This window comes from Amia ocellicauda, chromosome 13, assembly GCF_036373705.1.
Source record: "Amia ocellicauda isolate fAmiCal2 chromosome 13, fAmiCal2.hap1, whole genome shotgun sequence".
Lineage (NCBI taxonomy): Eukaryota > Metazoa > Chordata > Actinopteri > Amiiformes > Amiidae > Amia > Amia ocellicauda.
Window position 1 is genome coordinate 22,706,340 of NC_089862.1, and position 144,179 is coordinate 22,850,518.

General features: G+C 38.0%; 1 protein-coding gene across 1 annotated transcript; it reads left to right on the plus strand.

Moving 5' to 3' along the window:
- Nucleotides 1-5,717: 5,717 nt before the first annotated feature.
- fgfrl1a (fibroblast growth factor receptor like 1a) lies at nt 5,718-106,536 on the plus strand. The gene is made up of 7 exons (XM_066720195.1): nt 5,718-6,311; nt 8,100-8,194; nt 58,644-58,916; nt 100,548-100,637; nt 101,370-101,654; nt 103,239-103,592; nt 104,079-106,536. Exons 2-7 carry the CDS (start codon nt 8,131-8,133, stop codon nt 104,498-104,500), a joined length of 1,488 nt encoding a protein of 495 aa, XP_066576292.1. The 5' UTR covers nt 5,718-6,311; nt 8,100-8,130; the 3' UTR covers nt 104,501-106,536.
- Nucleotides 106,537-144,179: the final 37,643 nt, after the last annotated feature.

Here is a 144,179-nt window from a genome sequence, read left to right on the forward strand (position 1 = left end):
GTTGATTTGTGGGTCTTGCATAATTATTGGGGTTCTAGGGATCAGAGGTCAGATGCAAAGGTGTCAGCAGCCATTATGGCCCTACTGTGGAGTCTCTGTGCTCCCAGTTGTCAATGAAACTCAGACAGGAATGCATTTTCACTATTTTCACAGAATAAAATAAAGAAAAGGAGATCTAGAACACCTTTGATTCTGTCTCGTTCACTTTGCCATTTCTGATGGCTTTGTGGTATATTTTTTCAGGCAACATTGGTCACCTAGCAGAGTCCATCCAGGGGTAGTTGCTGGATGCTGGATTTCTGATTCATAGGTTATTCGTGTCTAGACAATTGTAAATTATTAATACGCAATCACATCTGAATATCCACGTGTAACTGTCTCACATCTATGTTCAGACTTACCTTTATTAAATATTGACTCTCTGTTTGTATACACATTGGTAACCGTATTACACGCTTGCTGCAGAAAGAGAAAACATGTTTACAGTGGCAAATAATAACCTGATTATAATATCAGCAAATAGACTTACAATGAGTACAAAGCAAGTTTATGCAAAATAAACGAATCAACAAGTTCAATCTTCAAAAGTGCTCACAACACATGCATTATCTACAAGGCACATTATACGTATATTTAAAATATATAAATAACAGCATGCCATATGTCACACGATCTATTTAATGTGACTTTTTATTAAGTGCTTGGATCAATGCAATTTTGTGTCAGAATGGGTCTGAACATATACTTATAATGTTCTTTATCCTCATGTTTGAAACCATAAATAAAATGTCACGAAATACCATTATCTACCAAAAGATGGCAGTAGGAATCCAGGTCGGTGGGCTACTTTAAAGCTTTATTTCTCAGCCTTAAAGATTTATTTTCATTCTGTTATATGATCAACATCTATCCTCCTTCTGAAGAAATAGTGAATTCAGTAATAGCATAACATAATAATAATAATAATAATAATAATAATAATAATAATAATAATAATAATAATAATAATGTTAGGCATGAACGCATTTTAGATTATATTTTTCTGTCTAAAATAAATAATAAATAATTTACCTCCGAGCCTTAATTTGTTCATATGAATCATCAGTTAACTGTTTCTTATTTTCTACTTTGGGAAAATAATGATGCAGCCTTATGTTTAAACAATATGTTTGTTTTTTACAACCTCACAAACTAGATTTTCCACTTTTACCGTTTTAATTTTTAATTTTAAATAAATAAATATATTTAGGCGACTCTTAGTTAAGAATTTGATTTGCCAAATTAAGTCGTGTCATTGTATTTTGAAATAAAAACTTCAAAGGCTACAAATTAAATGTAAAGGTTTAACTGAATATTGTGAAGATCTATTGTACCCTAAAAAAAAAAAAAAAGCGATTAATTGTCCTTTAATTAAAACTGTCTTTTAACGATGAAGATATGTGTAATTTGTTCAGGCTTTTTACAATTTTCCATTATCTTTTTCAGCCCTAGTCATTCTATCATATATAGGAGCTATAGTTTCCCATTTTCTTCATCCTATTGTTGTAGGTAACAGTTTGTATAAAGCAATACTGGAATGTGGAATATTTATATATGTCACATATTTACATTACATGTTTAATGTGTATGTAACATTTATATTAAGATAATTGTGTCACACATATATAATTATATTACCTATGTTTAATACTTACACTAGCAATTGTCTAAATATAAATATTGTAGCTATAACATTTCTAAACAAGTACATTAACAACAAGACCAAAACAAAAACAAAAAGAAAAACACATATCTTTAATAAAATGTTTAATTTTATTCTTGGAGCTGCAGGGACAAAACTTCACAATGACAGGTAGCACACTGTTTTACAAAGTTATCAAAGTTTTCCCCCCAGGGTTGTTCTTCAAAGTAAATTTCAATGGATTATGTAGTTCAGCTCAGACATCATGAATATTTGGGCTGCTTCAGCATTTACACATTACAGACCTTAAACACTGAGCGCCAAAATGGGGGGGAATCAGGTATAAGATCTTCATATATACAAGATAGTTAATAAATGTTTTCTTTCTAAATCTCTGATTGGGGGCTCAGAATGCTTAAGTAATTTGTAATTTCTAATTAGCCAGCCTGTATATGATGTGTTGATAACTTACATACTCTATTATATCACTGCATTTGAACTGGCTAGTCAGACATCTTATAATTTGATTTTAGGTGACACAATTATCACCCAAGTCTTTTGGTATTAACTGTAGAATTACCACATTATTTATATTACTGAAAAATACTCTTTCTCTAATTGAATTGAAAACAGACATGCAATAGCTTATATTTAAATAAATAACTGACATCTGCACCCTCAGCTCCTCAGTTCAGAAGTCGCTGCTGGTATCAGAAGAGTCCAACAATATGATGCACCTGTGCACCTGCACAACCTCACCAGTAAAATCATGCACACACAATTGTTTTGTATGAGGTGATATTTGTTTTTTGAAAGGTTTTACTTAATGTTTAAGTCCAAAAATTGTCTTTTAAAGGTATTGGTGATCCAAGCTGTCTATGATTTTGTTATTGTACTGGTATGCCTGTACAGGTATTCATATGGCCATGTAAGGTGTGCATTTAGAGTTTGTAGCTTGCCACAATAACCCTCTCAAGAAGAGCCTTTATCATTGTGTATTTTTGGTCCCTTTGCTGCTTTTGTGTTCCCACCCTCTTACCATGCTGTTCCACCAGATTATTAAAAAGGCTCACAGGCTCCTCAGTGGATGCTCAAAGACAGTACTTCATCCTGGATAGTTATGCGCAAGCAGCTTCTAAGCTCCACATTCTTAGGAGGAGGAGTAGGCTGTGATCCGGTATTTTTGCTGAAGATTTATTAGCCCAAGACGAATATCCAAATCTCTGAGCTCACATCATCTCCAGTCCTTTGGGGCAGTAAAACACAAGTTGAATTAATGATACGGAAGAATGTTTCCATTTGAGCCCTTAGTCCACAGCTGATGAGGATCTTTGGTAGAGCCACGCACAGTGGTTGTGTAATTGAAGGCTATGCACGCATTCATACCCTAGTTGGTCTGCCTTTAATGAGCCTCTGGACCTACTGAGATGTATCAAAGCATAGAAGGATCACTGGTTCTATAGCGTTCCATAATACTTCTAGAGAGGGTTCCTTTGTTATGTGCACTATGGTATGACATCATTTTAGTTATTTAATAAAGTGAGGTTTTATCTGACTGCTATAAACCATGTCAATTATGCTCTAGATGCAGAATACAATTTAGATATGGTGCACCATATTGATTGTATCAGACCAAATCATTTCACACCTCTGCTGTAGGTTGTGATTCATTTTTGGTCATCAACAAGTTAAAGAGATATTATTGTAAAACAGCAGATTATTACTGTTGATTTTATAGTTTATAGTTTTTTTTAAGTATACTTTAGTTAAACCCTTGCCATAAATAAAAAAAATATTTTTATTGAAAAATAATTTTGTAAACAAACAAACACACACAAAATTGGTTACGGTAGGTTTGTTATTTGAATAACAAAACTGTCAGCCAGACTCTTTACAAACTGAATTTCCGTCTCAGTCAGAATACAAAGGAACGCAGTTTAAATAGAAAGAAAGAATGAAAGAAATGGCTTCAGCTTTAGCTCTTTTATAACCTTATTTCAATGAAGGCCAGACTGAGTAATAATGGGTAACATGACTTTGCTGCAAAAGTTTAACCTGTTATCATACTGTATTATAGTGAGTGTGCCTGATGGCACTTGCTGCAGTGTGTAGGGCTCTTGTACAGGGTGGGCAGCTCTAGTAGTCTAGACTTCGTCTTGCCATCTAAATATGTGCAAAGGACACTAGGACTGTTGAATAAGTAGATTATTTATGTGTTGCTGTAAATAGCTGAATAGTGGTTTTGCTTGGCCTTTGTTGTGTGTCTTTTCAGCACTCTTATTGCAAAGTGTCGAGAGTATATTAGCCTGGGCAGTGTTAGTGTATATGTAACACTGTTGTGCTCTGCTTCTGTTTCTTTCAGAAATCTCTCCATCTTAAAAACTGTTTGAATCTTAGAGGTACTGTGAAGAGATCCTCTGAGTTTCAGCAATGCCATCCTCTGAGCTTCAACAAGGCCACCCTGAGCTACAGTAAGGAGAGAACCACATGCTGACACAGTCACTACATTTCATTTGGTTATCATGCCACTTGTGACATCTGATATTTGTTCTGGTCACTTTTCCAGCAGGCTGGAGTTAGGACAGGAATGTCATACAAAGCTGATGGCAGAGGAGAATCAGGGAAGATTGCTCTGAGGGACTGAGCCGAATACATTTATGAGTGACTGAGATCAAATGAGGACAAAATATAGGCCTAAAAGAGAAGGCATAGGGATTTATCAAAAGTCTTTATCTTCACTTAACTAACTCTCCGAACTCCCGATTCCTGTTTTTCTTCGGTTTGCTGGTGCAGAAAAGGAGATAGAGTCAATGCTCTTTCAATGTCTGGTTATTTTTTCAGCACAGTGATGACCCTAAACACATTGTCAGATTAAACCTACCTGTTGCATCACACAAGTGTATCAGACTCTCATTTGCTGCCCATTTACATTTAATAATCTCCCAGAGCACATTTATGTGCGCCAGGCAATTTTCTTTACTCTTCTGTAAAGCACCTCCAACAATATTTCACCATCTTTATGTCAGGGGGCTGGAGAAACATATAGACAAAATTAGAAACCTATTATTAATGGGAGGAAATATAGATTTTACATATTACTTGAAATTAATATGGAAAATTAACTTAATACAATCACCGAATAGAGTTTGAATGGTGATGTGTTATAACGACCTGTGCAGAATGCCCTGAAGTTCATAACAGTACTTGTACCCTTTAGTTAAACGAGCTAGTACATTAGCAATATATTATATTATGACAACATATCTATTGGGCATATCAGCCTAGAAAAATATTACAAGAAAATATGTTTTACAAGTAGTCCAAATACAGAAAATACTTTCTAATGAACATGAAAAAAATAAAAAAATCGAGCAAAGCCTTACTAACAATTCCACTTTGATTTCCCGACTCATAATGACAACCACACATATTCGGTCAATTACAGATAAACAATAATAATAATAATAATAATAATAATAATAATAATAATAATAATAATATCAACATCATCATAATATTTGAGTTATAACCTGCGTCTTAATATGTAAATCTTCTACCTGGGTGTCCATATTTCTGTTTCATGAATTAAAACTAAATTTCCGACTTTGATGTATGACTGCTATTGTGGTAATGCTGATTCAGTGCGTCACAAATCGGATTATCCGAAATCTGAGCAAAACAGCCAATGTGGGATTTGGGAAAAAGAACTTGCAATAATACAGTATTCCTAGTGAAACAGCTAGTCAATTCGATTTACAATTGCGCAGTAACAAGCCGAATTATCCAAATGTATATTATTATTATTATTATTATTATTATTATTATTAAGTGTGAAGGAAAGGTGTGTTGTAGACAAATGTGTGCAAAACTACAACTGCACATCACATGCAAGCACAAAGCCATGTTAACTGCGTAACAATCCTAAAGAGTTAAGTCCCGAACGCCGATCACGATCCCTTCCCCCTGATTGGTCAAAAGTTGATTCCTTCTTTCTGATTGGTGGAAAGTTGGGAGCGGGGCCGGACCGCGGCGCCTCGGCAGCGCTGCTCTGTGTGCGGGGCTGCAGCAGAGCTGGCACCACTGCGACACCAGCATTTGCGGGATTTTGTCTCCAATACCCACTTGGAAAGAGAGATACCGACACCCGGAGATTTCACCCTACACATTCATGAGTGCTGAGCCTGCAGATCCTGCCCAATAACAGGCAGCAGGGAGAGAAGCTCAGCTGAAGCCGGGAGCGCACATTGGACTCACAGGCGCAGTTATTGGACATGTCTTGGCTGCTCTTCGGAGGCTATTTCTAACTTATCTTTTCCGTGCATGCGAGCGAGTGGGAAATCCTATATTTTAAGGACATATGCGTAAGGAGAGGAGGACACACTGTTCAACAAGTCGTGGGGTTTGGCGATCAGCACGGGCAGTTGCTGTTTTGTAGGAGTCCAGTCTGGGGTAGCAGGCTGCTCTCCTTTCTGGCGGAAGAGTTGTGACTGGAGATCAACGGGAAGCACATGGATCGGGAGAAATAAAGGGATTTATTTGATCAGGCTGTGCAGGGAGTGTATTAAATATGGGACTCCTGTATTGCGTGGCAGAAGAACTCGAGCTGAAGTACAACTGTGTGTAACTGCAGGTAAGTCCTGTTCAGTTGCATCGGTGTTCATTGAATAAGGGATGCTCTGTGTCATAAATATATGGAAGAGGGAGTTTTAATGCATCCAAGAAGTCAGCATCACTAGGGACAGATAGCCTACAAACCTACAGTTTTAGATTTTTAAAAGGGACTGGTTACAGTGAGGCTGTGTGTTTTTAATTGATTTACCATTATGTTTAAATATGAATGTATCAACTTTTGGGGGGAACAATTAAAACAATTGGGGTCTTAATAATAATACTAATAATAACAGATAAGTTTCATGATAGTTAACATTTTGTAAGCAGTGGCAATAAAGGCATTTATACAGTAGCAGATGGAATATATCATCTTGTAATATATGTTGTAAGTTTTTGCATTTTTCTATAGATTAACTGCATACAAACTGTTGCCTACAATTAATACATTTATATTTTAACTTTGCACTGTATTCAGCATGTAACGGTTATAGCTAATTATGCTATAACTGGAGGAGTGAAACACATGCAATGCATCACACCTATTTTTGAGCAATGAAACGATACCTTTAGGGTTCATGCGGGGTTAATTTGAAAAGATTGCATGTTTAAAGCAATCTGCTTGAATTACTGTTGACTTATACAAACCCAAATTAAAAAGCAGAACTTTAATAGACTTGCACGTTTGTACAAATCTGCGCTCCCAGATGTACACAACAATGGGGAGCAGATCTCCAAAGCGGGTTCACGCTGGTTGCGCCTAAAGCAGCAACATCTCAAAGCAGGATTATGCTTTTTCATGCCTTTTAAAGAGCTTTCACTGCAAATTAGTACCTAATGACAATGTGCAATTACTTGCCTTTTGAATGGAATCGCTAGATTGTTTTGAGTCCCTTGGGCAAGAAGAAAATACTTCAAAATGTGTTAGTTTATGGAACAAGCATCAGAAATTTGGATTACATTAAGAAAGTGTATTTTTAATCATTAGTATTTGCGTGAAAATCAGTGAGGTACTTACTCTTTGATTGTTTGAAGTGGAGCCAAACACATTTTATTGAGTTTATCATGGATGTTGTCAATAAATTAATTTAATCTCTTTAAAATACTGTTAGGAGATTAACATTTTAATTAGCATGAATATACATATTAGCTGAATTAGTTGGCAACTCTGGCATATGTTGCTGTTATTAATCATTACATGTTAATAAGGTTAGCTACAGGCATGATTGCACAGATCCTATAATAATAATAATAATAATAATAATTATTATTATTATTATTATTATTATTATTATTATTATATGATGATGATGATGAAGGGTGACATGAAGTTATCAATCTTGATCTGTCTTTTTTGTTTTAAAGAAAGGAAAAATAACATGGTTAACAAGAAACAGAGTAACATGTGGACAAAATAAAAAGCTAATTTGAATTAATTTTATTAATAAAACCCATTTGCTTTCTCCCACTGAAGTCTACTTGCCAGTAAGATTCTCAGCTATTAGAGTCAGGGTAGGCTGCATGGCAATTTTAGCATGTTAGACTCATTTTATTGTTACATATTATGTACAGTACTTCAGTGTTGTATTTTTACTACTGCTAGCTGAATTCCAGATATTCAATCACAAATATTGGGAAATGATTGTGTTTGGGTGTTAATGCAGTGTTTAATAAGCTGTTTTCTTGTTTGTATTGATTGTTCACTTTGGAGCCAAGATGTTAAGATTAAAAAGTGTTTCATTGCCATATTGTTATTATGATTTTTATGTTTTCAAAGTTGCTTAGGAGAATTCTGCTTGTCACTTTTTAGATTAGAAAAACAGAAGTTGTCCAGTGTCAGAATGGGACTTTTACAGATTGCGCTGCTTATTTTGGAGATTATTGTATTCTCAGACTGCGCAAGGGGTAAGTGAAAACCTTTTTCTGTGAATGTGCATGTTGTGGTGTAAAGAATCTGTCTGGTCACTGCTGTGTTGCTTGTCCCTCTCATGAAAATAAATACTACAACTTTTCTTTCTTCTTGTTATGCTGCATTTTCTCTTGCTTTCACTAGTTCACTCCATTTGTCTTTCTCCGACTTGACGTATAGAAAAGAAACCAACAGAAGATAAAATTGATAGAATGCCAAGATAGGGATGCCATGCAAATTGTGTCTAGTCATATGGACTTGTTGTTTATGTGTAGAAATTCTCAGATAGCTTCCAATTCTCAGCAGAAGGAAGAGAGGGAAAACTAGACGCCTTAAATGAAACAAACCCCAGAATCAACAATGGCATTCCTCCGAAGATCCTGAGAGCTTCTCCTCGCCCTTAATCCCTTTCAGCTCTTGCTCTGTGTGCTTTTCCAATAGCAAAATCAAACAAACAAACCAATCACACTCCCAAGGGATGGACACAAATACACAAGCCACAGGTCTTGACACCCAGCTATTTTTTCTTAAACAGTTATCAATGCCAGATGAGAAGTTCGGTGTGTATTGGGTGGGACTGTTGGGGGATGGTGCGTGGAGAGGTTAACGTGTGAAGTAAAAGTTACAATGTTCCTTTACTTTGTGTCGTTGTGCCGAAATCTTAATATTCTGTATAAAATTAGTTGAAAAAGTCGCAGGTAAACACAGTGAGCAAACACCATCTTCAGCTCTCTGACTGCGAACGTATCCCCTGTTCCCCCATTTCAGTTGACCTCAAGGCTTCTGGGACACCTGTTCAGCATGCTTCAGAAAATATTGTGTGATAGTTGCTTCTCCCCATTTTGTGGTTCAGTGTTTTGACAACTGGACTGCCCTCTGTGTTATTTGTAGCAATCACAGCTTCTGACAGACTTTTATAAGGCTGCAGATCACAGATCCCATCATGTAACTGACCTTTTTTTAAGCCTAGTTCAAGGTGGTGTCAAATGTATAGACAAGCCCTCATATAGGGGCTTGAAATTGCTTTAGTGTGCGTGCAGTGAAGTATGATGAGGGATAACAACAGACAGGGAAATCTAAGCTGCTGTGTGTTACACTTGTGCAAAACAAAATGCACTTGCGTCCTGTTCGAATGCAAAATATATCTTTGTGAACTGAAGCATCCCCTAATCCTAAAGAAAAGAGAATTAATCTGTTCATCTGGTAAGGGTGTAAGAAAGGAGTCCTGGGCCACGGTGACAGGATCATTGTAGACTTCTACGCTTCCTCGGCCGTGCCGTTCAGACACAACACCCTGCTCCCCACTCTGTGAGATGGTGCCTACGCAGATTGCATCGCAAAGTTTTGCACAATGATGCGTTCAGAGGAATGACTGGGCTTTGTTTTATTGCTAAACTAAAAGTAAACAAAATTTGGAAACAAATCAGATTAGGTTGGCAATTACTTTTGTTTGACATGCAATGCTGCAGATTTACTACCAAGCAGGAAAATGACAAGGGAAAAGATGAGTTTGTGTGAACATACAAGTAGCAGTCCAGATGATATCTTATGGCTTATGCACGGTCCATTGCCAGACTGGATTTTATTTTATTCTGAAGAATCCTGCTTTTGATCAGATAGGTAAATGTGATCGGGGTGTATCTGGCTGCTGTTCCGTGTGTTACACTAAGTCGTTTGAAAAGGAAGTGAAGGCAGAGGTTTGCCTTCCAAAAATTAAAAAAGCAGTTTATCTCTGAAGGCTTTGTGATTTTGTTGTTTTGTTTTTCATTTCTGATGCATTTCAGTGCCAGTGTCGTCATTTTTGCATGCTTTACTATGCAAACTCCCACCCAAATTAAGATGACCACTCAGATATGACTCTGGAATGAAATAAACCTGAAATGGTGGCAGATTAGGTGAAAGCTATAAAAACAGAACTGCATGGCACAGCAATCTGTAAAGATTGTCCCCATGTGAGGACACGAGAGGCCTTTACTTCTTTTAGATGCTGTCACCAGAAAATGACAATATTCCTAAGTATTAAAAGGCTGCACTCTACTCTTGCTGAGTTTTATCTGTCAATGTGTTTATTTCTCTTTTTGTGGAGAGCGCCATTCCTTGACACATTCCCAATCTAGCCCATCCACCATATTCGCTCACCAGTGACTTTTCTTTCCACTCACATTTACCAGTGAGAGTATCTAGCAAACGATTATTGTATGTGGACAAGACGCAGACAGTCTTGTTTTAGTCAGCTTCCTCTTCTCTGCAGTCACCTCAGTGCTGTGCTTTTGGATCTAAGAAACCTGAAAGATTTTCCCCAGGAGGCAGATTTCTCCCCGTTTCCTGCCCTGTATTATAAAGTTCACGGCAAGTTGTGTTTCATCACCCATGCTGTACTGCAGCTGCTTAGGCCAGTTTTCCAAGACATAAATTCCACTTTTTGAAAGCAGCCTTTGATTGCACAGAGGATTTATAAGCTTTATTTGCATACAGTTTTGAAAGAAAACACTTTCCCTCCTCTTTGATTTCTTTAGTTAATTGTTTTATGCAGTGGTGCTCCTGCTGCAAATTGGCTGTAACAAAAGGCCCTACCCAGCTTCTTTTGACATAACATCTGTTGTCAGCTGCATAGCAGTACAGAGCTTTTTGAAGGCCTGATTTGTGGACTGCTACATGAAGCTGTCAAACGCTAATCCTGTAGGATGATTTGCTAGCTTGTCAAAGGGCTCTGTGAGAGACTGCAACTCGTAATGTCAGAAGCCATCAATTTAAGGAGGAGCAATCTGAAGAATTGTGATGACGCCCCCTTTCGGTTTTCCTCATACCTTTGAACTGGTGCTAATTGGATAAAATCATAACGAAAACATACTTTCATTTATCATAATATCAGTGCTGGAGTTTTGCAGGAGTCCAACATGGTACTGTGGGTCTGCTTCATATATAGATGTCATTTTGTAAAGTTATTAACTCTATATATAGGCTTTCACCCAATAACTTTAAACCTACAATATCAGAACATACACATTTATGATGAAACACAAGTCATACAGCCCATTAAATTAAATTATTCCTGTACACTTGATTTTATCATAGTCACCAGCTGAGTTATGCATGATCCTGGCCTTTAAATATAAAAAAAAAAACAATGTTATCTTAGACTCACCAATTTTGTTTCCACCCTTTTTCATCCTAATTTGAATCTCAAATGACTGAACTCAGCACACTCCATGCTTCTTCTTAAGTGCTTAGAGAAAGCTAACATCTACTACAATGCCTAAGAGTTTTTTTCTATTTTTCTATGTATTTATTATGAATACCAGGTATTATATGCCAGGTCTTTTTGTAGCTACATGCAAAACATTTTCTATATTTAACTTAATTTGACATATACCTTCCAACCAACAGTGTTGGATTTTGCCCAAATTTCATTAGATCAGCAAATGTAACTAGATGGCTATTTCTACTCTGGTCTGTGCTGTTTACACCTATTCAGGATAACAACATTCCCAGCACCAATCCTTGTGGGACATCACCTTTCACATCACCTGCACCAGTTATTACATTGCTAAACTTGATCTCTGTTTCCTGTGCTAAGGCAGTTGTGTATCAATCTAGCAACTATATTTCCTATAGCTTTGAGATTAAACCTTAATTGCTTCTCAGATACCTTGTGAAAGGCTTTCATAAAATTCAAGTACTCAATATCATAAGCCCTGTATGTATCAAATATTTTTTGGATTAATAATAGCAGTTAATGGCTCATATATCACTTAATGTATCTGTGACACTTCAATTACATTTCCAGGAAACTATTTTTAACAACAATTCCAGTGGGAGTCGTTAAAAAAATGAATAACCTTAGAAAGAATACAACATGTTCAGAAATTCCATGATGGTGCATTCTATAAACGTTCTGTCACATCACTAAATAAGAAATGCAAAAAGAGAATGCATTCAATTGAATAGGACTATTGCACAAATATAGAAGTAATAACGAACAAAAGGAGAAAATGGTTCTTGGTCCAACAACTTTTATCACCTACGTGGAAATGGGTTTAACTTGTGGATTTAATATAAACTGTTAATCAGTATTGTGTTTTACCAGAGGGTGAGAAATTCACAGTATTAACGGCACAGTACAGCCAGAGCAAAGTGCCTGAGACCTGTCTGAGCTGTAGCTGGATGTACAAAATGCATTTTGGATATTAATAATAATGTTTATTTATTTATTTATTTATTAGCAGACGCCCTTGTCCCGGGTGACGTACTAAATATAAGAGCAAAAAGGATATATATTCTGTCTTTGTGTTTAAAATAATGATCTTGCTGTAATATTGCTTATATATGTGGAGTTATTTCTTTACTTCTAGTGTCAGATGTACACAGTTCTGCCTGGACCTTTTATTGCATGTTTTGAAACTAGCTGAGAAAGTGTGTGGATTTGTGTACATGCTGCTGTCTTACAAACTCAAATAAACAGCCTTATTTGAACTCTGCAGTCATTTTGATTATACAGCCCTGCCGTTGTACCACCAATTCCACTATGACAGACTCTCGTGTAAAGAGGACAACATAACCTAATTATTTCATTAAACTATTTCCAATTTGTAGGAAAGACTTTAGCTAATAACTCCAGGCAACATCCTCCATGTGGTATTGGAGCTAGATTCTGAGTATATGCAAACTGGGGAATTAAGTATAGAGATGAGGTGGAATTGCACACACAAAAAAAAGAAAAGCTTTCAAATGATTTGTTTGACTTGTTTTATTTGCAGGTTTTAATGTTGATCCCAGAGGATCAAGGAATTAATAATATCAGAATAGATTTTTTGTGGAGGTGACAAAAAAGGGAAACTGCTATAGGTAGCGAACATTAAAACAAGCATTCAACAAAAACAAAAAAATATATGAAAACATTTAAAAAACAGAAGAACAGGCACATAGCAAAAGAGTATTCAAAGATTATGAAGAATTTGACATCTTTGTTAGGTCAAAGACAAAACATAACAAAAACTTAAAGCAGTATCATACATTGCAACTTTCATTTTAAATTACATTTAAATCTGCTGAGTATGTAAAACGCCCTGGAGAATATGCCTGTGCTGCCTCCTATTAAAAAAAAAGATTTGTGATTTCTTGTCTGTAGTTCTTAACCCATGTGGAACGTTGAGTTGATGTAAGATGACAAGTATTTTCCACCATGCACCATTGTTTTTAAACAAGAGACCCTACGGTTTGTGCAGTGTCTGAAACGTCGCGAGCTCAAGTGAGTTTAAGACTAATGAGGTTTATAAAATGCCTTTAGTGGCTGACGTCAGTAATTTAAAAGCGAACGTCTGCTCATCCTTGGATAAGATCAGTTGTTTAGGTGTAAAGTTAACAAAATGTCCCCCTTCTAACCTAATACCTTTTTGAACAGAAATGCAAAGCTTGCAATAATCCGTATGATGATCTTTGTGGAATTTGTGTTCTTCCAATAATTTAATCATTACAAGAGAGACTTATGGGATTTCATATCCCAACCACAGAATGGTTTTGATTAAAGTTTTTTTTTTTTTGTGTGCTGAAAACTTAAGTGGCTGCTAAAGCGGTTGAAGCTTTAAAAGTGTCCTATTAAAACTTAACAGCTTATGTAGAACATCACTGATGATAGCAAATAAAAAATATAGGCCCTGGCAGTCGGTGGTACACGATGAATAAATAAAACAAACGTATTGAAAACATTCATTGGCTTTGTTTACAAGTTTGCCCTCATTTGAGCAGGCTTTGTTGTCATAATTTATTCCTTGAATGTTTCAACTAAACTTTCAACTAAAGCACAATATAAAAGTAAAGGACATTAAAAGAACCAGCCAACCATACCCTGTAAAGTCTCACACTTTTACCAGAAAGCTGAGATTTAGGGCTGGTGTTTTCTTCTATTTCTTTAAGCTGGATTCCACTTTTAAAGGACAGATGTGCCTCAGCCCCTTATATAAAACCTTTGGTGTCACCACTCACAGCCCTCTACAAGTCCTTAGTAAAGCTGGTTTTGACAACTTGTGAATGAAATGATGTTTTGGCTCCTTGAAGCTCCACAGAGCAGCACACAGAGCCAGTTTCTGAAGGAGATTCTTCGCTGTGTCTCAGTTGGAGGCTACTCCTCATGACAAACGGCACAGGACACTTTTATGACTTTGTTTCCTGTTGCTTGCTGCTCCTGGAATGCAACCTTGCACTGCAATGTTGTCTTTAAACACCACTGCAATTGTCTGGAGCCATTTATTTATTTATTTGTTTGTTTGTTTTTGTCCGAGTCGTTTCAGACAAATAAACCAACCAGCCAACAGGCAAAAACACACCAACTTCCTACAACAATATTAGTCTGGAGTAGAGGTTAGGGCTCTGGACTCTGGAGGGTCGTGGGTTCAATCCCAGGTGGGGGGCACTGCTGTTGTACCCTTGAGCAAGGTCCTTTACCTAGATTGTTCCAGTAAATGCCCAGCTGTATAAATTGGTAAATGTGATAAGTCACCCTGGATAAGGGTGTCTGCTAAGAAATCAAGTAATAATGATCCCCGTTTATAATAACTTAGTCAATGGGATGTCTTGCGTGTCACACTGTGTCTTTGAAAATGTAATGGCTCCCAATTAACCTTTTGAATTGTGGAAAAGAGCTTTCTGTCAAAAACAACCTTCACGTAATTGACCACAACAAAGTCACACTGGTATATTGTGTTTTTGACAATATATGTAGAAAAAGGATGAGTAAAATACAGCTCTGGAAAAAATTAAGAGACCACTCCAAGTTCAGAAATCAATGTTAAGTGGTTTCCAGAGCTGTATATGACCAGCAATTATTGGGCTAATGCTGGTGTTTAGTCACTTTGGTTAGGTGTAAGTTATAGAAATGACACAAAGTTGGTTAATAGATAAAAGCCAAGCCTCATGCCTGACAAGGTTACATATTGGTTTATTGTGACCTAACAATGTTGTGAATGAGTTTGTTCATTGTTCCTGACTAAATGGACATAAAGCCATATTTGCTTGACCAAGCTGGACGAATCTTATCAGCTCAAAGCCCTGTGAAAGACAACCTGAAGCAGTTTAATAGATTAAGAAACTGATTAGGTTGAACCAGACTGGGCTGGGTTATCTGGGGTTGTTCTAAGACTCATGCACTCTGAGGAAGGATAGGGAAGGTTTCTGTGGCATTTAACTGCTACACCTGATTGTAGCCCATGAGTTCAGGCAAAGGTCATAGTGGAGAGAACCCTTTCATGGGTGATATTGGAAGACCAAGGCAAACCGCATAATTTTCTGGTAAAATATTTACTGTACTCTTTTGTTTCTGATACATTTTCCAGTGGAAAATATAAATACATATGAACTTTACATGTAGTGGATTGAAGGCTATTTGGATCGTAGTCGCATATTTCAGTTTGATTTCCCCTTCTTCCCTTGTTAAGTATGGGTTTTCGATCAGCGCTTTTCCAGGCCCAACCTGAAGTGATGCTTTAAAAGGGTTATGGCTTGTACAGATATTCCTTATAAGTGACTATTCCACTGATGTCCCGTGTGTTTAAGACTGTTGTGTCTCTGTTGACTGTTGAATATTTGAGTTGATGTCTGAGTCAAACATAAGGCCTGGTATATCCTCTATATATAATGAAAACATAGTCCTTCTTAAGGTGGAACTACACATAGTTTTCAGTTTGGCTTAATACAACCTGGCTTTTATAGTGGAAACTTGTATTTCTTTCTTCCATTCATTTGTCTATAGGTTTAAGAAAACTGTCAGTGAAGACGGTATTATATAGAACCAATTTGCTTTAGATTCATATCCAGGTGCAATCCAAAGAGACAATGCATATGGAGAAAGGTATTAGGGTGACACACAATGCAGGGAATCTTTTCTTCACTTGTCAGACTGCCATGGGTGCAGGCATGGGGGAGGGATGGAGGGTACTATTTGTTTTTCCCTGACAAATTTTGATGGATCAAGCTCACAACCACACAGGGACTGAGGGTGGGGGGGCTGTGGTGAGTCTGTTCTGTGAATCTGTTTCAGCTCTGTCTCTGTGGGAGAAAATGTGTTTACCAGGTCAGGGTCGGGCCTTTATGTCTAGCTTATGTGCTAGGGTACAAATTGAAATCTACCAAATTGTCCTATAATTATTTACCAAGGTGTTTCTTGCAACCCCCCCACATGTATTTTTAGATTTGGAAAATAGGACTTTGCAATAGTAAGTTCTGTCTTACAAAAGTGATCAGTGTGCTACTACTTTTTAAGGAATTAGCTTTCACAGGTTCCATCAATTGAAGAACAAATTGCACTTGTTGCTTCACAGTTTATTCACAGAACAGTGAACTTGTTTTGTGCCACTGGAATTTTTCTGCAACACAGCTAAACAAATAGAGACGGAAACCACTGTCTTCAGAGTATTTTTCCATGGACCCATCATGAATGCTTTGTTTGCCCCGTCAATGAATAAAGTTTAAAGGTTTGCAGGTTTACTGCCTGCAACAAAAAAGCAAATTTTTCCGATCATATCCCCTTTCAGTGTGTACAGGCATTCAGTTTAAAGAAAGGGAAAAGCCATGCTGTGGAGTTTAAAGCTACTTTTAATGTTTTACTTGAATTTAGGGGTTGTGGAGTTTGGACTATCCTAATCTGTTCGTGTTTTTGTATTCCCTCTGTTCCCTGAACAAGCCAGACCTCTCCACGGGCCACAGCAATTGTACACAGATTATGAGGAATGCTGCCCCCCTCCCCCTTCTCTCTCCTGATCTCTCACAGTTCATACGTGGTTATTAAAGTGGATTACTAAGTGTAAAAAGACAATTTGGCTTAGAAGTTAGTTCCACTTAATTGTGTGACACCACATGCGGTGGCAGCATTTACCCTTCGTTTTGGGGATAATGGGAAGGAATAGACTGGCCGGTCTCCTGAGCTGCAGTGCCTGTATGCTTTGAGATGTGACTGCAGGGTTTCTGAGCTTCAGATAATCTAGGCCATCGGAAAACAACTAAATCCTCAACTGTGATATTCCGAGAAAGGCTTTATCGCAATCGGACTGAATTGGTGTTTGAACTGAAATACTTCTTGTAGTTGTAATCATTTGTTTTTCTGTTTGAGCACTAGCTGTGGTCTTAACCTCTTCCTGTCAGAGCCCTAATGACTCTTGTAAAGAGTTAAAATATCAGTGTGCTTAAGAACAAGATTCTATCGGCAGCTGATATATTTTTTTTCTTACAGCAGCCTAAAGGCACTCAGTGATTGATGATTCTCTGAAAGGCCTATATTAAAATGTGGTTTCTTCTATATGCTTTTTCTTTGAAGCGTTAGAGAAGATTATCAACAGAAGGATTACTAATGAATTAATCTCAATGCCAGCAGTCCATATGACTTCAAACACCCTTGTGTGCTTAACATTTTACTGTGCTGTACAACTACGTTTATTAAGGTTGAGCTGATCAGTTACAGCACTGCACACACGCATAAATCACCAGGTGTAAGTAATTCACTTGTCAATTTGATAGCAGTTTTTCAGGGATTGAATGACATTTTGGGAAGACTTTAAAAGAATGTTAACATGCTATAGCTCTTTTAACTGCTATTGAAAAACAAGATTAATATTTAAACTTTAATTTTTTTACATAAAATGTTAAAATTGGGAACTAATTAGTATTTTCTTTTACTGCTGGGATGTACAGCTGTTTCCTGTGCTAAAGATTGATTAATGCAATGCACCTTACTTGTCTTTCGTTGAGACCAGATTGTGAATCACTAGGTGTACAAGCTGAAAACAGCTATGGATCGGAAAATGTACACTTTTAAGAGGAATTACATCATTTTTTTATTGCAAAACATAATTTCAAGTATATTGCATGCCAGGGACTGTTAAAGTCACAAGCTGCTTGGCTCAAAAGCCGCTTTCAGTCTTTTAACTTTACAGCAACTGAGTCCCTTGTACTGTAATACCCAAACACTCCTCATAGTTAACTTATGTAAAATAAGTATTTCTTTGTTTAATGTGAGCTCTTTTTTCAGCTTAGACTTATTACTGTTGAAAAAAACCTCCATAATCTGAGTTGATTTACTTTATGGCAGGTATAAAACCTTTAAATAACAGTTAAATAACTTTAATTAGCAGTGTTTTGAGGGAGGGATGACCCAGTGTGACTGCAGGAACAGAAGGCAGCTTTAACTAAACATTTTAGTGTCATACTACATGTCAGGCGCAGAATTAATATATTGAAACAAACCCTGTCACTACTGACACTAAGGGGGGGGGAGGGGACAGGTTGCTGCTGTGAAGGGGAAGCAGTTCTAGCCCCACTGCCAGGCAGCTGCTACGAGGTGAGTTGGTACCAATTGAGCTATTGTCGTAGGTAAGCTGCCCTGCCGCAAACCTGTTAAATTTTAATGTAATTTAAGGATTTTGCTGGGGCTCCTAATGCTGCCACCCACAGAGCCCCCCTTTGAAGCAGGTATTTCATCCCAGCAGGTTATTCCTGCATAAAAGATCTTTAAACAAATACATTCTGGCAAGAAGTGGCACCTCTTTAACCGTGTAGGGGGGTGGTATCCCTAAGCACCTTCAGGAAAAGCTGGTGGAGGAAATGAGAGAGGGAGAAAGAGAAACATTTGCTCATGTTTTCAGAGACCCCTTAGAGTGGGTAATCGACTCCCTGGTTCCCGGCTTGCTCTCCTTTCCTTTTTCCTTCCCTCAAGTTTATTACCGGTGTTAAGCCAGAGGAAATGTATTAACCTAATTTACTGTCGTTAAAACAAGACGTGGAACAGCCACCCTTTCAGCCCCCCCCCCAAAGTACTACATGCCATGTTTACAGAGTCTGGGTCCATTTACAGAGAACAATGGAGTGATTATTAAGCCCAGCCCTCTTGTGCTGGTTCGATTCACCAGAAGTCATTAGTTTTAAACACTCGCTGTCCCGTTAAAGAACTACTGCACAGTTATTTATTTTCTCCCGTGGTGCACACTCCTAACCTTCCTCCGTGCTGGAACATAACTGTCATAGCCAGCACTTCAATCAGTTAAATACAAAATCAAATTATTTCAATCAGGTTTTTTTTTAGTACTGATACTTATATCCAGTTTTATAAAGAAGTTGATTTATTTTTCTAAATCTGTTGTGGATTTGATCTTTTAGCAATTAAGTCTCTAGCTTGAAATGAATGTTGTTTAACCAAAGATTACACTTTTGAAAAAACTGTAAAAAAAAGTCAAACACCAAACCTTCAAATCTGTAGAAAAATGAAAGGAACGATCATCATGTCAAGTGAAAACAAAAAACTTCTGTCTTCTTTGCTGACAAAGACTGGAGTCCAAACATTTGTTACCAACAAGTGTCTTTGTGTTTTGTACAAACTTCTTACCGATTGTAACTCAACACTGCACAGTCAAGCTGCCGAGGCAGGCGGGCGCCCATCTGTGCCGAGTGAAAAGTCCTGGCGCTGTCTTGTGTGTTTTCCTAACTCCTGCAATGGTGAACCACATTGAGGTGACAGACTTTGTCGTGTGTAACACTAGAGCGCTCCAGCATGCTGCAGAAATCGATTTTATTCTTCCCTACAGGGGTAGAATAGCACAGAATCCAGTAAGGGAACAAATGAGCCAAGTAAAGAACATATAAGCAAGGGTTTCTGCTAGGAAGTTAAGGTTTGCTGCTGCATGCCTGTCTAGATATTAAATCTAGGTTACTGATAATGTACTTCCATCCCAGCTTTTAACACCTTGCACGTGAGCAGCAAACGGCAAGTGTGCGAGCCAGACACTGCCCATTGTTCACTGAAGAAGTGGCTCTGGACGTTTTCATAATTGCGTTATTGTTTTTGTTGTTTCTTTTCTATTTTTAATTTATTTTCTTTGCTTCATTTCAGTGCCAACTACAAAGTTTTGCCTGTGTGTAAATCATTGTTATAGTTGCCTAATCTAATTTCCTAGTGTAAATACCTCAGCAAAGACCACGTGGGGCTACTGACTTGTTGCCTAGTGATGTCAAGGGCTTCCCAGCATAGGCACACTGCAGGCAAAGGAATATAGGCAAGCACACTGCCGATAATCTGCATTACAATGGACACAGAGGGGCAGCAGAGCAAGGCTACTAAAACCCTGGTTGGGAATGTGTTGATATTCCCCCCATGAAGAAACAGCCCTCTAGAAAGAAAAAAAACAACAACAGAAGTGTGATTTGCAGAGAGAACTGGGAGAGCCATAAAATGGTTATTACCGTTTCAATTGGTGTTTACTTTGGAACAATTTGTATGCCACCTAGCTTAATTAGCAAGTTTCTGATAAACTGAGGTGGCAAATTCCACAGTAAGTAAGTTCAAATAGACTTGGTGGTAAGGCTGTGATTTTAGTTAATGTTGTAATCACCGTTAACATAATTGTCTGGGATCTGCAGTTTTCCTCTTTTGAATGGTTTAACATTAGGTACTATTAAAAACGACCTCTGATTTTTAAGGAAAGGTGTCTCAAACCTAATAAAGTATAACAGAACTTGTATTTTTCAAAATTATCAGAGTCCCCCGAACCAAGACACGCTACACAAAATAAATACATAAAAATAAACTTGACTTTCTAATAGAAAAAAGTGTTGAGCATTCTCTATTGAGGGACTGTGGGAAGTGACCCACCTTGTTTAGGTAGAACAGTCCTGTTCTATTACAAAAAAATAGGGGTTTATCTGGCAATATAAGAAAACTTAATTGGCAGTACAGTGCAACTCCATTCGGCAAGGATTGGTACTGGTATAGCTTAAGAAACAGAAAGCAGATTAGCAAACTAGGTTTTCTTGACCAAGTTTACCACTTTATATCAAAGAGGATCTAGCCATGGCCCATGTGCAATTCACACTTGCGATACAATGACTAATTATTCTATGCCTGAGTGCTGATGTGGGCTTTAATCTGTGTTGGAGCAGGCAGCAGCAGTCCCATCGCTGCATCCCATTAGAAAGGGCTTAGGGACAGAGGTCAGGTCAGAGGTAGCGGCCTGCCCAGCCTCTCACCAGAGGCCAGTAGAATAACATGTCAGGTCTCCGTTGGGGGCTGTTTTTCTTCCACAGCTTTCCCTATCTTTTTTCCCTCTTCCTTTCCTTTGAGGAACAAGCAAAGTTTCCCCCACCCCCAGCTGTTCCCTTAGCCGTGTTACAAATGAGATGTTGAAAAGTGACCCTCTGACTTTAGCCAGCTCCTCTTGTTTTCCTTTTGATTTTGCATGTCAATTACTGTCAAGGCCCAGTGTTTTATAGCAGCTGTATATATGTCAGATGTCACATACGTTTTTTTCTTTTTTTTCTTTCTTCTGTCCCCCTTGCTTCATCGGCCTTGAGAAACCCTCCATAAATATATTTCTAAATAAGATATTTGTGCTTTTCCATCCCAGAGTCCATGGTACATGACATGTCCTTGATAAGCAATCTCTCTTTCTGTTTACTGCTTAGTCTGTCTCCATCAAGCTTTCTGTGTCTAATGCAACCTACCGTGTAACAAAGAGTGGCCCGTGTTCCCTTTTCCATCCTGTCAGATTTAGTCTACTTCTACAGAACCAAAAAAGCAGAAGGTTTTCTGGTCCTTCTTCAGAAAGATAGAGTATTTACTTAACATTCAAAAACCATTCAATGAATTGATTCCTGAAACCAATTCAGCTTCCACTGAAGTCTTCTTTATGTTCAGTGTTTTAAAAGTTCAGCATACCGCCTTTGGGTGTAGCTCTTTTATCAGAAAAATAAATAAGTACAGAAATACTGGAATTTGTAAGTAATTTCCAGACTTGAGAATCACTGAATTAGGGATTTTACTAGACTTTTGAGGAGCAAACCGTGGTCATTGTATGTATTCTTCCATACAAGAAAACGTATTTTTCTTGTGACCAAGTTAGAGTTCTTTATGAAACCGATTCTTTTAGCACTATGGTCATATGTGTATGAAACACAAATTAATTAATTATTTTAAAAGTGGAAACAATAGATATGTGTGACTTGCCAAATACAAGTAATATAATAGATTTGTTCTTCTTGGACTTACAAAAACAAACAAAAAAATGGCAAGGAGACTCGATGCATCTGTTAGATGGTTTTGTGTATAATATTGGAGTGAGTGCTTATTCATGTCCATTGTGATGTTGCTCAGTTTAGACCACAGTTAATTGTTTTGCCAGGAAGGAGAGACCACAGATTTCTGTTTTCTATTTGTTTTCATAAGCCTTCCAATGTAGCTTTTAATTTGGTAAAATACATTTTCAGATTTTGTTAAGAAAATAAAAGTGAACCTTCACCAGTTCGGTTTTGGCAACAAACAAACAAACAAAAAAAACTTTGTATTTAAAAACCATAACAAAAGCTGGTATTCTCAAACCCACACTTATTGCTAGGAAACACAAGCAGCTGGTCAGCATTGAGATTGGCCACCATACTGCGATTGTCTCTGGTTATTTATTTTGGTTTATTGATGCAGTGTTGCTTAACAGTACTGGCAGTGGAAATCAACAGTTGTATAAATCAGTCCATTTCACAGATACATCTAACAATAAATCACAGATAAATAAAAGTGGTCTAATCAGGAATGGATGATAAATTACACCAAGCTGCTTCAATTTGCGCTTCAGGGATGAAAAATTGAATGTGATGTTTACTAAAATGAGTGGGAAGCAAATCCTGACATTTCTCAGTGTGAGGTAAATTAACTATTAGATGCAAATGCTTTGTTTAATATTTCTTTAAGTAAATGTAAAATGCCGATTTCACAGGCAGGAGTTTTTTTTAATTTTTATCACTTGACAACCAAATAATTGTCAAAAGAATAGTTCAGTCCTTAACACACACAAGGACTGTACTTAGCACTGTGATGGGAATGGGATGTGGTCCTGTGGTCCAAATAATGAGATGGCAAAAGACATCTTCCTTCATCGACATAGACACACGAGACAAAGAATCATCTATTAGAGAAGCATGCCCTAATAGTTCTGTCAGAAGAAATTAAGTGTCTCGAAGGAAAAAACAAAACAATTACTGTTACAGATGACGGGATCGGCTCTGACGAGACAAGCAAACGGCAGAGTTGCAGGTTTTACAGCTAAATGGCTTTATCTGTTTTTATATGGGCTTTCATATTTAAATTGGGTGATACTTTATATGACAATTTGTGAGTTTTTTGCTAACTTAAAGGGAAACAATAATCTCATGCATGGAAAGCATAAATCTGTATTTAATCATATTTTATGTTTTCTTAGATTTTTCTACAGCTAACTTACATTTTCAAGTCTTGAAAGTGCTGCACATTATTTAACCTACTGTATATTCAGATGTTTTCCTGTTGTCTGCCACAAGACACACACTGTATTCTCAATTGTTCTTACCATTTGTCAAAATGAAAGTGTTCAATCAGAAACTTACACTTTAATTTGATTGAGATTTTTTTTAATGTAGAGCAGCCTTAGCCCTCACTGGGAAAGCTATTTTTGAAGGCCTCCAAACAATTACAATACAGTTTAAACACAAACAAGTTAAAGAAATCAAGGTTTGTATAACGACTAATGAGGTCTGCATTGACAAAAAGCTCACCAGAATTTATTTAGACACATGAATGTTACATCAGCTCGTGCAACATTCACCCTTAACACTACACAGGAATGTATTCAACCTTTTCTAGCCATTATGAAGTTGAGGTTTCCCATTTAGTTTGAGGGTTTTCAGGAATCATCTCTGCCCTGTCAGAAACATGCTTGTGGGGGAAAGTCGTCTACATATATGGAAAAGAAAAAAGATGGCAAAAAAAAACAAAAATGGCAGTGGGAGTTTGTTGACAGCTGTATTAGGCTCCATTAAAGCATTCTTTTACACACAAAGCTGAAGGCCTGACATTGTAAGAGTGACAGGTCCACACATGGAAGAAGTTTAACTCTTTCACCCCCTTTGCACAAATTAGTTTGCAGGCTTTGGAGATGTTAAAGTCTTCAAAATGTGACCATATTCCAATGAACGCAGGCAAAACAGTACACATTATATGTTGGATTTATACTTGGTTTTGGTGAAAATTCGTTAACCAAACTCAATCAGGTAAAGTGGGAAAAAAAGCAATGTGTACAATGTGTATACTGTACCTGAATAGATTTTTCCAGGCAAAATGTCTCACACTCCTGCAAAGTCTGGAGGGTGAAAGGCCCTTTTCAGAAGTACGAGTGAGATGTTTCATATCACCTTGGTCCACCTTCTAGTTTGTCACACAGCGTCCAGTGTGCGGAGGCTGTCAGACTAGCTGCAGCTTGTGTGCCGGCCGCTTGCTTTCAAGTCATTAATAACAGGCCGGGGGAACGTCGCGTGTCTTTCCAAATGAAATCCAGGGTAATTGGAAAATACACAAAACTGGAACCCTGGGGCCTGGAACCACCCCACTAAATTATGGGATTAAAGAAAATCCTCTCATCCCACCGATGCCCAGGCCATTGATGGAGAACTGTGAAAGTGCAATGTTTGCGCCGCTCTTTGAAATGCACCTGTTAACTTTGCCTTTGGTTTTGTTTGACTGAAGGGAAAAGTGAAAAAAACAAAATATGGATTTGGCAAGATTGAAAGTTTTCCACAGATCTCCACAGATCAGCGCAATCACTTTAATTGGTTGTTTTATAAACGGAGCTTACCGTGTTGATCTCCAGGCCCACCCTGCAGCCGGGAGCCCCAGCCGAATCCTCTTTCTGGGGACATTTGTTTTTAAAGCAAATAAAAAAGTAATGCCTCTGACATCTGTGAGCTGGGTTTCCATGCACTGCAAAATGATCAGTTCCTCTTCATATCCTGTAGTGGTCTTCCCCGGGGACAGACAGGCTTGTGTTGTTTTTAAGCAAGACGAGGCAAGATCTACAGGCACCGTTCCAGCACAGTTCGAGAAACCCGACGGAGTGAAAGATTTAGGATTAAGGGTTTGGTGTATCTTCCAACGAGAGAAGAAAAATAACAGCGAGAGAGGGAGAAAAGAAAAACAACAAAGAATATTGACAAAAGAAGAGAAAAAACACATGCGTTTTGATCTCCTGTGTGTAAAAGGATAAACACGTCTCTGCCAGAATAACTGGAGTGCTACTGTGACTTGCGGGTCAGTTTACTATAACAAGACAAGCTTTGCTAATGGACTACCTCAGGTACTCACAGTAAAAGATCAGTAGGGCTTCCAATAACACCATATGGAGCTCAGCTAGCATAAGACATAAAATACATTTGGTAAATGTCATAGTATGCATTTAAAGTGATTATCTTGTCTTTTAGATCATCTGATATCTTTTTTCCATGAACAAAACCTAAACCAAACATAAAACAAATAATAAAAAATAAAAAAGTGGACTTTTGTTTTGGTTGCGTTATCGTTCCTGCATTGATTTTATCTTAATCTCAGTCATTATTTGCCACAATTGGTGAAGGAGCTGCCCAGTGATTCCTCAGTAATCTCATACACACACACACACTCCCATTATTGTGGCTAAGAAACTGTGCTAACAAACAAACCAAAAAACAAACAAACAAGAAAAGTAGATCATGAATCTAATCTAATAATCATTTTACAAAGTAATCTGTATATAAAACTAGGAGAAGCACCACATAGCCTATTCTAGCCACTAGAATGAAGGCAAATCAAGTTTTTTTTTTTTTTAAGTCAAAGGCGGAAGTGAAAGATTTCCAAGTCGTTCTGACGGTAAGGGCTCACACTTGTTTAGAATAGAGGGAGAAAGCTCCCGTGCTCGCCATAGGTTTTATATCTGTCAAGGCAGGCTTTACTTTGAAAGGTCAGTGCCAACAGTTAGTTGAATGACTTTTTTTTTTTTCTTCTTTCTGAAGTATTCATTGGAAATCTCCAGCGGTTTTGACTTCTTCCTCGGTTTTGTTCTGCAGTAAAAGGTCGATTGAATGTGATGGTGGCAGGAGTAATGCCTGGCTGGGCTTTAAGAAAACAAGCTCAGAGCTGGCTTAGATAACTTTACTGAATGAACCTTCCGTTCACACCCCCCACCCTAACCCTCCTCCTTCCCTCCGTTTGACTTGGCTTTGGAAGTGTAGCATTGTGTCCTTGGATTTTGATGTTGCCTGCTTTTTATGTGAATTCTTCCAGGGAGTTAGTATAAAGATTTACATTTTTTTTTTTTTTTTTTAACTTTACTGCCCTCCACTCATTAAATTTAGCATTTTCCATTAAGATTTTATTTCCCCGGTGTGTTTCCTACATTCTTTAGGACTTAAGCCTATAATCTAGTTCACTTCATGAGAAAGTAGAGTGCATTTGCAGCAGCTTTTTTTGCATCCTATGGAGGCAGTAGACTAATGGCACTCCCCATGGAACTGTGCTCCCTATAAGGTCAGTAGTTGAGCAAAAAACGAAACAGGCATATTCCTTTGAGAAAAGCAAAATTAGTCTTCGTCGGATGTTGTTATAGAACAGCTGAAGTCATAAATATTATCTTAATCTTTTAATATTAACCTGAACTACCTATGTAGTCTTTTGTGGTTGCCTTTTTTGAGAACAGAAATTGCAATATTTAAAATGTTCATGTCTGCCTTGAATCGCTGGGGCAACCTCATTTATACTTTGAGAGTAGTACAGTGCTCTTCATTTTATGACGGGATAAGTGAAAAATGTACCGTTTACTGTGCGGCTGTGGCCAGTCTTCAGAGCCGACTCCAGAGCACTGACTTATTCAACTGAACTTTCTACAGCTTTGGCAGAGAAATCAATCTGGGACTGGTTTAACTAACCATGTCACGGGGACAGCTGCTGCGTAGGAGGCAGACCATTCCTGTAGGAGTTGACAATGCTGAACTTCCATTGGAAAAACTCCACTGGTCATTGATTGACTTGACCATGATATTGGGGGACCCCACCTAAGCTGGCAGCCTTATTATATGCTGATATTTTCGGTTACACTAGTCAGCAGAAACACTAAATTGAATATATAAAAATGGAAAATTCAGCAAATAAAACTATGCACGTTGACATTACCACCAACGTTTCAAAATAAGTGAATGCCTTTTAAAAGGTGAGAAATTTCACTGCTATAGATATACCACCATTTTTTGTATCCATTCAGAGTTGTTTTATGAGCTGTCAGCCACTGTTCAAGGAATGAATATCATTCATGGAAAGCAACATTTTTGTATTGTGGATTGAGTTTGCAAAGGCATTATCTCACAAAGGGCATTGAATAAATCAGTTATTTTTATGTCTTTGCTTTAAATACACTCTTTGGCCTTGCAATTACTGCTTTTATTTCTTTTTTTAACACAAAACCACTTAATTATGTAAAGCGACTCACCACCAAGCTGTTAATATTTGTTTGGCTCCCTGCCCGCCCAGCTGTTGTTTATTTTCCTGGGCGTTATGTTTTCTCTGAGCGGCCTACAGCTGTGCGGATGTTAGGCTTGCAGCTCGCCTGCCTCCCCATAGTCCTCTGCAAGGGAAGAGATACAACCGCCTCCTCGCTCCTCTGCCCCGTCGTCTCAGCGCTCTCACCTGCAGCCTCCCTGTAAATCGTCTGACTGATTAACTCCTCTTTGATGCTGAAGATGACATGGGGCTCAGAGTGCCCTCTGTCACAGCTGGGCTTGACATTCACACGGCTCACTAAGACATTTGAAGCAGTACAGGCAAAGGCTCTTATGCAAATCCCAGGTCTCATTATAAAGATTTCTGTAGATTTGTATTATGTATAGTGTGGTGTACAACATATTTATTGCTGTGTTTATTTGCTCTTTATTCAGTTGTAGGCTTTCAAACACAGGCCTTTAAGGAGTTAAACTACCACCACCAGAGGTCTTTAATTCAACCCAGATTTCTACAGACGTACTGCTCCATCAGCTGCTCATTTTCTAAACCAGTGCTGACAGATAACTGGGCTCTGATGCCAACATCTAACTGTGTTTCAATACACTTTCTCTGTATCCAAAAGCGATACCTGCAAGCTTTGTTATTTATGTGGTGGCTGAGCCTTTTTCTGAAGGGTACTGCCTGATTTATTTTATGCTGATATAACTTTTTTCCTCTACTTTGTTGCACTTTGCTCTGCTTTACTTTGTTACTATTCTTTCTTATATTTTTCTTCCTTCTCTTCCTGGTTATATTTTGTGCAAATTTTTGAAGAAATCCGGACAAGCAGACCATCTGCCAAATGTGATGTTAAAATGTATGTTTATCCAGATACCTTTTAATGGTCTTCTATTTTTTGCATTGTAAGACACAATAAACACACATTAGAAAAATGCAAAATTAAGTGCAACTAAAGTATACTGTGAACCATGAGGTGGTGTTTAGATTATAAAAATAGATCCCATTATGTGTAACTAGTGGCACTGACTGTCTGGAGTTTTAGGAGGCTGATTAAAGTAGCATATTTTTTCCCTTTTTATAGCAGTGCTCAGATCCTGTCTGCTTCTCAGTCCAGCTTCTGGGTTACAACCAATAAATTCTGTCTGCTTTAAAGACACGACTTCTGTTGCTTGGTCATTTATATATCCTGTATAAAACAAAGATGCAATTAAATTAGCTAATCTGCCGTGCTTAAATAAACAAAACGGCAATTAATTATTACGACAACAGATAGCTTGATCATTGTCTCAATTTGACTTCAAATTACACTCATAGATACCAGTGCCTACAGGGATAAAGACAGGTACCGTACAGTGCATTTTGTATGGCAAACCAAAGGGGACGGTTCTGTTCACAGAAGCCAAAGGTTAAGGTTTTTGAAAGAAGACCGTAAACTGGAAGCATATTTTTTCTATTATACCAGCTGTCAGTGGAACGTACTGTACAGTAGTAATTTGTAATGGTGTGGGAGCTGGGGTTATTTTTCACTTGTAAACCCTTAGTCCTGCAGTCAGAATCTCGATCAGATCTTGGCTGTTTCAGGGAACAAGGCCAACAGCACAGGAGTGAATTAATTCAGCTGGGCCCACTGAAACCTTTGAATGGAAATCAAACATCGGCTGCCCTCAAGCACAAAATCCAGACCTCAATCCGTGATTACAAAACTGGAGATCTCCTTGGACATCAGTCCTCTTGTTTAAGAGTTTTCTGGGAAACTTACAATTATTACAATATATCGCATTGTTTTTACATGCAGTTACATTTACATTCCTTGTTGTTCACTGGAGTGATCTAGATGCAGTATCTTGTTCAAAGGTACTACAGCATTGTCCCTGACTTAACCCAAGACTTTCCATTAAGGTGTTCAGAGCCCTTACCGCTATGCCACACGCTGTCCTAGCATCCTGCTTCAAAAGTACTGACTTCAGATGGGTCTGTTTCTTTATTTACAGTCTCCAGAACCTTAAAACCCGTTGCATTGGGCATGACGACATCCACTACAAAGATTTACATTTTAATATTGAGTTTTGGGTGGCCCTGACCCTTTGAATGTCCATTCTCCCACGATACCTGTCAGATTTGAAAAGCCAGTTGCATGTCAGAAGTCAGCAGTGCTGTACAGTTTGTTCTTGCAGCGCCAACCCTCGTTCCCCTCCTCCCTGCGTGTTTGAGACAAGTGGTCTGTGGAACACTGTGCTTAGCACCACGAAGCAGACGAAAAAAGAGATATGCTCCATTAACACGGCAGTCAAGGTTAAAGGACCGCTTTGTAATGCCATGTTCTCATCTCCTTCGCCTGTGCTTTCCGAACGCCAAGACATTCCAAAAATCCTCCCCTGTTCCAAAAATGCCCTTTTCACTCCATTCCACATCAACTCCATATGTCCGAACGCTCTCCGAGGCGGGAGCAAGAGGGTTAACACGTTGAAGACCCTTTTTGCCTTTTTGAAATTGCTTTAAAATTTGCAGTACAAGGAATTTGAAGAATAACAGTGAAAAAAAAATTAAATGCACTCATTTAACTTTGATGTGTCAAGAGATGATGTGTTACCAGGGGGTTTAGGATTGTACTGATAAGCAGACAGTTTCCAAAAGAATGAAGTCTGTGTTGTTACTCTTATGAAGTACAGTGTGCGTGATTACATTGGACAGGACTCTGATGGATGGTTTGCAGAGGCCAAAGGCTAGGGCAGAGTAACTGATGTGTTTGTTTCTGCACAGCTATCTCTAGGAGCCTTTGAAGATGGAGGCCTAATCTCCAGGGATTATACAGTGAAAGTGTGAAAAGGAAATAGTTTAATGTCTAACAGTAGGCCGGACTCCTCCTCAAACCTGTCCGGACGTAAAACATTTTGACTGGGTGCAGACCAATTCTATAAGTTTCCTCTTTTAGTTATCCGATCCTATATTTTGAAACCACCATATAATTCTTAGCTTTTTGTATGCAGTTGTATGCATGCACAATTTAAGAGGAATGTTTTAATAAAAAGTCATGGAAATTAGTGTAAACTGGCAAATTCTTTTCTTAAAATCTTGCCTTTTTTTACTCCACAACAAAGGGTACATTGTAAGCTTTGAAGATTTGGAGACATTTCAAACTGGAATTTAAAAAACCTTTGATTGTTATTTTTGTTATATAGTTTTTTTTACCCAATTTGCTTGATTTTGAAAGCATAATTTCTCAGTAAACGAGCTACAAAGGAATTAAACCTGCATTTTGCATACTGTGTACATGTATACAAAGTCTGTATGTATAATCTAGCAGATGACCATAAAGTGATTATTTCTATTTTGTTATCCTGCAATAGGTATTTGGTAAGGCAAATAACAAAAGCGATATCATCTAGCTAAACACATTAAACTGTCATCAAGCACTCAATTTAACAATTCCCATTTCAATTATACATTAAATGATAATGAGGCATTGTTCCATTATTACCAACCTCTTTACTGTGTTGGTGGCAACTATCTAGTAATGCATTTATCTAGGTGTCTAGGTCCAATTTCAATGCAAACAGAAACTTTTATATTGAATTGATAAGAACAAAAACTCTCAATGTTGTTTTAATTCATTAATTAATTTTAAGGTTTTGTTTTTTTGTGATCATTATTATTTATTTATTTGCAGATGCCCTTATCCAGGCATTATTATACAATAATTAACTATGACAAAAATGAACAGTGCTTGGCATTCTTTACCCTGGCCAGCACTCAGACAGCTTACTTTTGCAGATCTCAAAGCAGATAAGTGTAAAAAATAATCAAAAATCGAGTTTCTGTAACTAAATGTCAGAATGCCAATTCCTGGGGTTTAAAGGTTCCCATATGTGGATATTTTTATTAAAGGACTTGCTGCTACCAACATAAACAAGAGTAAATCTCCCCCTGTAGGGACTGATGCTGCTTTCATGAAGAAGGGCACATCTGAATTGTATAAAATACGTAAACCCGCAGATTGTTATCGGTGCCTTTGAGGCTGTTTGGATTTCTCTAATTAATTGCCTTGATATTATAGAAGGCAATTACATAATGAATGTGACCTGAACAACAATGAATCTTTCCGTATGACTACTGTGGTTAAAATGGATAATTACATTACATGTACTTTTGCAGCTATGGGAGTGTTCTGTTTTGGAGAAGGAATAGTGAATTTGAAAAACTACAACATTCCTTTTCTTTCTATCTGTGTGCAGACAATGAGCTGATTAAAGTACAGTGCATTGCAATCGGGCATAGCAACCGGAAAGCATGGAAGAACAGACCAATAATGTTGAATGGGAATCCTTCATGAATTGCAACCTTTTTAAAATGCTGCCTTTGTATTGTTTTCTGTTAGAGAATTTTAAATGTCTGCGTTATAATGTGTGACAATAATACACTTTATATACATTAGACGTTGTGTGTTGGAGAGTGGATCAGCCTTAAGAAAGTATATTGTATTTTCTCATTGCATAAAACACAAGTTTAAAATGAATGGAAAGCTTCCCAATGCAAGTGCAAGCTGAGAAGGGGAACTAAATGCTCAGAAGCTGAAAGTATGTAAAAGTTTTATAACTTGGCCGATCTAGACATGGCCAGGAATTCGGCACCATACAGTGAAACTGATTTAATTTCCACATGCATTTGGAATTGAAGCTGCTCTTCACAGGAATATGGAGGGATATGCCTGGAATAAAAAACAGAAATGTCTGAATGTCTGAAATGGGTCATGGAACCTAATGATGAGGCTTTAGTCTAGTTTTAAAGGAGTCGTTTCAGCAGCTGGCCTGAAGCAAAATAAATCTTGACCATTTATCAATCACCATTGCCGATTGGTTCGATGTTTCTTGATCACAAGCTACTCAGTATCTGTGAAATGAAATGAAATGAAAATATTTCCTTCAATGACAATCAATCTTTTTGATTTTTTTTTGTTAGCAAAATTTTCTTGCTTGATTTTCATCTCTATTAAGAATGACAAAACCCCCATGTCTGTGTTCTTTTCCAGCACACAGCTTTGCATTTAGGTCAAAAAATTGTATATATTTTTTTTTTGGCAGACCACAAAACATTTTGCCACATGGCTACAGAATCTCCTGAGTGTTTTTTGCATACTTCAAATGGAATTCAAGGTGTGCTTTCTCGAGTACCATACAGGCCAGATTTGTGGAGAGCTGGGGAAGGATGTGTAGATACACTACCGTTCAAAAGTTTGGGGTCACTTTTCCATGAAAACATACATGAAATTAGTTTGAATAGGAAATATAGCAAAATGAATAGGAAATCATTGACAAGGTTGGAAATAATTATTTTTAATTGAAATAATAATCGTGTCCTTCAAACTTTGCTTTCGTCAAATAATCCTCCATTTGCAGCAATTACAGCCTTGCAGACATTTGGCATTCTAGTAGTCAATTTGTTGAGGTAATCTGAAGAGATTTCACCCCATGCTTCCTGAAGCACCTCCCACAAGTTGGATTGGCTTGATGGGCACTCTTACATACCATAACATACCACAACAGCTCAATAGGGTTGAGATCCGGTGACTGTGCTGTCCAGACAGAATACCAGCTGACTGCTTCTTCCCTAAATAGTTCTTGCATAGTTTGGAGCTCTGCTTTGGGTCATTGTCTTGTTGTAGGAGGAAATTGGCTCCAGTCAAGCGCTGTCCACAGGGTATGGCATGGCGTTGCAAAATGGAGTGATATCCTTCCTTCTTCAAGATCCCTTTTACCCTGTACAAATCTCCCACTTTACCACCACCAAAGCACTCCCAGACCATCACATTGCCTCCGCCATGCTTGACAGATGGCATCAAGCACTCCTCCAGCATCTTTTCATTTGGTCTGCATCTCACGAATGTTCTTCTTTGTTATCCGAACACCTCAAACTTAGATTCGTCTGTCCATAACACTTTTTTCCAATCTTCCTCTGTCCAGTGTCTTTGTTCTTTTGCCTATCTTAATCTTTTCTTTTTATTGGCCAGTCTGAGATATGGCTTTTTCTTTGCAACTCTGCCTAGAAGGCCAGCATCCCGGAGTCGCCTCTTCACTGTTGACGTTGCGACTGGTGTTTTGTGGTACTATATAATGAAGCTGCCAGTTGAGGATCTGTGAGGCGTCTGTTTCTCAAACTAGACACTCTAATGTATTTGTCCTCTTGCTCAGTTGTGCACCAGGGCCTCCCACTCCTCTTTCTATTCTGGTTAGAGACAGTTTCCGCTGTTCTGTGAAGGGAGTAGTACACAGCGTTGTACGAGATCTTCAGTTTCTTGGCAATTTCTCACATTGAATAGCCTTCATTTCTCAGAACAAGAATAGACTGATGAGTTTCAGAAGAAAGTTCTTTGATTCTGGCCATTTTGAGCCTGTAATCAAACCCACAATTGCTAGTCTAAACTAGTCTAAAAAAGGCCAGTTTTATTGCTTCTTTAACAACAGTTTTCAGCTGTGCTAACATAATTGCAAAAGGGTTTTCTAATGATCAGTTAGACTTTTAAAATGATAAACTAGGATTAGCAAACACAACGTGCCATTGGAACACAGGACTGATGGTTGCTGATAATGGGCCTCTGTACGCCTATGTAGATATTCCATTACAAATCAGCCGTTTCCATCTACAATAGTCATTTACAACATTAACAATGTCTACACTGTATTTCTGATCAATTTGACGTTATTTTAATTTTCTTTCGAAAACAAGGACATTTCTAAGTGACCCCAAACTTTTGAATGGTAGTGTTAATTTAAAAACAACCAAAACAACAACCTGTTCGAATGCATTTTAATTCCAGGCTATAATAATTTGGTAAATTGCGAAAGTTGAACATTTTAAAAGGGAGTGTAGACTTTGTATAGGCACTGTATAATGTGTAAATATTTGGGTTTCTGACTTTCATTGCATTTTGTGGTTTACGATTATTAGGCTATTCTTCCAATAGTAAAATATTAAATGAATGTGTGACTTTACTAAGCTTGGTTTTCTTATTGCATTAACATATAATCAGAGATCAAGTTATCTGTACTCTATTTTGCTTAATGGTGGGCAGAGATTTTCAGCATCAATTGAAATTCTGTAACAGTAGTGCAAGCACTGTGTTTTAGTGTCTTTTCATAAGTTCAGTTTAGAGGTCATGTGAAATGGATAATTCTATGGCAGTTTTGCACTTCTGAACTTTCATGATAACCACAGATTAAACGCATTCAACTGCATGTAGAAATCTTGAAGTTGCTTTTTGACTGTTACTGCATTCCATATTATTTAGTGAATGTGTTGTATAAATTTGATTTAAATGCTTTAAAATATGAATGGTCCAAATGTGTGCATGTGCAATTTTTATGTGCCAAAAAGGATGTATACAAACACATTTTTTAAAAATGAATACCATTACTTAACATTAACGCAGAAGGGAAGTGGATAAAATAGTTGGTAAATCAATCAAACATCTGCATTTTTAAAACAACATGAGAAATAGAAAAATCAATAAAGAGTGTGAGACAATTAGGGAAAAAAAATCATAGAGCAGAAAAGACCCACTTGTCTTTCTCCAGTAAGTGACCTTTTGGAGTCAGCCTGTAAAGTGAGCCGTAAAGTGAAATGCCGAACAAATTGTCACTCAGTGGGGAGGGTGCCTGCTTGTAATGACAGGTACAACAGCGCAACGATGACAGATTAATTTTAGACAATATTCCCGGATTGTCTGAGAGCCCTCAGGCTGTCATCGGACATTTTACAGACCCTGTCTCTCAGACTGAATCAGTCCATTATATCCTGTCCTGTCAAATATGGACTAAACAACTCCTAAAGGCATGCATCAGAGATGCTTTGGTATTAATGTGTGTGTGTGTGTGTGTGTGTGTGTGTATATAACACAATTTTTAACAGCATGCAATTCCTGGCATAATTATACAGTCAATCAAGGACTTTTTGGCATACCTTTAAATGTGTAGAGCAGACGAGTAAGTTAGACCTGGGATCAAAATCAGATTTAGCACAATATACAAAATTGGGGAATCCTATTGGGAAACTAGATGCTCAGATATTGCCATGTACCACAAGGGAGTCACTCTTGTGAGAAATTCTACATTTTGTCACACTAATAGGAAGTAGTGGATGTTAACTCAATATGATGTGAATGTTCCCTTATAACTTTAGTGGTGTTAGTTTTGATCTAAACAGAACTTCCCATGAATTCCATTTTCTACAGTATGTTACTGTACAAGTTAAGTTACAGTTAAGTATAGTACACTGTTTTCCTAGAACACAATTACTCCCAAACCATCAGTGCTTGTTAAACATAATTTATTGAATGTATTGCTGTTAGATATAAGCTTTTGATGCTGGTGCCGATACATAACTAACTCAAGTAGTCCTGGCTAAATCTCCCAAGAATTTGCAAAGTGGATAGAGGGATAGAAAATGGGCTCTGCTGAATGTCAAAGCCATCTGTGCCATTCATTAATTAAGGATTCTGGATTCTGCAACGAGGATAATCAAAACAATGTGGAAAGCGAAAAGTGCTAGGGTTGGAGGTGGAAGCCCTGGTGGTTGGTCAAGGACTAGGTGCACTAGATTTTAAATACATATTTTAAGATGGGCGATTGGATATTACCTAAGAGCGTTAAAAGTGAGCAACCCTGAGTGGAACAGAAGTGGGCAGTGACAGCTTCAGACGTCTGTAGTAGTGCCTGCTCCATTCTGCAAAGGGGAAAACATTCTGAGAAAACATGTTTGCTCTCTTGTAGCTGGCTGTACATTGGTTTTATTGTGTCTGCAGTCCAAACTGAGACCAACTGATTGAACCCTAAATATTTACAAAAGTTAAAGTTTTGAAGAACACATGTAACTAGCTTTTATCACTGTCAATACAACACCTTGCTCAAGGCAGATAATAAAAGCAATAAAAGCACAAAGTATATGGCCTCGGGTGCACTGTGCTTGTTATCAGTGCAGTAGAAGCAGTTTGGATCAATAATTAACCATCCTGTGGTTTGTTTTGAATCTTTGTGGCACTGAACTGTGAACCTTCATTGTTGACTAAAGCAGTTGCAGTGTTTTGGTCTTGCCTCACAGGGTACTACATAATTTGCATAATGTATATTGTACAGTATACAAACATCCCAATGACACATTTATTTAAGAGTCTCATTATAAAATGTAATTGACCAGTGACTGATTCGATTGCTTGAGTGCACATCGTAAAAGTGACATTTAACACCTGCTTAGCAGATTAAAGTCCATCTACTGTGCTAATGTTTACATATGTTATTTGATGCTATTGACAACACATCAACGAAGGAGTGCTGTTAGCAATTTATCATTTTCATTTTTTTCCATTATAGGCCCTGAGCAAGTGCTTTCTTTATTTCTCTTCAAGTAGTGGCTAGTGGACATAAGAGCCTGTGGTCTACTACACACTTAGAGTGAGGCATTGCAGATGTGTACACAAGTTTGAATTTGAAAAGGTCTTCAGTTTAATTGACGTTGAAATGTCACAATGCATACAGACGGCTCTAAAACGTTTTCGACTCTTTATCTGTTGGTTTACACCATTATTTTCCAAGCCAAAGTGAAATTCTGTGTTCAGAACAGTCCAACTTTGACAAAGCTTTGGCCGCATGTTATAGCATGTCTTTAGATCAAACAAATAAAACACTGACCATACCTCTGCTCTAGACTTCTGTATCCTTAAGGCTCTCGTCTGTCATTCTTATTAGCCTCAAAAAGAGATTGACAGCAAATGACTGCTAGGCCCAGAACAAAGATAATAGTGCTGTGATAGATACGTTTTGTTGTTGTTTTTTCACTGAAGGAAGACCGCTGATTTTTCTTGTGCAGGCTTCAAAATGTGTAACAATGGTCACAACCTAGATTTCACGGCAGGCTGGGTTTCTTTTGCTTCATTTGGGACAAAAGTTGAAGGCTCCTTCCTCCCCCCCCCCCTCTCTCTCTCTCTCTCTTTCTCTCTCACTCTCAGCAGTGTTTTCACAGCTGCCATCTCACTGCTCTGAGACCCTCAGAGACTACAGGGACAATCCCAGTCACTCGCTGTCAAGGCCTCAGCCTCTTTCTCTCTCTCTCTCTCTCGCGCTCTTTCTCTCTTGCTCTGTCTTATGCTCTTTCTATTTTCCTCTCTCTCTCTCTACCTCTCCGATGTCCTCTCGCTGGTTAAACCTGGTTCTGTTTAAGAAATGCAAATGAGTGCCATGTTAGTTTATGTTCAGTATTGCTTCCAATTGAAAAAAATAAAAAATGAAAGTCTCATGTATTGTATTTCACTCTTCTTTTCTTCTATTGTCTAGTATCATTCACATTTTTCTTGTAGAGTGCTTAGTATATTCTAATTCTCAAAGTTGCTTTGTTCCACTGTCTTTCCACAATGGACAATGTATCAATTACAAATGGCACCTATTAGTCAAAGAAAGGACAGCATTTGTAGCTTCAGCAGGAAATGTGTTCATGCTTGTCTGCATACAGGCCAGAAAATAGAATGCTGTGATCACATTTATCTTGGTATTTCTCAAGCATGTGTGAAAAAAAGCGTGTGTGAAACAGGTGGTCACATGACTGTATCAAGTATTCCTCAGAACCAGTGCAATAGAAAATGGCAGCCCATACAGACATCAGTGGAGTAGAGAGGTAGATTTTCACTATGTTTGCATGCCAAGCTGGAGTATCATTACATAAGAAATGACCATCACATAAGAAAGTTTACAAACGAGAGGGGGCCATTTGACCCATCGTGCTCGTTTGGTGTTCATTAATATCTAAGTGATCCAAGGATCGTAGCCAGACTATTTTTAAATGTTCCCAAACTTTCAGCTTCAACCACATCGCTGGGTAGTTTATTCCAGATTGTGACGCATCTCTGTGTGAAGAAGTGTCTCCTGTTTTCCATTTTGAATGCCTTGAAGCCCAATTTCCATTTGTGTCCCGGGTGCGTGTGTCCCTGCTGATCTGGAAAAGCTCCTCTGCTTTGATGTGGTCGATGCCTTTCATGATTTTGAAGACTTGGATCAAGTCCCCACGTAGTCTCCTCTGTTCCAGGGTGAAAAGGTTCAGTTCGTCAGTCTCTCCGAGTAGGACTTTCCCTTCAGACCTGGAATAAGTCTGGTTGCTCTCCTCTGAACTGCCTCTAGAGCAGCGATATCTTTCTTGAAGTGTGGAGCCCAGAACTGTACACAGTATCCAGATGAGCTCTAACTAGTGCATTGTACAGTCTGAACATTACTGCCCTTGTTTTCAATTCTACACTTTTGACAATATACCCTAACATCCTGTTTGCCTTTTTTATTGCTTCCCCACATTGCTTGGATGGAGAAAGTGAGGAGTCCACTTAGACTCCTAGGTCTTTCTCATGTGTTACTTCATCTAGTTCTATTCCTCCCATAGTGTAATTATAGTGGACATTTTTGTTACCTGCATGTATTACCTTGCACTTGTCCACATTGAATTTCATTTGCCAGGTGTCGGCCCACAACTGAATATTATCAGTCCCTCTGAATAGCCTGTGCTGCCAAGATTGTATCTGCTGAGTCACCTATTTTAGTATCATCTGCAAATTTGACAAGTTTGCTAACTATCCCAGAGTCCAGATCATTAATATAGAAGAAGCAAAGGCCCTAGTACTGATCCCTGTGGAACTCCACTAACAACCTCACTCCAGTTAGAAGCGACTCCTCTAATCGACACCCTCTGTTTCCTATACATCAACCAGTTCATAATCCATCTACTTACATTACCCTGAATGCCTACAGCTTCCAATTTGAGGATCAGTCTTTGGTGTGGAACATTATCAAAAGCTTTTTGGAAATCTAAGTATATCATATCATATGCTTTCACCTGATCTACAGCTGCAGCAGCAGTTGCATGTTCAAAAAATTCTAATAAATTAGTAAGACATGATCTGCCTCATCTAAACCCGTGTTGACTATCTCCAAGAATATGGTTTTCATTAAGATGCTCCACTATTTTCTGTCTAATCATTTTTTTCTAACATTTTACAGGTGATGCAGGTGAGACTGATTGGTCTGTAATTTCCTGGCTCAGTTTTGTCCCCTTTCTTGTGGATTGGTATGACATTTGCTGTCTTCCAGTCAGTGGGCACATCCCCTGTTATAAGTGTCTTTTGGAATATTTGAGTTAGCGGCCTATAAATAATTTCCCTCATTTCTTTAAGTACTGTTGGAAATATCCCATCTGGCCCAGGTGATTTGTTTGTTTTTAATTCTACTAGTCCCTCCTCCTCATTTATCCTGATCTCTCTTAGGGTTTGACTGGACTGATTGTCAACCTGTGGCATGTCATCTGTTTTTTCTTTTGTAAAAACCTCTGTGAAATACTCATTTAGAATATTTGCCACATCTCGTTCGTTTTTCAAGATACCTCAATTTTTGCCCTTTATCTGTTTCACCTCCTCCTTTATTGACCGCTTGCTGTTGTAATATTGAAAAAAGCTCTTTGCATTGGTTTTAGCTCCAAGAGCTATGTTTCTTTCTATTTCCCTCTTTGTTTTCCTGATCCCTTTCTTCAGATCTCTTTGCAGCTCAACATATTCTATGTATTTTGTTTCGTCACCATCCCTTTTATATGGGCTATACAACATTTTCTTCCTCTTTATATTTTTTTGCATACCTCTATTAAACCATTTTGGCCAGTGTTTTTTGTTCGTCAATTTGCTAAGTTTTGGTACAAATTGCTCCTGAGCCTCAAGTAGTATATTCTTAAAATATACCCATCCATTTTCAACTGACTCTGTATCCAGTGTCCTCCAGTCTACCTCTTCTAAGTGCCGTCTCATACCTTCAAGGTTTGCTTTTCTAAAATTGTAGACCATTGTTTTAGACTTGGACCTTGTTTTTTGAAAGAATGCCTCAAAGCTAACCATATTGTGATCACAATTTGCCATTGGTTCTCTAACTACTGTCCCCCTGACTCTATCTTGGTCATTTGAAACATGTGACCCTCTCGTGGTCATCATCCATTGTCATGGTTGGTGGATGGCACAGCTGGGAGGAGAAACTTACAGTAGATGTTAACTTTCCCATGCACCTGAGCACAGAGATTCGGCATCACCAACTCAGTGGCGAGATCTCGATTCTGTTGAGCTTGTATTGAAATATTGGAAGGTGCCGTGTGGACATGTAGCCGACCATCTGCTACAGAGCAGAGTGATGTTGGAGGAATGGGGTAAAATGTACTGGTTTGCCCTCCAAAGCCTTGTGGGATCCATAATGCAGTGCTTTTGAGCTGTTGTTAGGGCAGGTGGTGGCCATACACCCCATTAACGGAAGCTTTAGTTTATTTAGCCTGTGTGTAGATCCTCCAGGAGGTCTGTTGCAAAAATTCTACACACGTGGAGAAGAATGACATAGAGATCTGGGGAATGGCTGGTTATCAGGCCTGGCTGAGTGTGTTGTTTGGGGTGTTAGTGATGATCTGCTGTTGTTTGACTTGGAGCTGGGCCGTTGCTGCTGAGCTCTCGGGTAGTAATGGATCCCGAGCCAGCTGCTGCTGCACAGTGGGGTACTGTCCTCTGCAAAATCACAGCACTCTTATCAAAATGGCCAGTGTACTGAAACAATACCAAGGGTCAGTTCCTTTACTGGGGCTTACATGTTATAGCTTTTTAATTATAGTATAAACAGTGGAAAATAAGCTGAAAAATACTATAAAATAATTTAAGGCTTCAAATTTCAGCCTACTGCAACTAGGCCTTTTTCAGCTACCAATTTTTGGACAACATTAGTGGAATAGTTTATATTATTCACTTCCCTGTCATCTCATTACTTATGTTGTCCTCCTTTTTATTAGTTGTATCTCCTGAGGATAGACGTGTCATGCTAACTAAATGATCTGTGTTTGATGCTAAACTGTTTTACTTGTTAATTTTTTGCAATTACATAAATAAATTATAATCTTTGCAGATGGTGGTTCTTTTTACTATAATAGCTACAGGAGGATAATCATTGTGAGCTGGATGGATAACAACAAAAAGGAAACTGGAACAAAGCTGGAAATAATAGAAAAACTTAGCTTCAGTGATCTCCTCCAAGAACCAAAATGTAATGGAAGGTTTCTCCATTAAGTCTGACATCTAATTATCTACAGATATCTGGGGCTGAACACCTTTTTTTATGTAGCGTTGCATGTCATGCGAATACTATGCATTTAGCAATTGCCAATTGAATGATAAGACTTATGATAAGCATGTGCAAATATGCAAGCACTCTCCCAGCACTGCTAGTAAAAAAAAAAAATGCCCTTGCTTTCGTTAATGTATTCTGTATGGATGGTGTCTGGAGTTGGGGGCTTACAGATATCATTCTCAGTGGGAGTGGAGACATATGTTTTATCATGTCATGTGCATTTCACTCAGAGGCAGCACATGCGGCAGAATTGTTGAAATTCCTGGGTACCTCTGCGTGTTCTCGGCCTAATCTCCCACCACTTCTCTCATGTATCTGTGTTCGTGTAGCTTTCAATGATTTCCCAGTCCTCTCACTCTGGCCTCCTGATAAACCGACGAAGGTTGAAATACCACAAATATTGCGCTGCATGCTCCAGCTATTAACTAATGAACTGTGATAAACCGAGGAAACTTGTGGACAATTTAGATAGGCCAGCTACTCTGGGTTAAAGGTGAATAAGATGGGTCTTGAGAAATGCTTCATCAAGCGTTGTGTGTCTTCCAGTATTTTTATTGCACAAATAAAGACAAATACAGATAATAAGATGCAACTGGAATATTTTTCTTCTTATTCACTAGGGCATCTACCTTAATGCATAAACCTGCACATGCACACATATGAAAATGAATATGACATACAATACACATTATATAAATTATTATAGATTATACTCTATTAAAGATAACCACACAAAATAATCTAAAACAAATTAACAAAGCATAACCATAACAAATAATTCCAAATAATTTAAGTGTTATGTACTGACATTATCTGTATGAGACAGTAAAGCAAATTATTACAATTAATATAGATGATATTTGAGTTTAGTTTAGTTTAATTTAATGTAGTGCTAATGAAATAACTGGCACATTTGGCAAAATATGTGCTGCAAATGATTCAAAATTGTTTTGTGGTAAAATATATATTTTTTCCAAAAAGAAAGAACATTTTCAGAATCTTTTTTCATTGTCGAGCCTCATTACACCAGTCTTAAAATCTTCAAGATTTCAATAAACTTGAATTATTTACAGTTAAACTGTAGTTCATTGATCACCTTGTATGTTATGCCAATGCTATAAAAGTATCTGCCAAATTCCCTGAATGAGGCATGAAATCAAGGTCTACTAATTCTTCCATTGTAGAAAGGAAAAATTTAACTTTCAAGGTTACTCCCAAGGACTTTATTTTCATAGCAGGTTAGAAAGGGAGGTTTCACAATCTGAAGAAGCGGAAACAATTCAACTGTGAAATAAAGTGAGTTATGAAATCCAGTCAAGAGGCAAATTAATGCATCTTGATTAGCTGCCTAGAATGAGGCAGAAAGAAATGTTAATATGTATACAATCTTTCCAGTGAGGAGACCTTAAGTTGCAGACTTAAATCAAACTGATGGTCTCTGGGCGAAAGAGAGAGGGAGACAGAGAGAGACATTTAGGGGGAGAGAAAAATAGATCTTTGTACATTTACTAGGAGTTTTTCCATTAAGTTTCATTGTACATTGTAACTCCATAGTTACTGTAGCAGGAAACCATTCATCAAGATGTTTTGACTGAGCCATTTTGGCTTTTAAACACATTTGCCTGATATAATAACAATTACATGAATGCACCATTCGAAGAACACTGTCAAAAAATAATGATCAGAACGTACAGAATTATGTTAGCGAAGCAAAGTTCTGAAATTAGTTTTGAAAATACACAATATTCCGCACCCACTGACAAAATACTGCACAACACCTTTGGAGATCTTGTCCCCTTTATAGAATAACTTTTCATTGTGTTTTAAATATATTTCAATATGTGCTGCATCTTTCCATTTTGTTTTCAGTTTCAGTTTTGTAATGCCTTTAATCTTTTAAAATATCTCGAGTTCTGCCTAGTTCTAAGGTAAAGAGATGCAATACATTTGAATGCTTAGTAAACTTTTATACAGTCAGATATATTTTATGTACATTACTGCTACATTTGAATTATTGTGGAGTAATTGGAAAAAAAAGAGCCAGTGTTAATTTCTGTTTAAAAAATGTTTTTTATTTGTGAATGTGTAACAAGATACATGAGGTGTGATAAAATGTATGCATTTGGAAACAACAGTTTAAAACTTTTACATCCCATTACCGTGTTCAAGTTCATGCTGCGGTAGCACAAAAAAAGTACAGATACTGCTATCCCTAAGTCTTTGGCCCAAGGAAGATGTTCTAGAACAGATATCATGTCCTTGGAGTGGTTTATAGATGGGAAATGTGGTTTGGCCCCATGTGATCCTAACACGCATTTTCCTTCTGTTGCAGCTGTTTTTGTTCTATCTAATATTTATGCCTGAGACAACATATTTCAGTCAGTTCAAAGCCCCAGCAGTAGAACCTATTAAAACACGATGTCGGTGTCTGTAATAGAGTAACTTCCAAAATGTCCTATATGCAGCCCCCGCCCCGATGAGGCTGAAGGATCCCAGCTTTTGGAGCTGTTAAGAAGGACAAAGTATATTGATTCACTGGGTTTTATCATAGTGAGCAAGAAAAACAGCATCTTCAAAGACTTGCCTGGGTTTTATCAGTGTTGTATGTCTTTCGGCATGGCTCAAAGAATAGAGCCTTGCCAATTGTTTTAGTCTTAAAGGATTACATTAATTTGACCATGCAAGTACAAGACATCTGCCTTATAAAAAAAAATGCTATGTTTTCTTGTTATTTTAATTCTGAGAAGTGTGGTTAGACTAGTTATTATATAAAAAAAACTAATACTGTAGTACTCCAAGGGTGATTTGGTTGTATGCCTTTGTGTTTGTAGTTATAGCTATGCTCCATTGAAGCAGGAAGAGTTTCAAAACCCATCAGATATCTTTACCAAATAAAGTAACAGTAAAGAGATCATTACATTGTAAGTTGTGTTAACGGCAAGCATTTGTATTTGGTAATTGGAAAATTATAATTTTATGACTTTTACATTGATGTAAATAATACTTCTAACCGCTGTAGGTAATTATTTGCCTTCATGCATGTTGCTTTTTAAGAAGATGGAAATGGTTGCAACCCATTTGTAACAAACATTTATATTTTTTTCTACTCTCTTTACTAGTTTCAGGGTTCTTCCTGGAATTCCATGCTTGTTTTCCATCTTATACTAATCATCCATTCTTGCACTTCAAATACCAACAGTGTTTTTAAAAAGGTTTCTCACACATCTACTGGGATTTGTGTTAGTAATGCAACTCTTGTGTAAACTACAGTGCAGGGTGCCATCCCCTAATGGATAATTCAATTGATTGTTATCTTTATTATTTTTTCTCTTCAGATAAGTCGTCAGTTACACATTCCCTCTCTCTAACCTCTGCTAGTTTTCCCTTAAAAGGCCATCATACAAACTCACAAGACAGCTATTTCTATTTAGTGTTCTTATCAATCCCCCCTATCTGCCCCCCCACCAAAAAATAAAAATAATAATAATACAAGCTAAGGAGGCCAGGGTTATTTGGAGATTGACACATGGGACTTATAATGGAGGAGGAGAGAAGCAGACAAACTAACCAAAAAACACCCAAAACTGTAAACACTATTTTGAAGTAAGCACAGGGATCTATGAAGTTAAAGGGATACATGTTTTTACATTTTTTATGGGAATACATACATTTTCTGGAAGCTGTTTCACAATATTGTGCAAATATTCTGCATTATTCACTTCAACAGAGTCCGTTTGTTAGAGCATCAGTGTAAGGGTTACATTTCTTTCAACATTAAATGACAACTAATTTCATCTTCCGTTTATTATTTAGCGAATTATGTTTATGTTGAGTAGGACCAGAGTTTACTCCAATGTTCTGTATCACAAGTGCACTTTAAATATTATTTTCATATAATCTTTCACTTCACTTTTGAAAATGTCTCATCTTAAATGTAATGTTTATTTGATGTACTGTCATGTCTGTATTTGCTTTGATACTCCAGTCCAATATCTAATTAATCTCCAATAAAGAGATGAGCACATTGACATTGTTCTTAATACAGCAGTGTACAAATACGCAAACTTATAAAAGGAGGTGACCCCTTCACTGAATGTAGCCACTATCATCTTACCTCTGAAACAGTTAGTTGTTCGTTAAGTAAAAGATGGACAGCAGCAATGCCGACAGAGCGGTACTTTGTGAATCAGATGCTATTTACCTGCATAAATGAATGACAAATCAGTTTTGGTACCGTTTGTGTTGGTCGCTTTTCGTCAAATGAATATTCCTCTTAGAAATCCCCTTTAAAAACAATTCTGTGCACTTTCCTCTTTATCGGACCATCATCTGAGCATATAAAAAAGGAGCTCTCCTATTCTCTACTGGCCTTTGCGCCTCCTTTAAACATGAGGTCCGTATTGCAGCATTTGAAACATTAGTGTTACCTGATAGGCTGTACTTCCTGTTGTAGCTTAACCTTCCTAGTGAATCAGGTTTGATATTGAATTAACCTCAGATGCGGGAAAAGAAAGACTCATTGTCCTCCTCCATCCTTTTTTTTCCCTTTCTGGACTCTTATCTATCGATTGGAAGGCATAGAAAAAGAGAGAAAAGGTATTGATTACAATGCAGTCTCAGGCCGATAGACCCGCGGTCTGTATGAAAAAATGGGAGCATTCTTTAGTCCTGGTGCTTTAGTGGTTTTGCGCTGCTGAGCTTGCAGTTGGTGGGGTGGTTAGCAGGGAAGTGATTTTTATCTCTTTCCTCTGAAATGTATAGCTCCCGCGGCAGGTCCTCTTAATGGAAGCAGTGGCCTTTCACACACTCTGCAGTCAGGATTTGCGCCTCAGCTTTCCTCTCTTCCTTTTAAACCTGGGGCCAAAGACCTAGGATTCTGTTTCATTCTTTACATTTATTTCCCTTTTTTTTGCACTCCTTCCCTTTACTTCTAATTCATGTTGCCTGTGTGAAGAATTTGTACCTCTAGCCTTTTTCCCTTTCACAGTATTCAGTTCAGACATTATGGGACTGTATGGCCTGAGAGGGCAGCATAGATTCATTCCTTAGGAGAACTGCATATGAATACACCTTTATTTGAGATTCTTACATTTCTCATGTAAATAATTAGTTATTTTTTCCTGTAAGGCAGACAAGAGAGTACACCATCACTCACATTATTATTTACCCAGAATTGTAGTTAAGCTGAGCTATGAGAGAACTCCTGAAATTATTTCAGCGCTAGAAGTCAGCCATGACACTCACAAGTTCATTTTGACATCTTTCCAAGTCTTCTCTGTCAGATGTTCTCTGACACTCCGCAGGTGTTCTCTATTCTGTCAACGGTAAAGGAAAACAATGAGAAAAAAACGTTATTGATGTATTGATGTCAAAGCTGTTTGAATAAAAAAAGGCTCTTATTTATTGCTGTAACCTCACACAGGTGTTCAACACAAAAAAAGGTTCAACTGATTTTTAAAAAACATCTTCCAGTCTTTTTACTCTCACTGCATTCCATATCTCTTGAACAACTGGAGGAACTTTAAAACCTTCAGGAATCTGCTGACTGGCCTCAGAGGTGATATGATCCGCAAAAACCCCTACTGCAACACCAACCTCCCCCCCTTCCCTGTTTTCTCCCTTCCTGCACCTCCTTAAACGATTCACAGTATACCTTAGTGTGGGCCCATGGTTACTTACTTCAAGTGTGGAGATAGATCGTGGGGTGGGGAGGGCCGTGAATGTGTTATTTATGTTTTATTTTCTGATTCTAATCAGCTGGCATGAACGCAGGGACACATGTTGAGGTGCTGAAGTGGTGTTCCCTCTTGGCCTTAACTGACTTAGACTTCAAGAGCAGAAGACCTGTGCAGCAGCAGTCCTGACCAAGAGGCACACTTGTGTCAATGTATGAAGTCACAGGCCTGGGGGTGAATGTTAACGGCTGTGGTTTACGAATTGTAAGCAATTGACCTATTGACAGCTCTGGAAATGAAGAGTCTTCACCTGTCTGAGTGCTTCCTTGTTTGTAGTTTGTCATCTCTCCAGGAGTGTCACCCCAGGCAGTGTTTCTCCACTCAGCGCATTCAAGGCGTGTGCTGCTGTGTGCGTATGTGAGTGTGTGTCTTCTGCTGCCTTAGATTGCAAAGTGTAAAATGGCCAGATTATGTCTTTGTCACTCCACTCAAGAGCTTTCCAGGGAAGGCAGAGATGTTATAGAATGAATCCGGACAAACATGACACTCTTTTGAGCCTAGTCATTTTCTTAAAGATAATACTTTTTTAATAGTGTAAATACTGTATCATTCTCTCATGAAAGATTTGATTCATGGTGGAGATTGCTAAAATAAGAGCACACCACGGTGGTCTTTTACGAAGCCTGAGTGCTGATGTTGGCTCCGTTGTGGACGAGGAGCTAACTGGGAACCCCAGCCTCCCACTCCCCTTAGGGATATGATATTATCCAGCGTGCGAATTCGTAGGTGGCTATGTTATTTCCCACTAATGCTGAGATATGCAGGTCTTTTGAGCTGTTTAAATAAACAGTTTGAACATTTTGGGCTTTCTGTGCTGGGCCAAGAAATCTATAAATTACACAAACATTGTTTTAACTGCATCTTCTGTTTCACTTTAGGTTATTCAAACATTGCTTGGTTTCCATAGAATGTAGACATCTTGCCAGTGTTTAGAGAATGTATATATTTTTGGCAAATGGAAACCTTTCAATATGCACAAGAGGGATTTTTGCTCAAGTATTTTAAAGGTAACTAGACAGGTAATTACAAAAGATATTAAAGGCACAGGTCATGTAATTTAAACTTCATCTGTAACGTGCACATGACAGTACTGAAATAAATGAACCTGTTTACTGAACTTGCAACGTCTTGCAATAAAGGATCTCAGTAACTTTATGTTGCTTTATATTGTGTATTTAAGAGTATTTCGTCAATAACAAAATGTATAAAGTGTATTTTAATGGATTGTTGATCAGAAGGAGACAGATTACTTTTGTGCGCATAAAAAAGATGTATCAAGAGTTCATGTCATGGTTTTGTTAAATAGTGTATTCAATAAATATTTGTGTATCTTGTTAGTGCAACATTTGGATGTGAAGAATCACTTGGGAAGTTAAGAAAAAACTAAATTTTTGTGCTGCTTATGTAACGGAAATACAAACACAAACAGCTTACTGTTTTGAGTCATTATCAAATTAAATCTGTGTGGTTAAGCTTGTATTTTCTCAGGGGTGCAACAATTACTTAAATCTTTGCTGTAATGAAGCCCAACTGTTATTCCACTCACAATTACACGTTAACAAATATATAATGGCCAGGGTAAAATAAAATAAAAAAAAGTTTTTTGTTTGACTTGACAATATGCTTGTGTCAATAGTATTCTTTGTCAGCACTGTTCTTATTTTTCCTCTAATTGGTACTTCAGCAAACTGCTAAGTGTGGCTTTCTAGTTGCATTTAGTTTATAAATGGCACTGGAACTATTTCTCCTTTTTCTGTAGACCTCATTTTGCTTCAGGCCAGGATGTTTGGTTTGGCTGTCTTGTTCTGAGTGTTTAAGTTCAGATAACCCTGCTGCTCTTACAACCTTTTTGGACACTGGGATTAGTTTCCAGTAGTTTTTTAACAGGTTTCTGCCTGTCCTGTTTATGTCTGATTCAGAGTAAAACCATATACAAAATGTGAATTCCAGTCCTTATCTGAGATATTTCATTCTGACTTTCCCCAATTTTGTATTCTTACACTGGAAACTACATTTTAAAATCAAACAAATCAGTGATGTATCCAAATATACTCTCTCAACTACATCATTACTTTATAGATGCAAATACCGTTTAATACAATCATAATTAAAAGTGTATACATTCTGGGAGATTTTTTTTTTCCCAATTTCAATGAAATTTTCAAGAGCCGTTTACTTTTCTTTTTTTAATATTTAAAATGAATACACATGTAAAAATCTGAACTAGTTACCTTTGCAATGTTTTTCTTCCTCGTTCTTAATTTTTCTTTCATATGTATGATGTTAAGCAAGAATACTTTCAATGCAGCACATCAGCCAGCTAAATATGTCAACAGAGAATCATATCAGATGCTGTGCACTTATTCTAACATAGGGATTTGCCCAGAGCTGCTCTTGAATACACAGTAATGCTCTGGTGACGCGTGCTTTAAATTGGCTGGTTCTTTGTTTTTGTTTTATCTCCTGGGGTCAGACTTCGGCACCTAAGAATGTTTCTGCAACCGCTGTGTGATAATCTTGTCATCTACATCCTGTTTGGCAAACACAGGGCTTACGATATTATGGAAAAGTCACATTCCTGCCAGTGAAGCATGGCACTGGGTGACGCCACCCATGCTGCTCAGCTCTCCGTGATTGATTTTGTTGAGGGACATCCCTAACTTCAAGGTGGCACCATGTTTCATTTTATTGTTCTGTCCCTGTCTGACTATGGTTGCATGACTTATCAGGTGCATTTCAGGGACAATCAGGCAGTTGTGGATTAAAGTATTTGAAGTCTTTCAGGTGCACAGTGAGATCTGTAGTAGATTAACAGGGTACATTCAAAATCTGACAGTATTGTAGTTCTGTTCTCCATTATGGCAAAACACTGGTTTGCAGGAACTCTATGTAATATGTATGACAGTTCATGTGCATAGTATGTATGCGTTGGTACAGATAATACCAGTGCTGCTATAAAATATACTATTCTGAAATGTCAGGAGGGCAAGGATTTAAATATCACCACCCAAAGTATAACTCAAGGATCTTGCCAACATTTATTATTGTCTGTGATCATTCTTATATAAAGAACCCCTTTAAAAATAAGTTTGAACGCAGTGCTATTTATGATAAATCTGACACTGTTTCTTATATATTATTGGACTGTGTTCTTTCTATTATCATATGTCAGTATCATGTTTTCTTATTTGTCTTGTTCTGACTGCATAAACAAGAATTCCTACCCTACCTAACTAGGGCAAATTTCATATCTACATATTCACAAATGAATACAGAGCATTGACCCAGATAAATGATGGCTTTTGAGTTGCTTCTGTTTCTGAAAACAGAAATTGGACTTAATCTGTAACTTTAATTTATGAAAGTGCTGCACAGACAAAATGCACAGACCATGTCTTACACTAAACAAACTGTTTATTCTTAAGAAGCCAGCCTGGGTAGGAGTTGATGTAGTAGCTCTACACTCCTCTACTGTGGCTTCTTTTTAGGTTTACTCTGCTGGAGGATCGAAATATTACCTCATACAATTCAATAATGAATAAGTAGCTGAAATTAATATGTCACCAGGCCCTTCAAAAAAAACAGCAGCAGAGTTCATCGCTTTATCTTCAGAGCAAGATTTATGGGCCAGTGGAAGCTCTCTGACTTCTGTTCCCAGCAGGGAGCAGTGACTTGAAATTTTGGCTGCGTTTCCAGTGACTTCTAGCTCTGTGTGTTGACAGCCCACTTGGGTGCTGGTGCTTCGAGTCCACAGTAAGCATTTCTTCCAGTTATGGACTGGGATGCATTTAATGTAGGGTCCAGCTTTGATTTGTCAGTGTGTGTCTGTAGTTGAGCAAAGCATCCAAGCAGACTTCTCAGGAATGCTGTCACAGCTGCTGGCATAGCTCTTTGGCTTTTAAGAAATCTTGCTGCGGACAGGCAGCTTTTACAGAGTTTGCAACCGGTACCTTCTTGTCAGAGAGGGCTCGACTGGGTTCTCTCATAGTGATTTATTCATTTCAAACATATATGGCACACCATATATGCACACGATGGTTGAAGGAAAATGGCTGGCTTAAATTATATCAGATTCAGTGGATGAATAAGTGCAGGGTTACTTGGCAAATTGAATCATGGCATAATTTGATATTACACAGCACAGGTAGCAGTTTTCTACACTTCCAGCCAGTGAAGCATAATGTATGTGTAGGTGCAATTCAATATCAATACCCATAATTCCTTGGCTGCCCTTCTGTCAGCTGCCCAGTAAGAAATCATATATTCTGTCTCTTGTGGTGGTTATGTTGTGTGTTCTGATAACCAGCAAAGTCTAGACTGAGACCATCAAATTCAGTTCACTTGGTGGGAGAGCTGTACCAGAAACTGTGCAGGAAAAAAGCGTGTACTTTACCAAATACAGACAATAGACTAGAAATTCACTGTAGCCACCTAACATAATGTATGTGGTTGTTTAAATCCTTAAATATGAAATGTGCATAAAATATGCACCAAAAACTTTTAATAAGTCTCATGTGTTTTGACTAATGTGTTGCTTTTACAACCTCTTTTCTCCAATGACCTTTCCCTGTTTCATTGAATTAATATACTTTTTTTAGAATTTTTGGCAGTGTTGTGTTTTTTAATAATTTCTAATATTGGTTTTAATTCGGTCATTAACGGCTTAGTGCCTTTAGCATGTTATTCTTCCTGATCCACTCAGAACATTCATTAACAGCAGGAAAAGGCCTGAAACCAGTAAGATGTTTTGTTTAAACTCTTAAAATATGATATTGAAGATAATAATTTATTTCAGTTGCCAAAGTAAAGACAGAGGGTTACATATACCAGCTGTTAATAAAGTTCACTCTATTGTTTCTCAGAGAAGATTTGCTTTGGGTGCAAAGTTTGGTAAGCTTGACCTTTTAGTCTTTGCTTTCTGAGCTCTGGTTGTCCGCCATTCTTTCCACTTTACAGTAGAAGGGATATGATGGGAATTATTTTCCATCAGTTGATTTAAAATCCATATGGAAACACTTGCAACATGAACATGCAGTTCACTTTCTATGAACTAAATTCTGACTGACTGACTAATTTATAGCTAGTTGAGTTTCACGTTTTGCATTATACTTTTAAACTGTTCATTAGTAGGAGTAAATTGAAAATTTGCATTTTAACTTCTACTTCCATTTATATCGTTAATAAACATTATTTCAGTTTGTTGTAATGTATCAGTCTTAATTAAATTGCATTTTGTTTTATGTCGGTCTTAAGGGGAACTTCTACACAAATAGGGAGAAAGAGTGAAGTCATAACTGTAACCAGCCTGAATCAACTCCTACTTACAATTCACCAACCAAATATCTTTACCACAGTCTGGAATTAGCTCTGAATCATTAAGAACAAAGGTCTTGATATGTCTGTCTTTTGTACAGGTCTGAATACAGATGAATACCTTTCACCACGATCTAAGTTCTGTTGTGAACTGTTCAGATTTTACAAATTACATTTATAACTGTGCTGTCATCCTTACTGGGCTCCTGCGTAAGGTTTCCAAGCTGGCAAGAAGCTCACACACCAGAGCTAAGCCCTACTTATAGTTTATAATCAAAAGCATTCCAAGACTCTTAACTCCCCTTAGCAGACTGAAATGTGCCAGTATAAATGTTGTGCACTAGGCTACTTTAACACCAAAGGTTGCTATCTGATTTTATTTCATAACAGATACAGCCTCTCAGTAAGTTATTCTGTGTCCAACGCATGCAGGGGGACTGACATAGATGTAACCAGGGCCAAGCCATGAAATGCTCAGGAAATGTAAGCTGTTTGACTTCCCTCCCAATTTCACTGGCCAACTCTGTCAACTAGGGTTGTGGTCAAAGTTAAGAGGACCTGTGATTATCTGTGTTTACCTAACATTAAGATTAATCTTTTTCCTGGATGACTCTAGTCGCATGCACACATGCGAAGTTGGTACGTTTTGTGTCCTCAAGCCAGCAGTAGTTCAAAGGGGAGAAGTGACTCTCCAGGAACTCCCCTTGTCATTGGACAGCATTGGAAAGCAAGAGAAAGACCATGGAGAACTGGTTTTATATTTATATTATTGTGAGATATTGAGACTACTCCATCTATTGGGTTCCCTCAATGTGTACATTATAAGCATGGATGGCCTGAATCTATTTTGTTAAACCTGAAATAGGATGTTACAGCTTTAAGTTCAGTTTCCAGAAGAGAGTAAGTACATTACCTTCTGCCTCAATTGACTAAAGGTTTAATGCACAAAACAGTTAGCAATATAAAACGTCAGTACTGCTATCCCACTAGTCTACCCCTCATCCTCAAGAAAAAACATAACAAAATAATACAAAAAATACATGTCCCATTCCACCACTTAGCTTGAGAGCAGTAAAAGAACAAGAACAAGAACAAGGACAACAAAAAATCCTCACCACCTCTGAAATGCTCTTCAGATTCTAGGAGCTTGTTTGAGTTGAATTTATCCACTCAGTAAAGGTTGTAAAACATATTTGGAAAGCTTGGGCCTCTGTTTTGATCCCTCAGCCTCAGATATTGTGAATACGCCAGGGTATTACATGCCCGGCTGTCAGCTTGTGGATTTATATAAGAGCAGGCAGGACGATGAAGCCCAGGTCTGATCCAGGCGCGTTTTTTTAAACAAGCCCACAGAGGATTCAGTCTAGGAGAACCATAAATTACTAGGAGAAGCTGAGCCATCAGGTATTCTACTTTTACTAGATGACTGAGATTTCAATCTCCTTTTAAAAGGCAAAGTTTGACTGGAATATTATTTATGTATTTCTGTATTTGGCATTTAAGAGAGAAAGTAAATAGGATTGTATAAATTGTGTGTTTTTAATTGGTCCTGAATTTATTTTTCTCTCTTCTTAGTTCTTGCCATGAAAGTGGAAGTCTGTGAAGCTATTATTGTTCAGACAGAAAATGTACGTTTTCTCGGGGTGTGTGTAGTCATTTCTCATGAGTTCTTTATTACGGTTTTAACAAAAGGTTGTTCAGATGTGAAATTTTGGGATTCTTTTTCTTATTGTTCACATCAACATTAAGTCTGTACATTTGTATTTGTTCTTTCATAAGTCTACTCAGTGGTATACAGAATTTTGCATTGGCAGGTTGATTCAATAGCAACATAATCCAGCAACAGATTACATTTTCCGCTTTGTTTAAGATGAGTCATACAGCTGTTGATAATTATGTTGGAAATGTCAGACCCAGTTATGAAACCTCTTCATATTTAAAGTAAATAATACTTTTGATGGCTAATTCCTTATAAGGAAGATATGCTATCCAGTGTTGTCAGGAAGTCACATTTAAAGTCCTTATATGTCTTTCTCAACGTGTGCCGGGGAACCAAAGACACAAATTCTAATGGCGTTATTCTAAGACATTATTAGGTTTTAATCAAACAGTATTTTGTTGCAAATTCTAGAAAGCCATTCTAGTATCTCCAAAATTATAAAGCTGCAAGAATTTTAAACAGCCAAAAACTGTAATTAGTGTTTAAACTAAGAGCTGTTGGCTCAGGTCAGAGCAGAGTGGGGCTAAGAAAATGTAAAGGCCCCTTTTTTTAGTTTTGAATGTACTGTCAACCAAGGAAAACAAAAGAGATGCAATGAAATCTTCCAGTACCAACTGAGCCAAAGAAAAATGGCTCACAGTCAAGTGCAGTGGTTACAGTTTCTCCGCAGACATAAACAATGACACTTACAATTTCCTGCTTGTACTCTCTCATAGAAATGCCTGTCTGAAGGGGAAGGACTGAAGCTAATTACTGATTAAGCTGTCTGCCTTATGCAAAATTTGTTTTAAGTTTACTAGTCTGACCACCCTGGCTTGATCTGTAAAGGGGTTATCCTGTTCAATAGTAAAAAGTGTGTGAGGGGGAGAAGATAGACAGCGATGCTGACTATGGAGTTTTTGGAGAAAAAGAGATGTCAAACGTGTTTTTACTGTAGTCCTTCTATGACATCACAGTTTAATTACTACAGTATCGTAAGGTATCTGCAGCAAACCTAATGGTTAACCTAGTTGATTGCAAGATTATTTCAACACTTCTGACAACAATTATATATTTTCCTCTGGAGAAATTCCATGAATTCCCTGTTATTTTGTATAGTTTTTTGGGGAGATGTGCTCTGTGTGAACATGTACGGATCATTTCTTATTTAATGCATATGCCAAAATTGCCTGCCTGTTTGTCATTAGATGTATTTGTTGATATTATCTGCCATTCCAACTGTTAGATTGTGAAAAGACTTAGATCTGGTGTATTAATAATATGGTCTGAAGCCTATTGCAGAAGACCTTGGGGGCAGTTCTTTATTAGAAAGGAAATGGACTCAGGAGGATATTCAACACATAAGACATAAGAGAGAAAAACACAATTCAACTGATAGTGTATTCATTTGAGTTCCCATATTATTTATTTATACGCAATTGTAATTTGCAACAATTTTTCAGCAGACAGTTGGATCACAACAGTTATCATTTCAGTGTTATTAAGAGAGTGTGATTTGGATAGCCATATGGAAGCATTTTAAAAATGTAATCAGTACTTTGCTACTGTTCTTCTTTTAGACTACATATTTAATATTTTGACATGCTAACATGTTGACCATTAAAATAATGAATAGGTCACCCACTGGCCTCTTAAAAAGTATCTTTTATTTCACCCTTTTTTGTAGTTTTACATCTGCGTAAAGTTTATGATGTATAAGGATACTATAAATTACTTTATTTTCCAAATACTGTCCAGGACATTTGACCTTCCTTGGAATTTCCTTTTTGTAATTATATTTAATGTGTTAATAAAGTTCTCTTTGAACTGGATCTGGGGAATAGGTCTCTGAGGTTATGGTACAGTGAGGAGTGTTTGCCATATGTGCAGTGTGTAAATGGAAGTGTGCATGTGTGTGTCATTCTTAGCTCTATGAGAACTACTCCATGAGCTATAGCTTGGAATTTGACTGCCCGTATATAACAGTAAATGAAGCACTTCTGGTCCCTAGCCACCACTTAGACGTGCAAGCTATTCATTTAAGAGAGGAAGCGGGTGAAGAGAAGCAAAAAGAATTCGAGGAGATCGACTCCCTCTTGCTTCACTTGAAGCCCCAGCATGCTCTCTGCTTTGTGATTACCCCTTTCGCTGAATCATTTACTGTAATTTAACCGTTCTGCTCCACAGTGTATTCCAATCTTCTTGACACACGACCCTGTTTTCGCACACACCGTTTGGAGCGCCTCCAGCAATCTCCACAGTGAATTCATTTAGCAACAGAAAATAGTGATGGTGATAATGGCAATAATCTTCATCATCATCATCATTACCATCATAATTGTGATGATTTAGCTCTGAAATGGCACATGGAGGAATGATGTTACCCCCTCAGATTTGGCTTTGGTTGAGTCTAGCTTTCCCAGACAATCCTGCCTGTGAATTTTTAATTATGTATTATTTTAAAATGTTGTACTTGACAACAGACGTACACCGAACATGTACTGAATATCCAGAGGAAACTAGTTCTGCTGAAAATCATTTAATAATGAAATAAAGGAAATGTATTGGAGCGCTAATGGCAGATTACTTCCCCTTCTTTTAAAATTGTATTCCACGTGGCGTTCAGCGTGTTTTATCTCTTCTCTACTGGGTTCTAAACAGTTGCAAACATTTTCCCTGCAAAAGGGGCCAAGAGGTTTCAGGCCAGAAATTAAGCTGATCTGAACGTTGGCAATTAAAACCAAAAGAAAGTTTTTTTTCTTCCATAGTTGTGAACATTTTTCTTCCTTTGATCTCTTCTACAATGAAAAGTAGGTCTGTGATTTTTGTATTATTATTATTTTTTCCACAAGCCACTGGTCCAATTATTACAATCTGGTTTGAGCATCTCTGCTTAATCATACAATAGCGTGATGAATTAAATGAGGACCCCCTCCCAAGCCTCAGTGCTGCTCATTTCCCTATCACTGGCAGGCTTGGTTTTTATGTTTATATAGTATAGTGATCCCATTATATAAGACACCACACAGTTAACTGATTGTATGTCTTTATTAACGTAGTGCTTTTCCTTTATCGGCCTGTGCCAGATTTTCTCTTTGGTTTGTGGGCTCTGTGATTGAAATCATTGGAAAGGGGAAAAGTTTAACAGCGGCACATCCTTCCACTGAACCTGACTGTTTAATATAGCTGGAGTGTGGTTTTCCCCAGCCAATAAAGAAGCTCACATTTCAGTTGTTTCTTCTTAAGTTAACGTCTCATGGATAGAGGGCTTCTTTTCACAACATAAGAAAAAGAAAACACAGAAACGGCAGCTTGGAAGGCACTTTGCACATCAGTCAGGAGGGACTTATTGAAAATAATTTAGGAAAAAAAAGCAGGCAGAAGAAAACAGCTCTTTCCTTTTCTCTGCCCGTTCGTCTCCCCGTTGGGATTATGAAAGTTTACCACAGTTGTGTGTTTTTGGAGCAGCGGATCGCTGTCATGCTTAGACCTTATTTATGTGGAGGCCCCTTGGTTCAGCATTATAATCAGGGAGGAGCGAAGGCGGCCTAATGATGGTTCATTACCAGAGTCCCAGAGAATCTGCGGCGTGTAAATGCTGGCCCACATGGCTTGCATCACTGAAACTAAAGAAGGATAATTACCCTGCCTGGAGGTCCAGGTTTTTTTATGTTTTACCCTCTCTGTCTAATAGAGATGCTTATCAAATAGACCCAACATGCTCATTCTTATACATTACAACATGGGGGTATGTTGACTAACATTTTATTTGTTTGAAGTCAGGGACTCTACACTGGTTGTTTTCCTGATGTTTGGTTGCAGATTAGTATTATTTATTTATTTCCAGTGGTGAAAGCTGCCGGGGTTTCCCTTTGGAAGTTTTTGAATGTTAAAAGGCACTTTTATTTGTTGATATTACTTCTTAATCATTAAGAGGATTTTTTCAGTAACAACAATAGAGCTTGTATGAGTTTCTTGGTATAATGGACATATATACTTTATAATGAATTGGGTAATTCAGTTACTGTGAACAGTTCAGATATTTTGTGCTGACTTCTGTGGTTAGTGTGTTGAGTCATAACCACTTACCCTGTGCATGGGGAATCCTTCCTCCATATGTGGATTAACGAGGTTGGAAATACATTGATATTTGTGTGTGTTTGTGGATTACGTGTGAAAATATCACTGCTATAAATACGTGAACTAATGGGTTTTTAATTTGCTTACTTGAAGGCCCACCTCGAATTGCAGAGAAGATCATCCATCGGCAGACTGTCAGAATAGGCCGCACCATGAAGCTCCCCTGCCCAGTGGAAGGAGACCCCCCACCCCTCACCATGTGGACCAAAGATGGCCGGAACATCCACAGCGGCTGGATGAGATTCCGCATCCTCCGTCAAGGCCTCAAGATCAAAGAAGTAGAGGCAGAAGATGCCGGGACGTTCGTGTGCAAGGCCACCAATGGCTTCGGCAGCGTCAACATCAACTATACATTGATTGTAATTGGTAAGTCTGTGTCTTTAATAGTTATATTAAATAGTTTAATACTTTAATTTTTAGACAAGGTGGGTGAGATGCATGACATAATGTTCGTAAAATACTTATAGTAGAATCTGAAACATTTTAACAAATTAAAACTGCATACAGGGTTCATTTGGTGTCTTTTCATCTTTCAATCTTTCCGATGTGAGAACAAGAAATATTACAAGATTAAGCTTCTTTGAGACAAAATAAACAGATTTAACCTGCGGTTATGAACAGGATTAAACCAGATGCTGACAAAATGAATACTCTTTCAGATTAGGCCACAATGTCCTTCAATCAAAACTCCCATCAGCGCCAAATGCTGTATGGTTTTGTGGAAACATATGAGAGGTGTTGGGCTAATTCAAACATGTTGTAAAATGTCTTTGGTGTTTCAGTTGTAAGCACATTCAGACTCCTTTCAAGTGTCTTCATCTGTGAAATCATTTTGAATCAGACAACATACAGGTTGTTATCATAAGTCATAAGTAAATGCCTTAAAGAATGGATCCAGGGTTCAGAGGCTCTCACATTCATCTTAAAAGAAATGGAAATGTAAAATATGTGTTTCACCATTATAGTATATAAATATCTGTATTACTTTGAATAATGATAGTTAAAAGGTCAAAGACCTATATATTCAGTGGAATGCTATTTCCTAGGCACATTTGTTACCTAGTTTGCCAGCTTCTTTAAATCTCTATATTTTCATCCACTTTGGTACATTTATGTCCTTCAATGTATTCGATATCCATACTTCTTGCTATGTCCTTTATGGAAGCATATGAATAGTTTTTCACCTTCGATTGGTGAGTAATGGAAAACATGCAACACAGGCGAAGGTTGAGTGTTGTGACTAAAGAAAATTGCAGAATCCTTTGTTTTATTTGTCCATACAATATATGTGTATATTTGTATAAATGTAGTCTTAGTACAGTTAAGCTGTGAGGTGGTAGCTTAGTGAAAGAGTGTATGCTGATAAGGCCTGGGAGAGAAGTCAAACTTGGAAGTTATACCAAAACAGAAGTACTAAAGCTGGGATGGTTTGGAGGGAGGCGGGTTATCTCTCCATCTCAGAATTTTTGTAGCTACTGCATTTGAATCCAAAAAACAAAAGAGACACAGAAAGAAATGGCAAGATTGCAGTGAAGGCTTATGCACCAATAGCAGAGTTCTACTATATTAAGAAAAAATACTCCTTTCAAAGAGCCTTATTATTTTCTGTTCTGTTTCCCCAGCCGTGGCCCTGTGCCAACTTAGATCCAGGCACTATGTTCACTCCCCCTGAAATGATGTCCAAAACCAATACTAAGAGAGAACAGTAACAATTCAGTATCAGCAGTTGTGAAAGTTGACCTGTGCCTTTGGCTTTTTCAGCTAAAAGCTACTTAAACCAATTACTACTACTTCATTTTATTTTTAGTACAAAATCCTAAAAATCGATGTACAAATGACATATTTGACAAAGCCCTGCATTGAAAAGAAAGCTAACTAACATATTTGCTGACAGAATGTGAATAAACAGCAACAGCATCAGTATCATAAGACTCACTGTAAAGTACTAGTTTAACTGCAGGGTGGTGTCATGAACTTTGCTGACATCTTTGTCTAAATATTGACAGACAAGGTTGTTTATTATTGTTGTCTCTTCCTGTTATTCTGCTGGGGGCATGGCCTCTCCCCTTGAGCTGTCCTGAGCAGATTTTGAGCCATTAGGACAGATCTGAGCTGGCTATGAGACTCTTTGGAGGTGTTGGGAGAGTGTGTCTCGATAATACAGTCTAAAAATACATATTTTACATTCTGATCCATTCAATTACCCCCTAACTGGAAGAACAATTGTGTAAAAGTCGAAGGCCAATAAGTTCCTAATTCCAAACAGTTACAGAAACATTGGAAACGTCCGAGAAATGAGAACCTCGTGAATGCACCAGTAAAATAAAGCAATAAAGTGCTTTCATTTATTTTTGTGGATATCTTCAATTTACTACAAGATAAATATTTTTGGGTGTGTATGGGAATTGTTGTTATGCAAGAAAATATCTGTTAGGTTTTTCATGCTTTCTCTGTCAGCAGTCTGAATCCTGAAGGCACTGGCAATTATCCTGAAGGCACTAGCAATTATCTTAATTAATTGCTGCCTAATCGAGCCCATCCCCTGCAGGGTCTGAGCTGTCCCACAGAGGATATTCATCTTGTGATTCCCTCTAGAACTCGTGCAAGACATGAACCCTGATCCTGGAAAATGAAGTGGCCTTTCAACGCAAGTGTTTGATCTAGAGAATGAGATGCTTGCCTGAATCTCTGTGCACACTTTGACTTTGCACTGAAAGGACGATACTTTTGTTGAGTTCTTTGGACGCCTCTGCGCTGTAATATCATCATACTGTCAAGGCATAGGACATGAGCGGAGACCGGTTATGTATTTTTGGTTGACGTGCTGTAGTTAATCTATAATACCATTGAGAGTGTTTTGTTCAAATAAACAGTTATTTGTTGTTTTGTTTTAAGTGGCACGCCCCCATGCTTGAGCACTTTTTCCATATGGTCTGTTTATAAATATGAAAATGGTGGTGGCAGAAACCTGATTTTTCAGAACTGGTTGCCAAGAGAGACCCACATCTTGAAATAACAAAATTCAATTTCAAAATAATCGTCACCACACTACGAACATCCATTAACATGGTTCCTTTATTTCCCTTTGCTCAACTCTTCAAGCAGAAAATGGCTCTGGAGTTTAATTTCATTGGTCAGCAACAATCAGCTGAATGTTATTAATGTGCATTTCTCACGTATAACCCATCTGATTTGAATGGCAAAGGCAAGGAAACAATTGAAGAGAGGGGGAGAAATCTATGCTTGCACAGTGAATGAACACTTTGTTGTGTATTCAGCTCACTTGTGCTAATTGCTGAGTATTATTATTCCTGGCACAATTTCTTTAAGCTCATTCTGCTCATAATTCTCATGTATTGTAGCTTTTAGTATTTTAACATCAAGCCTTCAGAACACAAGAAATAAAGCTAGGAATATGTTTTTGAAAGGTTTTTTCAGAATCTTTAAATAGTTAAAAAAACTGTGATATATAACAAGAGCAAGAAGCTTGGACTGATTGCACAGGTATTGTATTCCAGAGCTCAGAGCTGTGGTGCTGTAAATTATATCAAATATAGACATGACTTACTGAAAAGTAGAGATTATCTTCTCAGTAGACTCACTCTGTGATACATAAGCCTTAGGTTAGGACACTAATTAGCCAACCAAGCACAGTAAATATTTTGATGTATTTCATAATGGACTTAAGGAACTTGTGTGAACTAAGCTCACTATCAGTCTCTCCTTGACAAATGTGATGTATTGGGAAAGGCTGTCAGCTTAGCTTTTATGAAGCATTAAAGAAAAAAAAACAGACAAGAATCACAAAAGGAGAAAAAATTGAGAAGGAAACTAAGTGAAAAAGAAAAACACAGGCACAAACTTATATGTAGGCCTATATAGTTTGCATAAAACCGAACTGAAACCCCAGAGTGCTGCCTTAACCGAGCAATTTGGGACCTTAAATCTTCCACAAACTCCAGCAATTATTCAGAGATTTGGAGCAGAATTGCTGCCAAGATGACTTCATTCTGCCAAAAGCAGCTGGTAAACAGAGAGTTTTCCAATTTATTAATGCCAGCTTACCTTTGATACAAAGAGCAAGCAGAGATTTTGCTTTGTGAAGGTCTTAAACTTCTTCTTTTTTTTCGTATTTCTTTGTTGGCCCAGCTTGCTGTCTGTAACTCAATCTGGCTCAGGTGAAGCAACTACACAGTATATTGTTTATCTCAGCAGGAGCCTCAGCCAGCAGTTTCAAATGCAGGGTGAAATTTGGTATGTTATACAGCATGTTTTACATTTCAGCCTCTTCAGATGAAGTCATCATTAGGAGTCTGAGAAAGCGTTTGCCGTGTGGGAGCTGTGAAAATGAATTGGTGTACCCTGTCAGGTGCTGGTGGGTTAGTCAGAGTCCTGTGACTAACCGATTTACGAGTGATCTGCAGTGTCCCAGCAAGCTTATTAGAACTGGGCAGATATGATCTATTGCAGTTTTCAGGCAAAGTCAGAATTGAATTACAGTGAAGTGGTTTACACCTGGAAGACAGAGCCAGCAGAATTACATCGCCATCAGAAAGCAACTGTTTTGGCAGCAGAAATGAGTGTGGTTTGCGGGTCAGAGGATCTAGAATATGGGCAGCTGCCGCTCCATTTATCAGTCATCTGGAACAGCAGTTTCGAAGATAAAATAAAATACTTCAACCTGGTAACTTCATACACATGTATCATCCAAATGTTCTTCGTATTAATCCTCCTTGGAACATCTTTTTAAAGGGGCACTGGAATACATTAAAGTAAGATTTTGTTACAATTGATAGTTTCCATGACCTTGTGTGGAAATAAAACCAAGCACAAACTATGATCTTTCACCTTTTGGATTACTTGTTTCATCATCGCAAAAAAAGGTGACTTTTCATTGGATGAGACCTGCCGTTTTAGAGGATCTTTTTTATGAGGAGAAATTCAATTTTTTTGTAGTGAATGATACATTTTAAAGGCCCCGTCTAACAAATCTGAACACATATCAAGCCCCTCTGTAAATGTGATACACGAAGTGTCAGTGGCTTCACAGTTCTGAATTTGGCAGTGCTGGTATAAGTGGCAGGCAGCACCTGCAGTTACTGTTTAATGATTACGACCTGTCAAGCTATCTGATACTGAGTTAGGTCTAGTGGGATACCTGAGAAGCTAATTGAAATGAATCACACCTTTTTTTTTGGCAGGCAGCACCTCAAAACTGATCATTTGGAAGAACCCAGGAGTACGAGACGAGCACTATAATATGCTAGTGCGCCATAGTTTGTTGTTGTTTTATATTTAGGATGTGCTTTGCATTAATATCTGCACCTACAGATTGTATTCCTAAATCCTTGCCGTTCATAAATGAGTATTCTCTTCTCTGCTGTTCTTCTGTGTGATGGACCATGAGAAAGTTGGAATCTCAGGTTCACAGAAAGCTGAATGTTATGCTTATGCAGGTGGCAGAATCCATTTAATAAACCTGCAATAAAAGTGGAATTAATTGTATCTTTTACATAAATTCAGCATGGGTCCAATAATGTTTTGGTATGTTCTTGACTGTTTGCATGTGGCTTAGTTGGCTGAGCAGAGCACATACCTAGACAGGACCAAAGTTTTTTTTATGCTGAGATTCAGTTCCACTAAGGAATATTGACACCTTTTTCCTATTATTGCAATTTCTCTCTTCCTCTTATGTCCGCCTCACACACAAAATTTTGTTTGGATAAATATTTTTACAGTTTCAGTTTCCAGTCTATTATTTCTGATCAAACAAAAGATCTACTGTGTTGGGGAAGTCTTGATTTGGTTAAAAAAAATAAAAAAAGTTAAACAGAAGCTGGTTTGGGTAAGGTGACAACACCTGTTCACAATTTAAAGGAAATTAAAAGATGTCTTTTCCTTTTTTCCCCTACATTCATTCTGACTATGGACCTGACCGTGCGGCAGACATCTGTAAGTTGGCCATACAGTCTTTGCAAATGTAAGGCATGCGGAACATATGGATGCGCTTAGCCCACAATCCTTTGCAGATGCTTGGGACGGCAGTTTAGTAGTGCATCCCGTGTGAATATCAAAGTATAGCCCCAAACGGCTAACGGTGATTGATCGAGACTGAAAAGCCACGTTCGGTGTCAAGTGCTCTGGGATATTGATCTCTGTAGTTTGGGCTGCTGGGAGTGCTTTTTCCCCAAAATTAATTTGTCTACAGACCAAACCATGCCTTTTCAGTAGCAAAATATTAATTTAAAAACCCATTTTGTCACATCGTGTTACGAAAAGACGCAGGAGAAATTATTGTTTTTATTTCTCGTGTACTTATGCGGTGAACAATTTACAGCTGCATAGTCAGGCTAAATGTTCGAATAAAGTGTAATGATAATCTGTTTGAAGCATAAATTGAGTGCATTGGCTGTTAACTAAACCATCAGGACAGAAGAAAAGGTTGAAAAAACATGTAAAGAGATGGAGCTGTAATCTTAGGAATTTTTCATGGCCTTGACTTCTCCCCAGTCACCTCGGTGCTAGGCTGTGCTGTTCCTCCTGAAGGAAATGTCTTCAGACTATTATTTTGGCAGGACAGACTGGATGTTAATGAGATAGGGCATATTAATCCCGAGAGCTGTGAAACCTCCCTTCTAGACCAGCCTGCTGGTAAAGACATTAACTTCCATGCTAACATCCATCTATCACTGGTAGCCCCAGCTTTGTGAGAGCTGCTCTGTTCCAGATCGCTCGCCCCGCTGCTTCTTTGTGGAGCCCTTGATTTTTCTTTCTCTCTCTCTCCCCTTTCTTTTCTTTCTTTTTGTTAATGCGCTGGCGACCTCTTAGCCCGGTAATGATGACAGATTTATGTTTTCTAACACCACAGAAGCTGCTCTATTTGTTAACTCAAGCCAGAGTCCAGCTGCGCTCCACCAGTTGTTTGTTTTCATAGGTAATTGTACCGCCAGGGGGTTTCCTTTAGGCTGTCTTTCACCTCCGTTGCTGCGTAGAGTTTCCGGGAGGTTGCAAATGAGCATTTCAGTCCCCAGTTTAAAGCTTGAGGCAAGGCTGTAGAGATTTAGGCTAAAAGCCCAGACTCACTTTCTTCTTTTAACCCACTGATCTTATCCTAATTCTGTTCATGTCTGCTGATGTGTTGTCCAGGAAACAGTATGGCTTTACTATAGAGGTAGCCAGTCAGGTGGTCAGAAAAAGACCGCAGACAAGTAGAATATATATATTTTCATTCTTAAAAAAGACTTAATTTAAAATGGGAAAGTCTTTCCCTCTCTGGCCTACATTATCTGTGTGAAACCATTTACTGTATGATTGGTGGGCCAGTCAGTAACTGCATTCTTCAAACCCTGAAACTTAATTTCCAACCAAACAGATGGGAGTTGTTCATTCAGTGCTAGCTGAACTGTCTAGCCTATCAAAGGCCTGAACTGGAGAAAGGTAAGAGCTCAGTATGATGGACATTGGTTTAAAAATGTCTTCTCCACCTTTGACCTGCAATTTGACCTTCGAGCAAGACACTTAACTTCTTTTGGCCTCTGGGTGTGAATAGCTGTGTACAGCCAGGACCACACTGGATTCTGAATAACATGATGCGTCATTCTAAAAACTCGTATAACTTGTCAAGGTTTGTTAAAAGGAGTTATGTACACAGTAAGACAATCGCAATGACTGATGTTACCACATACATTCATGACCAACAGCAACAGTTGATCAGTAAAGATCAGTAGATTCCTTACAGACCTGAAAGTCCTTTGTTTTACCAGGAAGTGGCAAGGTACTATTTGCCAGCACAGAGCCTGTATCTCCCTCAGTTTTAAAATGTTTTGAACAAATCTTTCAACTAAGCACTATTCAATTAAACTGAGGTTTTAAAGATTGTGTCACAATACAATTGTTTTGTGCATCTGTGTGCCAATTCAAAGTAAAATAAAAACACTAAGTGTTATCTCCTAGGTGGTACTTCCTGCATTCTATATAACTATCTTTGTAATCTCCTGCATAGGATTTCTGTCTTCTATGTAGGGACTTTCTATCTATTATGTTTCACTTTTTTTATCTCCAAATATGCCTTATTCTAGATGGGTCTCACATGAATGTGGTCACTGTGTGGCATAATGCCAAAACAAGCATGTTTTTTTTTAACAACAAAATGAAGTAATTAAAATGTATTCTTTTTAAATGTGAGTTTATTCAGATGTCAGTTTTATGTCAGAATGTTTTCATTTTTTCTGTATATTTTATAGTGACCATATGAAGTTAGAGTCCAGCATAGAAGATAACAAATCACACACCGGAAACAACCAATAACTATATTAAACTAAGGTCTGGATTAAATCAAACTGGAATAAACAGATGGTGCCTTTTATCCTATTTTGGTTTTCTAACATGCGGTTATAAAGGTTTTTGTATTATTAGTAACTGGTTTTGCTTGTACAATTTTGTTGGCTCTCAGGATGAAGAGCTCAGGTGTATCAACATGTTTATTACTGCAATCAGCTGCAGCCCTGCCTGCTCTACCAACCCACCCACGTTTCATAGAAATGCAAAAGTTATTTTTATTATTTTTCCTGTTGCACAAAGCATTTCTCTCCAGACACCAAGTTATAATTTTTACAAGAGGGTAGTGTGGCAGCACATCAAAGCCACATTGGGAGGTGGTGGCAGTTTTATGTTAAATTTAAAGTGAGGTATTTTCTACCAGAAAGTAATGCTAAATGCATTTTTATGATTTTTAATACCTGTAAACATATTTAATAGTACATACGTGCACACACACACACACACACACACACACACACACACACACACAATATGACGGGAAGAAAAACATGTTGTTCTTATCTGTCTTTTAAAACACTATACAGATTGTAACATTTTAAAAACATATTACAGACGATAGACAAACTATAGACTCAATTTCTTTATAATCTGATTCTGTTTTGCATGTAAATTTGAAATAATTGTTAAGCGAGCATCTTTAACTACTACTACCTTTTTTGGGGGTGGGGAGTATAATTGTCTTTATGCGTTGAGGCTGATATGTGAAGTTATCCACTTCACATGCCGTGTGGAATTCCCAGGCCCGTCGGCCGTTCTGTCCGGAGATATCCCAGGAATCTAGCGGAGCTGTGCGATGGCGCCTCCGCAATCCCTCACAGCCCGCTGTTTGTGTTCTGTTTGGAACTGTCTCCTGACAACTGTGGGTCCACATCAGCTCTCGTGCCTTTGCCATTGTGCCGATTCCAACTGGACTGGGAAAACTATTTTGTTTTCGAGTACTGGCATATGTAAACATCAAGAAAATATTTCTCTAGACTACCAAAAAGGGAATCGAGCATAATACAGCCCTAAAGGCATCTTTTACACCATTGTTGTCTAACAGCAGTATCCTTTTCCCATTTAATTTAGCATGCAATTATTAATATAAAAACAAAAAAACATGGGGTCTCGCCATTGAGTGTGAAAATGATGTTTGTCTTGGAGAAGGAAGCTTGTTGTTACTCTTCACTCTTCTCACTGAATAATTGCAATGGCAGGATTACTAACAGCTCTTGGTAACAAAGCACACCGATCACTTTCCAGTGATTGGGATAAAAGAGATTAATGAAATCAAACTTCTTATAAAAAGTGAAATGATGCTTGCAGCTGCTTGATAACACAATTTTGTGCAGCAAAGAAATTTACAGCAAAAACACGTGTATTAAAAAGAATTAGCCAAGAATACGTAGATAGCAGGAGCTTTTGTATGGCTGACACAGTGATCTAGGACAATCACACCTCACTTGAGCCTTGGAAACACAGAAACCAGAGTACAGCAAGTGGCGCCGACATCTGGAGCTCATTGCGCTGCAGATCCTAGGAAAATACTGACTTAAATGTCCATTTCCTTAGCAGTTAATTTAAGGCTGTCTTGCCCTTGCACTGCCGCTGTGTCCCCCTGGCAGGCTGGGCTGATGAAGGTAGCAGATAGGGTGAAAACAGCCCTAAAGGTGGAGGGAGCTGGGCACTGTGTTCAAAGTATATGGCAGGAAGATTGAAACAGTCTGTGTCATGTAAATTAATTTTAGTCACGTCAGACTGAGATAAAACTCTTCTCTAAAGTCATTAATTATCCTGCAATTTATTGAACACAGTGTTTAAATAAAATCAAAGTGTATATTTTTGTATTGTAGTAAGTTGAGACATTACTAGAGTTGAGGAAGTTATGGCTATATGTATTGCATTATATTTAATGCTCTGCACAGGTTAATTTCTTAAACACATAAAGTGCTGTCTGCTTATAATTAAAAGCCCTTTGGCTTAATTCATCCTTTTATATGCTACAATAGCTTGCTTGTTGAACTTTATGAGTGATTCATACAGTACTTGGGTTTCACACTTACTGTATAAGTTATGATATCATTTTATATTCCCTTGATTGTTATATCTTAGCTGCACAGAAATCAATTCCAGCAATTTTGCTGCGGTTTATTTTAGAAAAGACCCGCTTTTCTAGGCTTCTGTTGGCCCTTTTTGTTAAAGACAGGCAAGGGGTTGAACATGAGCCCCCCCAAAGACTGTTTTGAAACTTGTTATGACCAGAGTTGCTGGATTCCTATTCCAATGTTTTTCAAACCGCTGTTGTTACCTTCAGTAGTGTTTAGTTTTATGTGAGAACCCAAGTCAGTTTTTTAATAATGGCTGCCAGCCATCACATGTGCTTCTTGTCAGTCATTGCTCTGCAGTACTTCTGATGAATGGATACCATACCCATTTCATGGGGCATGCTGGGGGAACTCTGTACAGTGCAAGGCAAAAAGGCCCTTTGTGTTTGACTGTCTGACAATTGCATTCACAGAACACCCAATGATAACATTGTGGTTAACATTTTCCAAGAGCCCAGTTCAGTCTTTGGGCCTTCAGGGAGTATACTTTTTATTCTTGTCCTCCAAGGCCAGACTCTAAAAAAAGAAAGTGTGAAAAAAAAGAAAGAACAACAACAACAAAAAACTCAACCAAAAAACAACTGTTACTCATGAATGAATTGCACCTTTGTGTTAAAGCCCCCTGAAACGGAAAGATGAAAAAATGCCAAGAATTCTGAGGCCATGTCCTGTTAGGAGAAGCTAAGGGACCGAGTGGAATGCGAACTCTGGTTAGCTCCAAAACAATATTCCTTCCAATGGTACTTGAAAAAAAAAAAAAAGGAAGAAGAATGGCTATTATGGTTGGCCCATTAATCCCAAAATAGCAATGATGTCATGGCTCAACCCGATGCTAGAAGGATTCACAAAGAATGTTTTGTGGTTTGAGGAGCATTACAAGGGCTATAGGATTATACATTAGAATGTGTTTCACACTTGACAGAGACATAAACTGTCTTCTGGAGTAAGCCACCCTTTTCTGGTCTGAATGACATGTTGTGAAGTCTTTAAATTTAAAACTTATCCAGGAAATTCTTTCAGTGGCATTCATATTTGTTTTAAATGTAGTAATATATAACTTATGACTTGTTTCACACACCCAGGTCAGTGCTAATCTTGGTCTATCTTACCCAAAAGGATTAGCAGCTGGTTTCACAGACTAGCACTACACTACTCTTCCTAAAATAAGTGTTTTGCCTATAGACTATAGTCTAAGTCTGAGGACACCAGCCCTAGGTAGACTATAGTTTACTAGAGACCAGAGACCTGAATATGTGATCCAATCCAAAATCACATGATCAATCAGCAATTATGGGGCATTTTCCTACATCAGAGGCTTTAATGATATGGCAGTTATCTCAAACACTAAAACGTATGAGATTATGCTGTATTGGCAGATTCTAGAAAGATTGTAATGGAAACAGTTACATGTTACCAAGGTAATAGTGGGAGTTGATAACATTTTGTAATGTTTTTGCAAAAGGTCTCAGGCAGAGCTGTTGACAGATTTAGATTGACTCAATGTTACTTTGAAGTATTTATCTTTTCCTAGTGGCACCATTCAGCTGGTACCATTACCTTCAAGAGATTTACTTCTGACTCCTGATGCGAGTGGTTCAGAAGTGGGAAGATGTGAGACTGACTCACTGAGGATCTGCAGTCTGCTTTCAGAGATCTCAGCAGCTGGAGTTATGGATTTCATCTTGTTGTTTATTTTTTATGTATAGTTTCTTAGCTTCACATGGTTTTTCAGACTTCAAAGCCTGTATTTCTTTTGCTATACTTTTACTATGACTTGTTGTAAGTCTCTTTTGACACATTACTATCTTTGTCAGCAGTTTAAATTGATTGCTGAATGAAGAGTAAAGCCATGTTCAAGAGTGATACCAGATGATGTGGGAGTTTTATATGCTCCTCATTTTGTATACAGGACATGACAGTATCATAACGCATGCACTGACAGTGTGCTAAATATTCATGGTATTTTACCAGTGCTTTTATTAACATGAAGAGCATTATTTTGGTATGCTATGCTAAATTCACAGCAAGACCTAGGTTTTCAATGTAAAGGGTTCTTCACACACTCCAAACAAACCCTCTCAGATATAATTTATGTATTAAGTTCAGATCAAAATTTCCTTGTCACAAGCTTTAAATGATATGTAGTTCTCGTCCAGTGGTACGGTATTGGAAAGAGTATGCACACCGATAAAATATCAAAGAGGATACACAAAATCCCTTTCACTTTTACATCCATTCTAGTGCCTTTAAAAAAATGCCACCTTAACACCTCAGATTTCCACCTTGTTCTGGTATGTTCTTTATTCGCCTGCGGCCTTCCTGGTGTGAGGTTGCTGAGCTGTGTTTTCTGCTGTGGATTAATGCCCACAGGAGGCACCAAAATGCAATTTCCCCCTGACCTTAAAACAAGCTAATTACAACTGGAACTGTTCCTGTGGACACATTCCATACATACTTTAAAGAACCTTGGTTTGGGGGCGATAGGAAGATAATTTCTTAAAATGACCTTCCGTCTGAAAAAAATGGGCTATAGCCATGACTGCTGCCATAAAAGATGACGTTTGTCCTTCGTAGATTTCAGCTAAACACCGTTTGATTCATTTGTCTGGCTGATACAGCACAGGACCATTTACTGCAGATGAGGATCGAACTGTCCTTGAAAAACGGTGAGAAGGAATTTTACTGTTACCAGCTGCCAATGTCTGTATACTTAATTTATGAGCATTTATGAAGGGGAAAATTACTAAAATGGGGTTAGTTGAAGTTTCCTTATTGACTCCATTCTACCTTTGAACCACTGTTAAAAATGTAATTTTCAAAATTGTTTGCTTAGTAATTGATTAGGCTGCTTTGAACTACCTCTCATAACCTGCACAAAAAAATTCTACACTTACTGTATTCAGTAGGTAACACAGGGCAATCATGTATAATTAAGAATATTTCAAAATATCTCCTACTTAGTGTGCTTTTAATAATAATGTGGTATAGTTGTCTGTCTGATTGAAAGATTAACTGCCGTTGCCAGAGGTGATCTGCCCTTGGAGAACAGTGTTTGATGTGCGTGAGCTGAGGATTATAGAAATGTAGCAAATCTGGCCCTGTATTAATCAGCTTGATGGCTCAGGGGTAAACTATATTTTAAAAAAAAATCAGATACCTGCTGTTCCTTTGGCTCTGCTTTTGCTTTGTTGATCAAATCTCAGGACTGATTGAATTGGCTTTCTTAACAAGTAAATTTGTGTTATGTCAACCAATTCAGTTACAAAAGGTTTAACAATATCAAAGGCCTTGAATATCCCTTGGAGCACTGTCAAGATGATTATTAAGAAGTGGAAGGTGTATGGCACGACCAAGACTCTGTCTAGATCACACTGTCCCTCCAAACTGGAGAACTAAGCAAGAAGGAGACTGATCAGAGAGGATACCAAGAGGCCAATGGCGATTTTGCAAGAGCTACAGGCTTTTATGGCTAAAACTGGTCAAAGTGTACATAAGTCCTTGAGTAAAACCTGCTGCCTCTGCAAGACATTGACCCAAAGCACACAACCAAAACTACACTGGAATGGCTAAGAAACAAAACGATTAATATACATGAGTGGCCCAGTCAGATTCCTGACCTAAATCCAATTGAATATTTATGGCATGACTTGGAAGATTGCTGTCCATCAACGTTCCCCAAGGACCTTGACTGAGCTTGAACAGTTTTAAAAAGAGCAATGGTCAAATTTTGCCAAATCTAAGCGTGTAATATTGGTAGAGACCTATCCCAACAGACTTGCAGCAGTAACTGCTGCCAAAGGTGCTTCCACCAGGTATTAACTCAGAGGGATGGAGACTTATCCCATTATCATATTTCAGTTTTGTATTTTTTATATGTATTTTTTTTTTCACATAGTAAACATTTTTTTCCCCTTAGCAGTATGTTGTGTAGAAAGTGGAAAGAAAATCCCAATATAAAAGCATTGATCCAACAACATTTGAAAAGTTCAAGAGCTGTAGACTTTCTATAGGCTCTGTGTGTGTGAAAACTGTTCATAATGGTGGAGCCTTTTTAATTTGGCTAGTGTGCAGTATTAATTGATAGTCTTTATATATAACCAGTTCTAAGCATAATATATTGTTTTACTGTGTATCTAAAAAAAAACAATGAAAGAACAACAATAAAAGATAACTTGAATAACGTATGCCTAAACATTGACTTTCAGCAAATATTCAGTATAGCTTTTTTTTTTTTTTTTTTTTTTTTTACTAATCTCCTGCATCTCTTTTCCATATTACGTTAGTGTTAAATTCCACAGCTGTCTTGGTGCTGGACTTAAGAAAACTTATCATATTACTCTCAATATTGTGTGACCTTCACGGGCAGCCTATGGAATAAATGCAAAATAGACTTAACTGACCTTGAAAGCATTAAGACTGGGTTCTCCAATGTAATTGTTGAAATCTAGTGTCTAGTCTGTGTGTTGTTTGAAGCCTTTATAGATTTCCTTGTTTCCTCTCAAGTCTTTGAATCTGGAGTTGCATTTCATTCTCAGGCTTGAGGACTTTAGTCTGCATGTTCGTCCAGTCTGTTTATTGAGATTGATCACGGCTGGAACTTGTTTTGGTAATATAATTTTTAATTAACAAGCTTCAGGATATAGATTAATGTGTTTTTGTGCCATCCTAGTGAATTAAATGTAATGATTGATATCTGCACATAATCTTAAATACAGTCATGTATATGCTTTACTTTAGCTATTACCAAATTGTTGTGTTGTCACTTAGTTATGAATAAATTAGATGTTTCAAACTCATGCTGCTTTGCAATTAATAAAATAGACTGATTAGCATGTTATGTTATTCAGAACTTGGTGGTTTAGGCAGAATCAATCCCTATTAAGTTTTTTGTATGATTATATAAACATCTCAGCAGCAGAAAAGGGGTATTATAGGTAATTTCTGTAATTAATGGTTTTAAACATATTAACTCTGCTTCTGTGGCAGGGATCAACTTTTATGGAGAAGTAACTATAAATCAGACTTGACCAGTAAAACCCACTGATGACTATTGCCTAAACTATATATATTATTTTGATTTTAAAGTAAGTAGATGTCTGAGGTTTCCTGTAGCCAGTCTCTGGCACAAGAGGAGCCCATTAACAGGCTTTGTGTTGGTTCACACCCCCATGCTGAGAGTGAGAGCATGTGTGATGTATCCTGGGTTGCTAAGGACCATAGTGGTTTCTGGAAATGAAGGCTTACATTCACTGTTCCTGGAGGCGCACACAGAAGGAGTGTATTGATTTTGCCGTCTGACGGTCACAGTCTGCTTGCAGGCAGATGTAATGTTTACCATACAGGGGAAACGCTAGGATTAACACAAAGTGCCAGTCAGAACCACACTGTAACTTTGGCATTGAAGTCTGCAGTATGAGATTGCTGTGTTAATTTAGATGTATTGTTTTAGAAATGCAGGCACATGCACAACCAGACATGACATTTGAAATCTATATAATTTTTATATTAATTACATTAATATAAAAAATATTAATTTATATAATAATAATAATAATAATAATAATAATAATAATAAAAGTACTTAAATTACTTATTTTAACCATGTCTATTTAGAGCACAGCTACTGAAAAGCAATCATACAGGACAGGAAATAGAGATTTATGAATTGTGCAATACCTTATACTGGTAAATATCAAGTTATCCCAGTGTGTGTGACTTCACAGCACAAGTATTGTAAATACATGTCATTTTTATGACCTAGAAATAGTAGACATTTAATTATATTTTTTACAGAAAAAACATCAGTACAGTAAAAATAGTTCCAGCCAATTTTTCTATTACAGCTAAAATCTTGTAATAAAATTGATTTATTTCCCTTCGGGTTGCATCCGTGCTGTCATGTCCTGTTTGTTGTCTGAGATCTTAAAAGACGGCCCTTTTTATTGTGACCCAAATGGCTAATCACACTGTGGGTCTCTAAACACTGGTTTATTTCCTTCATGCGTTGGCTTTCCTACTGACAGTGGCCATAAAAGTCTTGTTAACTGTGGGACATTGCTCACCTGCTTAAAACCAATACTACCAATGTTTGAAATGCCCACACTAGCTGCCATCTGCAGCAGCTCCCAGCTGGAGTAAGACAAGTGCTGGGTGAGTTTATGGTTTGGAAGAGACCATGTTCTCCAGCTCAAACACCCGAGATCACCATCATTTCTCAGAATTCAAAATGGCAGGGTGCTAGTGGCGATGGTGAGGGGGAGGAGTGAGGGAGAGGGGGTCGTAAATGGCAGGTTAAGCGAACACTCTCCTGCTCTCCTCTGATCTGGACACCACCTGTTCACAAGACTGGAAGCAAGCCAACGCTGGATTGCTTGGACCCTCTAAAAGCCTTTCATGTGCTAACTAAGGCATTGTGAGGCTCAGCTTGGTAAATTTGTCTTTACTTGTACTTTGCTGACCCTCAATAGGCATGTGTCCACAGGCACCACGGTGTGGGCCGGACTGTCATGCATTGATTGGCATGAAAGAGAGAGAGAGAGAAGGGTGAGGGAAACCATTAGATTAGATTTTGACATAATTCTTGTAATGTTCCTTAAACACACCCATATGACTAGAAAACAAGGCAAGAATTTGTAAATGGATTAGGATTTAGCTAAAAAAACAATTGTATATATTTAAATAATAATAATAATAATTATTATTATTATTATTATTAAAATGCTGGCAGGAAATGTACATGAATATATCACTAGTTTGAGAAATGTCAGAAATGTTCACTAGTGGGATTAGCATTCTATCAGCTGGGTTCAGAGGTATATTCTTTGTTGTGTAACATGGTGTTCCACTATAAACTTGAATGGGCTAAGAGAGAATGGGAGTTGCAGTGAATTAGATGCACTGAATTAATTCTGTAATGAGGTCCTTGGGAACGTGTGTACAGTTGGCATTCAATGGCATTTCACTTAGGTTAAACTGAATTCAATGCTGTAAGAAATGTACTGGATGAAGCAATTGGTCTGTTTAACAACAGGGAGCTGACTGGGGCCCCCAGTACAATACATGACATTAGACAAGATACAAACAAGATAGACTCTAGATGGTTGTGAGATAAGCTATTTGTGCCTCTGATTATATATAAATAAATATATCTATTTATATATAAAACTTTTATTTCTGTTTAAACGAGCCAGGAGCCTCTTCTCTCAGCATGGAGCCCACAGTGCACAGGTTTAGACAAAACCTGCCAAGTTAATACATAGCGTGTACACATAACAGAAGATCATTAGTTAGCCTTAGGGCACACATATTCTTCTCATTTATTCTCTTTCAGTTCTTTGTATTATTTATTTATTTATTTATTAACAATCTACATATTTACATAAGTAAATCAACTTTCACATAACCAATTCGTCTTCACATTCTACCTCAGCCTGTCTGTATAATAATGTGCAACTGAATAAAAATGAAATGCCATTAAAAGGAGATAAGAGGTACCGCTCCCTGTTGTGAAGGACACAGAGGCAGACTGAAACAAGGCCCCTAGCAATTCAGAGATCGCACTTTTAATTGAATGTCTGTCATCACTGCCTGCCAGCTATAAAGGCATGGAAAATTCATAATCGTCAGTCAAAAAATCTTTATCATTATATTTCTAATGGAAAATGTTCATATTTTATACTTGATGAGCAATAAAACATAGTTTATAGACCATTCAAGCATGTTGTAGAAAAACTACATAACTAAATAAATGTGTGTGTATGTATATATATATTAATAATGTGTAAGTGGTTGTGTGTGTATGGCAGGTGCTTAATCACTCAAACACATTCTATTAGATAATCTTTTCAAAACACAACCTCAAAAATGCTGGTTACATACATACTACCTAATAACTTTTTACAAGCAAAAGTAATTATTGCCACACTTGTCTAGCATTTCTTTCTGTAAAATATGGTTTTCTTTCCACTGTTTTTTGTGCGCAGTTATTGTTCAGTCAGAACACCTCATGCAATAACGTAAAGTTCATTGACAATGTGTTACAATCATTTTTCAAAGACTGTTGGCTTTGGCCTCGCCCTTCAAAGGGCCCCTGTCTGCCAGTAATTTGGCAAAATTCACATGCCTCACCAGAGCCAAACTGGAGGGCAAGGGTACAGGTGGAGGTGAATTCAAACACACAGTATGCCACAGTGTTGGGCAAGTTTAAATAAGATAGCCTTGACATTTGTTGAGTATTCTTTTTCTGTGGTAAATCAATTAGTCAGTTTTTTTAATTTTATGTTTGTGTGCATGTGCATGTGCATGTGTGTCTGTTTCTTGCCATGAAGGGTCTGGTATGAATCCTTCCTCAGGTGTATTTTTGCTGGACCGCTGCTCAGCTGTAGTTGGAACGGTTGAGAAATGTTTGGGGAGAGAAGTATTGCACTGCCTTACATGAAATTAAAAGCAATGTGAAACTGGATGGACATATTCTGAGCATCCCAAGCTATTGAAAAGCAGCATAATGGATGTAGCTGGTGTCCAGTCAGCGAGAACTATAGTCTGACATCCCCAAACTGTCCTTCATGGTCCGTCCTCGTCTGCCTTACATAGGTGAGACTGAGCATTTCCAAAGACGTGCTCAAGAATGCTCCCAGCATGACGCGTGGTGAAAAGAAGATAAATGGTGTGAGCAGCCTTAATGTGTTCCAGCTGGCTCTTGGAAGAATGCCGTGTTTGTTGTGTTCATTAGGGTTGGTGCGCAGGCCCCCGGGAGCTGTCCCGGCCTTTAACCAACAGGTGGAACCCAACAGGCCGATCTGAGGAGCTGAACTCCAGCTAAAGAGGCTTCACACTCATTTCTAATTACAGCCTCTAATCAGGCCTTAACGGAGAAATGCTGTACCTTTTAATGAGCAGTTGCCACTTCCCTGGAAATCATGCAGTCAGGACTGAGCCTGGTCACTATTTATCACCTGTTTATGGAATAACATTTTTCCTTTGCCTTTTTTACTGCATTTATATATGTGTGTATATATATATGTGTGTGTGTCTATATACTTTTTTTTTTACTGTCTAGGGTTATTAATTAGGCTCCCCAACTCTAACTCTCTGAAGTCAGGATGTATTCAAATATTTGAACAGAACAGAAATCACTTTATACATGGCTGGTGCTGGAAAGTTGGAAACCATTCACGAAAGAGAGGAAAACAAAATCCTTGTTTTTTTATTGCTTGAAAAGAATGTAGCTGGCAAGGCAACACTTTTTTTTATTTACTGTAATTTTAAAATCTTTACATTTTTCATGCTTGAAATGTCTTAAACTTTACACTCTGTATTTTTGTTCATTGGGTTAAAAGCCAAAATCTAAAATAGGATAATTTATTGCACCACAAAAACAATGTCCAGCAAACAATGAATAACAGGTGCATTGAAGTCCAACACTCAACAAATGCAGCAAAGGCAGAGGTTTTCATTACTGGGCATATTTAAAATGCACAACATGAAACAACATGGTCTCATGTTGGCAACATTAGTTTTATCTACATATAGCAGAATGTTGTTGTTAATGCTGGACAGCAGACAGAAGAGATGTGGGAGTGTTCAAATTAAACCTTGGTGAAAGTGTTATGATAAGTCTATTCTCAATACATTTCCTGAATAAAATGCTTTGCTCTTTTAAAAAAAAGAAATTATGCAGCCAGCCTGCATCATATGAAACAGAGATTTCAAGCAAAACTATATTTTATTCCAGTACTATGTTTTGTGCTGCTGATACTTTACTAGTGCTAGAGATGGCAGTCTTAATTCTTGAGATTAAATATGCAGGCACACAAACTGCTGCTACTTACTGTATTCTTGTTTCAATGCAGGCAAGTCTGCACTGATGTCTGCGAAGAAATGTCAAGGCTGCTCTATGCACTGTACCCTCTGCCCTAATTTATCAAATGTAATTCATTGACAAATAATGCAGTGAGGCCTTAATTAGCAGTATTCCTTCCAGCTCCTTGCGTACGGAGCCTATTTATAACTATGATTTAGTGTAGCCTCCTGACCCAGTGTCCTCATATGTCTTGTAATCTGTGTCTTTGACAGCTACACCACAAGCTGCTATGTAGATATTTAACCCTCTACCTACTGTACTCTTGATTTTGGTTGTTCAGATTCTGTAGATTTCTATTCATGTTTTTCTTTCTTAATCTTCTGTTCCCTAACTAAGTTAATGGATTCTGGTTTCCTATTTATTTCATCATCTCACTCTAATGTAGTGATTGAGTAATTGCATTTGTTATTTGATCCTTGTAAGTGCAGGTTATAGGCTTACAGAACCTTCTTCCTGCATACTGTGTTACTGCTAATTAAAAGTTTTGTTTTTAGGCAATTGTGCAGAACTGTAAGTGCTTTTCAGTATGAAATGTGGTACACAATATTATTGGTAATTTCAGAGCTTGATTTGTATGTTCTAAAAACTGAGAGTTTAAAAATTGAACATTGAAACTCTCAACCTGAGAAGATCTGCTCATAATTAATTACTGGTAATATGTGCACAGTTGGAGAAAATCAAAGTTATAATAATTTTAATGGGTTGGTGGTTGTGGGGAAGATATAGACTAGCTTGTAAGTTAGAGCAAACCTAAGTTGCCTCAGTATTTCAGAACATAAGGACGCCATTAAACAGCAATGGCCTTCCGCTCCTTTAGGCACAGGTGGGAGATTTCAAAGAAGTCTCCTTTTGTTGCTCTTTAGGAGGGTTGCTAACAGGAACTGAAATGGCTGGAAAAAACACAAACAAACCCGACACGCAGCAGGGCCTGACAGTGGTGGCAGTCGTGCAGATGTGGGATTAAATTTCACGCTCGGGTGTTTGTTAAAGCAAAGAGGGGTTCCTTTCTGTTGGGCCACCTGGGTTGGGTCCTCAGTTGCTGTTACGCACCATTTCAGATTGGAGAAAGGAAAAAAAGAAAGACAGGGAAAAAAAAAAGACCAAAAAAACTAAACCCTTCAGCTGAGCAGCACATAGTGCCCGATGTGATAATGCTGAAACGGGATAGCTCGGCCTTGCAGTTTATCAGCCTTACCTTATGCTAATATTCCTCCAGGTTTTGGCCTCATGAGGTCTGGATTACATTTGAGTCACCATGTCTCAACTAACTTGGTAATGTATGCCTTCTCAGGTTTGGCAAAATCAGCCACATCTATTGATTAGTCAAAGTTAGTGTGAAATACTTCCAATTTTTTGAAGTGATCCTTTCAAATTGCTGCAGACAGATTCTTTGGACAGGAATAAATTGCGACACAATTCCCAAGTTTTCTTTTTTTTTTTAAGCTATATTTCTGTCACCTTTGAAAGCCATTATCATGTCGTTTAATTGTAATATCTACATTATTATATTCCATCCAAACATTTGAATTAGGCTGTATTAACACTATATAACTCAAAATGTTCAACTTTCCTGTCATTATTAATGCACCTGGAAACACCCATTATATTTTCCAACATTAGATAGCAAAATCAGAGGCTAAGAAAGCAGCAGTTTATATTTTAAACTCTTGAGTATATCTGACAATTATTTTAACAACAGTATGGTAAAGTTGCAATTTACAAGTTGCCTACTTTTCCCCTTGCTTTGACCAAGTTATGATTTATTGTTAATTAGAACTTGATGATTAGTCTTCTTTTAATAGCCCCAGGGATGTTCCCATTTGCAGTATTACAATATTAGAGACGGATCAAACGACTGTGGTTTTGTTATGAAACAATGGCATTCTTTGCGGTCTTGTAAGATAGGCGTGGGCCTTAAAGGGAGGATTTGCAGGGGAAAGAACTCAGATGTGAGGTGGGAGTTGGATGACGTTGGGCTTTGCTGAAGCGGAGAGCAAGATTTCATTTTCGCAGGTGATTTGCAGGTTCGCCTGCAGCTACCTGACAAAGGCTTGGTAGTAAGACTATAAGAACAGGGGATTAGGAAACCTAGCAGGAGAGCAGGTGAAAGCAGCCCCCCTTTTCTCTGCACAAAAGCAGGAATATTCACTATCTTTGCCTCCTGTTGAGGAGATTTGTATGGCTTTATGCGCAGAAGTAGAAGAAAACAATGAATTCTGAGGCCTTTTAATCTGACGTCTTAGGTTTCAAGGCTGTATGACCCTGATGCGTCATGTCGTTTGGTTTGAGTTTCTTATTTTCAAGCACTGCTGATTAATTCTTGCATGCAGGTATTATGTTAACTGTTTTGGCTTCAGATATGTACTACTGTAAGCTGACCACTATAGAATGATATTGCTAGCAGTTATAGTTGTTACTGATTTTTTAAACTGTCACATTAAATAAAACAGCAATAACTGCAAATTAGACTAAACCACTACCATATGAATGATTATTTGTGTTATTTGATGACTATAATAATGATTTGTATGCTGAAAGTAACGATTTGGAAATAATAGAACATTATTATAGTTAGAATCAATGCTGCCACCACCAGGCTTGACTGTAGGGATGGCGTTGACTGGGATTTGTGCTGTATTGGGTCTGTACCAATAGTAACTCTTGGCATTTAGACCAAAAGGTTCCAATTTGGTCTGGTCATTTTTGCAGGATCACTCAGGTGCTTTGTTGCAAACTCCACGTGGGCTTTGATATTCTTATTAATGGCTTCCTTCTTGCCACCCTGCTCAGTTTGGGGGACGGCCTGATCTAGGCAGTGTCTGTGTGGTACAGTGCACCATCCATTTCTTGAAATTTCCTTGGTCTTCATGGTTGAGTCTTTGCTTGAAATTCTCTAGTAGGTTTTGTATATAATATATTTATCAATTCCTACTTCAAAGTGACGTGACTTTATTGCAACAAAATTTGAAAACTGTGAGAAGGTCTTAATACTTTTGAAAGTGTATGCTGTCTGCTTTCATTGCACAGATGTACATGAGGAATTACTATATATATATGTAATTCAATTTACTCACTTACGTATCTGTTTTTCATTTTATTATTATTGTTTTCCTCTTCTTTTCTTATAATATTTCAAGTTTAGTTTTGCGAGAGCCCCAATTCATCAAGTCTAAAGTCAAAACTTGATTCCAGCCAGACTCCTGTTATTATATAAATATATTCACATTGGTGTCAGATTCAGTGTCAGAAAGCCAATAATAAAAGGGAGATCATATCATTGGCAATGGGTGACTAGCAGGAAATTAGCCTATATTAAATTGGCTTGGAGCATTTTTTTTTTCCAAGACAAAACCAAGAAAATTGTTTTTTAATCATGCATTTTAAACCACTGGATCAGAAATGGTTTAATTCAGATTTAGTTATTTACTTTAGAACATGCATATGTTCCAAATTTGGGTGATAATGTGGAGGAAAGTGTAAGATTAATGATTGTTACACATCTTTGTAGGAGACATAATACATTGTTAGCCAGTGCATTATTTCTTATATTCTAGAATTACAGTCAGATTAAGCCCAATTTCAGGATCTAACCTATTAACAGAGAATGGCATATACATATAGTACTTTGCAAAAGGTTTAGGCAGGTGTGAACAAATGCTGTAAAGTAAGAATGCTTTCAAAAATAGACATGTTAATAGATTATATTTATCAACGAACTAAATGCAAAGTGAGTGAACAGAAGACAAATCTACATCAAATCAGTATTTGGTGTGACCACGCTGCAGAATAAATTTGGGGCCAATCAGATGCCTCCCTGATGGTATTGCATGATGGATACGGATACGGAGACTTCACTGTTGCCTACAGACACTCATTCGTGTACCGCTCTACAGCCCTCCGGGAACAAACTGCCTTCTGCTCCAGCCAAATATTTCAAATTTTGACTCATCAGTCCAGAGCACCTGCTGCCATTTTGCTGCACCCCAGTTCCTGTGTTTTCATGCATAGTTGAGTCTCTTGGCCTTGTTGCCACAACAGAGGTATGGCTTTTTGGCTGCAAATCTTCCATGAAGGCCACTTATGACCAGACTTCTCCAGTCAGTAGATGGGTGCACCAGGGTCCCACTGTTTTCTGCCAATTCTGAGCTGATGGCACTGCTGGACATCCGATTGTGAAGGGAAGTAAGCATGATGTGTCTTTCATCTGCTGCAGTAAGTTTCCTTGACCGACCACTGCGTCTACGGTCCTCAATGTTGCCCGTTTCTTTGTGCTTCTTCAAAAGAGCTTGGACAGCACATCTGGAAACCCCTGTCTGCCTTGAAATATCTGCCTGGGAGAGACCTTGCTGATGCAGTATAACTACCTTGTGTCTTGTTGCTGTGCTCAGTCTTGCCATGGTGTCTGACTTTTGTCAGTAAACTGTCTTCAGCAGCCTCACCTTGTTAGCTGAGTTTGGCTGTTCCTCACCCAGTTTTATTCCTCCTACACAGCTGTGTAGTTAATGATTGTTTTAACCTACATATTGAATTGATGATCATTAACACCTCTTTGGTAAAATTGTTTAATCATACACCTGACTATATGCCTAATTGTACCTAGAAGAATTGATGCTGTTTTGAAGGCAAAGGGTGGTCACACCAAATATGGATTTAATGTAATTTTTTCTTCTGTTCACTCACTTTACATGTTGTTAATTGATAATTAAATTCTATTTTTGAAATGTCTCTTACTTTACAGCATTTTTTCACACCTGCCTAAAACTTTTTCACAGTACTGTAGATTAACTGAATGTATTTTTAATGTAATTCTAGATGTATAATTCTAAAATAAAACTTTATTGATACTTAAGTATAGAGCAATGCAAACATTCAGATTGATTGCCTTCAGACATCAATATGAGTTTCCTGTTTTTGGTGGTTCGCCAAAAAAAGTATTATTAAATTCTGCAAAGGTAGTATTTCAGAACTGGATTTCCAATTGGAAAGCTGTCCAAAACTTCAAGTTTCATTCAGCTTTGAAATACAAATAATATTTTTGTAAGGTGCAGTGGGTACTGGTACAGACTGTATTTTTCTGTGTGAAATATGCTGATGTTTTGTTGCATTATTACCCAGAATGTGTGAGGCATAGGTAGTGAGCTCTTGGACTTTACATACTAACTTTTTTTGTTCTTTGTTGACATTGGATTGGTATCTCAGACACCACTTCAGAAATAATGGTTGAATGCTGAAAAGCAGCCATGGATTCTTACATGAAAGAATTTGAGAACTGATGAGTGAATAGACTTTATTCAGTAGAACCTGGGAAATTATTAACTCAGAAAACCTGGCAATTCTTGTACTTCAGCATGTACTATAATAGACTGGGAAATATTAAAATATAAATGCTAAATTGTGCTTTTTTTAAACAATCATATTTAAGTAAACTTAAGTCATAGGTAGTGAATTTATTTGAAATTAATGGAAAAAGCTAATAAAATAAACAGTCAACGATACAAAGGAATATTTTAAGAAACTGAAGCTCTGCTTTGATGTCCGCACATTTTCCACATTTATGTGAAAAAATATATACAGTATATAGGAAGTCTGCACACCCTTTAACCCTTTTCAAATTGTGTCAGTGCCTCAGACTTTCATGCATTTAAATAAGAATTAACACACTGTTAAGGGGAACAAGTTTTTATTGTGAATAAACATAAAAAGACAAAACTGAGGTATCGTAATTTGAGAAGTCTCAACCCCCCTGAGTTATTACTTTCTTAACAAAACTGTTCAAGCTCTGTCACATTCCTTGTGGAGCATTGATGGACGGCAATCTTCAAGTCATGCCATGAATTTTGAACTGGATTTAGGTTGGGACTCTGACTGGGCCACTCAAGGACATTTAGCTTTTTGTTTCTTAGCTACTCCAGTGTAGATTTGGCCTTGTAATTTGGATCATTGTATTGCTGAATGGTGAATTTTCAACCCAGTTTCAGCTTTCTTGCAGAGGGCAGCAGGTTCCTCAAGAACTTTTCTGTACTTGGCTCCATTAATTTTCCCTTCTATCCTGACAAATGACATGATGCTGCCACCACAATGCTCTTGACCATGCTCCAAAGGATATACAAGGCCTTTGATATATTTTTTTAAACCCATCCCCTGATCTGTGCCTATTTTTAAAATAATTTTCTACAATTTCTAATTTTCTAGGCCAGCAGTGTAGAGTAGTGGTTAGGGTTCTGGACTCTGAAACTCTGCTGTATAAATGGCTAAATTGTATTTAAAAAAATATATTAAAAAATAATGTGATAAATTGTAACAATTGTATCATGCCTTGGATAATGTTGTTGGCTAAGAAATAATAATACAAGATATATATATACACAAACATGATCTCTTTCTTAATTTGTACCTTTTAAAATTGTACAGTTACTTTCAGGAAACAGTCAGATATGCCCTGCGTGTGATAGTTCATTTTAAGGAGATAATGTACAATTGACAATTAATGTATTTTCTGGTCTAAGAGAGAGAGAAATAAAAAAAAAGGTTAATTTATTTTAAATCTTTACAACTTCAAACATTCTCCCTATTGATTGCAGCTTGAAGTCTGCCTGCCCTCGTGGTGAGCTGGCTTATTAATTTGTATCGGTTAATTGTCCCATCATCCCCTGAGTGGTTTTGCCTTTGTCTTACACTATAGGGAGCTGGGAGTCCCACCGAGAGCTTAACTGTAACATGAAGTTTGGGCCCCAGAGCCTTTCATTTTTGCTGGCTGTGGAACATTCCCCTAAGCTGATTAGCAGCCATTTCGGTTTAATGTATTCTTCATACACCCCCTCTCCCACCACTCCAAAGGAAACAAAGCATTCTGGGAGAAAGCTGCATACCTCCTTTGTGGTTTGAATATCTTGGCAAATTTTTACAAGGTAAATCCATTTTAGTTTGTTTTGTTTTTTTGCCATGGAAAGATATGAACTTATTGTTTATGGGAAGAGCTACCTGCACCTAAGTGTACCTTGGAATAATTTTATTTTGTGATACATTTTTTTGACAACAGATCTTGATCAACTGGGGTTAGGAAATAGAAGTACATTATTTGTGTCAAGTAAATGGTAACCAATTTGAGTATTGAATAGTTTAAGATATTGCACAATACTTGCTCAGTTCTGGAGACCTGTCTGAATTTATAGTTAATGTGACTATACATATTTTGAAGGTTACTTCAAGATTACCTCTAATGGACAGTAGTTTGATAATATCATGTGGCATGACATGGGCATAATATCCTTATGGAATGAACAAACTAAATGGACCAAATACTTGATATTTACAACTTACAGTCTGCTTTTTATGTTTCTGCAGATCTATTAGAAGAAGAAGAATATTAATAATAAATATATTTTTAAAACTAGGATAATGGTATGGATGGAGGGGTCCTTCTTGGGGAGGGAAATATCTGACAGGGGGCTACCACCTGAGGGGCAGAGGTTGCAATGTATTCTATTCCACCAATATAAAAAATGCTAACAAAAACCACCTAGTTTTAGATAATGTCTGTGGGCCACTAAGTCTAGTTGATTAAATGTATATGGGGCTTGGAAAATCTTAAACAACAATGTAGTGACAAGGGGGCATTACTGTGGTCTTTGCAGTACATCTGTTCTCTGTTGCTCAAACACACAGGACATTACATCACTGAGAGACAGCTGTCGCACATTAACCCTTGTTGTTAGCCATCGCTCACTCACTGCATCTGGGAAGTATGAGAGCGTGTCAACCAGGACAATGTGGCTGACTTGTGTGGCGTTTTTCTCATCAGAGTTTCAGAAAGGCTGCCATGGCAGAACCATTGTAAGGAGAGTTTTAGAGAAAAAGGTGGCATGGATAAAAAGAAACAAGGTAGGGAATAGGGTAGTCTCAGGGCACATTGACTTTTGTCGCCTACCCAAAAGAGAGACAGAGCGACTTCAAGAGCAATCCTACCCGCACAAAATCCCAAATACCCCTCCTTGCTTTTGCTGGAAAGACCAGTGCAGGAGCACAGGAATGAGATTGAGGCAGAATGGTAAGGCCGCATTTGTCCCTGATTAGAGTGGTACGAGGGGGAGAGGTCTTTTGTTTGGCTGAAAAGAAAGCTTGTAGCTCATTAAGTGCTGCTGGGGATTAACCATGTCAGCTATTGTTAGCTGAAAAGGTACCAGAGTAAGGCCACAGAAGGTGGGGTCTCTTCTCGAGACCCAATCCCCACCCACCCTCCGTGCATTCTGCTCTCTTCTAAAGGTCTTTAACAGCCTCTCTGTGGTTGGTAAATTGTAAAGTGGAGGAATCTTTTCTCATTAGAGGATTTTTTTCCAGTGCATTCTTTTGTGGTCCTGCCAGTCCATTATGAGATTTGAACCAAGCTTCATCTCAGGCCAAACCTAAAAAAGAAAAGAGGAGAGGAGAGGAGAGCATTAGAGGGAGAAAGAGAGTGAGAGACAGAGTGAGGGAGAGAGAAAGAGAGCAGAGTGGGCTGCACAGATTAGACAAACCAATTAAATTAGATGTATTTAATGACCGAGAATACAGCCCACTGCTCAAGAAGTTTCTTTTGAAGAAATACAAAACTTTTTTGGAGGGGGATCTTTCCTCTATTGACAAGAATGTTAGGCAATTTTCTTTTTCTTTTTCAATTATTCTTTCCCCCCCAGTTTACTTAATTTGCTTTATTAAACGGCAGACCTATAGAAATGTCCTCTCCCTGTTCAGACCCTTTGATCAGTAATGAAGACACAACTCCCAATGGTCTTTTCTTTTTTCACATTTTCTTCATGTATTCAGGTAACATTCTCCACTAATTGAGCATGTTTTTATATAGTCTTTTAACAAGACTGGCCTTTGAAGTTTTTCAGGGGAAAGGAACACATTCTTTGAGTTTTGATTGCAAGTGTAAACCGTAAATGGCTGTGGTGAGATAAACAAATCTGTTAACTCTAGTTCTGCCATTACTAATGTCTGAACCTCTATAATAATCATAAACATCATAATGTATTTATGGCTTCTGGTACAAGTTGTCAACATATGTCATTGCACCGTAGTTAGTATTTTACATGCACTCTTGTTTCTCTGAGCTCCACTGGCTCCGCACTGCAGCTGTGTGGCTGCATTTGATTTCTGTAAACACACGCAGAAAAACTTGGGTTCCATGATTGCACACATGATTCGTCTGAACTATATGGACACTCACTAATAACTTGTATGTCCAGTAAGTAAATCAGAGGTAGGGTCAAGGAAAGTAAGGCCTTTTTTTACCTATTGCAATGCAAGCAAGCAAAGTCCACCTGAGGATGCATTTAATTTTGAAGTAAACCAGTGAATTAAGTGACAAAGGGAACAAAAACAATCCCTGGCATGGAATATAAACCCATGTTGGAGTTTTCGGAGGGGGAGGCTCTTCATCCAAGACACATACATGTAAGTCTGTCAGGAAGGGGAACACTTTATCATTTTGATATTTTTAACGGTATCACAGAAAACAAAATGAAAATTAACATAACTATATGCTTTATGTTTGAAACATTTAAATATGAAAGCTTCAAAATTCATACAATTATAGTCTTTTTTTTTTTTTTCCATATAGAACTTTATAAAAAAGCTTCAAACCTTTAAAGCCAGTGTCTTGTTTTATATTAGACAGTGTATATCGTGTTGATATCACTATGTCAATTGTTATATAAACACTGAAATGTTCCACGGCGCCTGTAGTATCTAAAAGAATGAGTTTGTAGGAAGTTGTATTTGTAAATGATAACCAATGTCAATAGGAATAATGGAATGTTTCTTCAGGCCTTCCCGCTTTTGGCAGGACTGTTTTTCACTTTTATATGGCAGGTTTGCTCAAAAACGAGGAAAGGCATTTTTGTTACTATGTGGTGATGCTGGTAATGGTCTGGGGAAATGTTTTGAAGTAGGTGAGCCCTTTAAGGAGATGCATTTGCCATGATAAATTACTAGTTCCGTATTAATGACTAGTTTTCTAGTGTCTCTAGTCACTACAACACCCAGGCCCTGTGACATCCATTTAAAATTAGCTTATTTTTATTTTTAAAGTTCTGAGGTTCATATGCTACGTCTTTCTGTTATTCCAAATTAATATTACCTATTATTTCTAATATTGTTCAATATATTTCCTGAAAGGGTGCACCTCTTTCTGGATGTCAGTCAGCCTTAAAGGCTAACTGCTGCTAATAGACTGTACATTTTTTCTAGCTTATAGGGTTTAAGAATCCCAAAAGGATTCTATCAGAATCTGACTCATTAAATACATGTACACATAATATCTCTTCATTATTTTAAGAGAATGAAGGTAGTCATTGTTTTGGTTTTATCAAACAATCTTTGTTTCTCTTTTTTTTTTAAATATAATCAAAGGGCTGCTTCCTTTAGGAAATGATACGGATAGCTTTTGTGTAAGAAGACCAGTTAACTGTACAGGAATCTTGGCTTAGACTTGCTGATCTAGGAGTGTGACTCAGTACGTCTTCACTGTGGGCAACCTCAGCTAATTGGGAACAAGGGCTGAATCACCTAATTACGCCTTTTAAAAGGGATATGACTGGTACATGAATGTTTCAGTTGGGTAACTTGTTACAGGCCTTGTCTTGAGGGTTGCCAAAAAATGGAAATGCATGACTAAAATAGATCACATATAATTTGATTTTGAATTTAATCATGGTTTTGTCATGATAGTCCTGTATATAGATTTTGCTTTGTTAGATTTCTTGGTTAAATGTGGTATTTTGTCACATTTTAACAGGAAAAAGACATAAGCAAAAAGTCCTTATGGTTTAGATGGCAACATCTTGGAATTGTAATCATGCTGTGGAAAAACTAAAAGAAAAATTAATGAAAAAGAACATGTGAGTGAGGTAGCTATGCTAAGTGTTTTCTGCTTTGGTTTGTGAAGTTCACAGAAATGTTAATTTGTAATCTTTTCAGAAATACTGCATCCTTCTTAAAAAAGGATGGTACTCTCCAACAGTAAGTAAAGAATGGAGCCTCCATGCTGCTCCTTTTTCAGGCTCGATTAATTTAAACACAAAATATGGCAGTGAAATGAGTGCAACAACACTATCCTGGGAGTACAAAACTGATGTATAATTTCCAGCTCTTACAATAATAAGTACAAATCCGAAAAAATCACTCTGTTTGAGAAGAATGGGATTCCTGTGACAAATATCTTGGAAAACAAATGCATTGTCGCAGGAATGGTTTGTTATGCTCTTTCACTGGGTATTTGCTATCTAGGAATATATGGCATGAGACATTAATGCACCTGTCTCAAATTCCTATTGTGCAAGATATTCTTAATATCAGCCGCACCATAATATTTTCCTGAGTCTATATATACACTTTGTGATATGGCTTCCCTGTGTGAAACAGGTTGGGAGGGGAGACAGGTTTCCTGGTATCCCCTGAAGAAACCTAGTACCGTGTTCCTTTTATGGAGCCTTTTTATTTTCAAAGACCTTGGCGTAACGCAAAAGAGTTAAAACTGCCACTGGGTATAGGTTTCAAAGGGGATGATGAGTGCTCAGTATGCGAGATATTTTAATTCAGTAAAGCCCTGTCCTTTCCTTGATGTTTGCTAAAGTTACATTAAAACAGCTGTGCATCTGAACTGGCGATAGGCAGGGAGAGTCAAGTGGAGTCATATGCCTGTTTAGCGGGTATGATTTTTGTTGTTGTTTGCGTTTTGGTCTTTTTGGGATGACGGAAGCCAATATGCATTTTAAAAGAAAACGTTTCGATTGAATGCTCTGTGTTTGGATTTAATTGTTCACAGTGTGCTGTGGACCTGTCCTGTGAAGAAAACATAGTGTCACTTAACATACTTGAGAGATTGAAGAGCAACTGTGTTTTGGGGAGGTAGGGGGATTGGTGACCATCTGTAAATTATTTTGCTTCTTATATAAAATGTATGTATGATTTAATGAGTTGCAAATTCAATTTAATTCAATGTGTTTACAGTTTTGCTAGGCAGAAAAATTACAAAATATTTCCAGCCTCCAGATAAATCAGATTGTTTGCAGTTGTGATAAGAAAGAAAAACTAAAAAATGAATAACTGATATATGAGCAGGTGGGTTTATGGCTTTCCAATAGAAGCAGTCTTCATATGTGCAGAATGTGTGTTGGATTATAATGAGAGGTTTGGTGTGACTAGCTAATAATAGTAAAGCATGTTCAGCTTCAACTGGTGGCTCATGGGATGAGATATGTGTGACGAGATCTAGTGTGCTTTCCCGTAAAGTGTCAGGAATGAAGGCCGCCTGTAGAAGAATTTGACTTTTAGCACCTGGAACCGAAGCAGAGGTTTGATTGCCTGTGCAGTTCACCACCTGTTGTCCGCAGGCCCTGAATAAATGATGGAAAATATTGGATCCTTTCAACAGCAGAAAGGAGAGCTGCCAACAAAATTTGGGGAGAAAAGAAAAAAAACTGTTTAACAGGGGTCAGAAATTGAGCCACAGCTTCAATCGTCTTGAGTTTCTTGCAAAGTCTATCTTTTTTCCACGCATTCCTTAAATAAATGGCCCGGGCCTGTGCCTAACTCTGAGGGAGAAAAAAAAGGAAAGAAAATGTATCGAGTGTCACATTAATCGAAAATCAGTGTGCAATTATGACTCATAAGATATGCTGTCCATAACCCTGAAGGAAGGAGAAGTCCAGGGAGCAATTACAGACATCGAGAGTCCACTAGATCTTTGCCAGAAAGGCAGCTCATAGGCGCCGGCAAGAAATGTAATATTTTTCATGAAACCGTGGCGGATATCAGTAATGTTTTTACAAGCAACACAATACTTTCATACAGCATTAATTAGGAAGAAGATTAGACTAGGGAGGGTGGGTGTGTGACGTCCTGTACACAATTAAGGGCAAAGGAAAGGCGCTGTATGATGCTGGGCATTCTCGTTATGAAAGAACATGCAATGCTTCACTTTTAAACACACCTTGCAATGATTTGGTGGTTGATAAATTCTACAGTGCAAGTTAATACGAATGGTCTGTTGAATGAAGGGAAGCATTTGAGTCCGTCTTTTCTGCTGTCTTTGGCAGAATGGGTAGCTTGAGCTCTGTTACTGAGTGGCACCCCTAAACGTTAATAGACATCTGGTGTAATATCACACTGGTGTTCAATTACTGCATTTGTTCAAGGTACGCACAAGGCTGGCTTCAGACATTTCAGGGTGCTTGTAGTTGCATAAACTTGTAACTCTTAAATGCCCAGATATTTAGTGCTTACCGATTTTAAATTATTATAAACCTGCTATTATTTTTATGTTATGCTTTGTAGATACTGCTGATGTGCAGGGGCCCTTTATATAAGCAACGGGATGAATATGAAGACTTTGACTGAATATTTAGACTGCTGAGAAAAAACATAAACAAGCAAAGTTTCTAGCAAGCGCACATATATACATATATGTCCATATAGTTTTTAAACACATTGTATAATGCTTGAGCTAATACTGTTCACAGTTGTCTGAGTTATAGGAATTCCTAAAATTAAAATTAAAAGAAAGAAAAGTAAAAGAGTTATTGAGATCTGTTGGACACACATTTCGAATACAAGAGCCCAAACAATAATCTGATTGTACATTTATAACTAATTAAGTAGCATTTAAATAAATACACAGATTCAACTTAAAGTAGAACATCAAGAAACTATGAAGTATGCTTTATAACTTCAGTCATGTCATGTGAAGGGTGTTTTAATTCTAAGAGGTGGCATATTGTGCATTTTCTACAGTTATGGCTATAACTCACACGCATCAGGATTCAAATTAAGTGTAAAGAATTTGTTACACTTTTTCAAAGGTTACACTCAATCCCATGCTGTCTTCAAATGGTTTGCCATTTCCAGGATCTTTGGTAGCACTGGCTTAAACTTCAGAAAAAAATAAAATAATTAAAAAGCTCTGCCACTAGTTTGATTTTAAAATATCTTACTCGGTGTTGTTCTTTGTCTTGTGGGAATCTCTCACTTTTTTCTTTTTTGTTCCCTTTTTAATTCCTTTTTTGTCCTTTTGTCTTTCCTTCCTTTCTTTTTTTTTCACCCCACTTTCCATGTAGAAGGTTATCTAATCACAAACTAAAAGGAAACCCTTGTTCTGAATATGCAATCTGAAAGCTGCAGTCACAAGCAAAGACAAATAAAGCAATGGCCAGAGGCTCTGTGAAGAACACCACAGTCAGCTATATATTTAGCAAAAAGTATATGTTTAGATCCAGGAGCATAATTTACCTCATCCCTAGAGACTGGGTGGGAGACAATAGTCGAACTGGCCGGGCATTATAGAAAAAGAGCATTGTTAGTCTGCCTTTTTTTAGCAATACTAATTCAAATAACATGTTCAGGATAAACATGTATTTAAATGAGGTGTATTCTTAGACATAATCTTTGTGTGTGGTGTGTGTATGTTTCTGTCACAGTGGTTGTGTAAAATGTATATATTGAAGGAATTCTATTACTTACTAGATTGTTTCAGAAATACATTGTGATTGTACATTTTAAAATAGAGTTTTCTTAAATGAGTATCTAAATGGATTGTAGTGTGCCTGTGTTAATGGCAGTTGCAGTTAATCTACATGGGGAATACTGTAGCTCTGCAGGAATTTGAGAGCTTCCAACCATATCTGTGATAAGTAGGCTGTACTGCCTCCTAATGGAATAATTCTGTCTCACTGTTACTGTAACGTTTCCACATGTTCACAGTGACAACTTGGAATCGAGCGTTGTGCTGAAAAGTGGCCACAATGACTCCTTTATTCAATGGAGTGGTCAGCTTGGCACCAGACGAAAGCTGCTGTCAATCCTCACGGTTACCTTTGGGTTTATTTTATGATAACCTTATGTACACAGAGGGATTCATACTATTCCATTGCCATAATAAACCTTCGCTGCACCTAGGCGCCATACCCGGCCCCTCTTATCTCGCCTTCGAGTGGCAATGCAGGAGTTTCTTGGAGAGATTTACACTGAGTATATTTTATCAGCAGTTGAAAGTCAAGAAACAGTTACTTGTTGCGCCCCGTAGTTCCTGCCTCTCCACCTGTCCTGAGTGAGGTATTTTCATTATCGGAGAAGGACAACACAGGGAGTTTTTCTTTTTTACACCCAAGGACATGGACCAGAAACCAGATGCAGTGACTTGAACAAACAAACCTGTTTCATCCGACTTACTGACGATGAAATGCTATACTGCCGCGTAACTAGTATTTGTGGAAGAATTAAAAGGCTGAGGTAAAGCAGAACACAGTGAGGCTTTCATCACAGGTGGCCATCGTTAGGCGCTTTAACCCAGCGATGCCAGCCACTAAAAGCATGCCCTGTCTGCAGAAGAGGAAGCATAAAAGTCTTCATAAACCCCACTGCAAACGTGCAATCTGTTTAAAACTGTAAACACCCTCTTTTCCTTTTTTTGAATAAGCTGAGGATAGTAAGATTACTGACTTAAAAATCTGAGAAGGGGGGATGCAATTAAATGCTTTTGTTTTACAATGCCTTCATTATCGTTGGTTGAGATTTCCACATCTGCTAATTGCCTTTCAGTCTTCAAAGTCTTTTAAAAGGATCAAAATACCGAGCAGACTGAATATCACACAGCGCTAGATCAAACCTGAGATGTACAGTACTTTCTTATACCAGTTTGTACAGGCACACAAACACATTTCCTCGTCTGTAGCATTTCTTTTTCTTCTCCAGCACTCAACTACAGGGCCATTTGCAGGAGCAGTTTTCACTGGAGCTGAGTGTGTTTCATGCCACTGGCCAGTTTTGGGGTGTGAGATTTCTTCTCATTCTCTGAAGAATGCGAACATGAGACAGCGCCCAGATGGACGCACACATGGCCTTTATCTGTAACGAGGCGGCCAGTCTGTGCTGTCCGAATATTATGTTGCATTGCAGCTTGCTTGAAGCAAAATAAGTACTTGGATTTAAATTAATAAAGTAATCTGTGGGAAGAGCGACCTTGTTAATAGAAAAAATCCCCAATTAATGGGTTGTCTTTTATTTCTGGGATTTGATCATCTGTAACTGTTTTTCCTTGAATACTGTCTTTGTAAGTCATTCCTTACATCTGCAACCTAAGAGACATTGTGAAGAATGTGGTTTGAAGGTGGTATTACTGCAGATCTTCACCTTTATATTTAAATCCAGTTAATGTACTTTTATTTGATGTAATATGAATGTGTGACGCTGCCTTTTTGTTTCTGTGGTCCCTTATGAAAGATTACTGTACAATACCATGGTAAAATCACAGTAAAGAGTACAAAAGCAAAGTGAAATCATGATAAAGCATATAGAGGTGTAGTAAACCATTTATAAACCATAGAAAACCATGACAAAGTAGAATACATGCAATATAAAACTCATAAAACTACTGTCAAATTATCATGCAAATGTACTGCTCAATGTTTATGTATGCAGAGGGGAAGTCCAGGGCTCGGGGAGAGGCAGGTATTTTGTATTTTGTGGCTTTAAGGGAAGCAGGGCCAGCTCTCCTTTTGACTGCAGCTGGGGATTGGGCTGAGCAGGAGCCATGTCACTGGAGAGGGAATGTTTGATACGCCTGGCTGGACAGCTGGCGCAGAGCAGTGAGTGGGGCCAGTAGTCGCACTGCGGTTTCTTGTTGTGGTTACGGCAGAAGCATCTCCACCACAAATGTATGTCTCTCTCCATCTCTTTCTTCTCAGCACAGCCACACACAAACACTGCATGCTTTATTCAGCCTGAAGCCCGGCAAAGACCTCTTTCAGAAAGCCCTTCATTTCATTTTTGTTAAGTGTCTCTTTGCAGGCTTCAGACAGAATAATGCATTGAAACCCTAATACGTTGCAGGTTTGAGTCAGACCTCGGGGGGGTGAGCTGTCTTACTTATTTGCTTCATTTTCAGGAAGATAAAAAATAAAGGAGAATATTCTTGAACTGCAGTGTTCTCAAACCAGTAATCAAAATGAAAAACTATTAACTATTAACTCCTAGAAACTCAAATCAAAAATCAAACTGAAGTAATCTGATAAAAAATACTAGTGTTTGCAGTTTAGAAAAACTAAACCCACTTTTTAGTTTATCAGAACAACACAGCACAGTTCACATAAAATGAAACCTTTCTGAGTGTTTTTTTTTATTATTATTATTTGGTTTTAACTAAGAAACAGAGAGGTTATCTCTCTTAGGAAATCCTTCATCCCACGCGTTAGGGTGCACTGAAAATGAATTGCTACCAAGCAGTCTCTTTGAAGTTTTCCACAGGTTTATTTATGATTCAGTGGGATTGCTGCGCCCTTGCCTCTTATCCTAGTACTAGTCATTCAACTGCAAGACAGCCTTGGTGTGACTGTTCAAGCCTTGCTAAATAACATCAGTCTTCCCTCAGTTCATTCCTTCCCCCCCGTGCCTATCACTCCGCCCTACCAGCCTCCTTCAATCCATATATGCTTGGTTTCTCTACCCTCTGTGCTCCAGCGAGCTGTGGATCAGGAGCTGCCCTAATGATACATGCTGATCACATCATCCCTCCCGGAGCTTTGAAGTGCTCTCGGGTCTCAGGCTAGCAGGTCAAAGGTCACTGGGTTTATTTATGCAAAGTGGGATCATCTAAAACAGGCTTTTCAAGGCCTCGCGGACTTCAAAGATCGGAAAGCTGGCCACGCCATGGCGAAGCAGGCTTTCATTACGTCAAATAAAAGCACGCTTTTCGCCACAGAGGGCGAGCCGTTCTTTTTGTTATCGATTATTATTGTCTCCCGTTCTGTTTGGGAAGGTGTTAATTGATAGAGTCCAAGGCGGGATCTGTTACGTACGCAAACAAAAGACAAATATATTTGCCAATATCAGCAGGCCTGGCAGTCCCTCCCTGTGTGCCACTTAGCTCTGTTGACATTATGGATCTGGGAACCACACCGGTGAAGGGATTCCAGAGCAGGAGTGACAGAGACCCGATCTGTGCCAGAGCTAGCAGCCATGAATGATCAAATTGTTGACTTGCCTGGCAAAGAATTGGGCTGACTTTTAACAGTTCACTGTTTTTGCTTTTGTGTTTTTTTTCCACTTCTGTAAAAGGTAGAAGAATATATTTGTCGCTGTCATTTATCAATGAAAACTAGGTCAGAAATAGAGTTCTCTTTTTCTATGACATCATGTAGCAACAACATTCATTTATGACTTAACCGAACTAGCACATGATTCAACCAAAAATGAGAAACAAAACACCAAAAAAGTTACTTTAATTAGTTTTCTTTCAAAGCTTAAGAAAATAAATGAAAGATGAAAGTGTAATGACAGGACCACCTTATTCTTCTCTTTTTTACCCTTAGTTGAAACTTCTAGCCTTTCATCGGGGCGGATTCCTTTCATGTCACCCCCATAGCTTTCTAATGATGACAAAATGTTGTTTCATGGTGGCAGATCTGGTTTACTGGTGGATGGAAATGGGAAGCAGAGCCAAAATGTGGGCGGTTAAACAAAAGCAAGACACACAGCAAGCAATTTTCATACAATACAGGGGACACATGAAACAAGGATGCCAAGGTGACAACATTTGCTGTAAGAGGAACGGTACTTTGACTGATGTTCTGCGTGTGCATGTATAATTTTGAACCTAATGTTTTGGTTTTCATATTTTGTTTCTTCTAGTTTTCCTAAAGGAGCTCATACACTGCACAACATGGGGGTTACAACGCTATTTACATTTAATAGCAGCACTTGAAATGTTGGAAAACTACCTACTAGTAAACTCTGTGTGGACCCAGTTTGTACAGTTGCTTCAGTATCTCAGTGTAAAACTCTGAACAGGAATAACTCCACAAATTGATAATTGAACTTGCTTGACTTTGAATCCACTGACCGATAGAATCCCATTATATTATGTAAAATTGGAATTTGTAGAAAATGGCTCTGAAGCTGAAGAACAGTACAGTCCTTTTTTTTTTTTTGCATTCCAGAACACAGTGGATTTATATATTTGAAAATTGTAAGATTGAGTTAGTTAACTCAAAATTCACTTAAAAAGCTTGAAAACTCAGATGCTGTAATTATGTCATTGACTATAAATATGTCACACGGGCAATTAATCTGTCAGGGTTTTATGTAGAATTAATTCCTTCATGTGGTTGAGATACCGATGTAATAATGTCCCATTGGTTAGCATGGCTCATAATTTCTACAGCTGTTATAACTTGCCATGGTAGGATGTAGGGCGACACAGAACAAAGGCAGTAATGGTTCTTACTCTCCATGGCCATTTGTATCAGACTTCCTTTCACGAAAGATTGGGTGACAGCTGCAGATTGGTGTATCTGACGCCAAAGCAAGAGCACTCATAAAGGAATATTTTTATAAGCGATGGGCATAAATTACATTTGCAATAGTTCTCCCTCATCTGTATGGTTAACCACCATTTTATGTTATCATCATCATCATTATCATTACTCTTATTATTGTATAATGTAGTGTGAGCACTGTCTTTGTGTGATAGCTGTGTGACTTGCACAGAATTAAGCAGGGATAAGAAATTTAAGGTGCAGAAATACAAAATAATAAAATACACGTGGATAGGAAATGGTTGCGGTATTGTAGTGATTCATTTCCCATTGTGTTAGTGATTAATCATGACTGATAGTTATTTCATTCTAAAAACACAAATGTGCAGGCTCAATGTCTGCCAGAGATGGATGAAAAATTGGGTTCAGATCGACAAGCTTTCTAACTGTCTATAATTAAAGGGGGGAAAAACGGTGGTAGAATATTAAAAGGAGGGAGGACCACCAAGAGGTATGACTCACATTTCTTAAAGAAACAGGCATACTTTTAAAGTCAACAATGCTATAAACAGTAGGCTGAAAGGAAAATATAGGGAGATGTTAAACAAACAGTGTTGTAATGGAGAAGTTATTTGAAATTAAGAGATTGTAGAATTACCCGAAAGAGTTATTTTACACCTTTTTTCACAAGACTCTGTATTACATGTGTGAAAGCTGGCTTGGTATTGGTGTCATATTCCTTTGAAAAAAATGACGCCGATATAAGTGGGAGCCTGGAGTATGTTTTGTTTAAGAAACCCGACTACATAGGTCTGCTGGTTTATTTTTTCGTCCGTGGAGTAGTAATACTTTGGGTGTTTTGTCAGTGAAATTGACAGGAACAGGCTTGGAAGGGAATAATGTGTGGAAAGAAAGAGAGACCCAGTGAATGAATGAATGAATGAACGGACAAATGAATGAATATAACACAGAGCAGAGATGAATAAGGGGGGAAACAGAAAGAAATGAGCCAGAGGAAGAAAAAGGGAAAGAATGAAAGACCCTGCACAGTGGTCTGGTGCCTGCTGCCTGGCAGTTTCTGGTCGCCTGCCCGTTCTCTGTCAATAACTGCCCAGGTTCAAGCCCACGCTGAATAAGATGCAAAGCTGCATATAGTGGAGATCAAAAAGATTGCGGGCACTTCGGACCACTTCAAAGCGCTGGCTAGGAGTCAGGCAGCTCCGAAAATGCCAATCATTCAGTGTATGTGTGAGCAGAGCTAACATCGTGTAACTTGAGGAAAACAGCATAGGGTTTCTACTCTGTAAGCAGGGAACTTTTCTACGTGCCACTCTGCACCAAATGGGCTTTGTTTCAGACACCTTTGTGATGTTAATATTTGAACATGTTTACAGCTTTTTTTATAGACATAGGATAACCCAGCATGTGACTAATCTTTTCTGCTAATTGTCTAACTAAATTAGGTTGGGAGCGTATGTGTCACTAGAATGAGTTTCTTTTTCTTGAGCGATTGATTTTTACTCGCTTGTAGTAGTTCCATAATAAGATACCCACTAGTCTCTACAGTTTAGTTGAATTAATTTAACTGAAACATCTTACTTTTCATCAGGACAGATTCCTTTCATGTTCCTCTCATAGCATTCTGTTGAAAAAGGCTCTTTCGTGGTGGCAGACTTGGTTTACTAGGGTAGGAAATGAGGATATATTTTAAAGCTGAGCCAAAAAATGGAAGCTACAACAAAAGTGATACAATTTTTTGTATTTAGTTGTAACCAAAAACAGCATGCAGTGTGCTGCTGAAACCTTCAAAGTATCAGTAAGAACAATGTGATGTGAAGTCTATGGGATATTATGACAATTATTTAGCAGCCATAACTTGTAAGTGTTACACAGACTTTCTGGTTATTTTTGGTTCGTTTTTTACTTGAGAAACCGTATAATATAAATATAAGAGGCAAAAAAAGACCACCAGACAATTATTCGTGCTCTACAATCAGTAATTATTAGAAAGTCAAAATAACCTTTTTCTTATTTTAACCTCTGAGATCCTAGTACATCTTGAAATGTTTTTTTAACAGTGAGTGGTTGGTGTGATTGGCACGCCATTGGCTCCTAAATCTTGCTGTATCAGTTCCTGATCTGGAACTGGACTGGAAACCAAGATTGTTAAGATATAAGTTGTGCACTTTATTCTGAAAGGCAATGAAAGGCCTTGTTTTAGCTCAGAACAGCAATAAAACATCACCTCTTGTTGGATGTATTGCTATACTGGTTTCCATCTCTTCATTCAGTACATTCAAATTGTCCGGTCTTCTAGCATTTACATCAAGAGACAGTGCAAGACATATATATTCAGACTCTATAGCATTTGCAAATAATGTGATTGCAATTGAACTAACTAAGTTCTTCCTTCTGCCTGCAGATGACTCAAGCTCAGGAAAAAGTGGTACGGGGATGCCGGAAGGGGGTGACACGGAGTATACAAATGAAGACCAGTCAGGAAAACAATGGGGTAAGGAAAAAGGATGCTTTGCTCTGCAATGAGGGCTGGGGTAGGGGGCTTTGATGAAAAACAACCATGGGGATGCAAAGGAAAAGAACGGGAGACTGTGAATGTCTGGACTTCATTGTGGAGCTGGAAAAGATCTGAACCGTCCCTGGTCAGGATCAACCGTTGTGTCAGTTGAGAGGCTCCTGTGATTAGCGCCATTGGGCCCTATGTGGAATGAATTGGAAACATTTTCAAGTCATATTTGTCCCCGTTTAACTTATTCAGATCATGTACACAATGAGTCTGGATTTAATCTTCAAAAGGGACTCTAAAATAGATCATATTAAATGCATCATACCTCAGATATACACTCCCTAGCCACTTAATCCTGATCTGTCTTAACATTTGCATTCCAGTGAGACAGAGATCCTATTTGCTTTGATTATGCCATGTGATGTGTGGTTTCTATCATTATTAAAAAGGAACAGCACATTTGTTTTCTAAACAAGACATCAAATGGTGATTACTTAATGTACGTGCATTTTGAATTTCTGCCAAAGAAAATATCGACAATATGAGGGATTAGCAGCCCATTTAGACACACAATACATTTTGCACATCAATCCATCTAGATGTGTTGTTGTTTTCAACTATTAATACACAAATCATGATCAGACAGTGCATATTATATAGGATGCCATTTCCATATCTTCTAGTTCTGTAGTAAATAAGTTGTGCCCTTTGGCTTTGCAGTGCGGCCCAGATTCACTCAGCCAGCCAAGATGCGCAAGAGGGTGATTGCGCGGCCGGTTGGGAGCTCTGTGCGGCTGAAGTGTGCTGCGAGTGGGAACCCCCGCCCAGACATAGCCTGGCTGAAGGACAGCAAGCCGCTCTCCCCACAGGAGGTGGGTGAGGGCCGCAAGAAGAAGTGGACCCTCAGCCTGAAGAACCTGACGCCTGAGCACAGTGGCAAATATACCTGCCGTGTTTTCAACCGTGCTGGGGAGATCAACGCCACCTACAAGGTGGAAGTCATACGTAAGTGTTGAGAACCGGGAGACTGTTTCACTGCGGTGCTCAAAGGGACATCTGATCTCGTGTTGAATAGTTAACTGCACATTCACTCAAGTAGTCAGGAATCGGATATTATTCTTAACGCAGGTGGGCACACACACACTCTCTAATCCTCGACATCCTTGTGTGTTCTTTTCCTACTGCTGCTCCTCCTTTTTGAGATGTGGTTGAAAGATTAAATAAGAGGCAAGTATGCGAGATGTTGAAACACCTACCGAGATGTGGAATAGTTCCAAGCACAAACACACGAGCAGTTGAGCACAAGTATATATTTTTTTAGATACGTTGGTAGGCAATGGAAGGCTTCAAAATGTATTCGTCATTGTAAACTAATATGTTCTGGGGGATATTACAGCCCTCTCGGATGAAAATGAAGGCCAACTCATGGAGGCATGCATGTGTCAGTTATCCCCAAGGAACACGCAGAATGCTAATATCCGGGCTTGTATTCCAATGTGCAATCCTGTGCTCACAGCTCTTGAGCTTCATTTGAGACAAAGTCTTTAGATTATAGGCAACACTGCATGTAATAGAGAAGGATGAGTGAGGTGACTTAATAATTTATATGAGAACCATATTGAGGAGGTGGGGTCAGAGGCTTCACTGAAGAGTGCTCCAACCTGCTGGACATCTGGTCCCTATTAAAATACAGCTGTGAGCAGACTCCAAAAACACATGTTTATACTAAAACCAGAAGCAGAGGGTGGAAATGATTCAAACATCATCCTTGTGTCAGATGTGGCATTTTCTCCTCTATCAAGTCTATACGCAAATGGGAACGCAATCCGTTCAGTTTCAGAAAAAGAGATGTCAGTTCTGGTAACGTTATGCATCCATATTTTTTTCAAAACAAATGTTTTAGGGGGAAAAAAACATCCATCACGTTAGAATATGAGTGAATTAAATCATGAAAGTGACGTGCTGATCCCATGATGGTTTAGTATAAGGACATCTAATCTTCCTGGAATAAAATTGCGGTCACTAGATTTAGAAGTGCTGTTTTGTGGAGGATGAATTTTGATTCCCTAAGATGTAGGGAAACCGAAACTGGATTCTTTCCATACCGCACAACTGCAGCTTACACAGTAACACAATACAAACCGTACCAGTACTCCCTTCCCACTTGCTTGGTAATGGCTGACATATTTAACATAAGATACAATTCTTTGGGTGCTGTTTTTTAAATACATGTTGTATAACATTTTGAAATGTAATTAAAATAACTACCAGCTATCTAGTTCCAAGTTGAAATGTTAATTTATTGTGGGTAAAGCCTAATGTCAACTTTAGGCTTGGATAAAGTCCAAACTTTGATTTGTGACTGCTAGTTATTATAAGTCCACTACTTGTGGGTGGGTTTTGATTGAGTAGACAATCAAAAAGCCTCCATCAAATAATGGGTTTTATCATTTGCAGTTCATGGGTGGACTCTAAAGTTTGATTTAATCAGGCGTAGTTGTAAATATCATCAGTACAGAGTGACTGAAAACACAGCACTTTCTTACACTTTGTTGTAGTGAAGCAATTTTTTTTTTTTCTTTGCTTCAGAGAGGACAAAATCCAAGCCCATCCTGACTGGCACCCACCCGGTCAACACCACCGTGGACTACGGCGGCACAACATCATTCCAGTGCAAGGTGCGCAGCGACGTCAAGCCAGTCATCCAGTGGCTGAAGCGAGTAGAGTACGGCAACGAGAACAAGTACAACTCCACCATCGATGTCGGGGAGCACAAGTTCGTGGTGCTGCCCACCGGGGAGGTGTGGTCACGCCCCGACGGCTCCTATCTCAACAAGCTGCTCATCACTCGCGCCAAGGAGGAGGACGCTGGCATGTACATTTGCTTGGGAGCCAACACCATGGGCTACAGCTTCCGCAGCGCCTTCCTCACCGTCCTGCCGGGTAAGAGCTCCCTCACTCCCCCCCCCCACTAAAGCTTGTTTTGAATTGAATTAGATTGCTGCACAATTTGTCAGGTCTTCTCAAATGTCATTGTTGTGGTGTACTCTTAACTAAAGCAACACATTGATTTATCTGCCAGTACAATGCACCCTATCAGGTGTCTGCTAACCTACAGGAGTAATAGCTCTGAACAAAGGAGATAACAGCTTAAATTGCGAAGAGCCTGGCTCGTGTGGATAAAATATGAGCCTGTCTAATCAAAAGGAAAGGCTTTAATCGCAAAATAAGATTTCCCATTGTGCTGTAACTGTTGCACATTGCAGTCAGTTTGCCCATTTTATTTCATATAACGTGGCATTCTCATGAAATAACTGTCTTGTCTCTTGAATCTGCTTTTAATTACTCATTTTATTATTTGTATTATTATTGTTGTTATTATTATTAACTTTTCATCTTTGTTCTTTTCCTTGTTTAAATTCTCTGCAGACCCCAAACCAAGCATCTCAGTGTCAGGCACCAAAGTCACCAGCAACAGCCTCCCCTGGCCTGTAATCATTGGCATCCCAGCTGGAGCTGTTTTCATATTTGGGACAATTGTGCTGTGGCTCTGCCAGACCAAGAAGCACTGCTCCTCCCAGTCGGTCACCGCTGCCAATGCGCCGACCCCTCACCGCCACCGGCAGATCCAAGAGAGGATGTGCATGCCCCAGGTCCCAGACAAAGACTGCGTCAATTACGAGGAATACTTAGCCCAGCAGCAGCATTTATTAGCCCAGGGAGGACCTGCTTTAGCCCCGGCTATGGCTCCCAAAATGTATCCAAAGATCTATACGGACATCCACACGCACACCCACTCTCACGTGGATGGTAAGATTCACCAACACCAGCACATCCACTATCAGTGTTAGCTGCAAAAGGAGTGCGACGATAAAAAAATAAATAAAAAATAAAAACAGTCCGTGACTGCACACATCTCTTCCACAGCCTGATGCCGTTTTTTTGTTCCTCCACCTGGTACCTCTGACTCAAATTTGTTCACTGCCAGCCTCTAGTGTGCCTCAAACTGGATTAAAACAAACAAATGAAATTAAGGACTCTGTGAATGCGTTTTGTTCAGTAAAGGGTGGAGGAGCAGTAGGGTGGATAATGAAGGAAGCAAAAAGCAAAACGTAATTCTGTTGTTGTTTTTTAAATTGTATTAATCGTCTGGCTTAATTGGGGGCAAATGAAAAGCAAAGTGACTGAAATCAGCGATTGTGTGCCGTTAGGATTGCCTCAGTAGGGTTTTTTTTTCTTCTTCACAACAGGAGTAGTTCAGACTTTTTCTGCCTTTTTGGCATTAACAATTCTTTGGCCCCGGGCCGATCTCTACAGCAAGAGAATATGCCAAGAGGAAAATCTTAAGCAGCAAGTTTTATGTCAGAAGCAAGAAAACTTCAACAAGGAACAAAGGTTTACTGCTGAAATCAAATAAAAAGAGAATATATATTTTCTTGAACATGATGTAAATGCAGAAATCTCAGTGTTCTCAAAACAAAAATTTATATACACACATCTTAGCTATTAAAGGGCCAGTTGGAGTTGGGGTATTTTTCCTATCAACTAAGTGATGCAAATATGACAAATCTTCAGTAATTAGGTAGTAGTATGGCAAACCACACAGACTTCATCTATGCCTAATGCACTTAATTTGTCTAATAACAATATGCTGCAAAGACTGCAGTAGGATGTCACTGCGGAAATGGGGTCTGGTCTCATGAAAAGACAACATCTTGAGATAAACGGAAACCCAAGTGTACAAGGAAGGACGCGTTTGTTCACTTGTGCTGTGGAGGGCATGCTCGTGAGCTCATGCTTTCTGAGGAGTGTTCTCATGCCTCTGATGATCCGGGGAGCACAGGCCATAGAAGGGCTGTTTTGTGTTTCGTTTATGCTGACATACTTGATATCCTTGATTTTTTTGTTTTTGTTTTGCAGGCCATCTTTAATTTCCAATTAAGATAATACACAGGGGCTTATTTTAGCTTCTGTACTTATGGGCCCTTTAATTATGTGTGTGTTTATACATAGATATCCCTGACCACTATAAATGCCAATAAGGAACTGCTTAAGTTATTTGCCATTGACTGCTGAATATCAGTGTCCTGTTTCAGGTTTTAGATACACACAGATGGCTAAAACACACAACAACAGCAACAAACTGCCATTGCTATATACCAAATGTCTTCAATTGCCATGGTTGAAGGCCATCCATGAAGAAGGAATATTAAAGACTGAATGTGGTGGAACTGTGATTTTTACATCATACAGATTTGTACATCTAACAGCAAAATACTGCAGTTGTTTTTGGGATTAGTATGACCTGACTTTCTGCATATCGATGCTGAAACGACTGCAAAGTTAAGTATCCATGGGGTTTGGATATGCACTTATTATAGTGTGTGAAATTAAATTGAAAGCAAAAGATAAAAGTAAATAAATGTTCCTTGCAATTACATTTCACTGACTATGGGGATAAAAGGACCATAATAGTGCCTATGTGGACTAGAGTAAAATTTAACCACAAAATATAAAGCTTTAGTAATTCTATATAGATTTTAAACAGAAGTCATGTATATTTAATTTATTTTGTTAAGCAAGAAATAATGTATAATGTTTTCATCAAAACAGGCATTTCTATACATATTTTGATCCAAAATATAAGCAATTGATGCCATTTTTCCTATAGTTGCCATGTAAGCTATGTAGCATTTATTGAATACTTTGTCATCAAGTTGTTAAATCATATATTTGTATGCGCTGTGTGAAAATACAAAAATTGTAATTATTAATATCTTTGTATTGACAATCCTGTACAGTCTGCCCTCTGTTATGTTGGAATTGATATCAGAAATGTATCATTTTATTCATTTTATCACGGTTATTAAAAAATAATAATAAGGTGTGTGAGTTTCCATTTTCCTCATTTTGTGGGTTCAAAAAAGTTCCTCTCTGGTCTTGAAGGCTTGTTTTAACCTTTGTTACAGGGGAAAAACAGAAATCTGTCTCCTACTAAACCATTTAGAACAACATTGTCATAGCTAATTAAGCTATCAGCTATCAGCATTCCATAACTGCTAAAGAAATAACTGAATTTCAGTTAATCAATTTCATTCTGACACAGATTTAGTGTAGTCTGCATTACTGTTTTCTTTAAACTCTTAATCTAGAGTAACAGTCAATGGGAAAAAACATTAGGGCTTAAATATACAGTCTAGAACAGTTTTATTTTGGTTTAATTTGTCCAAATCTCCTCCTGTCTCCAACCTTGCTGTTCTTCAACCACAAACGCACTTATGTAGCCATGGCTACTCTTATTTGCAAATGCTCCTATGGCTCCTGAGAAACAATTCTTTTGAGGTTGTGAGTCAAATTTGCAATATTCATCTAAATGGGAGGACAACTGGGAGTGCTGGCCGCCAAAGAATATATATTCTCTGCCAGAGGAGCTAACAGTTTCTCCCCTTCTGTTTGATACAGAGCTACCAGGTTTCAAGTTAGCGCCTTGATGCTATTAACCTTTTGAATGTTTCTAGAGGTGGTCTTGGCACGCACAGATCTTTAGGTATTATATTTAGTATCAGGGAACATATATGACATACAGGGCATGTCTCCTTCATATTTTTGCAATTTAAAAATCATTCAGAATCATCTTAAAAATTGTTTTTTTAATAACCTGGTGTAGAATAAGAGACAAAATGTGAAACAGAATATGAAACTCATCTTGTTTCATATTTTCACATCATAATGCTTTCCATTTGTAGTAACCACAACACATCAGCATATAAAGCATGGTAATGCTCATGGTAATCACAGTTATCAGCTTAGCCACCCTGAATGTAAAACATAATTCAATTATCTGTTGTGCAGCATAGATAGTACCAGTAATTGCATTAAATCACATTTAGGTTATCTTCATTTTAGATGTATTATTGCTGGGCTTTGTTTGGTTAATTTGGTTAATTGTACATTTGCAAATTATACCTTTTCCATAATATTGAAAATGTGCTACTGTTAATATTTCAGTAGATCATAGTTCTTCATGTTTTCTTTTGCTGGAGGTGTAGTAGGGTTATATAGACACCTAGCCCATTATTATTCCAGATAGTTCCAGACATCATAATATTTCTATATTTTGAACTAAACATCATATATTTGTTTTATATGTTATATGTTATACTCAAATGGCAGAATTGAACTGCTCAAATTGCTACCATCAGAGGAAATACATTTTTTGATAAATGATGTCTGTTAGTTATTTGGTTTCCTATTTACCCCACTTAAATGCACAATTTATTACTCCTTTAGTAATTGCTTTTGCAGCTGTTTCTTCATTTAGACATCTGGACTTCCACGTTGACCTGTTTTTCACAAATGCTCCCATTCGGTCTTTGAAATCTACCAGTAGCCTAGACATACCCTGCATTGGAATGGTGATATTTGTATGACATATTTAAAATGCATATAGACTGCCCTCAAAGTGAATCTGCAGTATCTTATCTAATAATGTTGCAAGCCAAAACACACACCAGTATAGCCAACTGAGCTCACCTAGCATCTGGCTGGCAACATTAAAACATTTGCAGGATATTATCTACCAAAATGACAGTTGTCCATGATGTGAGCTTTGCCAACCAAGCTTTAGGAGGGTGTTGGGATTTTCCTGATGAAAGAGTACTTGGGTACTTGAGGTTGAGCCTTTAATAGTTTAATAAACAATCGGTAGATCAAACAGATTTCAAGGCTGTTATGCAACATCATAGTTAAAAGATTAGACATACACGTCTCCACTTATGAGATGTTGTATGTGACATAACTGTTTTACACTACTGATAAGTATCTTACATCTTCAGTTCATGACACCTCTTATAACTAAGAACTTCAAAGGCCAGACTGTATATAGTTGTATTACTGGAAGTTTAAATACAAGTTCCCTTAATGTGACAGATATTCTAAAGTTAAGAGCCTGTGGAAGCAGTATATATACTTATCCATCTTAAATGGCACAATTATTTTTATTTAATGAGAGCAATAATTAGTACCAAAGACTTTCTTTTTACAATAATGTATTGTGTTTTATTAAATCGGTTAAACTACACGGGTTACCCCAAGTTAAGTCCAGGAAAGATGAGGCTTATTTTCCTATCATCTTTAAGCAGAGTGCAGTTGTATCGGATTATAGGATAACTCCACCAAGTGAAACAAGCAATACAGTCAAGCCCAGATTCTCAAAATACAAATAATTATCAGCAAGGAGACCATAGTAACAGAATAATGTCTGTCTTTGGTGTCAGTAAAAACAAAAACAAAAAAACACTCTGCAGATCACCTCAGTTATTTGCTCACTCCAGCTGCTATCCAGTATCTTCCCCTGTTCACTTTCATGTCATTCCCAGCTTCATTCGTCATATCTTTGTAAAGTCCTGTCATTGTACACCCTCTGAACTCATCCTCATATACAACACATTCTTAAATTCAAGGCCTGGTGGGCTTTCTATGCTTTCTCCTAAGATATTACCATTGATGCCCTGTGACATGCATGTGACATATCCCAAAGCCTTTGTACTGTATGCTGGACAAGCTGTTAAGTCTGTCTTTTTTAAATTTTGACGAATACCAACCTGTATAAATGATTTGCAGATGCCTGCACTGCTACTGTTATTGTGGGTCTGTGCAATTTCTATTCCGTTGAATTGAAATCTCACTTTAGTTTCCAAAATGTGTGTATAAGATGGAAAAATAATTTTAGTATCTTTATAGGATAGAAGGAGCGATAGGAAATGCATAGTTACCTGGGTTTTAATTTAGAATTGACTTTTGTTGCTCTTTTCCCAACTCTATCAAGGATTTAAATGAAAAGCTTAATGCTTGCCGTGCTATTGTTTAAATGGGCAATCACCGCATTCTCACCTTAAGAATACGATTTGATTTGAAGCTGGCAGAAAGGTACCCTCTCTGAAAATTACAGTAAATTTCCTGAACTCTGATCAAGTAAAAACACATTTATATGTGTCTTGAACATATCTGAGTGATTGTTCCTTAAAGCTTCAAATAAGGGATTGTACAGAAACACTGCCAGATGCAGCACATGCAGGTTAAGACAGTTTACGTCATTCAGGTCTGAAGAGTGAATGCACCTTATTAAGTAAGCCAATATCACATTTGAAGTTGCCTTTTACTTTTTCATGTTGCTAACCAGCTCTGTCAGTATCAATTTAGGCTGAGGGCTTGCAGGGCCAGCGCCTGGGGAAAGATAAAAAGGTTTGAGAACCAGAAGGGGTCAGACCTAATTTTCTGCACAACCATGTGATACTACTGTGCTGACTGCCCTGTGATAATTGCACTTAATTTGCTTTGTAGGGGGCAAAATGTAATGAGACAATGTATTTTATTGACTGATTTAAAATAACAAGATCCTCATTAACTTTACCAGTGAATAGCAGGGCACTGCATAAACAATGTAGTTTAATAATTAAAAAAAAAGTAACATAACATTTTTGAGTGTAACATATACATATTAATATTTTACATGTTATATTCCTTAGCAAACACTTATCCAGGGTGACATATACTTGTTACAATATATCACATTATTTTTAAATACAATTACCCACTTATGCAGCTGGGTTTTTACTAGAGCAATCTTGGTAAAGTACTTTGCTCAAGGGTACAACAGCAATGTCCCCCACCTGGGATTGAACCCTTGCCCTTCTACTCAGGAGGCAAGAGCCTTAACCACTACTTCACACTGCTCCCCAGAACTGCACATAGAACCATTGTTAATATAAGGAATGCCATGAGGTAAAAACAGTACAAGTTTAAGAGAAAAGTAAAATCAGTTAAAATAGTTTAAATGTCTATATACAGAGAACACAGTACTCAGTAAAACAAAAAAATGTAAATCAACAATAACGTGTATGAAAATACACAAAAAGTGCTTCTTCATTCCTTTTTCCATTCGTGTTCACACCCATTTGTGATCAAATAGATCTGTAGTCGCTTTGTCCTTTATTGTTGCTGGATTTGTCGTACACTAACGGTCGAGCAACAGAGTATAAAACAGCCTTCATCATGACATAAGTAAGTCAATTTTTGTACAAACCTTGTTATATTAGTTCCAGTTCAAATATTTTATGGCATGCCAACTTTTGTGTAATTCTCTCAGGAACTTTGTTATTCTTGTATTTATGTTTATTTTATATTTCTAATGTGCCATGTGTTCTGCTTGGGAATCACTGTAAATGAATGCTTGCAAAATGTAGCATATGCTACATGCATTTGACTGCATTATAGAACATGGTTGACCTTGTTTAATAGATTAATAGAAAATGGCATGATTTAAACCTATAATATCCCCCCAATTTTGATGAGGAAGTCAGTATAACTTTCAAAATGGAAATTGGCTACAAAACATTTCTTGAAACCTCATTCATGTCTCTTCATAAACTCATTCCAAAGGGTTTATATAAAAGGTATCATGTATCCACATTCCGTACCTTTAAAAATATAAATGAAGTGATTCGGTTACATAAATCAGGCTTTAAAAATCACTTTGCCACCAAATTCTTATCTGGCCCCCTTTGAAAACCATGCTGTGTCTGAGTATGTATATTTAACCATACATGCATACACTCTATAGACAATGTAAGTGAATTGTTTTAATAATAGCTAACCTTGTTGAAAGAATTCTTTGAATCACTGCTTCTAACACACACACACACACACACACACACATATATATATACATATATATATATATATACATATATACATACATACATATATATATATATATATATATATACACATACATATATATACATATATATATATATACACATACATATATATACATATATATATATATACACATATATATATATACATATATATATATATATATATATATATATATATATATATATATATATATATATGTATATATATACACTCACCTAAAGGATTATTAGGAACACCATACTAATACTGTGTTTGACCCCCTTTCGCCTTCAGAACTGCCTTAATTCTACGTGGCATTGATTCAACAAGGTGCTGAAAGCATTCTTTAGAAATGTTGGCCCATATTGATAGGATAGCATCTTGCAGTTGATGGAGATTTGTGGGATGCACATCCAGGGCACGAAGCTCCCGTTCCACCACATCCCAAAGATGCTCTATTGGGTTGAGATCTGGTGACTGTGGGGGCCAGTTTAGTACAGTGAACTCATTGTCATGTTCAAGAAACCAATTTGAAATGATTCGACCTTTGTGACATGGTGCATTATCCTGCTGGAAGTAGCCATCAGAGGATGGGTACATGGTGGTCATAAAGGGATGGACATGGTCAGAAACAATGCTCAGGTAGGCCGTGGCATTTAAACGATGCCCAATTGGCACTAAGGGGCCTAAAGTGTGCCAAGAAAACATCCCCCACACCATTACACCACCACCACCAGCCTGCACAGTGGTAACAAGGCATGATGGATCCATGTTCTCATTCTGTTTACGCCAAATTCTGACTCTACCATCTGAATGTCTCAACAGAAATCGAGACTCATCAGACCAGGCAACATTTTTCAAGTCTTCAACTGTCCAATTTTGGTGAGCTTGTGCAAATTGTAGCCTCTTTTTCCTATTTGTAGTGGAGATGAGTGGTACCCGGTGGGGTCTTCTGCTGTTGTAGCCCATCCGCCTCAAGGTTGTACGTGTTGTGGCTTCACAAATGCTTTGCTGCATACCTCGGTTGTAACGAGTGGTTATTTCAGTCAAAGTTGCTCCTCTATCAGCTTGAATCAGTCGGCCCATTCTCCTCTGGCCTCTAGCATCAACAAGGCATTTTCGCCCACAGGACTGCCGCATACTGGATGTTTTTCCCTTTTCACACCATTCTTTGTAAACCCTAGAAATGGTTGTGCGTGAAAATCCCAGTAACTGAGCAGATTGTGAAATACTCAGACCGGCCCGTCTGGCACCAACAACCATGCCACGCTCAAAATTGCTTAAATCACCTTTCTTTCCCATTCAGACATTCAGTTTGGAGTTCAGGAGATTGTCTTGACCAGGACCACACCCCTAAATGCATTGAAGCAACTGCCATGTGATTGGTTGGTTAGATAATTGCATTAATGAGAAATTGAACAGGTGTTCCTAATAATCCTTTAGGTGAGTGTATATATATATACACACTCACCTAAAGGATTATTAGGAACACCATACTAATACTGTGTTTGACCCCCTTTCGCCTTCAGAACTGCCTTAATTCTACGTGGCATTGATTCAACAAGGTGCTGAAAGCATTCTTTAGAAATGTTGGCCCATATTGATAGGATAGCATCTTGCAGTTGATGGAGATTTGTGGGATGCACATCCAGGGCACGAAGCTCCCGTTCCACCACATCCCAAAGATGCTCTATTGGGTTGAGATCTGGTGACTGTGGGGGCCAGTTTAGTACAGTGAACTCATTGTCATGTTCAAGAAACCAATTTGAAATGATTCCACCTTTGTGACATGGTGCATTATCCTGCTGGAAGTAGCCATCAGAGGATGGGTACATGGTGGTCATAAAGGGATGGACATGGTCAGAAACAATGCTCAGGTATGCCGTGGCATTTAAACGATGCCCAATTGGCACTAAGGGGCCTAAAGTGTGCCAAGAAAACATCCCCCACACCATTACACCACCACCACCAGCCTGCACAGTGGTAACAAGGCATGATGGATCCATGTTCTCATTCTGTTTACGCCAAATTCTGACTCTACCATCTGAAGGTCTCGACAGAAATCGAGACTCATCAGACCAGGCAACATTTTTCCAGTCTTCAACTGTCCAATTTTGGTGAGCTTGTGCAAATTGTAGCCTCTTTTTCCTATTTGTAGTGGAGATGAGTGGTACCCGGTGGGGTCTTCTGCTGTTGTAGCCCATCCGCCTCAAGGTTGTACGTGTTGTGGCTTCACAAATGCTTTGCTGCATACCTCGGTTGTAACGAGTGGTTATTTCAGTCAAAGTTGCTCTTCTATCAGCTTGAATCAGTCGGCCCATTCTCCTCTGACCTCTAGCATCAACAAGGCATTTTCGCCCACAGGACTGCCGCATACTGGATGTTTTTCCCTTTTCACACCATTCTTTGTAAACCCTAGAAATGGTTGTGCGTGAAAATCCCAGTAACTGAGCAGATTGTGAAATTCTCAGACCGGCCCGTCTGGCACCAACAACCATGCCACGCTCAAAATTGCTTAAATCACCTTTCTTTCCCATTCAGACATTCAGTTTGGAGTTCAGGAGATTGTCTTGACCAGGACCACACCCCTACATTTCCGTGACCAATATGAAGACTGATGGATCCAGGCAATGATTGTGTTATAACTACTGTAATTACACATTGGAGAAAAAGAGAAAAAAAAATGGAATAGCAACACATGCAGATTTTTAAAAAGTGATGTTGATGAGCTGTGCAATTTAGATATTTTTTTTAATCAAAGAAATAAATTTATTGTATATGCTCATAGATTAATGACCACTGTTATATACACTGAAATATACTAAATGGACCACCAAGATATAGTTATAACAACCATGTCAAGTGCAACAACATTATGCATTGATGTTCCACTGTCACCTATCAGTTGTGATTTCTCTTATTGATTCCTATTACTGCAAAAACAGAAAGATTGTGATCAGTTGGTCCATGCAGTGAGTGCGCCTGGCAGTGGTTAATATAGAAATATAGAAGAGTAAAAGCCCCTCAACCCCCAGGTTCAAATAACACTCCACAAGACAAGATTTGACTTCTGGCTGGTCGCTTTGCACGGCAAACTGATGCAATTTAAGTACTACGCATTGTATGTTTGGATTCAATTCAGGCCAGTCAGGAAACACGATTATTTTTTGTTGAAAGAATCAAAAATGCTCATTCCCATGTTTTTGAATGGCTCTACAAATACTGTCGATTTTAAATCCCCATCCCAATGTAGAAATTGATATTTTAAAAGACCCTGCATGTGGCTGAAGTCTATAAAGCTTTTCTTTTCCAATGTTGGGTTACAAAAGGTTTCTTTTCATGCAAGTGATTTTCTTTTCTTTGTAACTATAGTTCAAAGTATTTTGAAAATCAGTTTGGAAAAACACATGGAAAAATAACCAGTGCCTTATGTTTTTATATCAGTACAATAATATTGACTTTTTTATGGCAGAATACAAATCTACCAACCAGATGTCTAACTTCTTTAAGGAGCACTAATGATAAACAGAGGGAATATACAGTTTACAAATTGCAGTGAAAGCGATATGGCTAGTCTATGTCTCCCTGCCACTTTAGTGAAGCAGGGAAATCATGAATTTGTAGTTTTCATATGCGTCTTTGTGATATTATCAAATTGTATGTCATGTTATATTGCTCAAAGTTCTCCTGAGTAACCAATGAGATTAAATCTATAACATACATTTTTGTTTTTCTTCTCCTGTATGTATCAATAATAGATTTTCTAACATTTTTATTATGAATATGCTTACATTTTTCACATTCTGGAGCTCAGTATTTAATTAAGAATTTTGCAGATGCTAAGCTTTCACGTCCTCAAAACCCAAAATATTTCAGTCTAACAAAAGAGGTAAGCCATAGACCTCACAATAGACAATTTTATTTTACTTGATTAACGAGACATGATTTATTTGAGTTTATTTTATTTCATGATTGAATTTTCAAAGTTGTAATTGTTTCTAATGAAATGTTCACGTCTCTGTTTAAGTAACATCACTCATATTGACAAGGGCTATAAATATAGTGTTTATATTTTGTCAACTTTCAGACTTACGCTGCTGCTTCTGGCTTTCCAACTGACATGTATTTCTGGTCTTGATTTCATGGACCTTGTTATCAAAATATACAAAACCAAAATGCAGCCCTAACAGCAGACCTCTATGGTCCCTTATTATTCTTTAGATTCATACTGTAAGCACAATTTTTTGATTTCAATTTATAAATTTGCCAGATGTGTACAATTACACATAAGCACATAAGTATTTATTCAGCATTACAGTCTCTATAATACTATAGACATTTTATAAGATGGTAATTCCAGTGTAGTTAATTGAATGGGATGCCAGTAAAGATAGGAAGACTCAAATGGTTGACATGTAACATACCTACCAATGCTAAACATTATGAGTGGATGTCTGTAAAAAAATCTTCACAGTATTTATTTATTTTGGCTTTGCTCAACATTGTCAGGCATGGCATTGGATAGACATACCATCAATTTTCTCATGAATTACGATCAGAAGCTTGGCGTTTTAATGTCCATCCCTCGGTTTCCGTAAGTTAAACAAAATTCTATTTTCTTCCATACGCTGCTGAAAATAGTGGATTTGGCATTCTTGAAAATATATCCAATGAGAAGAAAAACGTGTAATTTGGACAAAAGCCTAAAACTTCGGAAAAGCACATTTCCAAATTATATCTCAAATGGCTATAAATCATGCTAGGTTTCACCACTGTTACCCTGTGGGAACAGTATGTCTGTTTCCAACTTAAAGCAGGAAGAAAATCGTATTATAAACTATTGCAATATAAAAAAAGGAAACTATACCCAAAGGGTTAAAACAGAAATATAAAGGATCAACCAACATTTTCTGTTGCTTGTTAGGCATTTATTTCTGTAACCTGATAGAGAAAAACATCTGGAGCCGCATTTTCCTCCTCAGTCTTCCCCTTAAGTGTTACTTAAGTTGAAGGGTGTTGCAGAAATTACCTTAACACATTGAAATCAATATGCTACTTAAGAGATATTAATGCCTTACATTATTCAATAGTTAAGATATTTTATGCCACTGACCACTGTAGTCTGACTCAACTTTTACAGTCTACATAACTTCCAATGTGAATCACGAGGTGTTACCATGTCTGTGGGGTAGAATTGACTTGGTTTACTCAAATTGATACATTGAATAACATTTATTTCCTTAAATAATGTTTGACAGAATACATTTTTACCTTAATAGACTGCAAGAAAGCAATAGACAGCATTTTTCTGTTTTTACTGAAGCTGTTTTTACAGCTATAAGGATGGAGCTAGATCTGAAATCCGAGTGTATAATTGAGGCTGCATTTATGAGTAAAACTAAGCTCAACTTATGGCCAACAAGCCAAGATATTAATATGGGAAACCAAATCATTATAAAGTACTAACTCCGCCTTGAACAGTTAGTAACACTGGCAAATAAAGGACAAAGAAAGACTGCTTTCAGTTTTAAGGCCTACTGTTGATCAAAAGACTAAGATAAAATTGGCCCATGTGGGAGAGATCATTGATGGACAACAAAAAAAAACTAGAAAGTCACTCAGGAAAAGAAGCAGAGTAAGCAGATGTAGATAACACTAGATATGATAGTAGATATGGTACATAGCGACAAAAAATAAACTGGCCTTTTTTCAGAAAGCTAAAAAGGAGGCATTTGGTTACAAAACATACTCTTTGCAACCTATTATTAGAAATCTGGATTTGGCAAAACAGCTGCAGAAAGAAGTATGCAAAGAAACAAAATTCAATTGTCTTGTGTGCTGTGTTTAGATTGGAACCAAGGAAACCCTGCCAACTGTGGTTCTTGGTATGGCCAGCAACTTTAACAAAACTGAGGTAAGCACACGAATGGCTTTGACATGTGCTCCATAGCTCTATAAAAAAACAGGCTATATAAGTTCAGGAATATTCCCAGTCTGCCCTTCATCGTCTGGTATGTGTGCCCCATTGAGAAATCTGTTGTTGGGACTGCTCCATTATTCATTCTGTGTCAGAAAAAACAAAGAATTGTAGTACAACTATAATTGAGCCCCCAGTGACCTAACATGTACATGCAGCTGTGCTAAATTAAAGTGAAAGGCTGGTTCAAGAATAGTAGGGCCTATGCAGATAAACAGGCTCCAAGTAGTCGCCAAGAATCCACTTTTGCTCCACAGGGCCTTTATTACGGTAGAAGGCATTCCTCCCAATGAGGAACAACAGTGATTTGTTTTACTTGGATCCCAACTGTCACTGGCACAGCTGCTTGAAAGACATCTCTGGCCTTCCATCCTGCAGCATTGAACTCATATACTTCTCCCCCAGTGGTTCATCCACGGCACTCTTGATGTTGTCAATTGATTTGGGGGCACAATATGACGTCTTTGGAATATTTCAACAACAACAGTACCTGGTTGCTTCTAATTTTATTTTACATATAATTCAATAAAGGAAGTCAAACATAGTTGGCTGTTTTTTGTATTTGTACGTCTATGATTCCAATTAAATTAGTGTTTCATTTTCATTTAATGAATCAAAAACATAACTGGTAAATTTAACTAACCCCCCATCAACCTACCACTGCCTTCCATCCATTATCCCGACCCTGCCAACACCCCACTTCCTGGTATACTAAGCTGAAACACACATGTGTAGGAAATTGGACACAGAGTTAACAGCATACAGGGTTGTTAAAGAAGTGACAGAGTTATTAAGCAGATCTTTCAACTGCCACACTTTATGAATGTTGCAATTGTACAGGGTCAAATTTATGTCACCCCCTATCCCACATACACCAGCTTTCATATTACGTCTTGGCTTGGCCTTCCATCTCCAACAGTTTCCATAGGTCTAGTCCTCGAGGACTACAATGTATTGATTGGCCTCCTTTAATCTATCATTTAAATGCTATCAAGCGCAAGTGTACAAGGTCTGGTGCTACATATAAACAATACAGGAGAGTCAGAAATGTTCCGGGCAACTCCACAAAGGCCCAAGTGTTGTCTGTCATAATGTGGTGTACCTCCTCATACCACACATAAAAGTAAAACAACATTCCTGCCGTCAACTCCACAAGGAGGAGTAAGGGCCAGGGTGAATGAAATTTAAGAGCAACTTCATGTTTAATTAAGCACTAGCACTATAATGAGGATTTTCATGTGTACACAAATGTTATCCCTTTGGAAGCACAAAGAATGAAAGCTATTTAATTCCAGTCCCCTTTTTGTTCACTAAAATCAGGCTTGAGTCCTTCAACTAGTACTTGGTTCTATCAGGAATTCCTGAAGTCCCAACTAAGCAGCTCTATTAAAGCTGAACTGCAGTCTATGAAGCAATGCTATTGTAAGAAGCACTCTGCTCCGAGACTAATTGTGCTGTTGCCCGATACGATTTCAGATGTGATGGCACAAGCAAAAGGATGATAATGCAGTGTTTTTTCTTTACCTCTAGTAATTATGAGTTTGATCTAATTTACATTACAAAGAAGATACATTTGCAATCTAGTGCAAAATCTATAATACTTCCCTAAAAGTGGCATGATGTGTTTCTCTGAAGTGAGAATAAGATTTGTCTTAGTAGGTATTCCCTATTTGGTCAAAAACTGTACATGAAAAGCAGAAAAGTTAACATAATTTTAGTGGGTTGGCAGTGGCCCACCGACATGGATGCAGTGGTATCAGTGAAGCAAGCTGTAGTGTCACCAGCATACTGCACTGAGAAAGAAAGAAGAGCCATCTAGTACCCATCGTTTGTGCAACTACAGCAATAGTTATTTAGGTGTTTTGGGTTCTGTTCTGTTTGCAAACTTTTTTTTTTTAGGTGGGGGTAGGTGGAATGATACATTTAATTTTCACAGTTGAGTCATACTAATTTATTTAATTATTGAAGTTCCTGCCAAGGAGGAGGAAAGTGACTTAAATATAATATTGAACTTGCCAAATGTACCTGATCTCATGTGGCATGAGTTCAGAGAATATCCCACGCATGTTAGTCAGTCACTAATTGAGCACTATTGATATCTTTTAATATAGCAGCTTTCAGTTAAATTACCTAAGACTAGATGATTCGATGTTCCAGTAGTATTACTTGAGTTTGAGTTTGGCATTCAAAGTAACATTCTATTTTTATACAGACACAGAGAGAGATTTTTTAAATATATAGTCAGTTTTATTTGAGTTAAATAATGATGAGTAGGATTGTAATTGTTTTAGAAATTATAATGATATACTTTTAAACTAAACAGTTAATTTGGGGGATAGTGACTTTTCTCATACTTCTATAAGGAATCCCTACAGTTTTGGTTTCTTGTGTACAGCTTGTAGTCCATGTTTCAGAAGATAAACAACAGGTTCAAAATAAACTATTTAAGAATTTCAATATCCACACTATTGCAGTTCTGTGCTACTGACTAATCTATTTTGAAAGGGTACAATTCTGGGGAGAACTATACTGATTTATCACTTCAACACTGGACAAGTGAACTGTGCATAGTTCTGTTACCAAAGTAGCACATTGCTCTGCTCATGTGAGATCTATTCTTAAACACCACCATGCTCAGAAGAAATGTCTATCTCATTGAGGGAAAAAAACGTTTTGTGGTTTGTCTTCTATACTCTCAAAATACCATACAGATGTTTTTTTATGACTGGAGACCAGTGGTTCAGTTTCTGTGGTTTGGAGACTTTTTTGGGGTGAGAGTTTAAAGTCACTTTTGGTTAATTTAATCTTTTATCCCCAATCTGAAGGAATCGTCTTTAATTTCAGGGTTGAAGTGGTGAAGCCTGGTAGTTATAATGAACTCTTCCAAAATGGCATTTTATATAAACAGCAACACGTCCATGGTGAGCAAGTACTGTTCCTGTTAACAAGGATTGTTACCTAAGGTGTGAGATTCTAGCCTGCTGTGTGTTCATCTCTAGCTTTAAGATATTTTAGATGTTGTTTCAAAATATTCAATCTACATGCAGTAATTAAAGTTGTAGATTTGTAATATCATTATTTTGTTACTGGTAGTGTCTGTCCAACATGGAAGATCCAAATGAATAGAATTGTAACTCCTACATACAGACATACTCAAATTTGTTGGTACCCCTACACATAAAACAAAGAATGCACAATTTCCTCTGAAATAACTTGAAACTGACAAAAGTAATTAGCATCCACCATTGTTTATTCTATATTTAATAGAAATCAGACTTTGCTTTTGATTTTGTTTTTCAACATATTGTAAATAATAAAACAAATGAAAATGGCATGGACAAAAATGATGGGACCCTCAACCTAATATTTTGTTGCACAACCTTTAGAGGCAATCACTGCAATAAAATGTTTTCTGTAGCTCTCAATGAGACTTCTACACCTGTTAACAGGTAGTTTGGCCCACTGTTCCTGAGCAAACTGCTCCAGCCGTCTCAGGTTTGATGGGTGCCTTCTCCAGGCTGCAAGTTTCAGCTCTTTCCATAGATGTTCGATAGGATTCAGATCAGGACTCATAGAAGGCCACTTCAGAACAGTCCAATGTTTTGTTCTTATCCATGCTTGGGTGCTTTTAGCTGTGTGTTTTGGCTCATTATCCTGTTGGAGGACCCATGACCTGCGACTGAGACAGAGCTTTCTGACACTGGGCAGTACGTTTCGCTCCAGAATGCCTTCATAGTCTTGAGATTTCATTGTGCCCTGCACAGATTCAAGGCACCCTGTGCCAGGCGCAGCAGAGCAGCCCCGAAATATGACCGAATCTCCTCCATGTTTCACTGTAGGTATGGTGTTATTTTCTTTGAAAACTTAATTTTTTCATTTGCAAACATGGAGCTGATGTGACTTGCCAAAAAGAACATTCTCCCAGAAGGATTGTGGCTCGTCAATATGCATTTTAGCAAATTCTAGTCTGGCTTTTTTATGTTTTTCTTTCAAAAGTGCAGTCCTCCTGGGTCTTCTTCCATGGAGGCCACTTTCACTCAAAAAGCGATGGATGGTGCAATAAGAAACTGACGTACCTTCACGTTGGAGTTCAACTTGTATCTCTTTGGTAGATATCCTTGGTTCTTTTTCTGCAGTTCACACTAATCTTCTGTTCAATCTGGGGTCGATTTTCCTCTTGCGGCCGCGCCCAGGGAGGATGGCTACAGTTCCATGGACCTTGAACTTCTTAATATTTGCAACAGTTGTCACAAGAACATCAAGCTGCTTGGAGGTGGTCTTGTAGCCTTTACCTTTACCATACTTGTCTATTATTTTCTTTCTGATCTCCTCAGACAACTCTCTCCTTTGCTTTCTCTGGTCCATGTTCAGTGTGGTGCACACAATGATACCAAATGGCACAGTGACTACTTTCTTCCATTTAAATAGGCTGAATGACTGATTACAAGATTGGAGACGTGATACTAATTAAAGAAATAAATTAGTTTGGAATATCACTATAATCCAATTATTTATTATCTTTTCTTACCAACAAATGTGTCCAGGCCATTGTAGAATATCTTTGCATCTTTCATCTCTTTTCACAGCTTCTTTGCTTTATTCTTTGACGTATCAAAGGCATGAAAGTATACATGATGCAATAGCTTTTAATTTAATCATTTTTCAGGCAGAATTAAGCATTATTTCAATGAGTTGTAAGGGTACCAACACATTTGAGCACGTCTGTATGTGGACAGGACATACTAGCATCTATGTACAGTATTGTGGTCTATTTGTTTATTTATTGGAAATCCCTGATGTGATTTATTTATATATATATATATATTTTTTTTTTACATAGTTTCAATATTCTTAAAGCCACTGTTTACTATCATCAGCTATCATCATCTTAACGAGTACACTCACTCTAATCATCACAAAATACATTGATTCATTAAAATGAACAAACATCCCTTTGTGTCACTTGACTATAGTGCCAGCCAGTGGGATATTGTCATATTATTAATATGCTTTCCATTCCACAATGCTCCTCATAATAATATAAACCATGCCAATAGACATTATTTAATCAGTTACAGTACTGTGCAAAAGTTTTAGGCAGGTGTGAAAAAATGCTGTAAAGTAAGAATGCTTTCAAAAACAGACATGTTAATAGATTATATTTACCAATTAACTAAAGGCAAAGTGAGTGAACAGAAGAAAAATCTACATCATCCATATTTGGTGTGACACCCTTTGCCTTCAATTCAGCATCAGTTCTTCTAGGTACACTTGCACACAGTTTTTGAAGGAACTCGGCAGGTAGGTTGGCCCATAACATCTTGGAGAACTAACCACAGTTCTTCTGTGGATTTAGGCAGCCTCAGTTGCTTCCCTCTCTTCATGTAATCCCAGTCAGACTCGATGATGTTGAGATCAGGGCTCTGTGGGGGCCATACCATCACTTCCAGGACTCCTTATTCTTCTTTACATTGAAGATAGTTCTTAATGACTTTCTCTGTATGTTTGGGGTAGTTGTCAAGCTGCAGAATAAATTTGGGGCCAATCAGATGCCTCCCTGATGGTATTGCATGATGTTTAAGTATCTGCCTGTACTTCTCAGCATTGAGGAGACCATTCATTCTGACCAAATCCTCAACTCCATTTGCAGAAATGCAGCCCCAAACTTGCAAGGAACCTCCACCGTGCTTCACTGTTGCCTACAGACACTCATTCGTGTACCGCTCTCCAGCCCTTCGGTGAACAAACCGTCTTCTGCTACAGCCAAATATTTTAAGATTTTGACTCATCAGTCCAGAGCACCTGCTGCCATTTTGCTGCACCCCAGTTCCTGTGTTTTCGTGCAGAGTTGAGTCGCTTGGCCTTGTTGCCATATCGGAGGTATGGCTTTTTGGCCTCAAGTCTTCCATTAAGGCCACTTCTGACCAGACTTCTCCAGTCAGTAGATGGGTGCACCAGAGTCCCAATGTTTTCTGCCAATTCTGAGCTGATGGCACTGCTGGACATCCGGTTGTGAAGGGAAGTAAGCATGATGTGTCTTTCATCTGCTGCAGTAAGTTTCCTTGACCGACCACTGCGTCTACGGTCCTCAATGTTGCCCGTTTCTTTGTGCTTCTTCAAAAGAGCTTGGACAGCACATCTGGAAACCCCTGTCTGCCTTGAAATTTCTGCCTAGGAGAGACCTTGCTGATGTAGTATAACTATCTTGTCTTGTTGCTGTGCTCAGTCTTGCCATGATGTATGACTTGACAGTAAACTGTCTTCAGCAGCCTCACCTTGTTAGCTGAGTTTGGCTGTTCCTCACCCAGTTTTATTACTCCTACACAGCTGTTTCTGTTTCAGTTAATTATTGTGTTTCAACCTACATATTGAATTGATGATCATTAGCACCTGTTTGGTATAATTGTTTAATCAAACACCTGACTATATGCCTACAAAATCTATTTGTGCAAGTGCAAGTGCAAGTGTACCTAGAAGAATTGATGCTGTTTTGAAGGCAAAGGGTGTCACACCAAATGTGGATTTGATTTAATTTTTTCTTCTGTTCACTCATTTTGCATTTAGTTAATTGATAAATATAATCTATTGACATGTCTATTTTTTAAAGCACTCTTACTTTACAGCATTTTTTCACACCTGCCTAAAACTTTTGCACAGTACTGTATATCCTAACTGATTTTTATATATAAGTTAGGTAAGGATTGCCATATGTTATAAACTTAATTGCTCTTAGCAACAGTGACATGGGGACTGGCTGGTGAAACAAACTCCCACATTGTTTATAACACATTTTACACCATGTAGTAAATAGCCTTTTTGTATTTTTGTGTTCTTCTAGCAAAACACATATATGTTATGTGTTTTTAAATATTGGGGTGCTTCAACAAGTTTCTTTATTTTCATCAGTTTCACTGTTGTGAAGAAGGGCTGGAATTGTACAGTTAGTGATTTGCATTGAATTGACAAGGGATCATTAGTTTTCAAGTTGGGCACACTGCCATTGTGGCTAAAACAGCCAAGACTTCATGAACCAAGCTGCAGACATGCCAGTATTTAAATCAGTTGCTGGAGAGTTCATTACAGCACAGTCCTACTGCTCTCTCTCCAAGACAATGAAATACTTACCAGTTGTCAACTGAAGCAGTATCCACAAATTGTACAATATAAGCTTCTGTGACCCAAGGATAACATACATCATCACCCCACAGGAATTCTTGCAAATGAAAATATAAGATGGCAACAGCCACAGCAGAGGAAGCTGGGAAAAAAACTCCTGCACTTCTTTATTAACAAATTAGGGTATGTACAGCGATTCCAAAATAAACACTCCATTGTGTAATGCCTGTGGTATGTTTATGTTATACGTGTTAGACATGGCCAGGCGAGTATTTTATATGTTCTAATGTCAGCTTTAAGGCTTAATATAGAAACATAATTACTTCACACCATGCATCTGGGAAAGTTTAAATAATAAATCTTCAGTGTAATGTCTTGCAATTTTACATCATATAATGCTTTTTAAACACTGTACACAGCTATGGTGTTGCTTGAAGTCACTTGAAGGGGGAATTACCCAACCTAAAGGCATTTTTATTTAAGCTGAAGAACACGGTATTCATGCCCTCAGTTTTGCAACTGTTGCAGTTGCAGGTTCTCTTACTCACTAGCCATATCTCCTTTGCGGTTTGGCATACAGATGATTTGCTAAGCAGAAAGTGTAGGCCAAACAACTTCACCGTGGCTTTGTAGGAGTATTCCAAAGAGCAAGGTGAAGTACTGAACTACTGTCCGGGCTGTGATTAGTAAAGATCCCATGAAAAGTTCAAGGCCAGCAATCGGTATTTATTGCCTTCATTTAGCCTACCTGAGCCATATCACTCTGTTTTCTGGCCCACTGGCCCATTTTCATTATTCGGTTTCCTGGTGCAGATTGACTATTTAATTCTGTCCCAGAGGTGGCTTCAATCTCTGTCCCTTGATACGATATGATCTAATGTCTGGCTGTCTTTTTCGAAGAAGAGCACTAAAACCTAAACAAAATGATTATGGCCAACATTTATTTCAAGTCATGGCAGGCATAAATAAAAACAAGCAGAAGATTATCAAAAGAGCTTGAAAGACTATAAGAGCGCATTGTCATATCAGAAGAAGAATCTGTACTGGTTGATAAAGCCTACATAAACTTTATGTGCTTTATTCAGATTGACTTTTTCATTTGACAGCCTTTTTCAGTGAATGAAATACATTTTAGGACTACAAGCTCTAGTCAAGCAATGTGTTTATGTAATTATTACAAATAAAACTACCTATTTGGAGGATTACAAGTGATAAGGTCAGCTAAAGGTGAGTCAAATATATTTAATTTACTCAGAAACTGGAGCAAGTCACACAAACATGACAGGGGATTCCAATGGAGTAAACAGAAATAACTTTTTTTAAAGATGTGACTTTCTGTCAGGCTTTTGTGGAATGATTCAGAGTGAGAACAAATCATACTAGAACTAAAACTAAACGACTTGTATGTAATTGTAATTGAATTGTCATTCACAAATGCCTCCAGAGAGCCATTCAGACGTCACTTTGGTAACTGTGATGATGTCAGTATTAGATTGAATAGTTTTCTTTCTAAAAAATAAGCACGCTTATATTTCAATGTGAATAAAAGGCTGTCAAAGGACAGGACTCCTAAAACATTGTGCTGCACTCGGTTTTTCTACATTATGTGCTCAGCTTCTAATTTTTTTGTCATCCGTCATATTTTGCTTGCACCCTGTTAATACTTTAAACAAAACGTCTGCCACATGCTCAATAAATGTGTAGACACTCTTCTGTGCTTTGGACCTGAACAAATCCTTCACATCAGGGATTTCCAATTTGTCAGGACCCGTGTCACACTTCCCCACATTCTGCTTCTAATTTCCCATGTAGCTTTTCTTTATTGATGTTGTTAAGTAATAAATTCCACTAACCCTGCTTTGCCAAAGTATATTGTTCATACAGGACATGTGAAATGCATTACAGTATATAAATGGGCCAAAAGTGGGATACATTATAGGGATAGATTAAATTATTTAGAACTTGAGCGCCTGAGATTTCAACACTTTAGAGTACCACAGTTTGACCTCTCAGCATGCTTCTTTTAATTACAATTGTCAATGTCTAGGGCATCAGAAATGTCACTCTCCATCTATTGGAGCAAGCAGAGACCTTAAGTTTACTCATGGGACTCAACTTCAGTTAATATATCTGCATACAAGTTGGAGAGAACAGAAATCTTAGCCTCAGCTCTGTCTTTACCCTTCAATGCTGTTCAATGAGTTTAACACTTCAGTGCGTTTTGCAGATTATTTATATATTTATATATACAAACACACATATACACAGACACACATACATACATACATACAGGTCTTGGTAACCCAGTAGAAGTTCTACTGATTTCTGACTGGCCTGGGTGTGGTTGTATAAATGCATACATTACAAAGAAAGGCCCAACACTTGTCCAAGTCAGTCATGCTTTTCAATGGCTGATCTATTTTACCTTCTCATGAAAACTGTTAATCTTCTGTATTAGACAACAGAGAACCATCTGAGATAAACAAATTACATTGGTAGTTCCCGGCCTATAGAGAACATTTCTCATGTGTGCAAAAAGGTTTTGAACATGTGTGCAAAAACACCTGTATTTGCTAACTGTCCACCTTTGTTTTGCCATGCAGGTGCCTTAAAATATATTTTTGCGTGAACATATAATTATTCTTTGGTTATTGAAGCTACATGAAGTTTATGAAGTCATAAATCTGTTGTAACAATTGACCTAGAAAGCAAGTAGTATGAGCATACCACACTGTAAAACTCGTAAAAAGCGTATTTATTTCACCTGTATACATTTTCTATCTGTGTTAGTTGGCAAGCAGTAGTAGCTTTTACCATTTAATTTTATCAAATAGTGTGAATGCCCCACGTGAGTGCATAGAAAAAATACATCGTTTACCCCCAATACAAAACTCTGTATGCACCAATAAGGAGAAAAGCGTGGGAAAAGAAGTTGAAGTTGCCAGCTTTAAGAAAACAAATTTAGTGCTTAGGTGCCAGGCATGCCATCTATTTCTGGGCAATTAGTTCACTGCCTGAGGGGGCTGACAGTCAGTGGTCTGTTCCCTATAAACACGCAGCCATAAATCTAGCATACTTGTGTTTGTGGCTTTGAACGGTCCAGATGCAAAAGTTGAGGTTTACACTGCGGCCCTGAGTCATAAACATCAGCACTGCACTGAAGTTCCCAGAGTTGGATTTCTACTAGTTCTGCCAATTAGTTTTGTGACCAAAGCTGCAAACTATGCATCTCTCTGCTTCAGCAAATCATAAAACACTTTTAATGGCTGGAACAAGCAAACACAGTGACAGCTTAGTTCTGCCCCCGATGTGCTGCACTCTCTTTTTGCCAGTTATCTTAATCCCATTGGTCCCTTGGAATATGAATGTATAATTTGATGAACAGATTTTAATTTACAGTGTGTAAGTCAAGTCAGTAATTGACTGTGTACAAGCTCTGAAAACCACAAGACTGCAACTACAACAAGAATTGGAAACGGGCGTGACACTGTAACGCTCTAAACCACATGGCCGATTCCACAGCTCCGAGTTCAGGGAAGACATGTGAAACAGAGCAGTGTGGACAGCCAGGGAACTCTGCAACACAGCAACACATTTGCCTGAGCATTCTCCTCCAGGTTAAAGCCTGTGAACACAGTCTAGCACACTAAACACAATTGGACCTGTTTCAGTTCATAAATGGTAACCAATGCTCTCATACACAAATATTTGGATGGAAATGGTAAAAAGAGGGTCTAAAATAAATCCCTTGGGCATACAAGTGTGCTGGCAGAAAATAAAAACAACTTTTGAAACAAAAAATATTCTGTCAAAGGGATATAACTCGATATATAACAGTAATGTCCACTAGGGCCAAGAGTAAATCAAAACTTTGATCTAACTCCTGAAATACAAACTGAAGGACTGTTATTCCTCATAGAAAATGGAAACCTACCATAAGGTGCTGGGAATGTCATGTTTGATTGGCAGATGCATCAAATTTTTGATTTAATCCAGGCACAGGCTCCTGAAATGCTTCAGTAAAGGCCATCAATAGTATCAAAAGCAGCACTCGGATCTAGTAATTTTAATGGCCAATGAGTCATTAATTAGTCAGCTTTAATGTATGAAACCTCTGTGCTTTTAGAGGCTTATACAGATTATCGTTTGACTAGTAATGCTGCATCTAAGGGGCCACTATATACTCCAGAACTTTAGCCAAAAACTCATATTGAAAATATTTAATAGCTGATAATGACCTGATCTACAGCAATATATTTAGCAATGGGACAATGAAAGTCAAAAGAAAAATGTCCCATAACAGAACTACTTACAATTTGGGTCAATAAAAGTACAATCCCTTTAATCATTCGAAGAAAGGGAATGCATGGTTTCATAGTAAGATCAGGTGTTTTTTTGTTGTTTTTTTAAACAGCCAAGCTTGTAAAATACATTGCAGAACTCAAAAATAACAATCAATCACCACAATGTTGTAACCTTAAAATACCCCCTGCCCAAATATAAAGAAACAACAGGAAAAATAGAAAGCCCCAAAGAAATACTTAAAAACAATATGGGGAACATTAATAATGCTTTAAACAAAACATTTAAACAAGGTTTATTGTTTTAACCCCGGAAAAAATGTGGAGTACGCCATTTACATTTTTATTTAGACCAGGGCCAGAACCCTTCGGAATTTACTGACTTGCTAAACTTGATCCCCTAGTGGCTTGGCATGGTTCCATTTATAACGTGATTGTTTTGTTTACTAAGTAATTTACTCAACTTCTGGCTAGTTTTACGTATTGTTGTTCTTCACTAGGATTTGTAGGGTAAGAAAAAGATGTCTGCAATTCTGGCATTTAGAAAAGTAGTCATTTCTTTTGTGCTAAAGATTTAACCTTGGGGAGCTGTAACAATAATTCATGGCAAAATAAAGTTGTCAGAGATTCATTCCTTTACAAATAATAATCACTAATGTTGTAAGTATTCTGTGATGAGAAACAGAACATCCATATTTAGATGCAATCAGTGACAGGGCATCTAGTTTTCTTAATTAGGATAAGATGCGTTTTATGTCTGCTAAAAATTAGCAAAACTAACACCTCCCAGCCTTTGCCGTTGGCACAAGATTAACATTTCCAAACACAAGACGGTAGGTTTTTAATGGTATTTAGAGAAAATAAGACTAACCATTCCCAGGAGTCCAGTATTAAATAAAACAATCTTGCACTTTCAGAGCCATTTCTGTTCTCCACATGCATTTAACTTCTAACCGATTTAAGTTTTGGTTTTGTAAACAGAAGTGTGAAAGCAGAAGCGAATACTGGCTGCTACAACAGCCAAGATACCCTGATGATTGCATGTCCAGTAAAAAAACAACACATGACTGCAATAAGAAACAAATGAAATATTATGCTTTAAACAGCTCCACTGGGAGACCGAACATCTTCATAAAAATAATACATAACTTGACGAAATACAAACATCTGCTATGGCCTAATGGAAGTTGTCATTTTGCAATTTAGCACCACTTGCATACATTTAAAAACTGCCTTTCATATTAGTTTAGTTAATATGTTTTGAACAGTCTACACTGATGAAGCATTTCTTCCTACTATTTGATACAGCTGATCTTAACATTTTCAGGATGACACTGATCCAGACTGGAAACCTTGTAACACATGACCTGTGGGAGTGTGGCTCCATCAAATTCTGGGCACTGAAATGAAACAGTCATTGTCAATAAATTTAATAAAAGATTAAGGATGTTGCATTGCTGAATTATGACAAAACTATGGTGTAAAGAAGTGCACTTCTTGTGTACTTACTTCCTGTACCTTCTTGGTTTAGAGATGTCTTATCTTATAAGTGTGAAGTCACAAACAGGAGTCACTCACAATGACTAGATAGTGATTTAGTCAATGGACAAATTAAGTAAAGAATATACCAACTGGTACATGACAGTTATATTGTTCTAGTTTACAAATAGAGGAACAGTACTGATCTGGAGAAAACATACAATAACATAATTCCTGGAGTCATCCGAGCCTTGGACAGGAAAATAACATCTGTAACTATTTTTCACAGTAGTAGGTGGCAGCACACTGAATAAGCACAATATATACATATACACTCACCTAAAGGATTATTAGGAACACCTGTTCAATTTCTCATTAATGCAATTATCTAACCAACCAATCACATGGCAGTTGCTTCAATGCATTTAGGGGTGTGGTCCTGGTCAAGACAATCTCCTGAACTCCAAACTGAATGTCTGAATGGGAAAGAAAGGTGATTTAAGCAATTTTGAGCGTGGCATGGTTGTTGGTGCCAGACGGGCCGGTCTGAGTATTTCACAATCTGCTCAGTTACTGGGATTTTCACGCACAACCATTTCTAGGGTTTACAAAGAATGGTGTGAAAAGGGAAAAACATCCAGTATGCGGCAGTCCTGTGGGCGAAAATGCCTTGTTGATGCTAGAGGTCAGAGGAGAATGGGCCGACTGATTCAAGCTGATAGAAGAGCAACTTTGACTGAAATAACCACTCGTTACAACCGAGGTATGCAGCAAAGCATTTGTGAAGCCACAACACGTACAACCTTGAGGCGGATGGGCTACAACAGCAGAAGACCCCACCGGGTACCACTCATCTCCACTACAAATAGGAAAAAGAGGCTACAATTTGCACAAGCTCACCAAAATTGGACAGTTGAAGACTGGAAAAATGTTGCCTGGTCTGATGAGTCTCGATTTCTGTCGAGACCTTCAGATGGTAGAGTCAGAATTTGGCGTAAACAGAATGAGAACATGGATCCATCATGCCTTGTTACCACTGTGCAGGCTGGTGGTGGTGGTGTAATGGTGTGGGGGATGTTTTCTTGGCACACTTTAGGCCCCTTAGTGCCAATTGGGCATCGTTTAAATGCCACGGCCTACCTGAGCATTGTTTCTGACCATGTCCATCCCTTTATGACCACCATGTACCCATCCTCTGATGGCTACTTCCAGCAGGATAATGCACCATGTCACAAAGGTCGAATCATTTCAAATTGGTTTCTTGAACATGACAATGAGTCCACTGTACTAAACTGGCCCCCACAGTCACCAGATCTCAACCCAATAGAGCATCTTTGGGATGTGGTGGAACGGGAGCTTCGTGCCCTGGATGTGCATCCCACAAATCTCCATCAACTGCAAGATGCTATCCTATCAATATGGGCCAACATTTCTAAAGAATGTTTTCAGCACCTTGTTGAATCAATGCCACGTAGAATTAAGGCAGTTCTGAAGGCGAAAGGGGGTCAAACACAGTATTAGTATGGTGTTCCTAATAATCCTTTAGGTGAGTGTATAATGATATTACTGTGATATAGGTTAAACAGAAAATTGCTGTTGACAATGTGTGTGTGTGTGTGTGTGTATATATATATAAATATATAATCAATTCACTGCTGGATGAAGGCCTCACCAAGATATTTCCACTTGATGTATGTATTATTAATCTTCCCCTCTTTTATGTAGTTTTCTCCTAGGTATTTTTTATCTTGTGGTTTCTATTACATAGCTTCCTTTGTTAATCTTTTACGTGTTCTTCTTGCAATGTGTCCAGCCCCTTGCCATTTTTACATTTTCACTCTCTTGCATTTCTGTTTGTTCCTGGATCCACTTATTTATTTATCTCATCTTGTTATTCCAAACACACATATTTCCATGTCTCTTTTAGTCATCCCGTTTCTGTAACATTTTTCTATTTAGTGAGCAGGGTTCCGAGCCAAAAGTGAGCACTGGTAATATGTATTAATAAATTTTTTGTCAAATGGGTGATTTCCTTTCAGTAATGTGTGGTTACTTCCAAATCTCCATCCCATTTCCATTTTTGATTTCTTACATGATATATCCATCTACACTGATTTGTTGTCCAAGGAAGACATAACCTTTTGACTTCTTCAAGTATCTGTTGATCGATTTTCTTAGATTGAACAAAGCTGTTCAACATGACTTTACTGGTTTTATTAAATTCATTTTAAGTCCAGTGTTCTTGTTTGCTTCTGAGAGTACTTGAATTTGAAGCTGACTGTCGTCATGTGCAAATATGAAGGTCATCAGCAAATGTATATATCATATATACTACAACTGATACAATATTGGCAATCAGGTTTTGTATCTGGGCTACAATTTTAACAAAAGCTTGTTTCTGTAGGGACATTATAGCTTGAGGAACAGGTGATTTGGTTTCTTCTCAAAGAAGTAACATCACTCTAGGTGTGTCAGAGTACTAAATTATATATAGTATATACATCTCAACAAATATGAACGTGTTGGAGAAGATTTGACAAACAAAATGTTTAAAGGTCATGTTAAGGTAAAATGTTTTATCCAACTTGTTTTCTAGTGTCGTCCTTTAAAGTCCGAGTTTTTATGTTTTATTATTTTTCAAAGTTGTTTTCTGCTTCTTTTAAATTGGACAGATGTTCTGCATTTCCTTTCCTTTTGTTTTAATTTCCTTGGGCATGACTCTTACAACGCGATGATCACAATTCTTCATCCTTATGGTGTACTGTGTAGTGTCCTCATGTGCCTGTTACCTATCCAGATGATGTATGGTTTCTTTCAGGTTTTAATTCAGGTCCCTAGGTGAGTGGTGTGGCTTCAGAGGAATAATGAAAATGTCATGTTAAGAAATCTGGATTTGTGTATATATATATATATATATATATATATATATATATATATATATATATACATATACATACACTGTAATTGAGTTTAAATTAAATTCCTAACTTTATTTCAAATAGCTGTTATATATATATATATATATATATATATATATATATATATATATATATATTTATTTTTTTTAACTAAATGTCAGTTATGACCTGCTCATATGTAATGACAATGTAATAACAATTAACACTCTTTGTAATAATCCGATTTTTGTGTTTGTTTGCATTTCCCCTCCCTTTTGTGAACCAATTTGGATATTACAACTTTTGACCTGATATTCTGCTTCAGGAGAGGTGAGACTAATCCCACTTCTTCTGATAAATACATTGTCAAAGCCATCCACTGTATTGCACTGCAGTGCCAACAGTCCAACTATCACATCAATCAGGGGATTGTATGCAGCTGGAACAGTTATAACACCTTTTACTCGCAGGCAGTAGGACCAGCACCAGCCTATAACACACCGGTGAAGTGCTGTTTTCAGATACACCACTCTGGAGATTCTGGAGTCTGTTTTGATTGTGTGAATTAACAGAGTATTTATTAGTTTACATAAGCACCACTTTATTTATTTAATAATAAACTGAATGGGGAAGACTGGCATCCCAGTCTTATCCCTTGCCTTAACCCTTCCCTGTGTCGGGGCTCCTGTACTGGATGAAGCAGATATTAAATATGGATGGATGGATTGCTGATTATGATTAAGACAAACTCCCCAACATGTTGCAACCACTACTTAGTTAACATACCTGTCATTTTTATTACCGGGTGTTCCAAAAAACCTGACAGCTCTTTATTTTCCAGTAAAATGTTTTAGTCAATCTCCGTTAGATGTCTTGTGCCATTTCCCAGAAAAAGAAAGGATGGATGGATGATAGAAGAATGTTAAAATGTTAAAACATTTCAAAGGAAAGGATATATATTTTAACTTATGATGCATGCTAACCAAAACAGTCTCGTTCAACATTTGTGGCAAGACACAAAGCATTAATATTACTTAAGGCAAGAATTGAAAACAAAAAAAAATCTTGGAATTGAATCCCATAATTAGGCGATTGCTGCACTGTGCTAATACTCACACATACAAACACACGGACACACACAGAAATCATGAAACACGTTAAAGTCATGCTCCTTTTAAACTCGTCAATAGGGAAACACTTCAATATGTAGCCTTCAACTCATAATTACCTTCTGATTTCTGTACGCTGTGTGTGATATTCTTTAGTGTGCAACTGTTATTTGAGAAAGACTAGTGTTATAGTGACCTCCTTGCAACACTCCTGAGTAAGTTAATTATCAAGTCACCCCTTACAAAATGCTTGAATACATAAATTCATGTATTGCAAAACAACACAAAAAATAATTTACCTAATTGCAAACAGATTGCTTTGCAACATCAAAGGGAAAACTTGAACCTATGCCAACAAAGCAGTTTATTTGTTTTAATTAATAAGCAAAATATCCCTAATTAGAGCACTGTCCATTCTGTACCCATCAGAATCAGCTGATTATCAGTCAAAGTGTGTGCTGATACACAGGAATGCCACCTTGATCCATTCATTGTGAAGGCTGGAATGCTGTGCTTTCCCTGAAGCTCCAACACGAACAACAGTGTCTCTCTCTTACTTTCTGATTTTTTCTTATCAATGCATCCACACACTGTGAAAAGGAGTTTTGACAAAGAATCTAACCTTGCAGTGGTAATGACGTAATGAGATCCTGCAAATTGCCACGAGTTTTTTCTCTGCCACTTTTAATCATTTCACCAAAGGATTTTGCAATGATTTATTAGCAGTACTTTAACTATGTGTGCAAAGGTACGTTGCTTGGTGCCTGGTGTATAACTCTGAGGAGAAAAGACTTGCTGGCTACATCCCAAAGGCGAACCAGTCAGTTATACTTTAAAGCCTCTTGTTCAACAAAATGATTTATGCTCACCTCTTCTTTTTTGTCTGCATAATTGGTTCAGTGTTTTGCAGACAGTACATTTTTTATTAATCTGTTGTTAAGTTTGGATTAATATTAATTGGTGTTAGCTAACAAAGCAATTGAGCTTAGTAAACTGATTGTACAGAATAAATGTATAGTATCACTCCACAGATCAGAGATCATACTGAGATGGATGAGAATAGAGCTCTGAACTTGCTGTTAACAGATATTTTTTTAAGTCACAGCAGTTGAAGAAGTCCCAACCCTGAGGCACTTCCATTCCATCAAGGTTTGGATAAATGCATTTCTTTTAGCAGCCACAAGTTACATCAGACAAACATCAGGAAGCAGACATCAACAAACTAAGTGCATGGTCTTTGGAGATTGTGCACAATGTAAGGTCAATTATTGCTCACATATTTTGATCTATAACGCTGTATTTTCTGAACCCTGCTATTTGCTCTTACATTTTCTTCTTTGTGAGGCAACATTGAGGTTCTCCCATATACTTCCTAGATTTTAGATTCAGAAGCCCTTTTAAAGAAGAATACAATTAGAAGAATAAAAAAGAATTGCTACCTGCCACAACAACATTATATAGGGAGACAATGTCAAAGAATCAAACCTACAAGAGGATATGCAATATATATGAGTAAACTGCTCCTTTAAAAACTGGATGCCACACTTACTGAGGTCACCAGTGACACACTAAGCTAAACAAGCCTCAGATATGATGATGTCAGTTGTGCTGAGTGTGGGGGATGTCACTTGGCTCAAGTTCTTGGCAGAAGAATTGGAGAGAGGAAAGGGTTCACAGAAGAGGGTCATAGGGCCACACATGCTACACTGGGATCCTTCAAGTCACAGATTTATTAGATCCCTAGATCAATTAGCTACTACCAAATGGTTCAGAAAGATGGGTCAGATGGACTCCATAGCTTTTTCACATAATTTCCGTTTCCTGCAGACCTCAGACTGGGTTAAACCGCTCCACTAAACTTTGTGTTGTGTCCAACAATTTGGTTTGTCAGGTAAAGGGAATGTAGCTGCCTGGTGATACACTCATCTGTCATCAGTCTCTTCCTCACAGATGTAGGACACAATTTAGAAGTTCAAGTTAAAGTGTTTGAATACATGCTTTGGAGTATCCGTGCTGAAAGAACAAGTTTTCTCTTTGTTGCCATTACTCCATGGAGAGACAATTGTCTTTTCAATCAATGAATACATACTATCTGCCAAGCACTTTAAAAGACTCCAGGGCAGGGGATACAGATCTTGTTGCTAAAAGGTTTGCTTTATAGTACCTATTGAAATACATTTTTATCACAAAGCAAAGAATACTTCAATATATTTGGAAGGTAGCTTGACAAGGACTACATGCTACAAACTCCACATATAGCACTGAGATGAGAAATTGAGTTCAGATTCACAAACAACATTAGTTTAAATGAGAAAAGATTAACCTTCGTAAAAGGTTAACTAACCATGCTGTGGAATTGTGGAATTAACTCGGTATAAGGATCTGGATGATCATTAATGAGTTTCTTCTTTATGAATATCCTACTATTTAGGAAGATGTTTTCTTTGCAATTGTTGAATTTTTGAGAATTCCCAAGTAAGTGAAATCTAGTTTATCCTGGTTTCAGGCGTGCAGGGGTAATCATTTCATAACAGGTACAGTAATTAAGATTTCCAGGTCAAACTGGTGGTGATTGGTGTTTCAAGCCCTGTAGGTCTGGTTCCTATTAAACTTAATGTGAACCTCATAGCTGTAAGTCTATCTGGAATTCATCTTGCAAATACTTTTAAAGCATTGCTCTTGGTGAAATTTCATTTTTGTAAGTGAAGCACCAAGAGAGCTTGTTAGCTTTAGGCATCAGTTCTCTTTCCTTTATATAAAGGATACTGAAGTGCTTTTTAAAATGTCCTGAGACGCAATTACCCACTCTCCCATCAGCCATAACTACTAATGATCTCAACACAGAGGGCATTTTGATATTTTCCTACAACTCAGTGTATACTGTATGTACATTGTACATTATTACATCATGCATACATACAAACTAGGGCATGCTTTTCAAACAGAAAATGTCTTTGAAGAACTGAATTGTGACTGATCCGGCCTAATGGTCAACCCTGCCAGTCGTCATATATTAAATACAAAGTTTGGCACTCAACCAGACAGATTATGCCCGCAGATTTAGCCAAGACAAGCATTCATAGACATTTTGCATTGTGCTCATGCTCTTTAAGGACAGTAGACGTGTTTTTCTGGTAAAACGTTCCATTAATAAGTTAAGAGCCAAAAAAGTCCATCTGTATGGTTCATAAAACCTGAAACCCAACGAACAGCTTGCCTTTTCATTTCCCTAAATAAGCACTGTCTGGTATGTGGCATCCTTAATTTAGATCAGCAAAAGTACAGTATTTGAAATATACATTAAAATCAATTTCTGGCTGGCATTTTATTGTGATATTTTGAAGTTATCTATTTACTCTACAGACCTGGTCTAACTTAAGCTATGAGTTTTTTTTTTGGGGGGGGGGGTGTTTGTTTTGTTTGTAATGATTTATCATTGTGAATTGATTTTATTTAAGGTGTGTAAATAGTTCTTTATGTAGAGTGTGTAGTCAAAACCCACTCAAATTTAAACTGCAGTATCAGGTTCATCAAAGAGTACCACATCCACACAGCCTTCTGCAACAAAACCGCTATAACAAGTGTAGGGGACTGGTGTCACTCTGACTCTCATGCACGCAATGAACCCTTTTTCATTTTGATTCACTTTTTTGTCTGAACAATGAATATTAACAAGAATTAATAATTAAATATAAATTTTAAATTAAAGCAATTTTACTGATTGATTTGGTGCTACATTCCCAAATTGCGGTTGAATTCACTCATGAATACAATTCATATTCTTCATAAATATTTACTTAATATCACTTTTTTATTTTGCAAGCTTGGTGAGAAATAAAGATTTTGAAACATCAAAACAATAAATAAACTTCATGATCTGTTCACCATTTGGAAGGGGGACATAGTCAATTGGGGAAAGTCCATTTTTCTAATGGTCATCTCCCTTTTTAATTAATTTTTACTGTTGGTGAGTCTGGCGTACATCATGAATAGATTTCAAAAACTTGCAAAAAATGAAGAAATACACGATTATAAAAAGATAAAATATACAAATTACTTTTTTGCCAAAATGTCATCCAGACTAATGTGAACAACTGCAAAATAAGATAATCAGAAATCTGATGCATTTCAAGTTGGAAAACTCCCTTTCCACTCCCCCTCTAGTGCTCAATGCTAAGTGATGGTACGACCTTCCCACCGAGGTCAGGACCAGACTGTCCCTGACCACTTTCCAATGTCAATGTGTGTCTGAAGGCAATGTGGTACAGTAAGTCAAAACTGCAGACCCTCACACAACATTTTCCAGATAAACATTGTTGACTCAAATTGTATTCTCAATACCCAATTCAATTACACAGATACGAAAATTCAGTCAAAAGGATATTGAAATAGAACATATCCCTAAGAACACGTTTGGGGATCAGTTCCTGAAGATGAGAGATGCTGTAATGATATCAATAGATATTGTGGCACCATGGGGGAATGACAACAGTGTCGGCCTTAATAAATAGGTGAGGTCTAGGGAAACAGGTACACCGAGGCCGGATATGGTCCAAGGAAGTGAATATATTGTGTACAGTGACAGTGACGACATAAAAGAAACAAACCAAAAGAAAAGCCTAGCTCCTCTTTGAGACTACCTGATTTCTTCAAACAAATTACTTCACTCTGTGCGCTGCTCACTTCCTTTTGTGGGAAAGTAAAAACAGGTGCACATCATCCCCAGCGAGGGATTGATAGAAACAAAGTGCAGGGGGTTAACCAATTGACAAAATAAGCAGGAAGAAAAACATACAAGAAAGAAATACTTAATTAAAACAAAATTAATTAACCCCCGTCCCAGTCTGTGACATAGGTTTGTGTATAGTTTTGTATAATTTCTGCTTTCAGAATCTAGATTGCGAATCCATATGTTAGCACAGACAGCACACATTGGTCAAAGTCTATCCTTTGAAGGTACAAAGGCAATTCCACTTCAGAGTCATGCTTAATCATCTGAAAGCAGTCAAACCTCTTCTGGTTCTTCTGTTTAGTATGTACATCTGGTATTCAGTTGGTTACAGTGCATTCATTGATTGAAATAACATCATTTTTTACCTGTTCTAGCTTAATGCTATTTATTTTACAACTGTTTTAATATTATATTCATGGCATTCCTGAACCTGTGCAAATATTAAAATCTCAATATGTATATGGTATAAGAAGCAGAATTAAACAATTGGCAAGAGATTACTGCAGTTGAATATGTAGCTACTAGGGCTTCAATACGGGATGTTTCTCTATTTCTTAACATTCATAATGTCAATATCAACTGAAAAACACACACATATATATATTTATTTGAATTTGTTTTGTCTATTGAAAAAAAATCAAAATATGTATATCAGGGATTTGTATTCATTGTGTGTTTATTGGTATTCATTTTTATTGAGAATAGTTTACTTTTGTTTGTTTTATCGAGGTTTTCCAGAAAGGAAGTACCAAAGTAATACATCTTGCATAGAGTTTGCAAATTGTAAGCATAACTCATATGGGAATGTATTTTCACCACTTTCCTCCACAGAAAATGACACAGACATCCGTTGTTGACAGGTAGGCATCGCTGCTTAAATATTTATGCTTCAAACTTGTTTTATGTGGAGGGGTTGACATGGAAACTCATTTTTCACCTTCTGCAGGCTGGACCTTGGATTATACTTATTGGCAAGCTGTTGATTCCAAAGAAGGTTAGTCACACAGTCACGCAAAGGTTGGAGCTAAATGTTTTAACATTTGAAGAGTAAAAGATGAATTCGAAGCAATTTATGATCCTCTGCCAAATCACTTATAGGCTGCTGATCCCAATGGAAAACCATTTTTTGACTGATGTTGTAATCTGTAAAATAACTTCTACTTGTATTAGGTTGTCTCATCCATAATATGACCTTTTATACTCCTGCATGTAGTCTAATTGCTGAACATGAAAAAACACAAAAGTGTTCAAATATTTAGTTTTCTGGCTGTCTTGATCTTTTTCGATCTAGCACGTTCCATGGCAGAAATGTATTGTATTCATTGGGAAGCAGCTGATTTTCTATCCCTTTATCCTTAAATTAAATGAAGGAGCAATAGAGAGATTAATGCTCTCTGTGGAGAGCTAACATGGTGCCCAAAGTTGAACTGTATTTTCTATGTACACTGCTCAAGGGAACACTTAAATCACACATTGGATCTCAATGAACAAAATATATTAAAGATCAAAATCTTTACTGTACATTGTGTAATTTGTTGAGAACAAAATGACGTAACAACGGTCAATGGAAACCAAAATCACCAACCGACTGAGGGTTGGATTCAAACTCACACAGCAACTCATAATGTGACTCAGTGCCTGTATGCACTCCCAACAACGTCTGGGCATGCTCCTGATGAGATGGCACATGGTGTCCTGGGGGATCTCCTCCCAGACCTGGATCAGGGCATCAGTGAGCTCCTGGACAGTCTGTGGTGCTACTTGGCGGTGTCGCATACACCGATACATAACGTCCCAAAGGTTCTCAATTGGATTCAGGTCTGGGGAACGTGAGGGCCAGTCAATGGCAACAATGCCTTTGTCATCCAGGAACTGCTTACACATTCTGGCTATATGAGGCCGGGCATTGTCCTGCACCAGGAGGAACCCAGGGCCCACTGCACCAGCGTAAGGTCTGACGATGGGTCTGAGGATTTCATCCCGGTACCTAACAGCAGTCAGGGTACTGTTGGCTAGCACGTGGAGGTCTGTGCGACCCTCCAAGGATATGCCTCCTCAGACCATCACTGACCCACCGCCAAACCGGTCATGCTGGATGATGTTGCAGGAGGCATAATGTTCACCACGGCGTGTCCAGACTCTTTCACGTCTGTCACATGTGCTCAGTGTGAACCTGCTCTCATCTGTGAAGAGAACAGGGCGCCAATGGCGGACCTGCCATTTCTGGTGTTGTCTGGTGTTCTGACAGTTTGGTCAGAAACATGCACATCAGTAGCCCACTGGAGGTCATTTTGTAGGGCTCTGGCAGTGCTCCTCCTGTTCCTCCTTGCACAAAGGAGCAGATACTGGTCCTGCTGCTGGGCTGATGCCCTTCTACGGCCCTGTCCAGATCTCCTCGTGTAACGGCATGTCTCTTGATATCTCATCCATGCTCTTGAGACTGTACTGGGAGACACAGCAAACCTTCTTGCGACGATACGTATGGATGTGCCATCCTGGAGGAGCTGGACTACTTGTGCAACCTGAATGGGCTGCAAGTACCACCTCATGCTACCAGTAGTGACAAGGACACTAGCAAAATGCAAAACTAGAGAAGAATCAGTCAGGAAGGATAAGGAGAGAGCAATTGTCTGTGGCCACCACCTGCAAGACCATTCCCTTTTGGGGGGGTTGTCATGCTATTGCCTCTCCAGTGCACCTGTTGTCACTTTAATTTGCACCAAAACAGGTGACATTGATTCACAATCGCTTAGGATTCCTAACTGGACAGATTGATATCCCTGAAGTTTATTTGACTTGGTGTGTTATACTGTGATGATTACATGTTCCCTTCATTGTTTTGAGCATTGTAGTAATTGTTAACTTTGTATGTAAAAAATATACATATATATATAAACCGATCAGCCATAACATTATGACCACCTGCCTAATATTGTGTAGGTCCCCTTTTTGCCGCCAAAACAGCCCTGACCCATCGTGGCATGGACTCCACTAGACCTCTGAAGGTGTGCTGTGGTATCTGGCACCAAGACATTAGAAGCAGATCCTTTAAGTCCTGTAAGTTGCGAGGTGGGGCCTCCATGGATCGGACTTGTTTGTCCAGCACATCCCACAGATGCTCGATTGGATTGAGATCTGGGGAATTTGGAGGCCAAGTCAACACCTTGAACTCATGATTCATCAGACCAGGCCACCTTCCTCCATTGCTCCGTGGTCCAGTTCTGATGCTCACGTGCCCATTGTAGGTGCTTTTGGCAGTGGACAGGGGTCAGCATGAGCACCCTGACTGGTCTGCAGCTACGCAGCCCCATACACAACAAACTGCGATGCACTGTGTGTTCCGACACCTTTCTATCAGAACCAGCATTAACTTTTACAGCAATTTGAGCTACAGTAGCTCATCTGTTGGATCGGACCACACGGACCTGCCTTCGCTCCCCACGTGCATTAATGAGCCTTGGCCGCCCATGACCCTGTCGCCGGTTCAATGCTTTTCCTTCCTTGGACCACTTTTGATAGGTACTGACCACTGCAGACCGGGAACACCCCACAAGAGCTGCAGTTTTGGAGATGCTCTGACCCAGTCGTCTAGCCATCACAATTTGGCCCTTGTCAAAGTCGCTCAGATCCTTACGCTGCCCATTTTTCCTGCTTCTAACACATCAACTTTGAGGACAAAATGTTCACTTGCTGCCTAATATATCCCACCCACTGACAGGTGCCATGATAATGAGATTATCAGTGTTATTCACTTCACCTGTCAGTGGTCATAATGTTATGGTTGATCAGTGTATTTCTATAATGCCCTTGGTTTTTGTGTTCTTGTGTTGCTGTTTTTTATTAGTTTATTACATTTTGTAAAACGTTTATGTGGATACACAGACCATGACTCGAATTAGAATTAAAATGTCAAGCTACTTGCTCATTAGCTATTTGCAGGTGGGTCAAAGTTCATAATTAATGATGACAGGAGCAGGTATCTAGCAGCAGTATATCGATTCTTCTTAACAGCATAATAAATGAAATGCCTTCCACTACTATTTTGTTTTGTTTCCAGGGCAGGTGAACCTGTGTGCTTTCCATTAGTGTTTATCTAAGGAGTCAATACACTAGCTGGGTGGTAGCCTTCGGGTCTCACACATGTCAGTTTCAATGCAGGGAAGAACACAGCTTGAACTGACAGATAACTTAGATAATGAAGGTGATTAATTCATTAAATGTGGTACAGGTGAGTATTCATAGAAATAAAAGCACATAATTAACTTCACTTCTGTTAGAGACAAAAAAAAAAGCTAATGTCGACTATTTTAAAATCCTGAATTTAACGTGAGTTTACAGACTAATTTATTTTTATCTAAGACTGGCATAGTTGTCATGAGGAAACAGCATTTTGGTGTGGTTAGTTTGAGAACAGCATGGCTCCAGTGCTGGAAATTAAAGAGCACAAAATAAACCTGGTTGTCTGAGGATTGTCATTGCAAGGATTTCTACACAACATATCACAAATGGAGTGGAAATGGAACAGATTTCCAATCATGTCCAATTGTACACTGCTGTCTTTGTCCTTGTTGTGAACTGGGGAAGCAAGTCAGCGGTCTTGGAGAGTTTGACAATCTGCAGTGTTGTAATCTGAATTTGATGCCAGTTTACACTGAGAAGTATAATATTTTCAAGAGCATTTATGCACACAGGTGGCACCACTGGATCAACAATGTTCAAATTCAGCTGAACAACCGTGAAGTTGTAAAAAAAGATAGCTGATTTGCACAATCCGATGCCTTCCTTCAACCTTTTGCATGGATTTTTAACTAATCAATGGACTGATGGCTACAGAGCTTAGTTCCAACACCTTGCGAGATACTGAAGGCAAGGTGGCCCATCTATGTAAGGCAACCAAACCAGTGCCTGAACTCTGATCTTCTGGCGAGACCACTGACAATGCAACATTCTGCAATCAATAAAGTGTAAAACTACAAAACAACATTATAAACATTGCAATGCAGATCATTTAATCTATACGACAGTGTGCACTGGATATGCAGGACACAGTGCCAGTTTGTATCTGTGTTTTATTTGAGATATTTTACTTGAGAGGAAAGAAAAATGACCCTGGTCATGATTGTATTTCCATGGCGAAGCCTTGCTTTTCCCCCCAAACACCCACCATCTTTTGTTTGGTTTTGGATTTGTTCTTAGTACTGTTGGCCGAGTTTTTAAA

What these genes read in the sequence shown, in the direction of transcription:
- fgfrl1a (XM_066720195.1), top strand. Translation starts at nt 8,131, where the DNA reads ATGGGACTTTTACAGATTGCGCTGCTTATTTTGGAGATTATTGTATTC. An exon ending in CTATACATTGATTGTAATTG is followed by an intron (nt 58,917 to 100,547) that starts GTAAGTCTGTGT and finishes TTCTGCCTGCAG; the next exon opens with ATGACTCAAGCTCAGGAAAA. An exon ending in CCAGTCAGGAAAACAATGGG is followed by an intron (nt 100,638 to 101,369) that starts GTAAGGAAAAAG and finishes TTGGCTTTGCAG; the next exon opens with TGCGGCCCAGATTCACTCAG.